At 34.3% G+C, this 144,179-nt stretch overlaps 3 protein-coding genes and 2 pseudogenes across 3 annotated transcripts in view; 4 read left to right on the plus strand and 1 right to left on the minus strand.

Annotated features, from left to right (window-relative positions):
* Positions 1 to 6,626: 6,626 nt before the first annotated feature.
* On the minus strand, positions 6,627 to 7,358 carry LOC149423477 (uncharacterized; annotated as a pseudogene).
* Positions 7,359 to 14,473: 7,115 nt separating this feature from the next.
* LOC149423478 (transient receptor potential cation channel protein painless-like) lies at positions 14,474 to 80,387 on the plus strand. The gene is made up of 2 exons (XM_089631978.1): positions 14,474 to 14,757; positions 76,871 to 80,387. Exon 2 carries the CDS (start codon positions 76,889 to 76,891, stop codon positions 79,778 to 79,780), a length of 2,892 nt encoding a protein of 963 aa, XP_089488104.1. The 5' UTR covers positions 14,474 to 14,757; positions 76,871 to 76,888; the 3' UTR covers positions 79,781 to 80,387.
* Positions 54,106 to 56,129, plus strand: LOC149423479 (transient receptor potential cation channel protein painless-like; annotated as a pseudogene).
* Positions 80,388 to 95,422: 15,035 nt separating the features above from the next.
* On the plus strand, positions 95,423 to 96,982 carry LOC149423480 (transient receptor potential cation channel protein painless-like). The gene is made up of 2 exons (XM_089632249.1): positions 95,423 to 95,462; positions 96,345 to 96,982. The coding sequence occupies exons 1-2, from the start codon at positions 95,423 to 95,425 to the stop codon at positions 96,980 to 96,982; spliced, it is 678 nt and encodes a 225-aa protein (XP_089488375.1).
* Positions 96,983 to 125,551: 28,569 nt separating this feature from the next.
* LOC149423481 (transient receptor potential cation channel protein painless-like) overlaps positions 125,552 to 144,179 on the plus strand; it is an 18,815-nt gene continuing 187 nt past the window's right edge. The window contains exons 1-2 of the mRNA XM_089631980.1: positions 125,552 to 125,644; positions 138,986 to 144,179. The exon at positions 138,986 to 144,179 is cut by the window's right edge and continues 187 nt beyond it. Coding sequence (XP_089488106.1) covers positions 139,012 to 141,747 — 2,736 coding nt within the window. The 5' untranslated portion in view covers positions 125,552 to 125,644; positions 138,986 to 139,011 and the 3' untranslated portion in view covers positions 141,748 to 144,179. The remainder of the gene's footprint in view (positions 125,645 to 138,985) is intronic.

The following is a 144,179-nucleotide window of genomic DNA, read 5'->3' on the forward strand; positions in this document are numbered from 1 at the left end:
CGCCTACCTTATGCAAAGTAACTTATCCCAGTTTTATCTCAATATAGCGCAATTATAGCGTGGTCTGTCACTGGCTTTAGATGATTTTGAAAGTGTGCATAATTACTGCACAGCAGTTCTGGTGAAAAATCAAAATTCATAATGGAAACATCGCGTTGCTTGAAATGGCTTTAGCTGTGTTTAGTTACAATATTTGTTTTTCCAGGCATTTCCAGCTCACTGCATCCGTTTCCCTTCCATTCGCTAATTTGCTAATGCATTGCCCTTGCCAAGCTTTCTACAAGATTCCTTGTTTGGGTGTGACATAATCCTACAGGCTCCGAAAAATGGGAATAATATTTAAAAAAAAGGTTAACACTATTATTAGGATGAGAAGTTTAAAAAAATAAAGAACAACCATGCCTCATTGAAATAATTGGAAAAAAAATCTATTCGAATTTAGTATTGTAATGATGCTAATGACAAAACCAGAAAATGTGTTGTCTTACAAATTTCAGACAGCAAAAGCTTTGAAAGTTTCATAATGCCAGAGAACACCGTTGCTAGGAGAAAATTTTTTTGTTTCATTCAGACAAAAATTTTATTGCATAAGTGGACACGATGATTATAAATCTTAGCTTTTTCTGGAGACCCACAAAATTTTCGAAATAGTATATATTTTAACATGATTGTCCTAAAGTGTACATATAATCATTACTTAATTATTTCCCTGAATTCGTAAACAAACATAGTGCGGAACTAATAAACATTTTACCAACGCCATCTACCGTCAAATTCAGAAAGCTTCACGATCGTCACTTACTTTATTAAGTATTTTGCTGTTATACAGTTTCCTACTGAAATAACTGGGCAGGTACCTATTCGCTTTTCAACAATTTTATTCATTACTCTTTTATCGAAATTGAATTAAAATCAAATTGCTGTTGAATTCAGGTAAACAATATTAATATTTCCAAATTAAAATGGTACATTCTTGCAATATTTATATTGAAGATTTTATATTAATCAAGGAATGTATTCCAGGTTCCAAGACACGCCGGAATGTAGACGTTATTTGATTGATATGTATTGTAGTTCTGGGAACCTGAAAATTTCCGAAGACAATTTTTTTTATTTAACTTTAAAATCGGAAATATCCAAAGTTTTATGCAGAAAGTAATTCTCGTTCTGGGCAACATATTTCATTATGCCTATTATTTATTTTTATTGATTTATAAGTACATGTTACATGATTAATACATTTATTTAGAGAAGATACATTAGAGCACCATACTAAGCAGTTGCCTGTTTCATGGTACCCAATGGAGGAATGGTTAGTTTGAATTTAAGTCTAGTCTAAAAATATTTTGGTAGAATTATAAAAAAAATTGAATATTGGTAAAAAAATGTTTTCAATAACTCACAAAAATTGCCAAAGTTTTCTATAAAATAAACTCAAATATATAAAGTAGTACACATATGTACATACATACATGAACATATGCATATACAAATACATACTTACATACAACACACATATACCTACTTACATACATGTATCTTCTTCCTCACACAATATATACACCTGTATCTGAGTACGAGAAGCAGGTTACCGACACTATCCCACTCACTCATCAAGAAATCCCCAAGCGCCTTTCTGAAACTGTCGTATTTGGCAATTGACTTTATTTCTATTGGTAAATTGTTGAAGATTTTAGCAGCAAGAAAATTAAATTGTGACTTAGCCTGACTGATTATAGTTTCTACCCGTACTTTTATTGAATGAAATCAATTATTAACGCATATCAAACCGTAATTATGACATTTGGAAACAAAGTGCTTGCTATTTTAAATCATAATAAGACCGCAGGGGTCTCGAGAATAATTCAAAGCTTACAAAAGAACAATAAAAGATTCCCCATCTTGATTTTGTAAAGTATTTATTTCCACCCATCAGAGGATTCTTATGACCTTAACTAGTTTTAATTAATGAAAGCAATTTTGTATTAATTAAGGCTGTCATTAATTAATTTAGGTATGTTGTTTTTAGTTACTTTGAAATGATTAATTAATTAAAAAGCCATATTAATTCATTGAGGCGAAATTGTTAACAAAAACTGATATCTACAATAACTAAACTTAACTGTTTGTTAACTGAACAAATTGTGTCAGGGAGGTTGAAAATACGCTACTGGTTTGTGTATACCTAGTCACTAATATAAATAAACTTATTTTACAGAGAATGGAAAAAGAAGACCGAGGAAGACATGGAACGATCAAGTGAAGTTTGTTTATAATTTTTTTTAATTGTATATGGACTGCGCCCATTTACTTTAAACATGAACAGTAAGTGAAATAATAAAATACAGTAATGTGTTATTTCACTATAAAACTTCACTAGAATAACATAAATTGAGATTAATTATTGGCATGTTTCTTGAAACCTGAAAAATCAAGAGGCATGTTATTTAGCAGCGTCATACCACGTGTCACGCTGTGATGAGCCAGCACGTATGTTCTGCCATGTGGTATGCATATCCGATCGTGGTGCCGCTCCTGGCAGTAGTTGTTTGGTAAAAAAAAAACATATATCTTTCCAGGAGGTATGGACTATCAACTTACGCGTTATTTATGCTCTGTTACTGCAGGGAGTCTTTGATAGCGCGTTTCAGAGAACAAATCTGTGCAGTCATTTCTGCCTACCCCTGGTGGAAAATAAAATTGTGGTTAGTTTGTCTATTTACGGTGTTATTAACACAATAAAAATAAGCATGGTTAATAATAAACATATTTTACAGAATTTAACAAAGTAGATATCAATGCAGATTTTTGTAGAACTAATTTGGTTGATTTAGTAGTTATGTACGAATTGATTTATTGCTGTACGACACATAACCCAAAGCTGAACAAATACAGCTTGCAAGGACTAACCTCAAAACAGAAGTGGCAAACAAATTTTTAGATATTATCAAAATGAAAATGAAAAAATTTCAGAATTATTTATCTTTTGGACAACTTCGTCTCAAATAATTATCTTCATTAAGCCATTCTCGGCCCTTCGGCGTTTGTTAAAATTTTGATGACCGTTATTCTTATCGTCTGTTTAGTAACAAATTTAAAAAAAAATAACAAACAATAAAAAATAGTTTATAGGATTAAATAAAATGAAAAACATAAAAACCGTTTATTTTATCGCATATAAAACAGAACGATTTTTGAATCAATGTTTATATGCGTTTGATGATTTTTATGAAGAGCCATAAAACAATGTTTACGTTATTTGGAAACAGTGTCTGGAAATAATATTTAATTACCCATAATCTCAGTCTACTAATATAATCATAATGCAACAAAATACCGAATTTACAGATTCTAAATTCGGTATTTTGTTGCTGCATTTTAGATCTATGCAGCCACTTAGTTTTATGTTTTCTACATACAATTTAATACCTAAATAGAATACAATCAGATTCCAAAGGGAATTGATTAAGAGAGAAGGCTTACAATAATAAATCATCAATAAGAATAATACACAAGTCAAAATGGGTATATTTTTATTGTGCCTTGTACCACGACAAATAATATTATAGGCGTAACGATCGCTTCTGGAAACGCTCGATTTTAGCGTAAAGGTGGTTTTTGTTTATTTTGTGAATAATTTTAATTTTAAAAGTATAGTATTGTTTTAGATGTTTCATTTATGCGTTCATACATTTCCAATGAATTTTCATGTAGCATTATATTTTTATTTAGAAGCATGACAAACGTATTTGTTTTATTATTTTTATCGATCGATTGTAAATCATGTATCATTAACCTGTATTATTATTTTTATCCCATCTACAATAGGAAAACTGCTATGAACTTTTTCATCGATTCTTATAGATTATATATACGTCCAACTCTAGTGAAATAGTGACAATTCCAACAACTCTAGCCGCTAGAGGGAGCATGGAGCTAGTATAGCATGTTGACTATGACATTTATTTAGTATTTGGTGGCGGTGTTTTACGCTTTCTATTTTGTATCAATTAGGATAAAAAACATAAATGTTAAAAAATGGGTTCCGTGGTTCAGTTTACGAACAAAAGCAAAAACACTTCCAAGTCGTTTGATTTTTAAATGTTTTTTAAAAACGTTGACAAGTTGGTGAAATGATTTGAAAAGTTTTTGACCACATAAAAAGGGGATTAAACCATGGCAATATTGTTATAAAATTTTTAAGGTTAATTCAGCAAAGCAGCATTAGTTCCATGAGGCATTTTGTGTTCAAGATGATGTTATAATCATCGTCAATGTTGATGTTCAAAACACATGTTTTTTTGTGACACCTCACATGAGCCCCCCAGTCTGTACAGTGTAAAAGCAGGGGTATATGTCACCTCCCGGTTGGGTAGCCTTGTGAAGCGGGTTAAGGTGGGGGCAGTAGGAAAGGATTTATTAATGCGGGCCTTGAAGCGGCCCGAATTATATCAAGGAGGAAAAACAGTTTTTCGTACATGTTTTGAATTATCGAGTATAATAAATATATTGAGATATAATATTCATTAATTATGTACTTTTTTTGTACATTCATATTATTAAATATATTTGTATTTTCATGTAAAATATATCACAAGTATTTTATTACCTTTCTAAACCATTAAATATAGAGTTAATAGCCGCTATAATATATTTTAATGTACGAGCAAAAAAGTAACGTCGTATGTTGCATATTTAATTGAAATATAAATCCACTTGGATACTTTATTAACGTAAAAAAGAATATAATTTCAAACAAAATCCATTAACCCTAGAAGCCTTATCTACGCCTGCGAGGCGTACACACAATCTTAAATTCTATTTCTCTTTCTAACGGTTGAAGTTAGCGCCTCGTGCTCTTTAACCAACCCAGTGGCCGACGGGAGCTCGCCGATGGTACCTGTATCACTAAGGTAATTCCAGCCATTTTTGAGTTTTTGAGGTATAGTACGCCTGCGAGACGTATGTTTAGGCTTTGTGTAACTTTTAACTAAGATTATGTGTTTTTACTTTCGTTAATTTTTCGTCAGTTTTATGTTTATTTTGGCATTGTTTCAGATACCAACATGTCATGGTCTAATATATTAAACAGAAACGATATTTTGAACATCTTAGACCAAGAAAATAGTCGTTTTCTGGGCGAATCAGTTTCTGAAGACGAGGACAGCCAGTTTGTGGACGACATTCAAAACGAAGATGAGAATAACTATGTAACTGAAGAGGCTTTCCCTTTACAAGAATCTGCTCCCACTGAAGAAGCCGACTCAAAATTGCAAAAGCTGACCTAGCATCTGATTCTGCTGATGCTTCGCAATCTGCCAACTCAGGGCGAATTTATCGTGTTCCTGGAAATACTCTTCGCGGTAAAAATGGACGCGGGATGTTTGGTCAACAAATAAGGGTCAATCATCTCACAGAACTTAGGCTATGCATAAAGTCCGCACCTCTCCAGGACCAGCTCAAATTACAAATTAAATCAAGTGGGCACTATTAGATTAAATAAGCGGGAAATGCACGAACAATTGAAGAACTCGAGATCTCAACCTGTTGGCAGTTCTACGTTTTGTTTTGAAGGCCCTCTGACACTTCTATCGTACAAGCCAAAACCTGCAAATATGGTTTACCCTTTATCTTCTTGTTAAAATGCAATAATTAATAATTCATGTGGTAAACCAGACATGATTCATTTCTAGAACCAAACAAAAGAGGAGTAGATTCATTTGATCAAATGTGCGCCTCAATGTCGCGCAGCCGCAAAACTAATAGATGGTCAATGACTGTTTTCTATGGCATCTTAAACATGGCTTTTGTCAATTCTGCTGTAATTTATGGCCACAACATGATCAAATAAACTTTCGAACAAAAAAGAATTCATTAATCAACTCAGCACAGATTCGGTCAAGCCTTGGATTCAGACTTGAAGCTCCGACTTAAAAATATAAGCTAAATTCTCGGAAAACCTACTGATTCAGGTAATAAACTTTAGGCAGGAGAACCAGAGCCCAAAAAACGTAAATACTGCGCTTTTTGAAAAAAAGAGAATGTCGTAATTAGTGTGCTGTAAGTGCAAAAAGTCAGTATTTTCTGAGCACAAAGATGATGTCTGTGTAGATTGCTCTAAAATTATAGCTAGTTATTAAAAGCATGATTACTTTTAATTTTTGCCCTAAGAATAAGAAATTAATCTTAAAAAAATATATGATTATTTAAAAAAAACATATGTTCTAGTTGATTTTTAAGAAGATGATTTTTTTGTTTGAATATAAGCACAATGTTTTGATTCGTTGTAATAAATACCTGTGATAGTAGTTTTCGTTGATAAAACTGTGTTTTATTATTAATAATGATTTAAGCAGAAATAAACTCTTATTTTGTAAGATTTGCTTTTATTAACTGATAAGAAGTACATTTGTTATACACTCGCTTTGCAATGTCACAGAAGAGAAAAGGAGTACATATATTCTACCTACAACAAGGTCAAGTTAGAGTTACTACAAAAGGGCGGGAAATTTAAATCCATCACTGCCTCTAAATTCGAGCCTTATAATATTAAAAAAAAAAAAACAAAAATAACTGCATATTAATTACCCTTTGAAACAAGATATTATACAACTTTCAAAATATTCTTACATAATATTATTTGTAGAGTTTTTAATTGTGCATTCCAAGTTTAGATCTTCTGCATATTGATTATCACTACTTACAAATTTTAGATCAATAATTTTTTGATAATATTTTTCTTTAACAAAGTGGTACTTGATGTCGATATGTTTACAGCGTTTATGGAAGTTTTCATTTTTGATAACACTGATCGCACTTTGATTGTCTAAATGTAAGCACATTGTATCTTGTTTATATTCCTCAATATCACATAACAACTGTTTTATCCACATAGCTTCTTTGGTTGCAGCACAGGCTGCCATAAATTCTGCTTCTGTTGTTGACAGGGCAACTGTTTGTTGTCTTTGGCTAGACCATGTTACAGCTGCTCCATTTTTGATGAAAACATAGCCCGTGATTGAACGTCTTGTATCAGGATCATTGGCATAGTCAGCATCACTATAACCAGTCACTACTGGTGGCTGTGATGTGGATGAGTAATACAGTCCGTACTCTTTTGTATCTTTCAGATATTTGAAGATTTTCATCACGGCATTCCAGTGTGTTTTATTGTAACAATTTAAAAATCTACTCACTAGGCTCACTGCATACATAATTTCAGGTCGACTCACTATAGCTAGGTGCATGAGGGAACCCACAGCTTCTCTGTAAGGAATGTTCTTTTCTGGCTCTCTATCTCCTTTTTGTAACTTTACATGAGGGTCCACAGGAACACTGTTGGGGTTGGCATCAGTCATGTTAAACTTGTGCAATATCTGTTCCACATATTTAGTTTGATGTATGAATATACCATTGCTGAGTATCTCAATTTGCATACCTACAAAGTTACTCACTGAATTCACTATTTTTACATCAAATACAGTTTTTAAGTCATTAGTTATTTCTTTTAGTACTGATTCATCTTTAGAAAATAACAAGCCGTCATCAACATACAGGCAAAGGTAGCATTTCTTATTGTTGACTTGACCAAAATAAACACATTGATCAGCTTTGATGTTGACGAAACCAAATTTCTTTAAAATCGAGTCAAACTTCTTATTCCAGCAACGGGGAGATTGCTTCAAGCCATACAGAGACTTGTTGAGCTTACATACCATATTGCCTTCACTAGGCAGACCTTCAGGTGGAGTCATTAATATAGTCTCTTCAAGCTCACCGTATAAGAATGCGGTTTTGATGTCAAGTTGGATGATTTTAAGGTTATACGGGACAGCCATGGATAATAATAAACGTATCGAATCATACCTTACAGTTGGTGCAAAGGTTTCGGTATAGTCGATACCTGCTGTTTGTGCAAATCCTTTTGCACAAAGTCGTGCCTTGAACCGTGCACCCGTTGACTCCTCCTTTATTCGGAACACCCATTTGCATCCTATCACTTTGGCATTTGGAGGTTTTTCTATCAATATCCAGGTTTCATTCTTCTTATGTGCATCTAGTTCTTCATCAATTGATTTTATCCATTTTTCTTTATTTTCTGAACTAATTGCTTCTTCATATGTTTCCGGAACATCAGAAATAAATGAACATAGGTAAGTACTTTCTTCAGGCAAGTTTTTGTTTTTGTTTCTAGGTCTCAACTTCACACTACTTACTTCAGGTGATTCAATACTGGTGTCTGGTATGTATTCACTGTCAGAAGTGGATTTGTTTTCTTTTACAGATTCATTTGAACTTTCTGAGGCAAAACTAAAGACAAAAATTTAAGAAAAACTACAGGCCGCCTCAGAACAGGAAACCCTAGTGAGGAGGACTGTGAAAAAAATACAAAAAATATACTTATATTATACTTTAAACCTACATAATGTACAAATTTTGCTATTGATATTAATAAAAAAAAAAAAAAAAATCTTCATCTTTTGAACTTTCCTCTTCTGTTTCAATTTTATTCATGGATAATTCTAAAGGAACAAAGTCTCTTTTCACAGAAGATTCAAGAAATGTAGCATCTCTACTTTTTATTACTTTTCTGGAATTCGGCAGTATGAATCTATAACCTTTTTTGTGGTCACAGTATCCGATGAAGATCATCTTTTGTGCTTTTGGATCCCATTTCTTGCGCTTTTCTTTAGGCAGGTGAACCATTGCCTCACATCCAAATATACGCATATGATTCACATTTGGTTTCAGGCCAAACCATTTTTCCATGGGAGTTTTGAACAACAAGGATCTCGTTGGAGAACGATTGATGATATAAGCGGCAGTGTGTATTGCATCAGCCCAATATAACTCTGGCAGTTCAGCATTGAGAAGCATACACTTTGCTCTTTCCACCAGTTTTCTATTCATGCGTTCCGCTGTACCATTCTGTTCAGGTGTGTACGGTGTGGTTGTCTGGTGTATGATTCCAGCACTTTTCAGGAAATCGGAAAAATTTTTGTTATCATATTCTAGGCCATTGTCTGTCCGAAGAATCTTTATATGAGTATCCAGTTGATTCTCAACTTCTTGTTTAAATTCTTTAAATTTTCCAAGAGCTTCAGATTTGTTGTGGAGAAAGTATACAAAAATTTTCTTTGAGTAGTCATCGAGAAAAGTTATAAAGTATCTTGCACTACCAAGAGATTGGGTTTCCATTGGCCCACATATGTCAGAGTGAATCAATTCTAGGGGTTTGCTAACCTTTGATCCTTCACTTTTAAAAGGTAATCGTGTCTGTTTACCTTCCTTGCAGGTTATACATGTCAGATTTTCTGTTTTGTTAAGAAAAGTTACATGTTTAGTATTTTCAGCCATTTTCATTAAACTGTGAAAATTCAGATGCCCCATTCTTTGGTGCCACAGGTAAGCATCTTGTTCTTCAACATTAGTCATGTGAGCATGCCCTCCAGGCATGTTCAGCCGGTACATGTTGTTAAAAATACTTGCAGTTGCTACTATTTGATGCTTGCTGTTCAAGACGACACAGCCGGAGTTATCAAATTTTACTTGGCCACCATTTCGAATAATTTTACTCACAGATCGCAGGTTAGTTGCTAGTCCATGGACATTTAGAACATTTGTAAACAGAATCTTATTTTCTTGGCCTTTGTCATTATAAACATCTAAACACACTTCTCCCGAGCTTTGCACAGATAACACTTTATTGTCTGCAACTCTAATGTTCTTTATTACAGGAGTTGATTCCTTTTGAAAGAGATTCTTGTTTTTCGTCATATGTGCTGAGGCGCCTGAGTCTATGTACCAGGCGTCATCATAATTAGACGATGCGATAAACACAGCAGCATAGGATGAGGTAGGTTTTTGTACCTTGTTTTTGGGTTTTGATTTACATTCAGGGCTCTTGTGGCCATATTTGTTACAGGAATAACATCTCGGACCCTTGGTTTGTTTCTTGTCATTGTTATGAAACCTTTTATTTACTGCGAAGGCTGTTGTGTTGTTTTCATAATTTCTCACATCTTGCAATAATTTAGCTTTAACAGAATCTGCAGTTATCTTCGTGCCAGAGCTTTCAATTGCTATAATCATTGGCTGATATGAGTCGGGCAGACCGGAGAGCAGCAAAGTCCCGAGCCACTCATCGTTCACTTTGAAGCCAATATTGCGGAGCTTGTGAGCTGTCGACTTTATTTTGCTCACATATTCTTCAATACTTTTACATGCACTGAGCGAGGTATTACACAAATCACGCAGAAGACCAACCCGGCGTGTCAACCCGGAATCATCAAATGCCGCTGCCAATTTATCCCATACTCCTTTTGCCGTACTTTCTTCTTCTATGTGTACATAATTAATAGGATCGACAAGAAGAATAATTTTTGTTTTTGCTTTTGTGTCTTTTTTCGTATCAATCACTGTAAATGTGTCAGCTGTTTTAATACAATCCCACAATTCCTCGTGTTTTAGGTAGGTTTTCACTGCGAATTGCCATGTCGCATAGTTTTCACGGCCGGTTAACTTTTCGATTAATGCCAATGAACTGTTTGTTGCCATTTTTATGTATGAAAACATAGAGTTCAAACACGAAAACACTTTGGAATATGATTCGAGAAAGTCAATATTTTGTTTTTGGAGTAGAGGTTATGTTTTCACTGCGGAGGTTATGTTTTACTAATAGTCCTTTTTTCACTGGTAGTTTATTAGAAAAAACTTTCACTGAATGCCTCTGGGTTATCTGGGCCCATAACCTAATGATTTAAACAGAAATAAACTCTTATTTTGTATGATTTTCTTTTATTAACTGATAAGAAGTACATTTTTTATACACTCGCTTTGCAATGTCACAGAAGAGAAAAGGAGTACACAAGGTCAAGTTAGAGTTACTACAAAAGGGCGGGAAATTTAAATTCATCAATTAATTTACATACCAACCTTAACTTTCCATCGAAAAATAGGGCAGAAGTAGGTATATTTTGGCCTACTGGCTGTCATTAACATGTGTATGCCTCTGAGACGTATGTTAAGGCTTTATGTACCTATAAAATAGATTAAGCTTCTAGTGTTAAAATGAATGAGAGAAAAAACAAGGCGGACAACCATTGACAGAGTTAATACATCAATGCGCACAACCATTGATGTATCTAAACTAGTCAATTCTCACAACTCATGTCGCTAGGAGGCGCTAGTATAGCATGTTGCCATCAGAATGTATGTGAAACGTCAGGAGTTGGAGGTATTATTATGCTATAGGGTATTTGCTTAAATGCACCTTTATATCTACCACGTTTTTTTTCCTTTTTTAAAAAGTATTTTTTTTTATCTTTACAAACATTTAAAACGCCTTTTGTCTCTGTATCACGCAGTAAATCTCATAAAATAGCCCATCGGGGCGTATATTATTTAAATAAGTTGTATTTTTTCGAATATAGATATATCAATTTTTTTTAATAAATTTTAAAAGCATTTTTTTAAATCTCGAAAACAAACAACAAAAGATTTAAAAAAAATTAGAAGCCCTAAAACATTAATTCATAATAAATAATAACAAAAACAAACATGCAAGAATCCTTATATCCACCAATTAGATTAACCGATAGAATTATGTTGTTGATGTGTCCTTGTGATTAATTTTCCTTACTTTTAGTGAAAGAAATAAAAAAATTTAAATACCGAATTTCTTTCTAGAAGAGTTTCATCAAATTCATCAGCCTGTCTGAGACCTTGGAATAAAAAGGACTTGGATTTGACACTTATGTAATTACATCATTTTGGTATCGTAGATTCATCGTTTACACAATTTCGACTTTATTTGGCCTCATCCCACGCGAATCCTTCAAACATGTTGCACATGCCATTGTGCAGTAAGGTTCGCAGCAAAACCAGGCATCAGGCCAAAATAATCGACGTGGGCAAATAATTACCTGTAAACCCGCCCGACCACGCATACCTTTCTCGCGAGACAAGGCTGTAGGAGGGCTGGCTTTAAAATGACAACCTAATATGTGATAAATAAATGCCGGTTTGGAGAAAAACCACCTCAAGGGCACCAGTTAGTCAAAAGACCTTTACTTACGTGAGGCTCGTGGTTTCACAGATCTGGGTCCAATGGACATTCTTTAGTGTCTGATAATATAGCTTTTACATTCATACACACATATTCTTTGAATGACTATACTTTCACAAACCTTACTACGCTTATAATGCGTTTTCTGACCTTATGTTCCCAGTGTGACAGACAGAATTGCCAGGATACTAAGGAAAGAAAGCATCAAGACTGTCTTCGGAACCACAACAAAAATACAAGACTTACTAATGCCTGCAAAAACTAAGTTTCCTCTGGAAACAGATGAAGTTTACAAACTCAGCTGTTCCGGATGTGACAAGGTTTATGTAGGTCAGTCAGAACGGAAAATCTCCAAAAGGATATCTGAACACTTCAAAGCATGTGAGCTCGGCCACCCTGACAAATCGGCAATTGCCGAGCATTTAATTGAAAACGGACATTACTTTGGATTTGTTCCTGAAGTCCTGGGGAGATCCAAAACATATAAAGCACGACTAATTACGGAGGCAATTGATATTCATAAGAATCCCGTCAATATTAACAGAGACGATGGAGCTAAGCTCAGTAGTTCTTGGTATTCTGTAATTGACGGCTACACCAAAACTAATCACAGAAAACCATTTTAAAATTATATGTTAATGTCTGCTCTTAGAGGGTTGGAGCTGGCAACAAGGTATCGCATCTTCATATACAATCACACACGAACCACAACCTTAGATTACACATCTGCCCTGATGATGGACACTGTAATGCTTTCTGAAACGTTGACTAAAGAAGGAGATAGCGCAACACGGCATAATACCCCAAAAACAAATCACTATAAATCTATTTCATTTATTATAATTATTTGTACATTAAGTTAACATATTACTAATCACAACTATTATACGTATTTTACATTATGTTACATACTATTATAATTTATCTTCCTTATTAATGTGGTACTTATAATCTATAAAATTAAATTTATAATTTTTTAGTGTATTGAGCAAGAAGGAGAAAAACATAAAGAAAAAAACAACGCCTTAATCAAATCCTTTCTTCTTACCCATCCTAAATTCTTTAGATTTGCAGTGTATACTGGTCGATTGAACTCCAACCACCTTCTAATCCTCAGAGCACATGTTCCAAGTCCGTGTCCCCTTGTGTATAGGTCGCACCGGGACAGGAATGCTCCTGGCTGGGGTGGGTCAGTCGTATCGTATCGTACCGGCGTATTTTTTATGGCTTCCGGCAGCGCATATATGATATGTCCTTCCTTCCCATAAACTGTTTTGCGTATGGGTTTTGTCCTTTTAAGGTAGTTTGATTTCGTTGCACGTCCTTGTGCTATGTCTGTGAATGTCCTTGCTGTATATAATTTTTGATTTTTTTACTATGGCAACCGGTTGTTTATTGTGTTATGTGTAAATTTCATTGGGTTAAAAAGTTAGCTCACTTATATTTTTGGTTCCTTTTGAAAATGTTTATCGCCCAAGAATTTCTCCAAGTGCACTCTCTTTTGGGGATTTTGCAACTTATTTTATTCTCTGTCGTTACACAAGAAAAGAATCGTTGAAGAGTTGTTAAGATGTTAAGCAATAATGGTGTTGTTTTGGTGATAATAGTTTCAGTGGAAATTTTTTGAACAATTTTTTCCAAAAAAGAGATCGTATTCTCATTTTTTTTGTGTACAATCAGCATGCTATTAAATTTAATATGACACCTAAGTATTTCAAATCATTGATATTAATTATAATTTCCTGCATACTTTAATGTATTCAATTTCAGCTAATGTATATTTTTAGCCATCTTGTTACCAAGATTAGGCAGTGAAGTACTTACGTTACTTATAACTAATACGTAATTATTCGCTCGTCTAGTAGATATGTAGGAATGACCCAAATGTTAATATAATAATAATTATAACTTTATTCGGTTATTTATTCAGGAAAGTAGATTTATAAATTTATTTATTTTCACTATATAATAGCTACGTATTTATTGTAAGCCTTTCATACGAACTCTGTTAACAGGACGCAACCGAAAGTTTTCGTGTGTTTTTCTTTTTTTTCAGATTTTCATCCCCTAAAGTGTCATGTATATACGAGGGTACACGGGGTATATTGCCGCTATAACTGCCAGCAAACTTAAGATATATTAGTGTTATCAATGGTGTCAATAATAATACATATTTTAATAATGATTATTATGCTCATTTTAATAATGATAAGTACGTTCATTCAATTTATGTAATAAATCAAAACAACTGGCGGAATCTGTTGGCGTAACTCGAAGCAAACACCAGTCCATTATTACGTATATCCATAGATCAGCGAAATCGCTCTTACCAACATAATATACCTACACCAACACAACACCAACACACTCAACTCCGTTGCTTAGTCCTCTTCACTCACACAAGTACGGGAGGAGTCGCTTGAGCACTTCGAAGTCCGCTTGCAATACGAATACCATTCCCACACAACCACCCGGAGTTACCAGAGTGCAGAGTCAAAGGCGTTTATCGCTAGTCGAGTGAGGACCCAAAAGCTGGCGCGAGTTCGAATCCTAAACGGGGAAAAAAACAATACCAGTGAAACAAAATAAATCACAAAGTACGTTTTTAATTTCCATGGTGTTTGAATCAGTGAATAGTTCTTGAACGTGGTGGCGTAAGGATTATATGCGCACAATTTCATTGTATTCAGGTAGGATTCACATTATTTTATAGTTAGTTAAATTTAGTGTTATACTTATGTGTAAAATGGGTAACTTTGTGATGGATAGTGTTATTTCTTGTCTTTTATAGCTATGTATTTTGTCTTTTATAGCTTTTATTGCTATGTCTTTTGTCTTTTATAGCTTTTATAGATATGCTATATCTGTGTAATGGTCGACCAAACCAAACAAACACAAAGTGAAATTTATTATTAAAACTTCAAAAATAATTTATTTATTGTTTTGGTGTTTAATTCGTAGAACTCCATTTAATTTTTTAAATAAATTTAAAATAAATCAAATTTAATAATGTTATGTTGTTGTTTAATGTAACATTAAAAACTGTAAAAATAACAGAAATACTTGCAGAACTTAATAATTATAATAACATTATTAAATTTGATTTATTTTAAATTTATTTAAAAAATTCAAAAATAATATTTACATATGTCATGTTTTTCAAATTTCAGACTTTGGCCTAAGTTTTTCGTTTACGTTCTGTCCTATTTATATAGAAATAACTATAATGTAATGGTCGACCAAACCATAGAAGTGAAGCAAGCACGCAAAAGTACAGAGTGAAACAAATTATTTTTCGATTTTCATGCAGACTTGAAATTTTCAAACACTGTCACGTTGGAGTTTTATACTTACAATCACAAAAAGGTATTATTTTATAAGTCTATTGGATTACGAACGTATTCAGGATATTATTTATTTTGTCAGTAATACTAATGTATACTAAGATACGTCATCGCTAAACAAGTGGTATGAATCCTTCGCTCCTTCAAAGGAATAAAGTAGACATCACACGTCCCACGGGAATGTTTAGATTAGTTGGGCACTTTGGGCAGTCCCGACTAGGATGAGTGTTGACAATAATTTTAATTGGAGTAATCAGTTGATCATATTTTTATGACAACACCCATTTTGCTAAAAACACTGTAGCTGCGGTTACAGTGGTACAGATAATGGCCGCAAGAATGACTGCTCCACACCGGAAAAGACAAGAGTTTTTACCTATTATTATTTTAGAAAATTTTCCGTTTTCGTAACAACAAATAATTTTAAATCGTCGTTTGTGCACGGAGAAAACTAACTGATATTGATAATTTATAAAGAATCTCAAATTATTCTTATTCCGATGAACGATTAAACGATGAATTGACAGGTTTCCTAATAAAATATCAGTAAAACGCGAGTGTGTTATGGCGATGTTGAAACACGTGTTCATAAATATTCTAATATTTTCGCATTTCGTCATTGTTTATTATCAGGACAAACGCAGGCGCATCAACACATGATCCGATATATTATGTACGTACTAAAATTTTATTTGGAAACGGCATAGTATCCCGTTTGTAACAGGATTTTAATAAATCAGCAATACTCATTTTTCTCCATGTGTGATTTGTGTTGAATCTTGAATTTGTAAAGATAAATTATTTTTAATATTGACTTTAGAGGTTTTTATTAAATCAACTGAAGCCATGGATTAAGTTAAGATTTTGATCGATGGCTGTTTTTTATTAAATCAACAGAAGCCATGGATTAAGTTAAGATTTTGATCGATGGCTTTTATCGATAGTAAAATTTGGAGTTGATAAATCTTATCGTACGATGCACAGTAAAAATAATATATTGATAAACTTTTCTCTTATTGAAATATAATAAATGGATGCAGGAAAAATTAATCATCGTTAACCGCTGTAGATACCTATATATTTTTTTACATTTCAGATACAAAATATTTTTATCTTTGTGAAAAGTGAGTATGCCTTTAAATATTGCAGTAAGCTTTTTTTAACATTTGATAAATAAACCAAGCGCGGATAATTCAACGGTTAAAGAATTCTATATTCGACATATTATTCTGGAGCACCGAATAAAATTGGTGAATGGTAAGCATGATTGCGAAGTGGTCCTGCTTGATTACAACCTCTCTTTCTGTCAGATTTGTCTTTACGAAAAAAAGGGAGAAGAAACGACGAATTACGACAGCCTCCGTGGTAAGACTCTCGACCAGCAAGCCGAAGGTCGCGGGATCAATCCTGGCGTGCGCAAGTAAATTTTACTGGAGGAATTTGTGATATTTCAAAATGTATTACATAATTTGAAATAATTATAGTATACTTGCGGCACGTTCCAGAGTGAAATATACGCTCAGCATCGGCCTGGTGTAAGACCACCATTCATAATTGAAACGTTGCTTGAAATGGCTTTAGCCGTGTTTGATGATCAGATCTGAATATATATATAGCCTCACCCATCTTCTTCTTCCCCATCTCTGTCCCCTCCCTACTACCTTCAGCCTCACAATATATCACAATTGGGGATGCTATACCATCAGCGGTACACCTATAAATGTTGTACATAGGTACTCATGCACTGTGTAGTTATGTACCCTATATAGTCTGGGTACCACTGAAAACATAATCCCTAGAAGTATGATCTTCAGCGATTTTAAGTTTGACCTTTCGACTCTGGGCCCCAGAAAGGCTAATCTGCTCAAGAAATAATTTTAATATGTGAAAATATTTCATAAATTTCAGCGGATTTCGTGCAAAATTCATTTACCTTCAGGCACACGGACACGCCAACAGCACAAGTCTATCTAGGTTTATCTTTTCTGTGTTGGGTACATAACTGCATAGTACTGTTTTTGTTCAATAACACCGTGTTGCCAGGTTTTTATGGAAGCCACAAGTGCTAGAGTAAAGTTTCCAATGGCCCGCGGCCGGGAAGTGACGTCACAGTCGCTGGGCGCTGGACCACTTGTGCCACTGTCTGCTTGCTGCTGTAACTGGGTACTTAATCTCCACAACTCCACAAAGCCATAAGCTAGCAGGGCACATTGTGGAAATGGCTTAATTATTGTCATTTGTTGGCCAACTGAAAATAAACGACACACAAAAGATATATTTTTTACTCGTTTGTCCGCTTTGCAGCGGCACTCTTCTGCCGCTTCCAGTGTGACTTAATTTAACAGCCCACACTTTTTAAAATTACAATAATGTTTCCCAAATATGTTGATTATATTTTATTGCATAATAATTGCAGTTAATCCACAGTGATAATTCGGTCCACGGCATTATGAATGACCTTCAATTTATAAAAAAAAGATGTCAACTATAGTAAAAGTCACCCGTAGATCGTAGGTACAATACTATAATATTTATGACTGTACAATAGGGTGTATCGATTTTTAACTTTTTTTTGTTTTCAAATTCCAAGTTAAGAAAAAGTTGCTACTAGGTACCACAACTTACCACAAAGAGTTTTGGATTTTTAAAAAAATGTTTAGGTCTCCCGCACAAGGCTTAAAGTTTTAATTTTTTTCAAAAAATATTAAAAAAAATAAAAAAAAATCGTAACTTTTGTGTTCTGAACATTTTATGCCTTCTGTAAGAAAATTAAAATTAATTCCGGTGGTTTAAACTTAAAAAAAACATGGTTCATATATTTACACAAAATTACAAAATTTCATCAAAATTAACAAACTTTAGGGCTTGTGCGGGAGACTTAAAATCCATTTTTTATAAAAAAATCGTTTCTTACTTATTTTTATGCCCTAATATTACTGTTTTTTAACTTGGAATAAACACAAAAGTTACAATTTTATTTTTTTAAATTAAAAAAAAATTGGATATTTTTTGAAAAAAATTAAAACTTAAGGCCTTGTGCGGGAGACCTAAACATTTTTTTAAAAATCCAAAACTTTTTGTGGTAAGTTGTGGTACCTAGTAGCAACTTTTTCTCAACTTGGAATTTGAAAACAAAAAAAAAGTTAAAAATCGATAGACCCTACTGTACAATAGTCGAGAAATAGAATAGGTCGAGAAAGTCCAGCTGTAGAGTTCAAAGGGTCACTCTCAACCAGTCTCTCCCGATACGGACCTACCACGCAGTAGGAAGGCAAACGCATCCCCCGCCAAGATCTATCTTGGCACCCCTGCTAAGTCACCAAACGTAGCAAACCATTTAAGGTGACCTATGGCAAAGGTGTTGGCTATCCAAGAAATGATTCCCGGGCGGCGGTACCGATACCCGCTTGCCAATTTTACTACCTTTTCGCCGATTCAATACCCTTCATATGTAGGTACATACTTTCAAAAAGCAAAAATGGTGACGTAAAACTGTTCAAATTCAGCTTTTCTACAAAAACACAACTGTTTAATTCGCATAATAGATAATGCTATCTTCGTGCAGACATGATCCACATTCGGATGAAACTGATACAAATTGTACAATTGCCGCAGGTACATACATACCTTTAGTGTTCGTGTTCAATCAGCGAGATACGAGTATGCACTTAACTACCCAATGTACCATCACTATTACGTATACTCGTAGGCAGCGGGCCTAGAATTACACCTGAGTTGTGCTGGCTCCCAAGTCCTTCGACACACCTTGCTCGTGATTGAGACAGACAATTCCTACCTTTAAATAATTACATTGTAATACGAGGTCCAGATCTACAATATTTTGCGGCCATTTCAGAAATAAATGCAATATATTGAGTGTACGGGACGTGTTTGCCTGCACAACAAAAGACTGTAAATAATAAGCACCGTCACACCTCAACCTGGGAATGATTTAAATAAAACACCGTGAGGTGTTCTATCCAAACCATCATAAAAGAAAGACGATTCAAATCAAAATTCACATTTTAATTACAAGTATTGTACTGGTATACAGAACGTACAAAGGGGTGTAGCTTATAGGTACTTCCTATTTTTCACAGCCAACCCAATTCACAAGAAATAGTTATATGTATTTCAATACAACTGGGTTTTAAAACACAGATAGAAAACTGAGACAATCGGAATTCTTTCAGCGATAATTTCAGATTGGAGCACATTGTGCATCATCGCGCCATACGATACAGCAAATGGCATAGGCGACTGCTGGAGCAGTGGCCAGTTCAATTGGTAGCCAGCAGGAATCGGCCAGCCTCTAGGCTTCAGCATCAATGGCTAATTCAGTCGGTAGCCAGGAAGAATTGGCCGGCCTCTAGGTTGTCAGCATCAATGGCTAATTCAGTCGGTAGCCAGGGGGAAAAAGCGGGTCATCAAACTTCCAGGTGTTTACTTCAACTTATTGATACAGTGGTCGGCAACAACTTAATCTAGTTGTATGATATGATGTACGATATATTGAGGGTCTAAAGTCAAACAAATTTTTCCACAAAAACAGACATAGGCCTTACCTTAAAATTAATCTTATTAAGTCAAAAAACGTTATCTACAAAATACACACTAAGTCTTAAGGCGAAGCTTAGTGCCAAATCACTATTTTTATTAATATTTTTAACGAATTGGTGCACATTATGAATACCAAAAAATATGCTTAAGATAAATTGAAGGTTTTCTTATCGCTTCGCTTGAGTTGAATACAAATAAAAAAATAAATTACTCAATAAAGAATAAAAAATGTTAACGACTAAAAAAATTAACGCATAAAGGAAACAACTTTTAATAAATACAGTATTATAGCTAAGATTATCTGTGACTTGATTAACTTTTTTATTAACTTGATTATGTTTCACTTGATTAACTTTTTTACTTTCTTAAATTATTCACAAAATAAATAAAAACCAGTTTTGTGCTTGAAACGTTTCTAGACTCCATTTTTCAAGCGATTTTAATGTCTATTACCTAGAATATAGGGTATACCAAGAATATACACATTTTTGGCTTGTACTACAAAAAACAAGCCAATTTTAATTAATGTATGTCTTTTTGCAATTAACGTTGTTTGGCATGTTTTTTTATTTAGATACGTTATCGTACATTATTTGAATATTTTTTGTTGATAACGTTGTTAGACATTAAGTCCTCAATATACATATAAAAGGCGCCTGGACAAAAATGAAAGCTAATTTGTAGGCGCTAAATACTTTTTTCTCAATTAAAAAAACCACATTTTAGTCCTATGCACGCGGTCACCATTGAAACGTGTATTTTAAATTTTCATTCCGATAAGATGTAATTAATATATCTAATTGAGTTGACATCGTTAAAATGCCAATTTAAAATTTTTTACACACTTTTGATTCATCATTATATAAAATAACAATTATCTACATTTTTTAGCTAGCTTGGTCAGGCCATAGATTTATTTGAATAATAAAAATGGTCGATCTGTAATATGATTACAAATTGTGATTTACAATAATGACTTTACAAACATATGTATTACATAATTTGATATGTTTGTGTTTCAATGGCGTCTCGACTATCATTCGTGTTGATAGAAGATACAGACGGCAATATCAACCATGGGATGTCAACCATAAAATTATTTTCGCTGTGGTTAAACGTTTCATCTGATACTGTTATATATCTGGCGCTGGTGTAATAATACTACATACAATTTCAATATAAATTTGATTTAGGTTAGCTATTTACTATTCTGAATTTGGCAGATTTATTATTCAGCTTTGAAAGCTTAGAACGTCAGGCACATTTGATTAATATTAATATTATTATGTTTTGAATCCACGGAATTACAACACCAACATCAATAATAAAACAATGGATTGTGATAGTTTAAGGTAGACCTTAATGCATTACAAATGTTGGCCTTCCAGGAGAGATCACTAGATCAAAAGATCATAACAACAAATTTAAAGAAATCGTGCGTAGCTATTTGGACCAATTAAAAATAATAGTTTTTTTTCAATCGAGATATAAGTTGGAAATATGAAACCAAGGCACCGCTCTAAATTGTAATCATATCTGCGTGATTTTAGAAAGGTGTACCAGTACTGTAGAATACAACGTGAAAAAACATATTAAGCCAAAACTTACGATGCCTTACACGATATTTTATTTTATGTGCCCAATTATTATCATTTTTCTAAAAAATATTTACAACTGTATTTATATGTATTACAATAATACACATATACACCTAAAATACAGTATTTAGTGTTTAAGATCCTTTTAATGCTTTCACGAGATCTTATCATTCCCATCCACAAGCTAAGGCTTTTAATGGAAGACCAGTAAAATTATAATAATAATCTGTTTACTCCCATTAAAAAAAAAAAAAAAATATTTAAAATTATAACAGTACATTACAAACTCTGATACAATATTTAAAATGATAACAGTATTCAAAATAAATATTTTTCTAATTATTCTATTACTCCATAAGGTGAGCTACAGGAGCTCGTGTTTATGGGAGGAGTAAGTATATACAAAATGAAAATAATGTTTAAAAGGTGTGTGAACAGTATTCAAAGTTTTATTAAAAAACTACAAATGTAATTCAACATACAGATCAATACAATTCAATCTTTAAATAAGCTATAAACATAATTCAATCTTCAAATTAACTATGAACATAATTAAATATACACAATTTTGGAGAATTAATATTATAAAAATTTATTTAAGTTATTAGTTGGCGTATGATTTGTATATACATTTTACAATAGATAGGTAATAGGTAGGCTTAAAATTACATAATTTACTATACTTATATAACTTAAACTTATAACTTGAAACCATATTAAATTTTTTGTAACTTTTACTACGAAAAATAATTTTATTTTATTTGCAGTAGGTACCTACCTACTTATGTCTATTCAAACTACAATAAAAAAAATTGTATTTAAATAATACGAATAATAAGAATAATATTGATTATATTGAACAATTATTGAAACTTTATACATATCGGTCCTGTGCGGGTGAAATTGGAGCAGTCCGTTCGGGCGCCTAGGAGCCAAGGAACCAAAGCGCTGATAATAACTAATGTAATAACTAAACCTAATGCTACGTATTAATACGCGAACCCAACTGCCGAACTGAACCTCAATTTATAGGAAAGGAACGAAGCAACCGCAAGTGGCGTTGCACGCAATTGTTTCTTTCCTTTCGCGTAATTCGTGGCTCGGTTCGCGTTTCGGCTCACGGATGTATACGTAGCATAACACGGCGCCATTGACCTTTTTACTAACGCCAGGCGCCGTTTGGCTGAGGGCCGGCCAGGTGATGGGGTAATCCTTTAGAGAAAAAATGTTGTCGTAGATACCAACGTATCGACGTAAACCTACGACTGTAGAGTCACGTGGGGTAACCGTGCGCAATTTTTACATTGGGATTTTTGTATTAAAAAGCTTTAGGTATTTTACTCAATTTTTTTGTTTATTAATATGATCGATTATTAAGGCATCTCCAACAACCATAAAAACCTCATATGGTTCATAAATCAAACAGTTATATAAAAAAGTTTACATGCATGTCGATTGCGTACACTTACCCCGTGTGCGGGGTAAGTATACGCATACCGTAGGGTAAGTGTTCGCACCGCGAAGAGTTACCCCCCATTGCAATTATCACACTTAAATTGCCCCTTATCGTAGTCTGTGCAGTTCTCATGCCACCATGCTTTACACACAATACATTCTATCCAATCTTCTGTTGGTGGATCTCGATATTTCTCCTTGCATTGTGGGCCTAAATAGTCCTTAGAAGCCTGTTTTTGTGCTCTCTTTAAACAGTTATGCACGCTGGAATCTCCCGCCTTACGCTTTGTGGTGATTCTTTGTGGTGTGACTTTCTCGAAAAGAGGTGGTCGTCCGATTTCCATGGTTTTAAATATTGGTTTTCGGACAATTTTTGCATCTGCATCTCTTTGCTTCTGCTGAAGTTTCTTTTTATAAGGACTTGAGGTAATTATTTCAGACTTGCAAGAATTTTTCAGTTTGCGTAAAACCGCCGAACATGAACAACGTTAAACCCAATAGCTCTCGCAATACTTGTGGGAGTAGTCTGTCTTAAAGCTAAAACAGGGTTACGTTTTAGAAATCCATACACCCAATCCTTGCCAGCCGTTTTTGTAATGTTGTCAAATCTGTTCTCGATCTTGTTGATTTCAGCATACTCGTAAACAAATTTTCTCATTTATGTAAGTTTTTAGATTCTCACGGCCAAAAGCATTTTTGTTGTTTGTTTTTTGGGGTGTTATGCCGTGTTGCGCTAACTCCTTCTTTAGCCGACGTTTCGGACAGCGTTGCAGTGTCCATCATCAGGGCAGATCCGGTAGATCCTTTACACATCTTCGGATCTACCGGATCTGCCCTGATGATGGACACTGCAACGCTGTCCGAAACGTCGGCTAAAGAAGGAGTTAGCGCAACACGGCATAACACCCCAAAAACAAACAAAAAAAAAAAAAATTCTCATTGTCTGCATATTCAGGCCGTAGAACATTTCGTCAGTTTTTTTACAATGATCAACGATTTCGGCCTGAAAATAAATGAATAATTTTCAGGTTAATAGTTTCAGAAAAAAATGACATCTGCACGATAATTGAGTACCTATTTATCTAAAAATCTACCTCTTTAAGTGGTGTAAATGTCGGACGATATCTCCCCATTGAAGTTGCTATTAATTTTAGTTTTAGGCGTTTACGCAGAGTGGCTTCACTGATCCCAACAATATCTGCAGCAGCCCGCTGACTCTTCCCCTCTTTCACAAGCCTTTTTGCAGTTTCAATCTGCTCTTGAGTGCAAACTGACCTCTCTGGATGCTTTCTCACGTACACACGCGGCATATTTCACTGTAAAAATATAACGAGAGTTGAAATATTATGCTAAAAAATCAATTGTATCTATCGGGGTAAGTGTTCGCACTCATCCAACTGCGAACGCTTACCCCAGCACACTTACCCCATCACACCAAAATTCAATTAACTTTAAAAATCAGATTAGTGGTTATCTTTATTAGAATTATCACTTTGCACCCGTCTAACTAACAATATTTTACTAAAAATTATCATAGACCACGTCGCTCTGACACAGCTGGTTACACAATAGTACACATCGGTAACGGAGATGAAAAATTTAAGAAAAGCACGAAAAAAAGTAATTTGCCTACCAGTTTTTATTGACAAATCAGCATCCACTGTACACATGTCCCGCTTCGGCGCGATCCAGAACCCTAATGAATTAAGGAACGCGCGAGCGCTTAACAGGCACAATCTTGTCGGAAACATCACTGCGAACACTTACACTCCGCGTACGGTTACCCCACGTGACTCTACGAGTATTTATTTTACAGAAAATAATGTAACTGTAATCGTAACTCTTTTCATTCCATTCTGTACAGATCCATGGTGTAAACAGAAACAGAGCAATTTCGACCGAAAATAAAAATTAGGTAAGTACTGTCTTTTACATGTTTTAAAATCCTAATAGTAAAGATTCCTCAAGTTTCGAAGAATATGGCCTTGTATTTAAATGGTAACTTTTTGGTCAACTCCTGTGAATTTTAATTCGAAAATCATAAATTTAAACAAATACTTGGCATTCCCGCCATGTTCGCATTTTATTGGTTCAACCAACACACAGACGTAAAATTTACGTAGGTATATGTAAAAAATACAGAATTGATGCCAAACATGTGAAACGTGTGGTAATTATAAATCACCATCTTACATTCAAATTATCCGTCGAGAAATTAATCTTTCATTAACTAATTTGTTTTTAGTATAGCCTTCTATTTCGAAATTTTGGTAGTTACGTATGTTATTAATCTCCGATGTATGAGATTTAAGACTATCAACAAGTATAGTACATATTTTTACCAAATACTGCTTAAATTTGTGTGCATTAGTTAACAATGTATTTAACTTTATTAAATATATATTTGAATTTCTATTTTGTTTTCTTGAATGAATGAAGTGGAAATTAACACACTTCCCGATATCCGTTCAAACTGAATCTTTGCAGATAAACTCGTTGTTGATGGTAATGCATTTTGTCAACTCTTGTTGGCACGCATTAACACACACACGCACGAACGCTTGCATTTTTCTGGATGACATTACATTTAAAAATTCACATCAGTTAATGTTCGAAATAACTGTCGGTACTATCCAATTATGATTTAGGTTAGGTGTTAGCGGTGTTTTCCCCAATCCCTGGGGAGGAAGGTTCAATCCTCAGTAAAAAACACTTAAAAATTAGGTACTAGTCGGCCCAAGATGGCGCAACTAGGTAAAATAATTGAAAAAGGGTTTATTTAAGTTAAAAAAAAATATATGTATTTTTAATAATTAATTTTTTTATTAATTCACTTACCTAAAGATATTATTTACGTAATTTTTAGTTCGTAATGTTTTATATAACATATTATACATATATTATGGTGAACGCAAGAAGAACCGACGCGACGTGACGTTAAAGTGAATGGTAGAAGTGTCGAAGGCTCCTGAGGAAGAAATGGCACGACCATGACAATCAAGTGCTTAATCTCTCCAGTGTTTTAGGGTCATAATATGACCGGGCATTCTTATTTTATAAAAGTATTTCCTTTTTGCCACCGTAACAATCAGTTTATCATTAAAAATTATATATTTTTTTGAACGAGATTAGATTTTAAACATCATTTTTTTCTCCAATTATTTCATGTTTTTTTTTTTTTTAAGGAAAGTCAAACATTCCCAGGTTACGAATAACCCGACAATATTTGAAAATCTCCTACTACCACCACAGTAAGCTGAAAATTTTGCTTGTGTTGTGATGGAGGACTTAGCCAGCCGAGGAATTGAATTAACTACGCCTGGGTGGGACCCAAACGCGATGTCAACTCGGCCACCGACCATAATTCTTCAACAACGATAAATATTTTGGTATTGTGGTATTTTTTTCCTTATTTCTAAAAATAAGCCGACAAAAAATATAACAACCTTAACGTAATATTATGTGGTTATCGCGTTCATTTGGTGGTTTGCTTAAGTTCACACTGCTTTGGAAGATTAAAATAAAATATTATATGTAAACTAACTAATCAAAAGTATAAACAATAAAAATATAAAATCTAGTTCACTTTTGTAATGTTAGTCATTCGTTGTTAGTCAGTCCGGTTGTGCTCTCCCTTATTGAAATTATTTTTAATAGACTGTGGAATTCTCAATTATTGGGGTAAGTTGTGACGTTCAATTGAGTTAAACGGGTAAAGTTATTTCTAACACAGTTTCAATTAATAATTTAATAGGATGGAGGGCGCCTATAAAACTCACACACAACCTCTTTACATTGCGCAAAAACTAATAATTAAAATAATATTAAAGAAATCATTTTTATATTCATCTGAACTCATTTTCAAAGAATTTAAAGTCAGAAAATTAAATACTCTTTTCCTGTATCACCCAACCTTACAAGTTTACAAAGATGATATCCTAAACAAAACCGTACCATTCAAAAACACAGCAAATCTCAGGCAAACATACATGTTACAAATTCCTATTTGTAAAAAAACTTTGGGTCAAAAATTACAAATACTTAGGAACAAATTTCTTCAATAAATTGCCAGAAAATATAAGATCACTAAATGATATTTTCAAAGAATTCAAAACACAATTAAAAAAATATACTGAAAACCTAAACTAAAAAAAAACGTAAATAAAAAAAAATAAAAAAAATATCAAAAACAAAAATTTAAAATAAAATAAAAATCTAAGAAACTAAACAAATAATACCTCATCCCATACACACAAGCAATTGCTTATTAAGGGAGAACATTGAAAAATAATAAATATTAATCATATCATAATATCTTTTATCTTATTACTAGTGAAATATATATTTGTATATCACACATTGTAAATTTTTTTATTGAATAAATTGAATAAAAAAAAATTAAAAAAATTTAAAAAAAAATTGTGTAAGGTTGTCTTTTACCTTTGCGCTACAGATCCACACCAACCATTCTGTCAAGTCTAAAATATTCAAGACGGATTCTATAAAACTGTACTACGGTACTTTCAAGCCGTAAATTGATTATCTTAAAATAATTCAATTTGATCAAAGCTACATTTAAAAACAACACGCAGGCATATTTATCCCACATACATTTACAGCTATTTTTCAAGATTCATAACAGTTCTATCAATGATAATATTATGAGATACGTGGACATTTATTTCGATAGAACAATCATTAAATTAGCCTGGGGCTTGAATCAAAGAAATGTGCCGATAATCATAATAAAATTATGTTGTTAAAAAAATAGTACTTACATTTAACCTTTAGCCCTTTACGAGTAAATTTCCACTAATAGTAGGTAGTGCTTGAACAAAATAACTTTTAAATTGACCACTTGAGAGTATTTTTGGTATCACGTAGCTGTTGAGCTATCCAAAGAAAAAATGTCTGATTAGAAGCATTTCAAGAGTGCGCAGTCAGTCAGGAATTTCAAGAGTGCGCAGCAAGTCAGGAATTTATGATACTAATTTCTTTTACACCGTTAAGGTAAGATTGAAGTATGCTTGTATTATATTTTATTTTATTAATTTGTATTACTTCACAATTTATGTGTTAAAAACAATGTATAGTATATTTGCGGCAAGTTCGAAAGTGGTAGATACTTTCAGTATCGCCTTGGTGTATGGCCATCACACATAAAACTTACTGATATGAAATATTGTTAATTTATTAAAAAATTGGACCCATTTTTCGTTTTTCTGTTAAAAATGGGAGTGCGGTGAATTGAAAGAGTTCCTGACATAGTATCAGTCAGAAGCAAATGTTTTATGATTACGGCGGTCGGCGGAACACGTGTTCTTACAAATACTGATGTTGATACTTATATTGTAACATTCCGTCTTGATATCTATTGACTATTAGGAAAAGAAGATGTGTTCTAAATACATTCTGAATGACTAATATTTTATCAGGCTCCTTTTCAACCAAAAGTCACGAGCTGCCACTGAGTTAATGGTAATTATTTAAAAAAATATTTTGGTCTGAATATAAAAAATATTAATTATAAAGGAGTGTTTTAATGGGCGTAAATTCAAATTTAAAACGACCGGTTTACGTTGAAATAAAACATTAGTCGTAAATTAACAAAAATTTCTACCCGAAAAAACTATTTTTTAAGATGTTTAATTTTTAATTTTATTTTTCATTATATTGGAACGGTAGGTAGGGTAAGGTTATTTTTTTTATCTATTACAGTAAACTCACAAAAATGCTAATATTGTCACTATTAATATCAGCCTCTATAAGTCATTCAAAATTTAATTATTTAATATAATCCTATACTTTATAATTAAAAACAGGAAATCCTTCAAATTGTTCTCAAATTCAAATTTAATGTATGAAAATTGGTGTGCAGTCGTCCCCCTCAATAATGACCCATCACTAGTGTGTAAGTTTTGGTAGAAAACTAGATTTATTATGACACCGCTTCGTTGACTTGCTTCGTTGATATAATAAAGTAGGTACCTACCAATTAAAAGGTCATTTTACTCACATGTGGTTGTATGTACGTTGTTATTTTATATTTGAATTAAACATTTACTTTAGTACGTTGTTGGTATTTTGATTGCGGTAGAAATGTTTGTAATTAATTTAAATGCCATCATGTACTATTCATTTAGCATACATAAATGTTTAGGGAATTCAGCAGAAGTGTTAGCAGCAAACCGCCGTATTGTCAAGCCCCGCATATCCACTTTCTACCGATTTATAACAAGTTTTTAAGTTCCTAAAATATGTTATTTTTATCATATGAAATTCCTTCCATAGAAAAAATTGTTTTATTGAATATTTTCACCATTTTCGCTTAATTATTAATATTGGCGCACTCCCTCTAACATTCGTATTTACATATATCCTTTTCAAACCATCTTTGAACGCTTATTACTGGGCCTTACCTCTGCGCTAAACGCCTCACAGAGAAAATCTGTCGGCACAAACTTTGGTGTAGCATAATGAACAGGGGCGCCGCATTCCTATGGCATATGCACGTCGCACACGGGCGCAAGAACTAAGAGGCGGACAGAATTTATTTGAAGATATTTTTGACAATCTTGATGTTCAAAAGTGATTGGGAAATGATCTTATAATGCACCGTTGCGTTGTAATCTGTTGCATTTTTCTGAGGTTGTATTGTTATCTCGACTTGCTGTTGTAAAACGATATTAATTTAGTGTTAAAAATATATCATCCATTTTTCTTAATCTATCATTATATAATCCATTGATGGATCGATTGAGAATTTCAGTTTCTTGAAAAACCCATACTACTTGAGATCTACTTCTGCACTTCGGACAGTGTAGCATGTCAAAGATTAGCAATCTTATGAAAATGGAAAACCCTGCGTAAAAAGAGATTATTACTAGCCTGAATCTTAATTAATGTAGACTGCACTGCAAGATCTGCCCAATCATCTGCTCCTGGGAACATTGCTTTGAAAGAAATGAGTTCATTTTTCACATTCACTTACGAGTACTTTCAAGTTTCAATAAGCTTTAAATTATATTTTTAGTATTTATTATCGCATTTAAAATATATTGTTTAACTATTTGCCGAGTTGTAAAATATATAACAATATTCAATGTTCATAATTGTATCCCATAAACCAAGAAGAGTAGTTAACATATTTTAACACAGCACGAAAACTTTTGATTTATTTAATCTGGCGTCAGTGTTGTGTTCAGTATTTTTAAAGAGATATTTGAATATTATGGTGATAAATTATTGAATATTATGCCTACAAGTATTTTTTAAATAATAAAAAATAAAGTTGTTTTTCTAACAAAGGCGGGCTTATTTAATTCTATACTTCGCAGCGGTCCTGTTCGTAAAAAAATGATGACATAGGAATCATAGTGATACCTACATTTGTTTCTGGAAAATTAGCCAAAAGTCATTGTAATAGGAATTTCACTTACTAAAATAGTCATGTGTAACTTGTATCTAGACATCATACACTCGAGACAAACAATAGTACAAGACAGCCATTGTCAGAAATTTACATCACAAAATGCTTTCAGCTTGAACTTTATTTTAAAAGAACATAAGTATCCAATGTGAAGAAGTACTGGTATTGTTGAGAGTTTGACAGCGTTAACCACAAAGGACAAAGGAAAAATAAATTCTTGGCTTAACAAAACATAGGCCATACCAACATGACATTCTGCATGCTGGTACAGTCAAGCTCGTAGCTAATGTTTCAATTCTCTTCAAACAGTGCAAACATTGTTTAGCATGGAATATTCCATTGGATTCTCACTTTAAATTACTTAACTTTGGTAATTTGGTTTTCTATAAAGCATAAAATCGGCTGTGGGACAGATAATAATATATCAAGCAACAAGTCCAACAATTCACCTTAAAATTTGCATTGATTTACCGGTAAGGCGAATGCAGCTATTTTTACTTGGTACTCTGTTCCGCACTATGAGCTATTTTTTTTAAATTTTATTTATCACAAAAAAACTTATTTGACAAAAAAAATGCTTCTACTGTCCCTACTAGAAAGAATTTCCCGTTTTAGGACAGTCAACTTTGAAACGTCCATCCAAAAATTGTAAAACACCCCATATTTTCAGTTCCATGATTTTAATTTCTTCCGAACGTTTTTGAAAAAATTGTGTTCAAACCTGTGTGAAGACGGGTAAAAAAATGTTTAAAAATTACAGAAAAAACATTTCCACGATCAAATTTAAAAAAGGCCATTCAATCGTTGTTTTAATTTTGCAAGGGTTTTTTGTTCCAAAATATGTTCAGCGAAGACGTTAGAATCATACTATTTACCTATTATCTACCAATAATTTGCGAGTAAAAATGTAACATTTTATATCCCATTTACATTTTGTCGATTTTCAGTAATTTAAAATCCATCTGCAATTACTTCACAGGGATTGCAAGTAAAAAATGCAGAGTATGAAAATAATCTCTACTCCTGCTACAAGTATATATTTAATGTCTTGTTCGCAAAATATCACCCGAGACAATGGCTGAAATGCGATATTTACGTTTCGTATTACCAGTCTCAAGAAACGCATTCCACGAGATAAAAAAATCATATTGCGATAAGCGAGCCAGATCATCGCAACCAGAAATTCGATGCGCTGCAAGACGATAACTTTGGCAAGGCTAATTTTATGATTGCTATTTCTGCTTATCTCTGTAAGTAAATATCTTATGCCACCGTAAGCTTCTACAAATTCAACACGTAAGGAAAGTTCTAAAAACATGCTAAATATTATACGTTGACGTCAATGAACATCAATTAATATGTTGTAACTAAAAGTACCTATTTGATTCAATTAAACTCTGCCTCTCCCGAACCACATAATTTTTTTTTGTATAAAAATGAGATATTTTGTTTCATGATTTTTTTTTGTTTTAAGTTGTAAGCATGAAAGAAAGATTCTTTGCAACGGCCATTACTTTGTTCAGTGCTATGGTAAGCAGTCAAATTTGGATTATAGTTATGTCTTAGATGGGTGAGATCGAAATAAATATTTTTTAAAAAACCTTTAAAGAAAAAGATAATACTAATAAACAAAATATGAAACAGAAGAGAACACGGAAAAATAAAAAGGTAATGGTCTTAACTGGGAATCGAACCCAGGATCTTAGTCTAACCGGGACAACGCATCTAAACACTCGGTCATTGCTACCTAATTATTTTTAAATCATTTTATCGTTCTCATATTACAAATTAACAATATTATCATCAACTATTCTAAACTATCTTTTTTAAAGGTTCCAAAGTTCTGAAGAATATATTTGTAATCTAGATAGTGATTCGGATAAACATATCTGATTTTTATTTATAGCGGACGCCTCCAAAAGTCCAAATGATAATATTCAATTTAGAAAATTGCCTTTTTATTTTTATATTATAAACTTATACACCGAATTGATAAATCGTAATTTAAAAACAATTAAAACCGTAAGAGACACAAACGCCCTTTGATTGGCTAATCTTACAACGCTACCTCACGGGTCAGTCGGCTGCGTGCATTAGAATGCGGACAGTTTTGTGTAGTGGTACACAAATTAATTAAAAGAATTCATGTTTTTTGGAAAACTTGTTAAATATTTAAATTGGGATTTATTAATTTAATACCGACTCGAGCGGGATTCGATTATTGTTAACCGACAAAACCGAGGTACGTATGACATCACGCGTACCCCGTCGGATTTCGATTTGAAATCAACATTAAATTTGTGAATAAAAATTGGTATTTAAGTTAGAAGATGAAAAATTCTATATTAAATTTAATTTAGGTAATTAAATATGTTTTTAGCTATCTATATTAATATTTATTATTTTGAAGTCTTATTTGTAGAACTCCATTTAAATTCTAAGATATCTTTGAAATATTCAATAATATTATTATAAAATTTCCATGTCCGATTTCTGATGTCCGGTCAGATGCTCTGTACCACTGAGCCTCGTCAGCTTATTTCCAACCCGCCAAATAATTCAATATGTACTATAGTACTTCAACCAACAATTTGCTATGCATAAAGCCTTGTCTTATAAACATTAGTTTGTCATTAAAAAAAAATAATAATATCAAACAGTTTAATAATGCCGGGGAGTAAATATGAAGTACCTACTCCGTATTAATGAGGTTTATAATTATTGTTGTTTGTTTTTGGGGTGTTATGCCGTGTTGCGCTAACTCCTTCTTTAGCCGACGTTTCGGACAGCGTTGCTCCGTAGATCCGAAGATGTCACATCTTCGGATCTACCGGATCTGCCCTGATGATGGACACTGCAACGCTGTCCGAAACGTCGGCTAAAGAAGGAGTTAGCGCAACACGGCATAACACCCCAAAAACAAACAACAAAAATGCTTTTGGCCGTGAGAATCTAAAAACTTACCAGGTTTATAATTAGATTCCTTAGCATAAATAAATCAGTTAACTATTATGAATCTAAAACCGATGACTAATAAATCTGAAACTAATAGTCATTGCTAGTACTTATAGTTAGAGATGGCAAAATTTAGCATTAATTTTCAGATTTTTTAGCATTAACAATTGGAAATTTAGCGTTTTATAGCATTTTGAGGCATAATTTAGCGTTTTGTAGCAAAATAGAAAAAATGTATTTCCCGAATGTTTTTAGCGCATATATTAAGTATTTTTGGTAAAATATATGTTTAACCTTCATTTGCAAGTATTTCCATGTGAAAGATTATAAATAATTAATTTTAATATTAAATTAATAAGGAAGGAAACTCTAAGTACGGGTCGAACACAAACACAACAAATGCAGATTGCGATTAACATCAATAGGCGTAATTTATTTCGCACAATTTGTGTAATGTCAACAAGCAATTTTAGCCTACAGTATAAAAATATTAAATATTTACACATAAAATAGTAACAAAATTATAAAAAATCGTAATGTAAATATCGATTTTTTGAAATTCTCACATATTATTTTAATACCCGGTATTTTCGGGAAATTCGCGCCTATTTCGCTAAATAGAATAATTTAGCTGAAATACGGCCAAAATCACGTTTTTCGCGTTTTTCACGTTTTTCACGTTTTTCTTAAGGGCCTTCCTTACTAGCGATCTCAATCGTTGTATGGAGAATCATGAATTGTCAGATTCAAACGACAATCTATGTTATTAATCGTCAAAATATCGATAATGTAGCCACGTTAGGCTATCATAAATACATTTTTCTATCGAGATATATGTTTTTACTAACAATTTATTTTAGTTAAATACTATATAATGAACCTCAAAGAATTCTCTTACTCATTCGGCTCTATGAGGTGGCCGTGAATGGACGCTTCCTACGGTCCGTCGTTTCAATCTTTTTTCAAAGATCGAAATTCCGCGTAATTATTACACTTCCATGTGACGTTTCAACAATATTCCACTCTATGCGTAGCGCGTAGGGACTATAATAGTGTGTCGCCTTTTTTATGTTTCATCTGTGAGTTTCCGTCGAAGCTGTGTAGTGTCAAATAGTATTATTAAGAATCAATTTATTGTTAACATTTTTTCTGATTTCTAGGTAATAAACAGTTTGATATTTTTAAAATATAAAAGTGTGGAAATGACAAATAAAAAAAAAAGTAAATATCCGTGCTCTAGAAAAGGAAAGTTCAACGCTTCAACCGCAGTAAAGAAAGTTGTGAAGAGTAATATTATAAGGTACCTATGTTATATTATAAAATGTTATGTTATATTATACTATGTTATATTATAAGGTACCTATGTGTGTGTTTTCATTTAAATAACATTAATTATAATTATTTAACAAATCTAGGAAAGTTTCTATGCCAGATAATAATCTGCGTTTAACTTTTCCCTATATAAAATTATTTAATAAGTAATAAATTGTATTTTTTTAAGGATATCCAAGGAAAGTACTTCAAATGCGATGTCTATAGCAGCGGTGAATAATCCATCGGTTAGTATTTGAAATTTGTCATTCACGTTTTAAAATTATTTTCTATATGGGTAATTAGCAGTGGCGTGCAGTCCATAGTATCGAATTCCTAGTTGCATGACTACGACGAGTAAAGCCTACATAACATCCATCAAATTTTATAGTACTTTACAGTGGCGCCAGGGGAGATCTTTTGAATCGCATGACTAAGAATGGATGTAAGGGAGTTCAAATGGCTATGATTTTAAGATATACTATATAAATATAAATATATACATTATGTATACAGTATTGGATTTTATTATATATATATTTTTTTTATTATATTTTATATACATATATTTTTATTATTTTTATTAAATATATATCTGGCTTTAAAATCAATTTTTTCTAACACCGATATGTCAGACACTATAGGGTCTACTGTGACTATTTATATATCAAATTGTAGGAAATTTAGTCTACTATTAAAAAATATAGAATGGTATTTGGAGAAAATTTTGTAGTTCGGGGTCAAAGTGACAAAAACGATTTTCGGCAAGATCCGGAGGTCTGACAAGATTGAAAATTTTAGACCTTCATCATATACAATATGTAAAAAAAATCAGAATTACCCCATTTGATGCAAGTGAAAATGTTTAATTTTACTGGACTATAAAGTATACTTACGACTTATGTTTTGCAGGTAGAAACAATTCTTGAAGACGGAAGAGCTAATGTGGAACAAAACGTTCAACACGTCCATAATTTATATATTGAAGAAGAATTAGCTAAAGACACTCCTTTTAAAGTTGTTGGTCGGCGGATTGTGGATTTTCAACATATATTTGAAGAACTTCAGAGATTTTCTAGCCATAGCTCAATATTTGGATGCAATTTGAGTAATGTTCAGATTATATCTGAAAAGAAAATGGGCCTAAATTCAATAATGTCTTTACAGTGCAACATGTGTAATGCAAATTTTAATTTGAAGACTAATAATGAGTCTTCTGGCTCGATGGACATCAACTATAGTGCAGTGGCTGGTGTAGTTGCTATTGGAAGTGGATTTTCTAATTTGGAAGAGTTGACTGCGACACTCGAAATTCCGTGCATGACTTCAAAAACTTATTCAGCGAAGCATGATCAAGTTTGTGAATGGTGGGAAAAAACGGCTCACCTGAAAATGGAAGAAGCAGCACGCAAAGAAGCAAATCACGCCAGGCTCATTGGGAATGTTGACGAAAACAATATACCCATGATAACTGTAATAGCAGACGGCTGTTGGTCTAAAAGATCATATGGGCATAACTATACTGCTCTCTCTGGTGTAGCCGCTATTGTGGGTCATACTTTTGGAGACGTGTTATTCTATAGTGTAAAGAATAAGTATTGCGTTACCTGTGCTCGAGCAATGGCTAAAACTGTAGCCCCAGTGGAGCATATTTGCTATTTAAATCACCATGGAAGCTCTAGTAGTATGGAAGCCAATATTATTGTTGAGGGCTTTAAAAGTTCACTTGACATGTATGGGATAATATACAGCAAAATGATAGCAGATGGTGATTCCAGCACTTATAATAAAATAAAAGAAGCACATCCTTATAAAAATGTTTCAGTCGAAAAGATCGAATGCCGAAATCACTTACTTCGAAATTATTGCAAAAAACTTAGATCACTGTCAGAAGATACAAAGTATCCCTTAGCATTGAGGAAGATTGTGTCAAGCCGTATTTTACGCCTGAGAACGGCTGTACGTTGTGCAATAACGTACCGGAAGGCTATGAATTGTAGTCTAGAGGAAAAAATAAAGCAGCTATATTTGGATATATTGAATGGTCCAAAACATGTATTTGGAGACCACTCACTATGCAAGGAACGGGCATACTTTTGCAAACGCGATACTGGCGACACTAATTACGTACCCAATATGACTTCGAGCTTGATAATGTCCAGAATCATGCAGCACGTTCGACTTTTGGCATCTAATGCTCGAAGTTTAATACATGATGTAGATAGCAATATTGTGGAGTGCTATAATAATGTTGTGGCTAAATTTGTTGGTGGAAAGCGTATTAACTATTCTTTAAAACGGTCCTACAATGGAAGGTGCGCTGCAGCAGTAGTGGCGTTCAACACCAATCGTCCACACTATTCTTTGCATAAATTTGCAACCGGTAATAGTCCCGGAAAACTCATAAAGCAATTAGAAATAAAAAGATTGCAGAAAAATAATCAACAAGCACTAAGTAAAAAAAAGAAAAGAAAAACCCTGCAGCTCGCTCCAGCAAAAGATCAGCATTATGGTCCCAATGCAGAAAAACCTGATATGGACCAAGCATCGTATGAGGCAGCTAAAGATGATTTTTTGGAAAGGCTTTTTACCATAGCCAAAGATAGGCAAGCAATTGAAAGGGCGACAGTACTTCAAGCATCTAGTGGAAAGTGGATCGAGATGCGCCGCAATATGATTACGGCATCGTGGTTTGGAAAAGTGTGCAAACGGTGGCAAAATATCAGTTGCGCTCCATTAGTCAAAAATATACTGTACCAGCAATCCTTATCAAATATTCCTTCAATTCAACACGGACGAAAACATGAATACAATGTCCTGAAGGAGCTTGCAGAACTAGAAAGCATTACCATAGAAAAGTGTGGTCTTTTCATAGATGAAGAGTATACTTATATGGGTGCGACCCCAGATGGAATTTCTTCTGAAGACACTGTGATTGAAATTAAATGTCCTTTCGCAGCACGCAGCATGCTCATATATGAAGCAGTAAAATCCAAAAAAATTACCTTTTGGAAACTTAACAAAAATGGAGAAATGCTGGTAAATACATCCCACGATTGGTTTTACCAGGTTCAGGGCCAATTACATGTAACAAAAAAAGATATTTGTATGTTTGTTGTATGGACTGAACTCGGAATAAAAATCGAAAAAATTTAAAGGGATGACGAATTTTGGCAAACTAATATGGTCGAACAGCTGAAACGCTTTTACAATTTGTGCATGCTACCCGAATTAATTGATCCTCGACATAATCGCTGCATGCCTATTAGAAATCCTGAGTATTTAGAAAAGTGCATAATAGCGAAAAGAAATAAAGTAAAATTGGTTTCAGCTAAAACCAAAACATGTAAAAAGGAATTGTTTCGAAGAAATCAATAACATTTTATTTCATTGAAGTGTCTTCAGAAGAAATTTCATTTATATTCCTAATGTATGTTGTCCACATTTTTAGAAATAGGGAAAAGGAGGGTTGGAAAGTTCCTGGCTATTCAGATCTAGTCACTAAACAACTAAATAAACAAACTACCATAAAAAATTGAAAATTAATAGTATTATTACTTCAATAGAAGAGAGTCCAAATATAATTACTAATCATATAAATTACTTCTTCAGTGACATTGGTCCAAGCTTCGCTAATAATTTGTGCAGTGCTAATAGAACTATTGAGATGTATCTTGTGAATGATTTTAAATCTGAACTTCACGTTACAGGGGACAATTTTTATTTTAAACCAACTAGCATTTCTGAAGTCACAAATGTGATAAATGATTTAAAAATGTCTTTCTCGTGCGGTATTGATTCTTTAAGTGTTATGGTGTATAAAATGCATGTATCCGAATTAGCTGGTCTCATATCTCACCTTGTAAATACAGGGTTTTCCAATAAGAGGTATAATTTTGATATTTAATCGTAAAATATCAATGGTTTCGTTGCTTGTGTGGCCCGTCGCGCCGTTTTGTTGAAAGTAAACGTTGTCCAGATCAATACCATCCAATTCCGGGCATAAAACATCATTCATGTTTTTTCGATAGCGCAATCCATTCACAGTAACTGTCGCTCCAGCCTCATTTTCAAAAAAGTAAGGTCCAATGACTCCGCCGGACCATAAACCGCACCAAACAGTCACACGTTGAGGATAAAGAGGCTTTTCAACAATAACTCTTGGGTTTTCCGAGCCCCAGATGCGACAATTTTGCTTTTTGAAGAAACCACCGAGGTGGAAATGGGCCTCATCACTCAAAATGATTTGCATTTGATTCGCTCAAGTGAATTTTAATGATTTCAATGCGTTGTTGAAGCGTGTATCGTTCCATTTTTATTAATGGCGTAGTTTCTATTTGTCAAATGTCAAAAATGACAGCTTCAAAAGTAACATCTACCGAAATAGCGGGCTATTCAAAATAACACCTCTTATTGGAAAACACTGTATTAGCCTGGAGAGTGGGATGTTCCCTTCTCATTGTAAAAAAGCTAAAGTAATTCCCCTTTTTAAAGGTGGAGATTGTCTAGATGTTAATAATTACAGACCTATATCCTTACAAGTGATGCAGTGTTGGGGTTATTGTCCAAAGTCAAAGTCAAACATGAATACAATGTCCTGAAGGAGCTTGCAGAACTATAAAGCATTACCATAGAAAAGTGTGGTTTTTTCATACATGAAGAGTATCCGTATATGGGTGCGACACCAGATGGAATTTTTTCTGAATACACCGTGATTGAAATTAAATGTCCTTTTGCAGCACGCAGCATGCTCATATATAAAGCAGTAAAATCCAAAAAAATTACGTTAGCAAAAATGGAGAAATTCTGGTAAATACAAATTATAATTATTCCCCCAGGGGTACCGCAAGGCTCCTATCTAGGGCCTCTCTTGTTTATTTTATACATAAACGACATGAACCGTGTTATTAGTAATTGTTGTTTCCTATTTTACGCTGATGACATGAAATTATATAAATCTATTAGCTCCATAGATGATTGCGACCAATTACAAGAAGACCTTGGTAAAATTGAGGAATATTGCAAAAACAACCAACTATATCTAAACATAGATAAATGTAATGTTATTACTTACCATGTACCCCTACAACGAGTAGAAACAATAAAAGATCTTGGAGTAATACTAGATTCTAAAATGTTATTTAGGGATCATATTGAAAATATTCTAAAAAAGCCTATAATCAATTGGGTTTCATTATTCGCATTACAAAGCCTTTTACGGTAGCACATACCCTAATTCTGTTGTATATGTCATATGTACGGTCACAACTAGAATTCGCCTCAGTAATTTGGAATCCTCAATATCAAACATATATTGATCGCATTGAAAATATTCAGAACAAATTTATGAAACACCTATCGTATCGTTTTAGTGACCATCGATTTGTCCCTGTCACTTTATATAAACGCAGAAAAATCTCTGATGCATTATTCTTACACAAAATCGTGAACTGTCTTGTTGATTCATCATATCTGTTAGAAAGGATTGCATTTCGTTGCCCCAAACAAAACACCAGATCGAACGATTTATTTAGAATACCACATTGTAAATCCAAATACGCGCAAAACTCTGTAATAGTACGTATCTGTGAAATTCACAATGCCTTACGAGATGTAGACATTTTCAACCATAACTCGATATCATATAAAATTCAGCTTAATAAATTAATGAATTAAAATACTTTTATTTTATTCGATTTTTTTGTTGTGAAAATTACATTATTATCACCTGTAATGAATAGTATAGCTATGCGAAAAGTTGTATTTTTTCTATTTGTTTTTAATTTTATGTAGGTAAGAAATACTAAATCAACATTTAACTCAATGGAACTTAATTGGTCTAGAATATATGAATGTTTATTGTTATATTTTTTTACTGTACGACTGTTTGCTTCCTAAATAAAAAAAAATTAAAAAAATACATCTCACGATTGGTTTTACCAGGTTCAGGGCCAATTATGTAACAAAAAAAGCTATTTGTATGTTTGTTGTATGGACTAAACTCGGAATAAAAAGCTATTTGTATGTTTGTTGTATGGACTGAACTCGGAATAAAAAGCTATTTGTATGTTTGTTGTATGGACTGAACTCGGAATAAAATACGAAAAAATTTTACGGGATGACGAATTTCGGCAGACTAATATGGTTGAACAGCTGAATCGCTTTTACAATTTTTGCATGCTACCCGAATTAATTGATCCTGGACATAATCGCTGCATGCCTATTAGAAATCCTGAGTAATTCAAAGTGCATAATACCGAAAAGAAGTAAAGTAAAATTGGTTTCAGCTAAAACCAAAACATGTGAGAAGGAATTGTTAGGAAGAGATCAATAACATTTTCATTGAAGTGTCTTCAAAAGAAATTTCATTTATATTCCTTATGTATGTGGTCTACATTTTTAGAGATAGGGAAAAGGGGGGTTGGAAAGTTCCTGGCTATTCAGATCTAGTCACTAAACATATCTACGCCGTTCTCAAGCAACTTTCAATCCTGAATTATGGTCTCTCACCAGGGTGATACTGAACCTTCCACTTTTGAACGAGGTACAGATTCATTATATGTAACTATATAAAATTTATTTTAATTCTATAATATGACATACTTATATAAATTAAATTAAATTTGTTTTGTCCTCGCCGGCTTTTGAACCCGTGACCTCAAATTAAACTATGAAATTTAGTATTAACAGTGCCCCGCCGCACTGCGAAACCAGGCTGGAACAAAGGGAAGCCTTTTGTAACTCTTTATAATTGTATTTATCAAAAAAATAAATCCAAATAAAACGTTATATTAAATGTTGTTACTGAGAACCTCCTCCACGAATCAAGCTATTGTAATATTGCATTACATTCTAAAATATATTTTAACATAATTTTCATAATCACAATATCTTTAATTAATAATAATTTGTTTTGCTCTGTGCGTGTCTTGTATTGAATGGAACGCACCGGCCAGCTGCAGGTGCAGCGAGTTGGATATTCGAATTCGCGCTGGAAACATTTAATAGCGAGGGCCGTTAATTCGCGAAATAGAAATCACTGGAAACACTTTCAAATGCCTTGAAACGCAAAGAAAACTTATAAATGCTTTATTTTCGAACCATAATTTTTTTTCGCGTTTTTAGTTAAAACGAATTTTTGCCATCTCTACTTATAGTTATTATTGCCCGTATATCAGGTTTTCCTCCGTATAAAAACTCAACTTGCCAACCGTGTTTTATTTAATTTTAATTTGTTGGCCACTCTATGTGATCCATTCGTTTGAATAGTTGGAACTACTCTTCCAAAATGTATAAGGTTAACTTCGTGCATTGATCAATTAGTTTTCACTCAGCCTGACTAAGTATGGGCAAGAAATGTCATTGTTTGCCGATCACCAATCACAAACATGTGACGTAATTAGGTGTAGATAACTAGGCAGGCACTTGTATTGCAAAGTGCTTTATGAGGAACCATTCGCTAAGTGGTCGTAATAATATAATGTCATCTGCAAATTCCACGATGTATGATTTTTCTGATTCTGATAGATGAACGAAGAAAGAAAATGGTGAAATAATGTCATGAAAAGTGATCAATACGTTTAATGAATGTTTAACACCCAAAATTACTATCCTTCTTATTATTTATTAGCTTAAATACTTGACATATCATTTTGGTATTTTACGTATTTCTGCGCAAATACATAAGTTAAAGCTGATATGACAGAAAAATGCATGGAGTCGTCGGAAGACCCATTTGGGTTACAGACGTTTTGTTTGGCATCTTGGCCTTTCAAGAGTTGAAGGTGTGTTGAATTGTCATTATGTTGAGACTTCACGGAACCATTATAATAATTACGAAAATAAACATCAATTAATCTAACCAACCGTGGGCGAATAACTAATGTAATAAATGTCAATATATAGGATGAAAATGACGTCACAACAACATAAAAAGACATTATCATCTATAATTATACTAATTATTATTCGTTGAATTTAACAAAAAGGGTATGAATTTGGTATAAAGTACTAACGCGTATTGTTACAATACTAACAAGTACAGAATTTAAATACCTACCCTCTTACTAATAAATGTATTTCAAATTTTACACAACTGATAAAATATCATATACCATACATTAATGGTTGTAAAACTTAATACGCGTTTATTATTAAGGCCCCTATTGTTTTAATTTTTTCACGGTCTTGCATAAACATCGTCCATTTGTATGTAATCGTCCTACAGCTGAATGTTCCATTTGTAATTTTCTTTTTACATGCCTCGTTTATGAGAAACGCGGAGAGCTTACATAAAACGTATGTAGAGGTATAGAAAGTCAGAAATGTAGGTACCTAGTACCTACCTACCTACTAATATATATTTATATATAATTTTTTTTATGTTACTTACTCTTGTGACTCTACAAGAGTACCAACTGCTCCCATCCGTCTAAAGCCAGTGAGACTATGGCATCCACAATTGGGGTATGTTCTACGTTGTGAGGCTCGTGGTTGTGGGGAGGGGAAGGAGACGGGGAGGAGGAAGGTGGAGGACTATTCAGATCTAATTACCAAACACGGCTAAAGCCATTTCTAGCAAACGTTTCAATTCTGAATGGTGGTCTTACGCGAGGGCGATACTGAGAGTATTGTAGGTTGTTTTATTTGTAAATTTAATTAGTTACCTTTTAGCTTGACAAAGATGTGCTTGTTCAACCGAAAGTTGAAGGACATTATTAATTTTTTTTACATGCGGGTGTCATGCTTTTTCGCACATGTATATATTTTACGTGTCAAATCGAGTGTATGAATAAATTAAGTGTGTTACCAATATTATAGCTATGGTTTAAACCAGTGGTCGGCAAAGTGCGGCTCCGGAGCCGCATGCGGCTCTTTGGCTCCTTGAATGAGGCTCTGGCACAAATATCCACGGGCAGCAGGTATCAGCAGGTTTCAGGAGTTTAGGAGTTTAACAGCAGAGCGACCTTAGTTAGCATTCGTCAAAAATCCTCTTAGTGCTACGATAACTGAGTTGAAATTTTCTCCTTTTGGCATTGACATTAGTAACTTTTAAATACAATTGCAGGATTTAAAAAAAAGGACATATGGAGCTCTAAATATCACGTTTTTGCATTGATTTGGAAATATTGGAGAAGAACAAATGTGATCTTAGTTTACAACACAAGTGGTCTGTTTGAAAGACCTAGAGAAGGAAAAATTTGATCATTTTCAACGCCAAGAATAGTATTCCTGACTCTTACGATCAGCTGAAAAAACTCGCGTTTGCTGTTCTTTCCCTTTTTGGTTCTACATATTCATGCAAACAATCTTATTCAAGCATGAACTTTATTAAGAGTAAACTGAGAGGTCGTCTTATTGATGAGAATCTGGAATCATGCCTAAAATTAAAAACAACTACATACAAACCTGACTTGCTGAATCTTTCCAAGGAGATGCAATGACATTGTTCGCATTAAGTGTTTGTTAGTCATTGTCATGATTTAAATTTATGCATACCTTAGTTTCATCAACGAATGTTTATCAACGAATAAATCTGTATTAAGTGTGATTTGTGAAATCAAGTTTTATTCAGTGTACCCGTAATTTAATGAAGGTCTAAAATTATAATATAGGTTTACTAAAATTAAAACGGATTTGGCTCTGAGAATTTTTGTTTAATCGTTGTAATGTACATATTTGGCTCTTTGGCCAATAAGTTTGCCGACCACTGGTTTAAACCAGAGGTTCCCAAAATTTTTTGCCCCGTAGACCACTTGCCAAATTTATTTTTTTCCGTAGACCCCCTGCCTGTCGAACATTGAATTTTCCTAAAACTATTAACGTCCCATGTGATAATCATTTAAATTTTTTTCGTAAAAAGAATCCCTTGCCTTGCCTGCCCTACAACCGGGTAGCGATATAGTTCCTCTGTTTTTGCATTGTGCAGACAGGGGAGCCCTTGTGAGGTATTACACCAAATGAAAATGGAGCAGGATAAGCAACGGGAATTTCTTTCTGTAGCTGTCTCTACAGAACTGCCCCTTAAGTTCTTTGTTATCATTTATTCCGATCAGTTCTTCTTGTCATATGATATCCGATTCTTCAACATTCCATTTCCACAGTCAAAATGTCCTCAAACTTAGTTTTGAAGTCTGTGTGAAGTACTTCTAAATGTTGAACGTCATTATTACTTATTACCCTGGACGTTTTTCAAAAACAAGTTGGGAAACTAGAAAAATTTGCGGTTTCCAATGTGCAATGTTTCGGTTCAATATATTAATTCTGACGAGAAAAGGAACGTAGACTCTATTTATATACCTCAATAAACAACTTAACGATTTACAAACATACAAATATCAAATAAGTAATTTCTCAGTCTAATATTAGTATTACGTAAACTGTGTTATTTGTGTTAGGTGTATTGTGTCATTTACGGAACTCCTAAATATTGAGTTGAGGTAAATGGGGGTCCGCTCGTATGTACCCCATTTGAATCTCGTGGACCCCCAAATTTTTTTCTCGCTGACATAGACCCCCAGCAAGCCAATATCGACCCCTGGGGGTCCATACAGACCCCTTTTTTGAACCTCTGGTTTAAATCTTCTTAAAGTTTTGTTGGTCGATATTATCTACAGCTTGGCACGGTTAGCTCCGCATTCGGCCAAATAGGAACAAAGACGCTTTTTTTCTGTTTGGCTGTTAAAGTGTTTTTTATTAATAATTTATAAATAAACAAATGGGAAAACATACGAAAAGTGATGCACAAAGCAATATTATCAAAAAATTGTCAATTATTATAAAACATAACCAAATTTTTTTAATTCGTAATTGAATATTATCTACTTTTAGCTTGGAGGTAGATCATCAAGTGGAAGAAACGAATGGGAAGAATTTTGATTAATTCATGAATGGTTGCGATGTTAATTTTTTATGTAAATACCGCTCAAGAGTCCGGACTGCCCTCAACCGTCTGAAGCCTGTAAGATTATTGAATTCTTAATTCTTAATTTGGGCATGTTGAGAGGCTGAAGGTAGTGGTGAGGGGAAGGAGACGGGGAAAAGTCAGGTGAGGAAGTACCTGGATATTCAGACTTGGTCACCAAACACGGCTAAAACTATTTCAAGCAACGTTTCAAATCTAAATGGTGGTCTTACACCAGGGCGATACTGAGAGTATCATTCAATCTGGAACGTACCGCAAGTATACTTTATATTATTTTAAATTAATGAATTGTGAAATAACACAAATTCATCAAATAAAATTTACTTGCGCACGCCGGTTTACCTAGGTTTTCTAACATTTATGATGGCGACCGATGCTACTGGCTGCAAATTTAAGTGTGTCGATCTGTAAGTACGTTACACAGTACGTACGGTAGGTAGGCACACAAAATGTGGAATCACTTTATGCTTCATGGTTCCGAGGCCACGAAATAAATTTAAACAAGAGAAATTTTCACTTATTTTTTATTAAAGAAAAAATTATGTTTTTACAAGACAAGGTTTTTATGAAAAGCAAAGAACAACAAGTTATTATAAGCAATAATTATTAGCCTGAAACAAATTTAAAAAAAATTCCGAAAAAAACATGAATTATATGGCGGCTAAAAATATGCCGACGTAGCACAGTGGTTCCGTGCACCTGACCGGCAATCAGAAGGTGTAGGTTAAATTCCCGTCGCCGGCATTTATTTTTTCTCGGAAGTTTTTTAAAATTTATATTTTTGTTTCAGGCTAATAATTATTGCTTCCAATTAAAATTTTCACTTTTAGCTTTTGAACTTCGTTAACACATTTGGTCAAATGTAATTTAGAATCTTATACTTGACTGTTACAGGCGTCAAATGCGTGACTGTACCGACATGCTCTCGATCGCATACCCCTCTTGAACTGACCAACAACCTTCCTTTTCTTTTTGTATTATCCCAATTGGGCAATCTCTAAATGTTGGCGTCGTCGTGAGCACGTCCAAACAGTCGAGAAAAAACTTTTTTCAGATGGAATTTCGAACATACTTTTTAATTGAATGTTGCATCCTTATTCCTTATAATAGTCAATTAAAAAGAATCTTCTTTAAAAAAATGAAAGTAAAACAAAAATTTAAAGTTAAAATAAGTAGTGTTGACGCAACTATATGCATCTAACTCTCACATATGTTTCTGCATTCCCCACCCAACTTGTTACCTGTCCTTGTCTGACAGTATGGAATACCTACATCAGTGACATTTGCAAGAAAATTTGTTAAGAAAACCGGAACAGTGAACGTGTTCTCTCAGTGCGTTTAATTCGAATCCATTATGGAAGCTAGTGCAGCGATTTCCACACAGTATCCCTCAAATCCGTAATATCGATCAAAAAGACCAGGGTAAGTCAAAATCCTTTCCATTCTAACAGCACCCCAATAGTTGTGTGAAATATTAATTAGTCTACAAAACTGATTCGCATACAATTTTGCGACCACGTGTAGCATGATATTTATAATTAATGATAGTATAAAGTACCTACATACTTTAAAAATTGTAGTTCTGTCATGGAATAGTAATAATTCAGGTAATGTGCCGACTTATTAGAAATCAATGAGTAATCATAAAGGCGAAACAATATTAATCACTCAATAGAATTCGCATTTTGCTGACAAAAGGAAAACTGATAATTCAGTCGATGCAGTATACTAGCAAGAGTGCCATTGATATACCTAGAAATATATTATTTGCAATGAGGGAACAATGCTATATAAACAATTGTTTAATAAAAAAGTTTTATTATTTTTTAATGTTAAAATTTTTTTATGAATGGACGTGAATGAACGTTAAATTCGAATTAAGGTCAATCGATTTCGATAATTTATAATATCAATAGTAATTAACCATGTTAGAAACTTTTTCATTATTTTGCAATTGCCACAATTATAAAAAATTGCAATTGAATGATGTGGTAATATAACGGGTCTCTCGGTTCATCGCTTTGCGCCGCATCGGGAGGGATATATTCATACGTCCGACACTCCTGGAAACATTGATCCCTAGATTCCTACCCACCCCTCATACATTTTTCCTTCCCAGAACTACTTCCTTTTCTTAAAAAAGACCTCCACACAGCATCACATAGGCCCCGAGGTAAATTATTTTCCTGAGGTCCTCCTGTGTGGAGTTAATGTAAAAAAGTCTAACATTCATAGCTCACAAGGGTTCTCTGTTTGAAAGCTTGCAGATATCTTACGACAGTTGGAAATATCATTCTCACAAGCCAAATTTCATATGTTTGTGTTCGCAACATAAGGATCCTTTCCAGTTACAATTATTTTTCAAACGGCAGACATGGTTTATCCATCAGATTTGCGTATCCGTTGTATATTTACGTTTTAATGTTATATAAACGTGCATTACATATTCGTAGTATATCGGAAGACACGAAACACCCGATATTTTTTGCTGCATATATATGGTGATTGGAACTCGATGTGAAATATTGCAGAACGTAATATGGAGATTGGTTAGAGTTCTTATAAATATCGCCTTAATTATTACGATATACTCGTAATTACCTGGTAAAATGAAGACTCTGGACGTAATTGTTGATTCAATGTTAGTTGTTGGTGAAATCATCCCACCTGAAAATGCCCGCCAATTTGCTTGATCACGCGCAGTGACCAGTGACCTAAATTGGGTATGTAAAAATTACTTAATTATGGAAAATAACAAAAAAACTTATGCATGTAACAATAAATGGAGTTGGATAATTTAACAATAATTAACATGCATGATTAGTATTATTAATTTTATTTATTACACTAGGTATGTAAAAAAAATAAATTATAATATTGTAAAAAATACATACACTAAACAAAAAATATTTTGAAAAATGTTTTCTTTTTTGTTACAAAATTTTGGAGATAATGATATACTCGCAGGGATTTCCCATGCTGAGGAAATAAACGTAATTAGATTAACTACTAGGTACCTCCATGAGTTAAAAAATAATATAAACCTAATTAATAATCTTCCCTTTTGTAATAAATTTTAGTTTTGTTTTATAATTTTGCCATAACTGTTACCTAATAATCTGTTTTAAATTTCCTAAATCATCCCGAAAACGCTTCTTCCATTGCGATAAAGGTTGGTTTTTCTACAATTTAGCAAACAATTTCCCCTTTCGTAATTATAGATTTATAATTTTGCAATCTTTTTAACCTACTCCTTTTTTTTTCAATTTTTTTTACTTTTTAGACCCCGCCCCTCAAAACTCAACATCCGCAGCCATACGAATGGACTTTTCGGCCATTTAGCTTGTATCGGACAACAATTACTGGTCACTCTGTATTGTTCGAACATTTCCGATATAAAGTTAGCACGCTCAGTGGCGTATCCGCCTTTATCTTTGAGAAAGAGTTGGACACTCACGCCTGCCGCTAAGAGCTCCGTTGCAACCTCTCTTTCTGTTACAAGAGCCGTTCGTTTGAAAGAGTGAGATGTTACAACTAAGTTATCAGCGGCTTTTTATGAGTCCCCCGTGCGGTACTTGCATGAATAAATTTTAGTACGTGCCGGTCATCGTATCATTGTATCTTAAATGCAAATTTGTTACTTCCTCTGCGGCTCGGTTCTGCTTCGTTTAAATTTATATGGTAATGAAGATAAAGGCAATTCAAAGCAAGGTTATCTTTTTACTATCTCTTAGCAATCTTCGAAATATCAATTTGAGAGAAAGTACGAAAGCTGTACATACTGACATAATTGTGAGTCTGAAAAATAAATGTAGAAGAAAGGGCGCAGCAATTGTCTTACCAAAACAATTTAAAGATAAAAAAAACTGTCATCTGGATGTATCTTTAGAAAAACACTATTGTTATTTTGTATTTTTAAAATTTACTCGGTACCTACTCTAATGCAATGACTCTGCATCAAATGGGGTTATGTTGTACGTGACGGATGGCTAAAGAAAAGCAAAAAATTTCCATCTCGACAGATCCGAAAATTAAAATTTTTTAACTTGTTTTTTGAAATTGATGATGCCGTCGAACCTAAGCTACCTAATTTTAAAAATGATTTCCTCATCAGAAAAAAAAATCATTTTACTGCCATACTGTACCCATGAAACATGATAATTACTTTACTTACATTAAAATTTATTATTTATTAAAATTATGATCTAGTCGAATGAATTCTCTGAACGAATTATGACATTTTTTTAAATAGCAATAACGAACAAACGAACTCTGTTACATTTTTTCTCTTCTATTTAATTTATTATTTTAACAACTAAAGCAAGTAGCAAAAACACTTTAAATATATATAATATTATTATAAACGATGAGCTAGCTCTATTGTGGTTATTGTGCTTGTATTTTGTGTCTCGTTTTTGTTGGTTGACGTTGCTCTGCTTTAGAAAATATTTGAAAATGAGATATTATAATTTAAAAATATATTATTTAGACGCGCTGTAGAAATCTCAATGTCGTAAGCAAAAAGTACGTCAATTGTAGTGCTTTCGATTACGTATTTGTAATATTAAACAGTCACGCGTCGCGTAAGGTCGTGTGCTACATATTATTTTATTTATTTATTTATTTATCGTTTCTTTACATTGTATCTTTTTTTTAAAGTTATAATTTTTAACCTCACTAGGACAAGCCTGTGTTGAGTATATTTTCCCTAAAAAGGTGCCGAAATGCACTCGTGTGTTCTGAGAAATTGTTTTAATTACTCGGAAAACAATAACAAAAGCCAACGAATAACATTTAATTAGTTTGCAAATTACTAATTATTACCGATTATTTAATAAAGCTTGGGTGCCCACGGCTAGGCCTATAGTCTAGTCGGCCTCGTGGAAGTATTCGTTGCAACTTTTGAATACAAAAACGCCGCCCGGTCATATCGTTTATTTCTTTCAAACACATACATTTTTGAAAGTCTATATTAGTCATACATGATCAACGATTGAATTAGAATTTACTGAAAACATTACGTGTTTCTTACTTGAAGATTTTATTCAAATTTTGTGCATAAAATGAGTACGGCGGTATAAGCTTCTTGTTTTATAAAATGTTAATCCATTTATATTGTTATTTTTTTACGCTTTTCTGGTGGAGTATGTTTATAGTAAGTGTGTAATTACGAATGGACAAGCGGTGTGATCGAAAGCATGGCGCATACGACGCTGAACTAGCAGCGGGACGGCTCAGTTCGATTTTGAAGAAAGTAAGTATAAAAATACATTATTGTCGGTTCATTGTTGATTCGTTCTTAATATCTTGTTCGTTTATTCTTTTTTTTTTCTTGTGAATATTTAAAGTTCATTCTTGTGAGTCAATATGACAGATAAATATTAAGTTATATTTATGAAACCGGACGATTTCAGGTCAAAGACCTGTTGATGTTTTTATTTATTTTATGTTTATTCCTCTCACTCCCTTAAGCTGGACACACACGGCAGAGCCATATGGCCCCGAATCATTTGGTTGAATCCATTTGGACACGGTGCAAATTAGGGGGCCACACACGACCGAGTCGAGCCGAGCCAGTTCCAGTGATGCCATGCTGCAAAAATTGAAATCGGTAGGTTGACAAATATTTATAGGGGCTAGTTGTTATTTCTTGCCGGTAAACTTCAGAGAGAAAATTTTCCCGCAATATTTTAGCAATGGCATCACTATCTACGTCACCATCGAGTGAAAAACTCGAACTTGTGAACTAAAATCGTTTATAAATACGTAACAAAAAAAATTATTTAAAATTGAGAGTTAAAAATAACATAGTTTTTTTTTGCAAATGTATGATAAAGGTTTATTTAAATTAAGTAGTAAGAAATAATATCGTGTGGTGGTCTCAACTTATACTTTCTTCTTCTTTGTTATACTTAGTGTTTTCTTCTGGTAGATATTAGTGGATATCTTTGAGTAATTCAGGATAGATAGACTTAATATAATATGATTACGATTTACACGTAGTTATGATTTACTGTCGCACTACTGGTACAAGTTAACTGAAGGAAGCCTACTGGTAAAAAGACCAATGAGAAAGCAGTCATACTCTTTTATAAGTCGCGCATCGGCATAATCGTACTATTAGACGAATGTCTCTTTCATACATTTCGACATACGTACATTATCCCCCCATCCTTCCACTCTTAAATGACAAGACATCAACACAAACATGACTACATATAAAACATTATATTTAATTTTTCTTTTTGTTTGTAGTCATTTAGCCGTCGAAAGATGAGCCTTGCTTCTTGCTAGTTCATCTGTGTGAAGTCCGTTGTCTCAGCCGTTCCTTCCAGGAAGTTGTGGTAGATGGCTTGGACCTGGAATGATACACATCCAATACAAAATATGAGACGTTCAATTCATCCGCTGACAACTTTAATGTCTCAGACATGGGAATATGAACATCTCTAGTTATTTTCCATGAAACACGTAGTTTGGATAATAGATCAACACGCCTTTTCCATAACAACATTTTGCCATTTAAATTTACTTCAATTAAATAATGTTTCTTTCCTAAAAGCTTACCAATTTTCCTATTTTTCATTATTTTATTATTATTTATTTATTGATTTCTTGTTACTTATTCTCTAATAAAACTTATGATTTTTCTGGCTTTTAGATATTTTCATTTTTGTTTCCTTTTTAATCTTCTTTCCCTTCTCGCTCTCCTCATTTGGAATAAAACTATACAAATTTTATCTTAACCTTCTACCTAACATAATAACTGATATTTGTAAACCCGTTGTATAGTGTGGTGCATTTCTATAATAAACGAAAACATTCTAATCTTTCAATATACCTAATAAGATTGAAATTATTTTCCTATCATTATCTTTTTTCAAAAAACTTTGGCTGCGTTCTCTACTAATCTATTAGATTGAGGATGATTAACATGTGAAGTTAAATGTTTAATATTTTTCTTCTTGCAATCTGACATAAATGTAAAATATGCATTGTCCAATGTTTTTACAGTTCGGAAATGACAATTTTTTAAAAATTTTATTTTATTGTTTATTTTACGTTTGGTGAATTGGCTTCAACATAATTTACATTTACATTTTGACGTTGATTCTATGATGACTAAACTTATTTATTGCCGAAGAAGTATATGTGAATTTCCCTCCAAATTTCCTCACTTATAGGCTATGGCGTTAAATTGGTTTTGGCATTGCGCGGGGCTAGTTGGCTTGTTGGCTCTGCCATCTGTGTCCAGCTTTATTATGATTATCAAGGTTGTCATTGGGAATCTCGCTTTATTCTTACTCGCTTTATTATTGGTTCCACCACTTGACTTTCCAGGTGTTCTTCAGAACTTTTTACCCGCCAAGACTTGGCATTTGCACCATTTTCGGTTGGTCATCCTATTAACTCCCTCACTGATTTTGGGGTGGCGGTGGTGGTGTTAGTGGTGGTGGTGGTAATTCAATTTATTACGTTATATTAATTTATCAGACTGGACCATCTGCAAACTTACGACAAGCAATCAGGTCACAGACCAACTAATGTGCTTTAATTCAAGTTTATTAATATTCCTTTCAGTAGCTCTGTCCCTTAAGCTAGACTCACACGGCAGAGCCATTTGGCCGCGAATAATTTGGACAAGGTACAAATTAGGGAGCCACTCACCACCGAGACGTCGTGGTGAAAGGTCTTCCAAAACACTAAATTCATAATTTGTAAAATATGAAAAAATACACTAAAAATACACATTTAATACATTAATAAAACATTGCCAAGTCGACATCTCCTACAACAGCAGTAAAGTTTAAATAAGTTTACAGAAAGTATGTTATCGTTTTTAGGACTTATGGTCCCAAACTCTTAAACGATCCTGACAACAGTAAAATTGTACAAATTACACATCTGTCACTAAGACACCAAAACACACCCTGGTTGATCGATGTTAAGGTTAATCTACTATATCATAAACACGATTAACACTAAGATTAACATAAAGATATATTTTTTTTTACAATAAAAACACATAAATTTGTTTTTATTGTAAATTATGATGAGCCACAAAGTGAATGCTTTTTACAATTACGTAATTTTTTATTTTTTTTATTCCTGCAACACGGGCGTTTATTGTAATAACATAATCAATATTACAAACATGAAAGTAACCCGCCTCACTAGAAGATTTCTCTTCTGAGGCTGGTACATATATTTGCTATGAAGTAATAGTAAGAAAAATTAATGTAACAGTTCGTTCTACTAAGCCAACATTTTTTTCTAACAACTCAACAACCCGCCTCAAAACAGAAATCTTCTAGTGAGGCGGGTTACTTTCATGTTTGTAATATTGATTATATTATTGCAATAAACGCCCGGGTTGCCGGTAATTAAATCAAAATCATGAATTTATTTTAAGTAATACATTCAATTTACTTTCAGATGAGTTCTTGGATAACTGAGTCAACATGAGTAAAGGCAATTATGAGATGAAAAACCGAGGTGTCAGCCGTTCCCTCCTCTCTCGTGATGCTCAAACATCAATGGCTCAAACACAGCTTCTCAAAGCCCTACTAAACAAGAAAATCGAAGCCTTCGAGAGTCTCCTCGAGTCCAAAACAGTCGACCCGAATTATTGTTACGGAGATCAGGATAACAAAACCTGCCTGGATATCGCCTGTTCGACCTATGGTTACAGCGGCTTTGTGAAACTCCTACTGAAACAAAATGTCGACGTAAACAAAGTTAACGATAAAAAGGGAAAAGCGCCCATCCACTTAGCCATCAAAACTGGAGACATTGCTACCATAATAACTCTTCTGGATGTTCCCGAAATTGAAGTAAATGCCATGGATGAGGGAGATACTTCGATACACCTAGCCATCAAAAGTGATTGTAATAACAGTGATAAAACCACCGAAATTGTTGAGGCCCTTCTCAAAAAAAAATCAGACGCGAACATACCGGATTCAAAAAACATAACTCCCATATACTCCGCAGCTGAAAAACGTTTGCGAAATATTGTTGAACTGATCATCAAATATAACCAACTGGATTTGGATTCATACAAAGACTGTAATGAAAAGTCAGCCAGAATGATCATCGAAGAGATTTACCCGGATCTAAAACTACCGGATTTAAAAGTTTTTAATGATTCTCGGTCAGTCATCGTTAAATTATACTCTCATCTCAATGGCCACAAAGAAGACAGCTTTATTGCAGATTTCAATCAAAATAAGGGTAACAAAGCCTTTCTAAGCGCTTTCTTTAAATTTGCTGGTTACCGTAAGACATTTCTTCAAAAAATTTGCGACATCGGATTTCACGAAGCAGCGAAAGTTTTATTGGAGTGTACAGAAGATCCAAATGAGACACCTCGTATATGTAAGGATAGTCCGATTCAAATAGCTTGTTCCAATGGTTATCCTGAAGTACTCAAAATTTTATTCAACCACCCAAAAATCTCATATGAACCAAAAAATTCAAAATCTCTCTTACAGATTGTTTTAAATGAAACAAAACACCAGGATGAAGAAAATAAAAGAGATTACAAAGAGTGCTTAAAAATTTTACTTGAAAAATCATCAATAAAAAAAGATATCAACTACCTAGACGACAAAGGCAATACAGCTCTCCATTATGCGGCTAGGGGCGGTGACCAAGAAGCTGTATTGACAGTACTGAAGAACGGTGCTTGCATTGGAATCAGCAATCAGTATGAAGTACTCCCACTCGCTGACATATCGGCTAAAACATTGGAGGTTTATTTAGACGGTTGTGTAACTACCAAAAATGCGCCACCGAATGAAGAGAATTACGAATTGAATTTTGACTACAGTTTCCTTGCACCTATTGGTAGCATTCTTGACGCTGAAACAACAGAAGGTCGCCTTTTTTCTCTCCTTGCTACTGACACAAACGCACTTTTATATATGTCACATTGTTCCGAATTGAAACCACTCTTGAAGCACCCGGTTATTGCAAGTTTTATTGACTTAAAATGGCAACGGCTTGGTTGCTTTTTTAAGGCCAACGTAACGTTTTATACGGTGTTCTGTCTATCGCTATGTATGTACATCTATTTCGGATACGGAGGATCAGAAGAAAAAAGTTTCCTCATAATGATTGTCACTTGCGTAACAGGATTCCTGTCTTGCATTGGTTTAATCTTGTTAATTATAAGGGAAGTTTGTCAAATAGTTTTATCCCCAGAAGTATATGTTAAAAGCACAGAAAACTGGTTGGAAATATTTTTGATTATCAGTACATGTGCAATTTGGTTGAGTGAAGATTTCAAGCAAATATTCTCAGCCATTGCTATACTCCTTTCGTGTGCCGAATTAGTCTTATTGATTGGCAAATTACCCTGTCTATCCACAAATATAGTTATGCTTAAAACAGTTTCCTGGAATTTCTTCAAATTTCTTCTTTGGTATTGTATTTTGATTATTGCATTTTCATTGAGCTTTTACACACTATTCAGAACAGTTAAAACAGACGACTCAAATGCTGAAGATCCCAACAAACCGACAGGAGCTGATGACAAAAAACCAAACTTCTTTGTGAATCCTGGAATTTCACTTTTCAAAACAATTGTCATGTTGTCAGGAGAATTAGACTCCGGATCAATTAATTTTGAAGCTTTTCCATTTATCAGTCGTATTATATTTGTGATTTTTGTATTCATGATTCCAATTGTATTGTTTAATTTACTGAATGGGCTAGCAATAAGCGATACTCAAATAATACAAGCAAATGCGGAGCTTTTTGGACTTATCGAAACGGTTGAGCTAATTTATAATTTAGAGAGTTTATTTGAAAAGTATTGGTGTAGGTTTAAAAACGCTCGTTGTCGGAATTCAGGAAGCAACTGCATGCGATCAAGTGTGATTTTAAATGTTTCTGTATATGTGAGAAATAAAGCAAACCATGTTATAGTAGACCGTAAAAATAAGCCCGATGCTGAAAACCCTCAAAAGACCCACCAGGAGAAAAAACCTATGGATTGGAAAATAGTCAAGGCAGCTAAGAAACTGGTAACAGAGATAAAAGAAGGTGGCAGTGAAATGAATCAGCTGCAGAATAAATTAAAAAGTTGTGAAGAAAAATTAAAGATTTTTGAAGAGTATCTCAAAAGCATTGAATCATTAGTCAAGCGCAATAACGATTTATTAACCATTCGTTAAGTAAATATTCATGCTTATCACAAACAATGTAACATATTTACAAGGTAATTGCGTACAGCTTTACTGTATCAGATGGCATGATCTTTTTATGTGAATATTGGCTTTATCAACCATAAAACAAATATCAGAAAAGCATTTATTTCCAAACACATCAGTAAGAAATATCTAATACCTACCCTGAAAACCATACATTAAAGTTAATAATTATTACGATAGGAATAAAAAAATGGTTTATGTAGTTTCATTGTCATTGATACATGTAAGAAATAGTTCAATAAGTTTTGTGTTTAGTAACAAGAGTACGTTATCCATTGTATCGCCGCAGAAACGCTGAGAATGGCGGCCACTAATCAAACACTAGAAATCAAATTGAAAAAACGAATTAATTTGGTACTATGACAGTAGATACAGTGAAGTAAGTTTGTTTTTTTTTTATTTTTTTTATAGTGAATACCTCACAAGAGTCCCAACTGCTCCCGTCTGGAGCCAGTGAGACTATGGCATCCCCAATTGGGGGATGTTGTGAGGCTGAAGGTAAGTGATGAAGGGAAAGAGGAAGGTGGGGAAGTACCCGGCTATTCAGATCTAGTCACTAAACACGGCTAAAGCCATTTGGAGCAACGTTTCAATTCTGAATGGTGGTCTTACACCAGGGCGATACTGGTAGTATCTTCCACTCTGGAACGTGCCGCAAATATACTATATATTATTTTAATTAATTAATTGTGAAATAACACAAATTAATCAAATAAAATTTATTTGCGCACGCCGGGTTCGAACCCGCGACCTTCGGAATGGCAGTCCAATGCGTTACCACTGGACTATGCCGGCCGGCAAATAATAAAAAAATTGTTGTTTTTATAATCAAAAATTGTAAAGCATGTTTGTAATTAGCAAACCTTTATTGAGTGTTTTACAGAACAAAGCTAAATGAATACAGCGATAAAAGAAATTTGTCTTAGTTTTGTTTCTATTTTATTTTATGTTACGTTACTAGTTTACTTATATTGTTTCATACTTAGTATATCACTTTTACATTTATTTATTTATTTTATTTTATTTTATTTATTTATTTATTTATTTATCAAAAGAAAGTACATATTACATATTGGATGCTTTGCCTGTCCAACTAGGAAAGTTTCCCGTTCTAGGACAGACAAATTGACATGTTTAGTTCATATTATTACTGAAATGTACATAATTACATAACAAAAACCAAAAAAAAAAAGTTTCATTTTTCTCTGAAACTAAGTTGTGTAATAAAGAAAATGTATATAATAAATATAAGTACACATACATTGTTTTGTGAGAAGTAGATAAAATTAATCTGGTAGCATATATTATAATCGGATTTACCGAATTAACCTGGTAACATAAAATATTAAAATTTACAGAGTATGAGGTAAGCGTTGTAACTAGAATGTGTAATAAATTATGTGCATGATTGTTTTTACTGAATTAAAACATGAATTCAGAACAAATTATATTATACGGCAATACGAATATATACCGCGCTCATTTCTTGAACTACTGCTAAAATGTAAAAACAATAACTATATATATAGATAGAAATATAAACTATGAAACATAAACTATGAATATAAATACATAGTACCTGATTTAGTGCTACTTTGGTGAAATTGGTGCATTACTTCGTACGCCATATTGTGTTATGTATTTATTATAAATCATTACCGTAGTAGGTACCAAGTTTCACACAGAGTTAGTGTGCGACGTACAAATGTGATACGCTTTACAGTAGTGATGTACCTAATGAGCAGACAGGCTTCAGGGGCGCATAACCATAAATCTTAGGTTGAAAAACATCAGAAGTTTGGTGATTTTGTTTAACAGTTGATTTGGTGATTTTGTTTAACAGTTATACAACATACGTTCACTTTCGACTCTCCCTAAGTTTAGAATCCAATCATTGACTAATTTACGCAGGACGCTTCCACTTTTCAATTTCCAAGAACCGGGTATAAGGTTGAACATTTTTGGACCTAGGTAAGAATATTGTCTTTGAGCAAGGGATGTCATAGTAGCAAGTGGAACTATTGGATTCCTCCCTGCATGTCGGGTGTTGTGATAATGTTCTACGGAGGGGAAGAGGTGACGATATTTTTGTGTGTATAATATAACTTTTCTTATAAATAGTTGCCTCACATCCAGAACTCCTATCTCTTTGAATAAATCATTACTGGGGTATCTAAATGGTTTTTTAAGTATGACCCTTAGTAGTGATTTCTGTGCTTTGGCTAAGGGGTCCAGAATTGATTTGGTACATCCTCCCCATCCTAAAGATGCATATTCAAGTAAAGAGTTGCACATGGCATAGTACATTAGTTTTAGATCTTTTGCGGATAGAATATTTCTAATCGCCATGAAAAGATGCGTGAGTTTTCTGACCTTTGTGGAGATTGAATAGATATGTTCATTCCATCTCAGATTCTTGTCTACAATAATTCCTAGATATTTTATGCTATCCACATACTCTAAGGTATTGCAATTGCAAGTGTTTGGGTCATTGCAATGGTGTATAATAATTCTTTGAGTTTCTCTTGGTTGTCCCGCTTGAGTTGCACTGAAGCAAATGAATTTAGTTTTGTCAGTATTGAGAGTGAGAAGATTATTATCTAGCCATTGTTTTACCTTGTTAATACCAATTTCTGCATTACTATGAACTTCATTCCAATTTTTGCCTTCAAATAATAATACTGTGTCATCGGCAAAGGTGATAATATGATCGGCAAATGAACTGTTACATAATTCATTTATATAGATATTGAATAAAAGTGGTCCTAGAGTGCTTCCTTGAGGTACACCAAAGTTTATATCAGCCGGATCGCTTAGAGTATCGTTAATATTCACTCTTTGGCTCCTATTTTCTATATAACTACCTAACCACTTAAGTAGCTGACCCTGAATGCCGATGCGCTGTAGTTTTTTCAAGAGAATTTTGTGTGAGATAGTATCGAACGCTTTGGCTAGATCCAAGAAGAGCGCAATGCATTTTCTTCCTCTATCTATATTGTTGGAGATGATTTTCGTCAGGTTTGTAATGGCATTTTCAGTGCTCAATCCTGGTCTGAAACCATACTGTCTATTGGAAAGGATATTGTTTTTTTCAAGGTAATGACTTAGACGATTCTTTATTTCATGCTTATGTATATCACAAAATATTCACACTGTTCAGAAATTAACTCAACTAAGATTGGATTAACTCGTTACTAAACTTTAATTACTGAATCTTTAACTTGAATCATGCGATTGAATCTTTTCCAAATTTTCGTTTGAGAGTCGCTTATATTGTCTTCAATAATTAATTTAGTTTCAGCAAGTGTACCGCCAAACAATATAACAAATACATCGGAGTGAAATGGTTAATATAAATATAATAAAAGATAATCATAAATATCCCAAATATAGTTTTAAGAATGTAAATTTAAATCTCGCGATACATGGTTACTCCACGAGAAACTGTGGAGATTTTAGACTTCCAAAAACAAATTTGTCGGGAACCCAAAATATTCTCTATTTTAAAGGATTTAGATTTTTAGTGAGCTACCGACAGATTTTATTTTATTTAGGAAACAAACAGTCATTTATATATTTAACATAAACAGCAATTGTTTACAATATTAGACCAATAATGTTCCATTAATTCTAGTCGTTGATTCAATATTTGCACCTGTACAATATATTTATAAATGACAAAGAAATATAAAGAATAAATACTATTAAGGAATTACAAAATGTTATGAAAACAATTAAAGATAGTTAGAAGGAATAAAGTTTTCACATGATTTTAATAAATACAATAAAATGAAAAAAAGATGATAGGATTATTTCGCAAATAAAAAATTAAGTTATCAGTTTAGTAAGTTGCATTTTATATGTTTTCAAGTTACACTTGAAAATGTCTACATCTCTAGAGGCATTGTGAGTTTTACGCATATTTGGCTTTACAGTGTGGTGTTCTAAATGAGTCGTTCGATCTGGCGTTATGTTCAGGGCAACGAAATGCAATCTTTGCTAGCAGATATGATGAATCAACAAGACTGTTTACGATTTTGTACAAGAATAGGGCATCAGAAATTTTTCTACGTTTACATAAAGCGGTAGGGTCAAACCAATAAATCCAAACCAAACGATAGGTGTTTAATAAATTTGGATTGGATATTTCCAATTCGATCAATGTATGTTTGATATTGAGGATTCCATAAAATACTAAAATGATTTGTCAAGTATTTAAGTTAATATAAGGAGGATAGTAATGTTAAGTACTACCCACTTGGCTGCGGGATAGTTAAGGAAGCTAAAAGCATTGATGCTTTTAGTGGGTTATGCTTAAATACTATAACAAATATTTTAGATGTATTGTAAAGTGTTCTTAATGTCATACATATAAGTTGTTAAAAGGTTTATACTAGATATAAAAATGTAATTTTTTATTACTAAATAAAAACGTACAAAAAAAAAACATAAGATTGGAAACGAATTATAAAAAAAACCGAGAGCTCTTTCTGAAAATTTACTTTAAAAATTTATGTAAAAACATTTTTTGTAATCATTGATGGATCATCACGTTCATCATTAAATGATAAAAACTTTAATATATATGCTCATTTTTAATTTTAACATTGACAAAGAAATTGAAAAAATAATAAAAACCATAATCAGGTGCTTGAATCATCAAGGGATGGCGCTCTCTAAACATGAGACTGACCGTTGAATATTCTCCACAAATGATTTAAAAAAATTAAATAATAACTTTTTTTAAACCCCTGTTTTATATTTACGCGGGCCAACCGGTTTCGGAATAACATTTCCTTCCTCAGGTCAAAATATATACTAACTTAACTTGAATAATATTACAAAATTATGGTTAAACACATACTACGTGTTGAAGTGGGGGTGGAGGCGTGATTAGTGAAGCTCTTTTATTTATGTAGCATTCTTTTTTTTTCTAAGTGGTTTCTTTTAAATTTAGTTTTGATGTTTTCTGTTTATTCAATGTCAAATATTATGGCCTGCAAATTTTCTACCTTCAATTAATCTTCAAACTTCAATCCTTCAAACATACTTAAGTTTGACTGTATTGTTCTAGGTAGAGTCATCGCAGAATGTAATCTTAATTTGAAAAATATTTAAAACATCGAGTCAGTAATCACCGCATACTATGGGTACGTATACTCAATGATAAAATACGGAATAGTTTAATATTTGAAACTGTTATTTCGTGGTGGAATTCCATTATAAATATATATAAAGAACACAATTTTAAACTTTTTTCCACTTGTTTTTTATTTGACCGTGACCGGTTTCAGCCTGTTAGGGCCATCTTCAGACTGGTCTGAAGATGGCCTACCAGTCTGAAGATGGCCCTAACAGGCTGAAACCGGTCACGGTCAAATAAAAAACAAGTGGAAAAAAGTTTAAAATTGTGTTCTTTATATATATTTTTACGGAATAGTTTTTTGGGGAACTCAGTAAACGCCAAATATGTTTTTATCATCCAAAAGAGGTGCCTACGAAAAATTACAAACTCTGATCACCGAGATTCATGTAGACCAATTTTTAAAAATCTCAAACTTCTGACAGTGACGGACATATATATAATTGAGTTATGTCTGTTAGTTCGATCATCTCCAGAAAAGTTCCCACAAAAAAACTCAACACATAAACACGCTACAAGGTTCACAGAAAAATTATTAATCCCAAAAGCAAACAAAACTATATTTCAAAAAGGACCACACTACATGGCCATTCAAGTACATAACAACCTTCCACGTAGCATCAAACAAATAACCGACATACTTAAATTTAAATCATCACTAAAAACATTTCTTTTAAACAAATGTCACTACACCTTAAATGAATACCTTACATAAATTAAATACCTCTGTTTTTGTTATTTGTTTTTGGGGTGTTATGCCGTGTTGCGCTAACTCCTTCTTTAGCCATCTGCCCTGATGATGGACACTGCAATGCTGTCCGAAACGTTGGCTAAAGAAGGAGTTAGCGCAACACGGCATAACACCCCAAAAACAAATAACAAAAATACTTTTGGCCGTGAAAATCTTAAATCATATTTAAATACCTTTGTTTTTTTAAATTTTTTATTTACATACATTTGTTAACATGTAATTGTTGGGTTATATAATATAATGTATATTTGTTGGATTAGCTGGAAGAAATAGGATGTAACCTATAAGCTCCTTTGTACTCTGTATTTTCGTGCAATAAATATATTTTTGAATTTGAATTTGGGAGGTGGGTATGGCTACCGCCGCCCGATTTATTTGATAACCAACACCCCTGCCATAGGTGATTACAAGTGGTTCTCTAAGTTTGGTGACTTAGCAGCGGAGCCCGGGTTCATGGGACGAGATTTGTCCAGGTCTTGACGGCGGATGCGTTTGTCCACCTACCGAATCGGGAGACTAGTTGAGGAAACCTTTTGACTTCTCCATCAGGACTCTCTCGACCCTGGCCCTGCAGTGGGAGGGATTGATTCATACGTCCGTCACTCCCCAGAGACATTGACCCCCAGATTCCTATCTACCCCTCATATTTTAGATCATACGACGTAAGTCTCGAATACTTAAAATTGTAAAGATGGATACACTTAAAATATATAATATATTTTCACTAAATAATTCATACAAAGCAATATTGAAATATATTTTCCGATTCCCATTGTTTAAGACGCCATAGCATGTATCAATGTAAAATAATACCGCCTATTTTAGCCCTCTGACCTAAATGTGTCGACTACATAAACTGGATAAAAAATCAAGATATTCACTTTATTCAAAAGATTATAATTCCAAACCAAACATAACCAAAATATAATAAGTAAAATTAAATATTATAAAATTCTTGAAGAATTATCCAAAAATACATACACTCACATATAAATGTGTAGTTTCATGTTTCAATATATGTCTGTGAAAAAATAAAATAATAATAATAACTTTCTACCACAACACATAAATACCTGTCACCCTTAATCACAAACACGTTAACACCTCAGCACAGGTTCTCCTAGTGAAGTGTTCACGTAACATACAATATCACCTACACACAGTTTTACCTATATCAACCTATTTTCTTTATTTCTTATACCTTTGTTCTCTGTACTACAATATAAACCACTGCAATAATTTGTAAAACGTGTATTCAAGAATAGACATAAATAAATAAATAAAATAAACGTAATGAAATAGAGTGTGCTGAAGTAGATATTTTGATCGATAATTTTATGGATTCAGAAAAAATGGTCTGCTATTGCTAAAAATTATGTTGCCCTGATTATATGATTACGTGTATTACTTTTGTATCTTACTTTTTTATCATTTGTTTTCATAGAATTTAAAATTTTTAGATTTTTTTGTTTTATATTTTAATCTTTAATTAGATGTATGAATAGTAATGTAATCCATGTCTAAGTAGATTTTTGTTATTGTTGTACCTATTTGGGTATTAACTGGGTTTTTACATTTGGATTGTTCTTACGTAAAAATGAAATAAATAAATAATAAAAAAATACTTTTCCAAGAACTTCATCTCGTTACTTTCCATAAAAAGATCCTCCACACAGCATCCCCGAAGATAACACATGCCCCTGGGCTTCTGCGTGGAGCTAAAAACATGTAGCTAGTAGGTTTTTGCGAGGTAAGTCATACGTCATAATGATTACGGCGCTACATCCCAGGGTGGGATTTGACCTGCTTCACAAATAATGATCTCCATTGGCTGCGGTCCCTCTCCATTTCTCCTAGCGTTTATCCACCTCTTCCTTGATCTGCTTTTGGGCATAAAGTTAAACAATTAGAGACGCTATTGCAAACTAATATCTCGTCGAAATGTGTTCCACAATTAGAACGCGATAAGCGGTGCGCGTAGACCGTATTCTGTAGTTTTAATTATTTAATTCTACATTTCCAGCCCGTAGCTATCTCTGGGACCAACAAAATCTTACAATGGTCGCAGGCTCTGTACAATTTCAAAGTTCATGATACATCTTTATACCTTAAAGGTCCGTCTACACGCAGCGACTTGCATGCGCAAACAGTTTGTGCAAAATCGAATTTTTTTTTTGTGCATTACAGATTATTTATTTATTAACGCCGATTATAGCGGCTTTTACAAAAGAATAACAATTTTTTTTACTTATTATAAATACAGAATATACATAGATAAAAAAAATATAAATACAAAATACATAAAAGAGAACAATAGAAACGGTTATTATAAATACAATGCAACAATGTGTATATATAAATATATAAACAACTAATTTACAATAAATCCCGGATAAACTAATACTTTAAAACTGTATTTGGTTATATTCAATCAGAGAAGCGCTGACATACAGTTTTAATTAAGTGGTGTTTGTATGAGGATAAACTAGCAATGTTTATAGATTCATCCAAAACATATTTATTACCAAGTACATGTAGGCGATTCATTATGGAATTGAGTTCAGCGTTAGATCCTGTATTGTTGCAGTGATAGGGTAATTTGAAACGAACTGATCGACTAGGTACACGGAAAAATATTAGCGAAAGAAGTTCAGGGGAGTTCAACAGGTTGGTAACGATTTTAAATAAATAAAATAGGTCAAAACAAATTCTTCTTTCTTTTAATGTATCGAGTCCCAATAAATGTAACAGAGAGGGGTAATTAATGTTTTCGATGAGTATTCCCAATTTAAAATTAATATAACGTAAAAATTTATGTTGGACGCGCTCAAGGGAATTCTCATGTACACTGTAGTAAGGACTCCAAATGGTGGTGTTAAATTCTAGTTGGCTTCTAACAAGTGAAGTGTAAAGTAATTTGACAGTTTTTAAATTTTTAAAATCCTTTGAAATCCGTAAGACAAATCCTAACATTTGCATTGCTTTACTGGTTATATTATCTATATGTTTAATGAATGTTAATTTAGTGTCAAAGGTTATACCAAGGTCTCTTATTTCATCAACAGATAATAAGGTGTGATTATTGAGATAGTAGGTGAACAACAATGGGTTTTTTTTTTCTGTGGAATCTCATAAGTTGACATTTTTTTACATTAAGTGTTAATTTGTTTTTAAGACACCAATCGTTAAAGCTATTAATATTAGATTGAAGTGTTAGACAGTCATCTATATTGTCAATAATTCTATATATCTTCATGTCATCAGCGAACATTAGAATGAGAACACGGGTGAATATGTTTGTTACGTCGTTAATGAATAAATTAAAAAGTATAGGACCAAGATGCGAACCCTGGGGTACGCCACTGGTAGCTTCGAACATGTAGGATAAGTGATCATTAATACAGACAGTTAACTGACGCCTAAGTAAGTAACTCTTAAACCAAGATAAAAGGTTTCCATTAATTCCGAGTTTCAAAAGTTTATTAATGAGGATTTTATGACAGACCTTATCAAACGCCTTACTGAAGTCGGTATATATAGAATCAACTTGTTGTTTGTTGGCAAGTGCATTGGAAATAAAATTTTCATATAATGTTAGGTTAGTCAAAGTTGATCTGCCGGAGATAAAGCCGTGTTGACAAGTTGCGATACAAGAGTTTACAAAGAAGCTGATTTTCTTAAGAATCAATTTTAAAAAAAAGTTTAGGTATAGACGATTGAATACAGATAGGCCGATAATTTTCAACAAAGGATTTATCACCACTTTTAAATACAGGAGTTAAGTAGCTAAGTTTCCATATTTTTGGAAAGTGTCCTGTGGAGAGTGACTTATTAAACAGTATATTAAGCGGAACAGATAAACTTTGGACACAATTCTTAAGTAAGATGGAAGGAATCTTATCAGGTCCCGAGCTTGTTTTAGGTTCAAGTGATTTAATACAGACTATAATGTCTTCAATATCAATGTGTATTTGCGATAAGTGTAAATATAAATCCGTATTGAAGTAAGGAATTAAGTCATCTGGAATATCAGGTTCATACACGTCCTTAAAGTAATCAGCAAACATGTTAACAATTTCATAAATTTTACTGGAGCTATTTTGTCTGTAACGTATATTACCAGAAATACCAGCATCATTGTTTTTCATTGATTTTGTGTATTTCCAAAAGTATTTTACATCATGAAGTATCGTGTTCTCAACAGAATTAATGTAATTTTTATAACATCTTTTTGTCATTTTTTTGCAATCTCTTCTAATATTGTTGAATGCCATATAGTTGGGAATTGTTCTGTGTTCTTTATATTTTTTATGTGTTTCTTTTTTAATAACAATTAATTGAATTAATTCTTTGCTGAACCATATCGGATACTTTCGTACTTTATGATGAATTAGAGGAATTGTGTCGGAAATGATACTATTCAGTTGAGAGTAAAATAGTTCTACGCTATAGTTGAGATCACCTTCCTTGAGAATAGACCAATTTACTTTGTTAAGTGCATGATTAATATTCTGGTAATTAGCATTAATGAAATTGCGACTACAATTTTTAATTAGGGGGTCACACTCTATTGTAATAGGTAATAGTATTGTAAGTGGAGGGTGGTGATTATCAATTGGGTCAAAGGATTCGGCTGACTCATAGACTTTTATATCCTCATCAGTAGAGAAAATTAAATCAAGTGTTCGATTACTACAATTCGGCACATTGTTACATTGAAATAGACCTAAATAGTTCGACATGTCTAAGATTTCTCTCTCGCACGCCGTTAATGGTAAGTAATCCAAATCATTAAATTTACAATTAGGTAGGTTATAATCACCGCAAATAATAATATTGTGATTAGGGTGGTTAGATTTGAGTAGCTCGACATCTTCACAATGATTTTTATACATTATTATATTAGAATTTGGTGGAATATATACACATCCGATGATAGTTTTATTGGATTTATCGTTTAACATTACAAAAATTTGCTCAACATCATTGTTTTTGTTTTTTAATAATTTCGATGAAATTTTTTTATTTACTTATCAGGACGCCTCCTCCTCTTGATTTGGAGCTGGTGTTCCGATTTCGGTCAACTCGGTAGATACTGTGGTTAGGTAGACCGAGCTCCGCTGAGTATATCGATGGTTCCAGCCAGGTCTCAGAGAGTATGATGATGTCCTGTGTGATGGTGGGTGCATTAGTTCTAAAGTCACTGAGTTTAGTCCGAAGTCCCCTGACGTTCTGGTAGAAGATGTAACGTGGCGCGGTTATAAGTTTTTTGGTATATTTGTTATAATTTTGGGTCTATTGTTGATATATTTGATAGTTAAATTATTTTCTCCCTTGCTTTTTCGATCCTCCAGCTCCTTCCACAAGTTTTGTACTTCTTGCCGTTGAAGCATTGTTAAGTCGTTCTTGGTCTTGATAATTACATTTCCATACGGTATTCCTTTTTTCTGTAGAACAGTTCTGGCTTGATATTTATCGGACAGTTCGACCTTGATGGGGCGTGTTTTATTAGTGTCCTTCTTACCCAATCGATACACTTTAATTAGCGAGGTATCTACATTCAACATTGTTAAGAATATTCTTGACATTATTCAGATCTTCGCTCATTGTCGCAGTTTGAGAATTGCCCGAGCTTTCAGGAACATTGAACATTATTACATTTTTAGATCGCGATTTTCTCTCGTCCATTTCGTTCAAAGTTTCGCAAATTCCTGTTAGTTGTTCCGTTTCGATGTTGGTAGTTGACAAATTTTTGGAATTATTAGGTGAAATGTTCCTGTAGGCATTCAATTCACCTTCAAGAAAATCAACTTTTGTGGAAACCAAAACTAATATTGCCTAATAGCACTGAGAGTTGAGGCGTTAATTTACCCATTTGTTCTTTAGTAAATTTATTAGTGGGATCCATGATGGTCGTATTTAAATCACGTATAATATTGTTTGCTAATGTGATGAATGCATATGTATCGCAGGAGTTCATGATAAAGTAGCTGGCGAGATAGGTTTAGCTGCCCTGACTTGTGTCGGCGGGAAGGAGTGAGTACTTGCGCTGACGGCTAGTACGGACACACACACAGTCACACTAGAGTAGTAAGTCGCGCTCGGTGGAATTAGGTACCAAATAGCGGTAATGGCGGATTATTTTTAATAAACTTAGGTTTTGAGTTAACACAACACGTATGTGGAGTAATGCACTACTTTCACTGCACTGTTACTAAATTAGCACTAGAGTAACGTATTACTTATGATCAGGATCTATTTAAATTAGTTGTTTTTTTAATATTTTAGCAGTAGCTGATTCAAACACGTTAGTAATGTGTATATTTGTATTGTTGTGTAGATTATTAGGTATGGGGCCCAGACAGCAGAAGCGTATTCTAATTTAGATCGTATAAGGCAGTTGAGCATCGATGTGTATTTGAAGTGTATGCTAGCTTTTGCGAATTACACAGTTTTGCCGTCATATATTTGCTTAATTGTGTAAATTAGAGCAAAATTAATTTACACAAATTAACGTTCATGCTAGCCATTTTGGGGTATACCGTTTTTCCGTCTTAATGTACATGCTTAGTTGTGAAAATTAGAGCGTGTGCAACTAAAATTATGTTTCCAGTGTAGGTCTAAAGATTTTTCTTAGAAATTTACTCTAATGGGCTGCTAACGTGGTTTCATCCATTTTAAATGGGCGCCATGCCTCATTATCGTTGTAAACAACTTGTCTTTTTTCGTTTCATAAATGAGCAGTTTGTTACGAGATAAGTAGTGACATAATTATTGTTTCCGAAATAACAATGCGAGGGCGTATGGTTTCGTTGTAGGCGATGGAGCGACCAAGGTGATTCGGCCAATTCACAATTCCTTGTACGGTAGTACAATATTGGTTGTAGAATAATAAATTTAATGTTTTTATTACTTGATTGCTAAATAATTCTGGCAAGGAGCAAACTCATCACCGTGAAATAATCAATTTGGCGCAGACATTTTCAAATTCGTGCGTGGCGTTGATCGGAATTATCATTATCATGGGCATAGAATAAATAATAACACAAGAATTGCCTTGTAGGCGTATTTCGTGATCTAATTTCAATTCGGGCCTACATTTCCATATAAAACTGTGTTTCACTAGGATTAAGAAATTTAAATGGGATGGCGATATATGATTTCAGGCAAGTGTGAGAGAGACAGACCGCGTGCTAAATGTTCTAGAACCAAAAGGTAGTAAGTCAATCCATTCAACTTTACATGGAAGGCATTTCTAGTTATCTTCTTTATTCTATGTTATCATGGTTTCCGGGTACAAAACCGCGATGCAAACAAACAAAAAACAATGAAAAAACATTAAGGTTTTTAAATTCAAACCAATCTACGCTCCTGACACAAATAGGAACAAACTTTGAAATTTTAAGTGATATTGGAACAGACATTTTTTAATCTTGTTTTGGGGACAAACAAAGAAACATTAATTTATATAAATATACTCGTACACTAGTGGATCCTTCGCAATGCTTCGCTATTGCTAATGTCTTTCTGGGACACCTCCGACTTCTTGCACCACCATGTTACTGTAAAAAACAACATTACATCGACTTTAATCAAACCTTCTAGATCACATCTGGGAGGTTTTGCTTCAAGGCGAAGCTTAATGCCAAATCACTATTTTGATTAATCTTTATAACGTGTACATTGAGAATACCAAAAAATATGCTTTAGATAAATTGAAGGTTTTCCTATCGTTTCGCTTAAGTAGAATACAAATAAAAAATTAAATTACTAACTAAAAAAATTAAATGTAAGCTAATAACATTAAATATTTTTTAACTAGAAATGTATGAAAGCGTAAAGAAAACAACTTAAAAAAAATATAGTATTATAGCTAAGATTATATAAGACAGTTTCACTTGATTACGATTTTCGTTTTCTTATAAAACTATTTACAAAATAAATAAAAACCAGTTTTGTGCTTGAATTCGAACGTTTCTAGACTCCGTTTGTCAAGCGATTTTAATGCCTATAACCTACGATACCAAGAATATACACATTTTTGGCTTGTAGCTTCCTCTTAATTCGACTCCTTAGTGCAGAGATATTGCGTTAAGTATTCCTCGGGCGTCCCCGACTTCGGTCTACTACTTAGTTTTGCGAGCACAAACATACGTAGGCTGATTATTTTATATATTGAGATTATAAACCAGTTAGAATTTAACTCAACGATTTGGATTGCATTTTATAATATAAGAAGTTGTCTTGCCACAGACCGCCTTCTACGTAGTGAAGTTAAAATTTGTGGTTGAATGTATTTTTGGATGAGAAATCTAAAAAAAAATCAATTGAAATACTTATCGGGTCTAAAACTATCCTGCATGTACGAACACAGTGACACGTGATTTTTATATGTTAATATTATTCAAAGATTATGAGAATAGGAAAAAACACAGAAAATTTTAATAATATAAAAATAGGTTGCGACCGAAACTTGATCTCGGGATCTCTACATAATAATTCATATTAAAATGCAGCGTAAATCTTTTATAAATTAATTATTGTTTAACATTTTCTACGTTTTTGGGAACAATTCATATGGACTCGTAGACATGTAATGATTCTGAGCGTATCCGAAAACTAAAAGGTTATGAAATACGCAGAATCATTCAATTTAATTGGATTTTATTGCAAAGCGGATATACTCCCGACCAGAGGCGGATTTGCCCTTAGGCCTATGTAGGCCCGGACCTAGGGCGGCCAGATATTAGGGGCGGCCAATCGTGACAAAAAAGACACAGATGATAACAAGAAATTTCTTCCTAAGTACCTAAATATTCTACGTACGACATAGCGATATGCAAGAGCGTGTTCACGCACAGCACACAGCGCGCCCCCATGCCCCGCAGCCGCCCTCGCCACACCTATGATGGGTACTGAGAAAGGGGCGGCTACATGGTCTGGGGCCTAGGGCGGCCAAGACTGTAAATCCGCCTCTGCTCCCGACCTTCTGATAGAATACGCCAGAGGCCTGAGGGGTTTAAAGAAATGTTCAGACTTTTGAACAGAATACAAACAATACTTCCAATAACCTGTCAACATTGGTTAACGGGGTTTAAGGCTTCTGGCATTTTTTTGTCAATAATAATGGCGATCATTGACACTTTTATAAGCGATTTAGAAAAGCCATTTTTTTGTTTTCTTGTAATCTTGTAATCTTTTCTGTGGCGTCTATTTTTTCCGCTCTGTTGAAATCCTTATTCCCGCCACAACAACGATAATTATGTTGACATCTGCTAATTGTGAGTTTCATCGAATTTCTGACGTCATTGATTACTTAATTTAAGGAGAGATATCAATATTTTCTACTCGAATTACAAATACTTTAACGCATTGATGTGTTCAATAATAATAACATCAGTTCAATTCACTGTTCACAGTCATTTGCCAGAATATTGTAAATGAATTTCAATGTTCATTCAAATTAACACTGGTAGTGACGGGGATGTTTTCGACTAGTATGCAAAATTTTAAAGATTTATTATCATAGATTATTTATTTATTTCTGAATGAATTTTAGTTAAAATGTTATTCGTTTGTACCTTAGAGATTATCACTACATTGTATATGTGTATTTTTGACATGAAACAGTTATTTGTATTACTTTTGTGTTATGTTTATTTTACATTACTATTTAAAAAATACCCTCTGACGTCCAATTTTAATCCAAATTAACATCGAATAATTTCTAAAAAAAAAATGAATAATTTTTTGAAGTATTATCAGCATTACATATTTTATATATGTGTAAACAATAATGTGGGTGTGAAAGGGTTAAGTAAGTATTTTAAACGATAAATGCGTCAAAATGTCCATATAATAATAAACTGACCATATTCTCACAGACACCGGGCAAGATATTCTCAATAACAACAATTCTCAATTCAATAACAATTATTTATTTTTATTTGTTACTATAAAAGTGAAAGCACGAACTGAGAATGAGAATGTTGTTTGTTTTTTGTATTATTATTATCTTTACTTTCAGAGAGTCGAGTAAAGGGTAAACAGCAATCGTACTTTTATAGTTTTGACCCTATTTTGTGAAACCACTATACACGCAAAAAATCTGCTATATATGTTTATATCTTAAAGCAAATAATATTTCGATTTCAAAATAGAAGTTACGCTGACGCATAAATCAACTGTCCTGTTTTCATTAAAACCAGAGCTGTACCAAACAAGTAATACGCGTAAACGCAGATTTATTATTTTGTAAATATTTATCTTACGAGCACGAACAGGTTAGCTATCGTGTTCGTAAAATATCAATAAAAACCGTAAATTTTGAAATGTCCTGTCGTAAACTTTCCTCGATTGGATCTGGCGTGAAATGTTTAAATGGTAGGGCAGTTAAATTACATTTTAAACAATTAAGAATGGTCAATAATTAAGTACGTGTAACGGTTAATTTAATTTATAAGCTAACCGTTGATTAATTGAATAATTGGAAGCGGACAATTTTTCGTGGGAAATTACGGGAACCGCTGTGCCGTTATTAGGTTTCAAAAAATCGTATTATAGCTAGTAAGTTCAGATGGAAACGTTTAGTTCTGGATTGGCTTACATAGTGAAAGCATCATTGGGTTACTGATACTGATAACATGTTTTAATTAATTGTTGTGGTTGTTTTCGTGTTCAAATAAGTTTAAAATTGTTTTATTAGTAAGTTTTTTAAAACCATTATCATCAGACCGGTTTTAAATGTTTTTAAAATGATGGATCTGGTAGCATAAAAATGAAAGGTCCAGGAGAGCTTTTACGCCAGGGCCAGAGTGACCAGGAAATATCTCGTTTCCTTCCTTCCTCGAGGCTTTAGAGTCGACAAGGTTTCGCTTACACCCAAACTTTATCAGCGATTTATTATACATACACTATATTCACTAGCTGACGTTAATCCGGCATTGCTCGAGGTTATGAATGGTTTGGAGTAAAGTTAAGTTTTGAGGTTGTGAATATTGTAAAGAAGTGAAAAAGTTAACTTTTAAAGTATTGTTTCCCTTGATCGTGTTATGTTTCCCTAGGGCGTCCTCGACTTATTCTACCACTCACTTCCACGTCATACATTCTCCTTACACCCCTTTCTTTGTTCATATCGTACCCCGCATTTTACCATACTTCATTATTTGGTTCTTTTGACTTTTAATATTTATTACTACTGTATACCATATTGTTACTGTTAGAAAAATACATTTTTTCAATTTTCAATTCGACTACGTATCTCATTCCAATGCAGAGATAATGCGTTAAAAACGGCATCCCAAATTTCTACCGATTAATAACATATTTCTAACTTCCTAAAAAAAGATATGTTATTTTTTAAGATAACATATGAAATTCTCTCAACAGAAAAAAATCGCGAAGTAAGGTCCGAAAATTATTAAAAACATGTTTTTTCTGTTGTTTAATATGTTATAGGTATGAAAAATTAACAATGTATCTATGCAACTAAAGTATTTGTCGAGACATTTTTGCTCTATTTCAAACGATTCATGTTTAGATATTCTCACACATTTTCACTTAATTATTATCGTTTTTTCTATATTAAAGCGTTCATTCTAACATTCTTATTTACATATCTCATTTTCAAATCATCTTTGAACGAGTAGTTTTCGAGCCTTAAACCAGTACTGAAATTCAATTGACTATATAAATTTAGTTTAGTAGTTCTATAAAGGTCACACTATCTCCATAAATATATTCCTAAGTAAGTTATTTTGCAGGTGTCGATTTTAAATTAATTTTGAAAAACGTGTAGATTCAACAATTTCGTGGTATAGGTACAAATATGGCATATATAATACTAATTCAATTATAAAACAACACAGAATCTGTGGGCTTCTTTACAAATAATTCATGCAATATTTTAAAAGCAAATAGTTGAATGTTGATTAAATACAGAGAATAATCACCCGTTAAATAGCATGGACAGGTGCCTAGGAATCCAACATGTTTTAATTATGGTTCTTGATTTATCTCCATCAATAGGTCACAGGTCATGTTTTGTCGCAAGCTTTGTTTATAATCCTTCGGCAATCAATTTCCAAGCGTTTTAATAGGTACCTACTATTTTACAATGAACTTTGTCAAATTTTGTTGCGGTTAAAATTTTGTTTGACAAACAATCATAATTAATTATGATTCGGGGAAAAGGAATAAGAACGTAAATAAAACACTCTGGCTTCACGAAATTTGCACAGCTCTTCCAATCTAAAATTTCAAAGTCATTGCAAGAATTTCAGCTACCTGAAAAATGTCCATTTAATAAAAATTTTAAGAAATTTAAAAAAAGTTTTTTTTTTCTGACAGAAAAAATATTCCGAAAGAGAGTGTACATTGTACATATAATAATGCTTATTTTAAAACGATTTTTTTCTACTTAGAAAGTGAAAGCAATAATGTTATGTTTGTAGTCATAAATACCCAGGTACCTTCCGTTATATTGGGCATTTCCGTTGTTGGCCAAGAGGCTCTCATTTCTCAAGCACCCAAGTCATTGCCTAAAGCCTAAATCAAGTATTCTTATATCTCAACGACAGAAATCCAATTAAGAACTTCCGGTGTCGAGAGTTACTCGTGGAAGATGACCACAGAAAGTGTGTTTTTATATGGTTAGTCGTAAAACGCAGCACCTTAAAAATATACTTATTGTTCAAATAGGCAAACAAATATTAATATTATTTGTATGGATGTACGAGAATGTACGGCACAACAAGTAGGAACGCCATTTACAATAATACAACTTAGAAATCTTTCAACCAACTGGTATCTCTACTTTTCCATATATACATCATTTTGATTTGAAGTACCCACTGTAAAAAAACATGAAATTAGCCGCCGAATAGGTGTGAAGTATTTCAGGTTAAATTTAAAATTACATTGTTAGCTAACATATTTTTTACTTGGTACACAGGCCCCCTATTGCCGCGTTGTGAATAGGGTTGCCACCTTTCAAAAACAGTAGACCCGGAGATTTTAGAAATATAGTTTTTTTATTAAAATAAAACTTTTTTAGTATGAATTATTTAATTAAGGCAAAATGTCATGGTAAATTACCATTGGTAATGTTTTTTTTAAAATTATAAATGAGCTAGCTAGTGCTAAGACTTGGACTAGCTTGACACTTTAAACTACATTTTTCATTTTGAAGGGATTGTTTAATAATCTTTTCTTGCTCAGGTTTCTTCAAAAACCTCAAAAATTCTTGGCAATTTAGGTATATTGTAATTAATCTTCAGAATTAACTCTGCCTTCACCATGTCCACTGACAAGCTGTTTCGGCTGGTCTGTCCACAAATTTCTCATTACAGAAAAGACACGTTCAACAAAAGCATTGCTTATAGGGATTGATTTTTTTTTCAATTATTTTTGGCAGTTCGGTGAAGGTTGAGGTGACTTTGAATAACTGAACCCATTGTATATCAACAGGCAATGTCGAATCATTAGATTGTAAGAACTGAGGAAAAACTTGAATTAATTTTCGGGTCTCGTCATAAAGTTTATCTTTGTCGACATTTTTCAAACCAAGTGATTCGACAGCTTCCACAGTATCTTCGTAACTTACTGGACTTGTTAGATCGAATTTGGAAAAGATTTTGAATACAGAAACCTCAAAATCATAATATTTCTATATGTATTCGAGAGTTCTCCTGTAAACCTCACTGGCTTCTTTTTTTAATTGATCTTGATCAGAAGGACTTTATGTTTCTCATTATTTTGGCACCGTAAAATTCATCATGCATTCACTCAGTCAGACAGTCACGCGCTCTGCGCCGTGATGGTCGTCTGTCGCTTCGCTGCCACCGCCCGGTCTGACCCGGAGATATCGATATTAAACCCGTAGCCCGGACATTCACCATACAAACCCGTAGACTCCGGGTCAAACCCGGAGAGGTGGCAGCCCTAGTTGTGAACAATATGATGTTATACAGCAAATTACCTACACACGCTCTGTTGGTTGCCAAGTGTTTCAAATGATTAACATATATTATTATTTAATATTCTTGAAAATATTACAGGTTTCCCTAGACTGGTGGACGGATTTGGCATACTAATAATCTATTTTATTTTTGTTTCAGATGGAATCCTGAGTCAACATGAATAAAGGCGATTATGAGATGAAGGGCCGCGGCATCAGCCGTGGAAGTTCCCTCTTCGCTCCCGATCCTCAAACACAGCTTCTCAACGCCATACGACAGAAGGACATCAGAGCCTTCAAGAGGCTCCTCCAGTCCGAAACAGTCGACCCAGATCATTGTTACGACTATCCGGATTACAAAACCTGCCTGGACATCGCCTGTTCGGACCCTGGTTACAGCGGCTTTGTGAAACTCCTACTGGAGCGAAATGTCGACGTAAACAAAGTTAACGATACTCACCGTAAAGCACCCATCCACTTTGCCGTCGAAACTGGAGACTTGGATACCATTAGAACACTTCTGGATGATCCCAGCATTGAAGTAAATGCCATGACTAAGGGAAATACTGCGATTCACCTGGCTATTAAACATATCGAAGATATCGATGAAGACAGAGAGCAAATCATCAGTCAATATGAAGAAATCGTTGAGGCCCTCCTAAAATCAAATTCAGATGTTAACATACCGGACTTGAAAAGAATAACGCCCATATACTCAGCAGCTAAACAAGGTTTGGAAAGGATTGTTGAGTTGATCATCGAATATTCCAAGAAACCAGTGGATCTGGATTCGTACAAAGATAGAAAAAAAAATTCTGCGAGAATGATCATCGAGGAGACTTTCCCGCATCTACTGTTAAAGCTGCCTTCTCCAGAAGAATATAATGAAATCATTGACGTACACAAACTGTTCTCTCATCTCAGTGGCCACGATGAAGATAGCTTTATAGCAGATTTTAATAAGATTAAGAAGAGTAAAGACTTACCAAAGATTCTTTCTGAAAATAATGGCAACAAGACTTTGCTTCAAACAATTTGCGCGATCGGATTGGACAAAGCAGCGGAAATTTTATTGGAAAATAAAGCAGATCCAAATTTGACGGCTCCTGGGAGTAATGTGAGACCTATTGAATTAGCTTGTTCTAATGGGTACTCAGGTGTGCTCAAAATTCTCCTAAACCATGAAAAAACCTCATATGAACCCGTAAATGGTGAATCACTCATACAGATTGTCATTAAGGAAGCTAAACACCTGAATGGAGAATCGAAAAGTGATTACAAAGAATGCTTGAAGATTTTGCTCGAACATCAGAAAATAAAAAGAGATATAAACTATCTAGACTACAAGGAAAACACAGCTCTTCATTATGCGGCTAGGAGCGGAGATCAAGATACAGTTTTGACACTACTTAAGAACGGTGCTTGCATCGGAATCAGAAATAAGTTTAATGAGCCCCCACTCGCTGACATGTCGGCTAAAACATTGGAAACTTATTTGGACGATTGTTTAACAACTAACAACGAACGACCGAATGATGAGAATTACGAATTGCAATTTGATTACAGTTTCCTTGCACCTCCCAGTAACATCCACAACCATGAAACAAAAGTACCTCTGATGGATGATTCAGACGTGACAATCAGTTCCAATGACCGCTTCCTTGCTCCCGAAACTGACGCTCTGTTATATATGACACAATGTTCCGAACTGAAACCACTTCTAAAGCACCCGGTTATCACAAGTTTTCTTTACTTAAAATGGCAACGGATTAGTTGTTTATTTTATGCCAACATAACTTTTTACGCGGTGTTCTGTCTGTCACTAATTCTGTACATCCTTTTGGGATACGGAGGACCAGCAGAAAAGAGTGATTTCATTCTAACTATCGCTTACTTAACAAGAATTCTGTCTATCATTGGTTTAATCTTGTTAATTATAAGGGAAGTTTTGCAAATAGTTGTATCCCCAAAAGTATATTTTAAAAGCATAGAAAACTGGTTGGAAATAATGTTGATTGTCATTACAGCTGCAATAGTTTTCAATGACTCCACAAGTGAACATTCCAAGCAACAACTCTCAGCAATCGCTATACTCCTTTCGTCTGCTGAATTTGTCTTATTGATTGGCCAATTTCCCTATCTATCCACAAATATAGTTATGCTTAAAACAGTTTCCTGGAATTTCTTCAAATTTCTTCTTTGGTATTGTATTTTAATTATTGCATTTTCATTGAGCTTTTACACACTATTCAGAACAGTTGAAACAGACGACCCAAATGGTGAAAAAGTTGCATTTGATCCCAACAAACCGGCAGGAGCTGATGACGATGAGCCAAACTTCTTCCTGGATCCTGGCATTTCACTTTTCAAAACAATTGTCATGTTGACAGGAGAATTTGACGCCGGATCAATTAATTTTGAAGCCTTTCCAATTACCAGTCATATTATATTTGTGATTTTCGTATTTATGATTCCAATCGTATTGTTTAATTTACTCAATGGCTTAGCAGTTAGTGATACTCAAACTATCAAAGCGAACGCGGAGCTTGTTGGACATATTTCAAGGATTAAGTTGGTTTCTTATTTTGAAAGTGTCATTTTAGGGGATTTGAGTCCGTATAAAAACGCCGTATCGAATGCACAAAACGCTTGTTGTTGGCTTCCAGGGAGCAACTGCATTCGATCAAGAATGATTTGCATTAAACCCTTGGCTCGACGGGTCTGTTTGTTCCCTAATTTCTTGCCCATGGCACAGATTGGTGTTAAAATTAATCAAGCTTGTCGTGTTGAAGTGTGCACTACCGAACGTCAAAAGAAAAAGAATGAGCAGAACGCTGATAATCCTCAAATAGCCCTTTGCTGCCTGCCGCAATGCAACCAAACCCAAATGGACTGGAAAATAGTCAAGGCTGCTAAGAAACTGATCGCGGAGAGAGAAGAGGGCGGAAGTGAAATGAAGCAACTCCAAGATAAATTATTGACTTGTGAAAGAAAACTACTGAGCTTCGAAAAGTCGCACGAAAACATTGAACGGTTACTCGAGCACATTTGCCACTCATTAAATAAGTAAACGAAAAATTGTAATATCAAAATAACACTTAATTTATTGTGTTACCTAGTTCATGGCTTTTGGGTATAATATAAGGCAATGGTGTCACATTTCATGGGAGCAGCGGGCGATCGCAGAAATTTTTCCACCTTGAGTGGAGAATTGGAAGTTTCACACTCGAGTTAGCCAACTTTTGAAAAATGTAGTTCATAAGTTTTCGCGAAATCTTCCAAATTGTCCCAAGTTTAAGCCTTGGTGCTTACTAGGCTAAAAGCAGGTACCAATTTAATGAATCTGAACAATAAAACAAGGTTGTAATCATAGACATATGAATATTAGGTAGACCTGCCCTAAGTGATTAAAAGCGTATTATCCCCACTCCCCATACCGGTTCCATTGAGCCGGCTGGGCTCGCGTACGGCCTCAAGTGATATTTGAAAACGTGACGTCATCATTCTTGTGCGAACTATGGTGGAGGCATCATCGGTTCATTTTACGAAATAACACGGCAAAATGTTTACTTGTACTATGAAAACTGGTAAAAATAGATGCGAAAAAAGAGAATAAACCCAATTGTCGTATTACATTCCATATATAAGCATTATTTTATTTTATTTTAAGCATATTCACATCGTATAATATGAATCAGTTGTTACTATCACATCGAGAAACGTCTGGACGCGAAACACAAAGCTGGTTGGTTGCTGGGAAGTAAATTATGAACATTTATAAAAGTGTCTTAACTAAATACTCTGAAACTAACTACGACTCTGAATATAGAAGCTGCCTTACTTTGCCGAATTTGGACTTCGCAAATTTGTTCATAACGTGGCGAGTAATTTGCGCTCCCATGTAAAAATGTCTATTCATTCAAAGCAGATTTTACTTTTAAGAAGTAAATGGTGATATTATAATGCGAGATGCCTATTTACTGTCAGATTGATTTATTGACGAATCACAGTCATCTTCACTCCCTTCGTTCTTCAACAGTTGATTTTACCCCTCGCCTTTATCTTCTCGTCTATTAATTCCTATGTCTGTGGTTGTAATCTAAATAGTAATACGCAGTTTTTGAGACCCCCAGGGAAATAATCATACATTATCTTTACAACTAAAGATCTGAATTTACTTTAGACTTCTAAATTAATTTATTTCATGGACTTATTTTACTTGGTAATTATACGTTAACATATCAAATATGAATCTCTTCTGAACTCTATAAATTCGCTGGAATTGTCAAATGGAAAATCATATCCAGAGGTCGAAGAGAAGGAAAAACGAATTTTTATGTTCAATCCATCCTATGCACCTATGAATCTCTAGGATCTTGGGAAATCGTTTTTCCAAATAAATATCATTAACCTTTGACAGAAATTATTTTATACCTTTTAATTTTAAGGATTATATGCTTTTCCTAAAAAATAAATACTATACATTTTTAGATACTTGCGTTTTTAAATACCTTCCCTAATATGTCAACTTGAGAAAACGTATTATGTATTACCCCTACATACACACTGTACAGAACTTAACCGCAGTACCTACATTTTTTACAACACATAAAATAATTTTGTTCCTTAATTTTATTATAGCCATTTGTACATTCAAGTTTACGAATGTCTAATTTATTATAACTTACGTACATATATTATTATTTTTATATTATTATTTACTAGCTGTACCCCGCCACCGTTGCTGTGGCTCAGTCTGTCTGTGCGGTTAGAGAAACAATAGCGCGTGTTGCTTTTACGTCCAACAGATGACGCTGCTTTTTTCTTCAAAAGTATCTTTGTCCAACAGATGGCGCTTTTCCTGTAACAGGTGACATCTATAATATATAGGTAAGTATATAAAAACAAAAGCGTATTCGAATGAAATTTTGGGTTAAAATTTCAAAGCAATGATTAACTTTTGGAGATTTATGATTTTATTTATATAAATAGATTACATTTTCTTTTGATTAATATGGCTCCAACAATCCAGCTGAATCTATAAATCGGTGCATTGAATTTATAGTTATCGGAAGCGCATTATAATATTGCATTCATTTGTATAGTAAACTGTTTTGTGTATTGTCTTTGTCTAATTTCTAACTAAAATCGTATTTAAAATAGGTTATTTTTTCACAAAGGTACATTTAAAATTAAGTATACATATATTGAAAAATGATATACTTACTTAGTTATGGAACTGAAACAGTTTTTAAACGAAGATTTATTTTAAAACTTAAGTATTAAAAAATAAAGATAAACAAAATATTTTACTGAGGAAGAAAATACTAATAAATTATTTTATTCATATAGTAGGTACCTACATACAAGTGCATGCATAATCCATCTGCCTTACATGTAATAATTATATTTCCTTGGATAGAGGTGTCAATGGATATATGTAAGGTTTTTGTACCCATCACCCTCGCTACAACTTTTTGCACCTTAGCTAACGATTCTAGACTTGGTTTTGGCTGCACCGCCCCAGCTTCGTATGCCATACCTAATAATTGAATGGCACAATACGTAGTACACAATTTCAATAGTTTTCTTTTCAAGAATATTGCGTATATCTTTCAAGACGAATATTCCTTTGATGTGCTCTCTCCAGGTTAAAGACATCTATTAAAATTCCCAGATATTTGACTAATTCCACCTTTTCAAGGTCTTGGTATGCGCATAGGTGTGGTATTTGTGTTCCTGGGGTACACATGTCATTTTATTTTCGTATTACTGTTAGGTTTAGCTGCTCTGTTCGTAGAAAAAAAAACAATGATTTTTTTTGCCCTGTCAAGAGGTCTAATTCCAGTCACTCTTACTAGAGCTGTTTCAGATTTTGATTTTAATCTCATCCTATGTCTCTGTTTTGGCAAGTTTATTGTATGATCGAGACATTCTTGACATAGGATTAAAAAATCCAGTGTTATTGGCAAAAATTTCGGTCCAAAATATGTTCATATTTCTAGTATATTTGGGCCTGGCGTAAAAATTGATTTGATTGACTAAGTTACTATTTACACGATATTTGTGCTTCCGATATCAGTTCATTTATTAGCTAGTGTGAACAGGCTTGTATGTTTGTTCTGTAAGAATAATAAATGGTGAATAAAGTATTAATACATAAAAAATGTTTAAGAAATCCGCTTTTCTTTGATTTTGTTCTTGAACATGACCACCTAGTATGAAAGCTCTGGTGTTTTATTAAAATAATTCAGGTAAGAACTAATATTTTTCTTTGATATAAAGCAATGAGTATTATTATAAACTAAATCTAAATATTTTACAATACCTGTTCACAGTTATTGATGTCAGCAGTATGAAAACAATCCCTGTTCACAGTTATTGATATCAGCAGCATAAAAACAAATAAATTCTCCAAGTCATTCCTTTGTAGAACAGCACACATTATGCTGCCAGTATTCGTCTGCATAAACTATCTTGCAGTGTCGTCAAATTGTGTGCTTATACTATAGATCCTTGCTTTTACACAATACAGTAGGGAGAGCTCTCGTATGTCATTCAAAAACAATTAAGGGGAAACCGGGTGGAGTTTTTTCCATACAAACGTATTCCTCATTTCCCTCTCTGGATTTTGACACTAGAGAAAATATTTTTTTTACATAATATGAATATTGACCGCAAGCGTGTCGGTACGTTTTGATTTTTTTGATAAGTTACTTTTTATAGGAGTTATAACCCTTCAAAAATTGTTAAAATTGCCTTTTTTTAACGCCATCAACAAACGTTCAGTATACAAATAAGACGATGTATTTTTAAAAAAAACAAAAGGTACAGACATAGAATGTTTTCTTCCAATACATTTGGTAAAAAAAATCTTGGAAATCGGTTCAGTTTTGGAGTAGAAAAATGAGGACTACAAAACCTCGATTTTGACAATTTTATTTAGGTATTATCAGGCTGAGGTGCATGTGTCCCTTTCTCTCAGTATTCGGGGATGAGGGGGGGCGGAGAGGGTTTTGTTGAATACGTATACAGTCAACGAAGTGATGTGACATTCTCAATAATTATATCGATACACTAGTCCACTAGTGTTGTCATGTCCCGAGTTATCGATGTTTTTTTTAAATTATTTTTCTGTTTGGTGACTTATCTTGAGTGTGCCAATACTTACCGAGCTTATTTACTAAAGTTATTGTGACAAATTTAATTTGTTTACGTCAAATAAATTAATGGAAAAAAATTGAAAAAAAAAACACCTGTTACAGACAGACCCCGAGATGATTCCGTTCCGTATTGCCGAGTTGGATATGGAACACAAAAATTAATTAAAATATTTTTTGATAACTTTTGAAGGTTGTACTCAACATAATATTATCCCTTTATAGGACACTTTTTTTAAGATACAACTACCGAACCAAAAAAAAACTTTTATATTTGACCAAATATATTGTTCTAGATTTATTTTTTTTTAAAATTATATTTTACAAGAAAATGTGTGATGGTAAGTACATACACCACTGATCGTTTGATGGAATGCTGGTACAGCGTATGTTCAGTGGTACATGCATCTACCACATGTTGTTGAATCGATTATGTTATTATAATATCATATTATACAAATGAATATTGAAATCTATGTATAAGAGGCACCATATTGTTTATTGCGCTACATATTAGGTACATACACATAACTAGTTTAGTTTTTATTTAACTTTTTTAATACGTTATATTATTACAGAAAAATGCACTTTTGGGAATACCTCCTACATCACTTGACATTTTCAATCTTCTTCAATGATCTAATATTTTTTTGTTTTTAAACGCTTTATTGTAAAAAAAATTACTGTTTAACATCTACACAATGAAATTAAAACAATTTATGGTCCAGACCTTTCCCTCGCCGGTAAATTTCTTGGTATGCGACCGTCAATTATTTCTGGTAAAAGGCATTGGTGGTAGAAATTTTCTAACAGTGGAACGATTTTTTGCCAGATTTCATCGTCCCTGTCAATTTTTTCATACAGCAAACCTTTTGGACTCCACACAACAAAATAACAATAATTACGACGAGTAATATGTAACTGGCCTTGTACTTGGTAGAAGTAATTATGATTCCGTTTTAATGTTAAAGAATGGTCTTCCAATTTACAGTAATCAATTATCTTTTGTGCAATTCCCTCTTCTGGTGACATATTTGCTATACTATGAGGGCATTTAATTTCAATTATAGAATCCTCACCGATAAGGCCATCCGGACTTGCCGCTAAAAAGTTTTTGGTTTTATCGATAAATAGCCCACAAGCGGATACCTGCAAACTTGTTTTTTTTGAAAATTGCTCTATTGCTAGGCTTTCATTTTCTTTTCCATAATTTGTGGCCATAGTTCCTTTGAATTGTGAGTACAGTAAAGAGTTTAATACTCCCGTAACTGAAGTTTTTTGCCGAAGCTTATATATTTTTCCAAAGTTAGACGCCGTTATCCGCTTACGTCTTTCAATTGCCCACAGATTGTTATTGCTTTGGCCTACCGTATTCCGTTCGAGCTCTTCCTTATTCGTTGAAGATAATTCTTTGAGAAATTCCTCTTTTTTCGTTTCAAATATTTCAGGTGGCATATCTGGTTCTAATTCCAATTGACCATAATTTTCATCGGGCCCTGTAACTTTTTTTCTTTTTTCTGTCGTATTTTCATTATACTTTAGTTTTTTTTTTCGACACATTTGTGTATTCTCCTTCGAACGTCGTTTTCTCTCTATAAAGTGCTTCGTGTATTTGCCGGGACTGTGGCCTTGGATTTTCTTTTGTATTCTTGAATGGGTTGCCAATTCACTATTCCACGAAGCTACTGCTCCAAAACATCTTGCTTGGTAAGATCCTCTTGTAGTAAAATTTACCCTTTTTCCACCTATAAATTTGGCGATAACGTTGTTGAATTGCTCCACAGTGTTATTTGTCACGTCAATAATAAGACTTTCTGCATTTGCTATTAGAGACAATAAGAATTGTTGGATATCAGTCCATATTCCACAATCTCGAAGATCGCTTACTAAATTTGGATCATCAGTATACTTCTCCGGCTTGCAATAGTACGATGCACAATTTTTATGATCACCAAACACATGATTTGCGGTATTTTTTATGTCCATTTTCAAATTTTTTATTTTATCACTTTGTACTGTGTTTTCTTGCTCTTTCCTGTAATTTACTGCTCCAACTACAGCTCTTCTCATGCGTAAAACGTTTGCTTCAACCTTTTTCCTTATATGAACTGGTACAAAGCCTTTAGCGTTGTTGGTTTTTTTTCCAAGTGCTTTCATTTTGTTGCAAAAATTGCGGAGTAAGTGATTTTTGCACTATAAGGTTAGGACCATATGGCATTTGTTGCATTATTTTTTTCATGATGCTGGAGTCGCCATCACCAACTAGTTTGTTAAATTTCAATCCATGCATTTCCATGCTTCTCGAGAACCCTTCTGCTATAATGTGGGCTTCCATGGCATTAGCACTGTCACGCCAGTTTATGAAGCACCTGTGCTCAGAAGCAACTATGTGTAGTTTAGTAGCTCTAGCACATATGCAGCAGTATGAGTTTCGCACTCCCAGAAATAAAACTTTTTTAGTTCGTAGTCCAACTATGCACCCTGCGCCAGATGAGGAGCTAAATCCACTTTTGTACGACCTCTTTGCCCAGGAGCCATCGTGACTGAGGTGATGAGCGAACAGCAGGCGCTCTAGTTGCGAGTTGCGACGTGACTTTTTTATGTGAATACCGCACAAGAGTCCGAACTGCTCCCGTCTGGAGCCAGTGAGACTGTGGATTCCCCAATTGGCGACTTAATTGGACTAGTATTACAAAACCCTGTAAGCTGATAGCTGATTTGGCCGTAACTAAGTCGCCGCGTGTATCATTATTTCTCCAGATAATTATTTTATTTTATATTTAATTAATATTCTTTTTAATGAATATTATTTTTAATATTGTGAAACAACATAAATTAATTAAAATCAATTTACTTGCGCACGCCGTGATTTGAATCCGAGACCTCCGGACTCGAAGTCGAGAGCCTTACCCCTCAACCACGAAGGCAAAATAAATGTATCTACGTACATATTTCTAGTAAGTAATAATAATAATAAAGTTAAGTACAATACAATATTAAATAATGTAGACCTCGCTATTTTATTACGAATATGTACCTAGGCACCTACTTAATTTTTGGAATAAATAAATAACAGTAAATGAAATAATAAGAACTGATCGCGAAAATATGACGCAAAGTCGCTATCGGGCGCGGCGCGACGATTCGTGCTTCCAACACCTGCAGCCACGCACACACACGCATTGGGGTTCACCAATACACCGATAGCGCTTTTGCTGTCCCCGCTGAGATGAACGAAATAGAAATAATTTTTACAAATACCTATCGTTATAATTTCTCGGCGCTCCTGCGCGCCCTTAAATTGATTAGAAAAATTATTCATCCTTGAGGTTTTTCAGAGCGTTCAAAGATTTTTTTACTTCTTTATTTTTTTAATTGTTTTCACAGTGCGTATTTTATAAAACAAAACATAATACAAAAATAACCCAATTAAATCAGAATTTTAATAAAACAAAATCACGACTAGGCTGACGACGGGTTAAATCTTCCCCACGGGAAAAACTAAACCCTTCCACACACTTTTCCACAAATTATCATCTAGTCAATCCACATTATGCAAGTGCATTATATATGCATAATAAATACAAATCAATACAAGAACAACACGTCAAATCACCAGAGATCAAATGGGAAAATAATTCACCGACTCCAGATATTTTCATATCAGAGGGTTCGTTTCGGTAGAACTTCTAATTGGACCTATAAATCCTACTGATCCCTCAATACATGTCCCATGTATTAAAAGATGAATGATTTTTACAGTTAAAGAAAACGTGGTCGAGGGTTTCCTCTTCCACACCGCACTGGCAGACCGGATCATCCAAAACTCTAATTCTAGCCAAGTGGGATGCAATTGAACAGTGACCGATTCTCATTCTCGAAATACATGAAATGAATCGTTTTGACAGTTTTTTACCGTGAAACCATGGCTTAGCAGGGATATGGTTTTGAATTCCAGCATAGAAAGATCCAGTTCTTATTTTGGAGACTGTCCAATTTTCTTCCCAGGCACGAGTCATGTTGGATTTAAGAATCGGGAAGACATCGGAGATAGGGATTCTAAAATTTAGTGGGATAGTTCCGGAATCTGAACCAGATTTGGCGAGAGAATCGGCCATCTCATTACCCTCTATACCCAAATGGGCAGGGACCCAGGCCAATATCGTCTCAAACCCTGATTCACTTAGAGAATTGAGAAGATTTTTTATTTTACATATAAAGTCTTCCGGATAACATAGAATATTTGACATAATTTTAGTTAGAGCACTTAGCGAATCAGTACATAGTAAGGCTCGATGAATGTTGAGAACCTGGATTTGATTTAGCGCTTGTTCAATTGCAAAGCATTCAGCTGTAAATATGGAAACTTCTTTCGGTAATTTATAAGTGAGATTGATGTTGAATTCTGGACTATATATCGATGCTCAACATCTTTTATTTTCAAATTTGGAACCATCAGTGTAAAGGATGGAAAATCCAGGGAATTTTGAAGCCACAATGCTTTTAAAACAGTCATCCACATTATGAAATTTATTTGGGGAAGTTAAAATATTCTTCCGAAAATCTGATGTTATTGTGTTCGGCATAAAAGTGATTGCCTTAAATGGAATATTGTATATAGGGAGATTGGGAACTTCTTGAAGATATTGGAGGGAAGATGACAGAGAATTATAGAGTTGAAAACTTTTAATTAGGAGAGGAAAACATTTTTTTTCACTCAATCTTTTGTTAGAATTCAAATTAACACTTAGCCGACTAAGACTTTGTTTAATAGGATGATGTGATAACGATAAAGCCTTGAAAATATATTTATTGGCAAGGAATTGCCTTCTGAAATATAATGGAGGCTCCCCACATTCCACCTGAAGCGCATTAATTGGAGAAGACTTCATAGCTCCAATAATCATTCTGAGGGCTTTTGATTGAATTCTTTCCATTTTCTTATCTAAATATTTAGGGAGGGGGTCAAAAAGGAATGTGCCGTAATCCAAGTGGCTCCGAACTAGGGAATTATACATTAATTTAAGAGTGGTAGGATGAGATCCCCACCATACTCTGGAAACTGCTCGCATCATATTAACCTGTCCGGTGGTGAGTTTCTGGAAAGAAAACGGTCCCGCTGGAGGGAGTTTTTTCAACAATCAAAATATAGAAAAAAATAAATGCCACCTCGTAGAGTATAAAAAAATAAAAATAAAATCCTTAGAAACTAGCACGAAAAAACAAATACTAAGCTATTTAGAAGGAAAAAATAAAAACAATTTTGCAGAAATCGCCAACCATCGAAATCGGAGCAGATTTTTGTTTTTACTTAATAAAAATCAGATTCACTTACCACAATTTTAATGAAGCCAAGGGGGGAAGAACGACTTTTTATACACACTAACATATACGTATTATTATTTACACTTATACTATTGTATTTTCATTATAAAAATTAAACATAGGTATACAATGTATATGCAGTCAATAATTACGATAAAAATAACACTATTCTAATTATTATGTACACTATCTTAGGAATAAAATTGTCTTCACTAACTAATACCGCTTTTTCGTATGGTAGTCTTCGAAACATGGATATACGCAAAATGCAAGATTGCAGTCGGTGCACATATATTTCGTGTCACTTCTTTTTTGAGCTCGAACTGCTGTATGTCTACACACATGGCATTGTCGTTGAGTTCGCTTTCCTTGGGCTGCAGTTTCTGGTACAGGACGGAGAAAATGTTTTCCTAAAAGGCGAGTTGGTTGATCCACTACTCTCCTTCCTCCAGATGATGCCGGCCTTGGCGTGTGATATTTTTCGATCATTTGAGACACTAAGTTTTCCCGGAATTCGCTAAATGATAAAACCTTTTGCGTTTTCAAACGATGCAAAAAGAAAGCATTTAGTGTTCCAATGTCTATCAATCTGAAGAAAATTTTCTTATACCATTTTAGAGACTTCCTGGAACTGCTTGCGAAGCCCAATATGCGGTCCACTTTGTCAACAGCTCCCATATTCTTGGTATAATCTAAAACTACCTCTGGTTTTATTTTATTTTCTCCCGTGGAGAAGTCAATTTTATCAGTAACAATCATTGCATCTGTATGTATGTTACTAAGCATAAGGACATCCCTTTTATCGTGCCATTTCAGCGCCATGAGATTGTTCGAATTCAAAGACTTCATTTCCCCTTTTTTCATTTTCTCCTTACCAAATTTGGGCATATCTTTTCGGTTTGCTCTAGCAGTTCCACATGCATTAGTTTTATGTTTATGCAAGAAATCGAACAGGGCTGGACTTGTATACCAATTATCTACAAACATTCTGTGACCTTTTTCCAAATAATCTGCAAGCATAGTGGTAACGACTGATCCTGATATACCAATGTCGGGATTCATTTGTATGTCTGATTCAGAGCCAGTGTACACAATTACATCCAAAACATATCCGGTGAGTGTATCACAGTGTACAAACAATTTAATCCCAAATCTATGTCGTTTTGAGGGAATATAAATTTTGAATGAAAGTCTTCCCTTCCACAACAAGAGACTCTCATCTATGCACAGATTTTGATATGGGTAAAAAGTTGATTTGAAAATGGTCTTCAATGGTTCCAGAAGATTTCTTATTTTATATAATTTATCGGTTGTCGGAGTATCGTTATCAGAAAAATGAAGAGCTCGGAGCAAAAGAAAAAATCTATCTTGCGGAAATAATACTTTGAAAAAAGGTGTTTCAATTATTGGATTATTTGTCCAGTATTTCTTCAGCGAGTTTTTTCCCACAAGTCCCATAAGCATAATCGTGACTAAAAATGTATATATTTCAGCCTCCGTGGTGTCTTTCCACTTCATCATTTTAGACTTCAGAGAAATGTCTAAAGAAATTTTTGCAGCGTATTTATTTGTTTCGCTGACAATTATTTTTACTATATCAAGTGTGAAGAATAACTCAAAAAAGTCTATTTCCAATGAATTTTCACTAACGGGAATATTTGCTCTTATACCTGAGTTAGTTGAATCGAATTCATGAATAATGGGCGTAAACTTACCCTGATCCCATTTACGATGATCAACTTTTCTCTTTTTGGATGTTGAACAACTAGGGAAAGTTTCATCCCCATCAGATTCGTCGGATGAGCTATCTGAATGTATTGGCAAATCATAAAGATCCTCGTAAACATCTTCATCTTCACTTTCGATTAAAATGTCAGCAATGTCTTGTTCATTCAAAGGGTTAACCATTTTTTTATAAAAGTAAAATATATAAATTGAACTAGTTATCAATACGAATCACAAAGTCAAATCACAGTAAAACACTGTCCAAATTATGAATAACCTAAAATAATAAAATGTCAATGATAATAACACTTTGTAGTCGGGCGTTTCAAACAATAGACTCTAGCCTATAGCGGATGTTTTTCGCGATTAGCACAAAAATATATCCTCATCCCTTTCGTTAGTATCTGAAGAAATTTTTGAAGGGTAAAAGATAATATCAATTAAATAAATTCCACTAAAAACACGTCTGTTTTGTAACTCTGTATATCATAACTAAAGCACGTGTATATTAGCGCCACTCTATCTTCACAAGTAACGAGTACCGGGAATACATCCAATTGCTAAACAATTTTTGTGTTATCTCTCATTCAGGAAATGATTATTGTCATAACATCCTCGGGATTATCTCATAAAAGTAAAGGTCCAATGAATTTATAAGACGCCATAAAAATATAATAGGTACTCATATTCCCAGTTCAACTAACAAACAATCTTTGAAATTTAACACGATAAAATTGCCTAATTATTACGCGCAATCTCTCATTGAGCTGCGCAAAAGTATGTGTGTACATAAAAGAAACAACGGCTTATCTTTTTTTTGTTACATGTGTGTGTAGAAACTCAGTGTCAAAAACTGTATTCAAACTGAAAACAAACACTGTCGGTACAATATATGTAATAAATATTCACATCCAAACACGTGAGGTAATTTTTAATGCAAGATGATTAGGTTATTCAGTGTAAAAACAAACAAAAACCACAAATTTCACTTCACAAAAGACGTCGCTCGCAATAAAAATGTTGTTTACCACCAACTGCCAGACGGTGACGTCACGGAATATTTTAATTGTGAATAACTCCGTTGGTAATGTACCTAAATCGATAAAAACTTTTGCAAGTTATGACAAATTGTCCCTAGATAGCAGTAACTATCGGTTTTCCGGAAGAAATTCAATAGTTAATTAATTTTAGGCGCAACCGTACGGGTACGGTCATACTCCTTACGAGGATTTTTTTTCTCACCGTACCTGTACGGTCATACCACCGGACAGGTTAAGTCCCTTTTCACACTTTGTAGAAATTATCTGAATGTGTGGAAGCCAGGTAAGTTTATGGTTCAAAAGAAGACCAAGGAATTTGATTTGAGTAGCGATTTTCACAGGAGGCCCTGAAGAAAATAATTTCCCTGAGGGCCTATGTCATCTTTGGGGATGCTGTGTGGAGGGTCTTTTTGTGGAGAGGAAGGAGTGAACATGGGTCTTGAAGAGTCCCATGTTGTAGGAGGGAGGAAACACAGAGGCCGGCAGTTCGTTCCACAGCCGAGCTGTTGAACTTAAGAACGAATCGTAGAAGCGACCCGTTCTCATGTGACAAATGTCAACCGTGTAAAAATGTTGGGCGCGCGTTTGGCGTGTATCCCGACTACGCACCGGTGCCGAAGGGATCAATGACGCTAGTTCTTCAGAGCATCTTCCATTGTAATACCGATAGAACAAGGACAGCATACCTACCTGACGCCTGTGCTCTAAAGATTGCAGTCCGTTTGTTAAGATTGGGGAATCTATCAAACGGACCGCCCGATTGAGAAGTGGGGAATTTTTCTTTTGCGCGTGAAAGCTACGATCCTTGTTTTAGATGCCGCCAGATTCATCCCATTTATTGACAACCAGCTTTTAATATATTTTAAAGCCAAATTCATTTCCTTAGCTGCAAGAATAATATTTTTATGTAACAAATATATAAGGATATCATCCGCAAAGTAAAGTCGCTTGATAGAAAAAGGAATTACTGAGTCTAGGTCGCTTATATAAATATTAAACAACAGAGGACCGATAACAGAACCCTGGGGTAAACCTCTCCATAGTTTGCGCCTTAAGCATTTAGAGGAAGACTCAATAATAATGGACCTATCTGTGAGCAAATTAATAATAAAATGGACTAGTTTCGGGGGGATTTGTTTTTTAATTAGCTTTTCTTTCAAAAAATTCAGTAAAACATCATCGTAAGCTGATGAAAGGTCGAGAAATGTGGCCAATGTATAAGAATTTAGGGATTGAGATACTCGGATATCAGTTGTGAACAAACTTAAATTATCCATTGTAGATTTCTTTTTCCGAAAACCATACTGATTTGGTGAGATAATATCTTGACTTTCAACAAACCACTCTAGTCTGTTTTTTATCAAACGCTCCGCTACTTTCAGCAAACATGATGAAAGTGCAATAGGCCGATAAGACGAAATTTCAGATGGATTTTTTCCAGGTTTTAAAATGGGAATGATTTTTTGAGTTTTCCAAACATCCGGAATTAGTCCTGTTTCAAACATATTATTAATAAGAGATAAGAAATATTCAACCGCCATATTAGAAAATGATTTAATGAAACTATAAAATATTCCATCGGGACCCGGAGCAGAGTCAGAAAGGGCTCTTATCACTCGTTTCATCTCATCAATGGAGAAAGGAGCATCTAGCCAGTTAGAGTGAGATGGATACGGCTTAATAGAAGGCATTTCTTCACATCCGGCAACTGATGGGGGGGCTATTTTATCCGCAAATCCTCACTAGAATGAATTAAAATGATCACTAGAGAGGGGATCGTTTAGGATGTCCCAAGAGCATTTAGATGCTAACGAATACGAACAAAGAGATATATCAACAGCACTTTTCCGTTGATGAGGGGGGTGAATCTGGTTGGAGATCCGTCATTTAAAAAACATAGGTTATGGGTATCAATAAAATCTAAAAGATTGCGGCCAGAACGATTTGTTATTTCGCTTCCCCAAGAAGGGGAATGTGCATTAAAATCTCCAAGGATCATATAAGGGGAACAAATCTGGGTTAAGATTAGTGCCCATTCATTTTCAATAAAAGTCGTAGAGGGAGGAATATATATTGACAATATTGTGATATCAGATAAGACAGCTGCTATTATCTGGATATCGTCGGAGGGAGTATGAATATTAATTTCTTTAAACGGTATAGAATTATGGATTATCAGAGCCGAGCCGCCTTTACCATCCGGTCTGTCGTGTCTGAGACAATAATACCCTGGAATTCTTGACAGTGAAAGGAGGGTTTTAACCACGTTTCAGAAATGGCGGCTACTGAAACGTCGTGTTCGTCGAGTAATTGAATTAGGTCAGATTTGTTAGCGAAGAGGCTTCTACTGTTCCACTGAAGGATTTTGTTCAGTTTTGAATCCATTGGGGAGGCAAGATAATAAAGATTTAATGTAATCGGCAGCGTTGGACGGTACAGTATTGTTGTTTGTAAGGATAGAAATTAAAAGGGTAATTAAAGTGTGTATAAAAGAATTATTATTCATTATTTCGGGGAGAGCAGGAGGGGAAGAATTACCATTAATGGCACACCCATTGGGCGTCTGGGATTTGGCATTCCCATTCGGGCTGGCCAAAATATTATTCAATTGTTTTTTATCAAGGTAAGGTGTATATTTTGGGTTGGGTTTGACTGGCTTGAGAATTGTTTCTCTGTGAGAAGATGACGTTGAATTAAAAAAGGTGGTTGTTTGGAAAGGAGCTGAGGACGATGTCATCTCTGCGAATGATTTTTTCGCAGGAGAGATTAACTTTGAGGCCTGGAAGTACGAAATGTTGTCGGTAGCCATTTTATGTTTTATGTTCTTCTGTCTTGTTAATTCCGGACAGGCTAGATTGACCGCGGTATGTGCACCCGAACAGTTAATGCAAATGGGATCATTGGAAGATTTCGGACATTGATCAAATGGGTGACTTTCTCCGCAATAGTAACAACGTGGGGGGAGCGGCATACGGATTTCAAATGTCCGAACAGGCAGCAGTTGAAACATTGAATTGTTAGAAATTTATAAACTTTGATGGGAAGCGAGGTATAATAAATTAACACACGAGACGGTAGGGATTGTCCCTCAAATGTAACAACAACAGACTGGGAAGGTTTCCAGATCGTGTTTCCGTCAGTAGAATCCTTGTAGTTCAGTCGACGTACTTTTAATACTTTCGGTGTTCCGTGAGAATTATTCAAAGCATCAACAATTTCAGCCTCTGGGATCTCCGCGGGAATTCCTCGCACAAGACCCATTCTCGAAAGGTTAAATGTAGGGATGAACGATTTATATTTATGATTTGAGAGCGAGTCAATTTTTTTTACAAATCCATTTGCGGAAGCGGCAGTGTTAAACTCGATAGATAATTTATATCGCCCTTCCGGTTTAATTGAACCGTTAACAATACCAAGGTTATTATTTTTTGAGTCAAATACGAATTTTCCAAAATCTAAAGGATGAATAAGTTTTCCCTGTTCAGTTCTCTGAACATTAACGGTAAATGGACCGGAAGCTGAAGCAGGATAAAGTAATTCAGTACTTTTTGCATTATCACTAGTTAAAGTACTTGGCTGGATGTTACTATTGGTGTTAAGGTCGTTAGGGGTCGAGGTTTGTTGAATCGGCGGTATAGATTTAACTTTCGATGGAATGTGAAGGCTATGCGATGGTCGTCGTTTACGAGATGGGAGCGTAATAGAAACCTGGCTCGTATTAGATTCCGAATCAGAAAAATCCAATATCGACCCTGGGTCGGGAGGCCTATCTTCATCTTCCTCCATTATATAAAAAAAACTTAACTTTTAAAAATTAAACTGAAAAAATAATACGCAGTCTATTTCATTGACTGTACAAACAAAAACGGATTAGCCGTAAGCAGGAATGCAAACGAATAGGTAAACGATAAACAATATTAAATAAAATGTAACAATAATCTCTTATCTGTACGCAGCGCAGGAACGGGCGAACGGCACTAGGCAATAGTAAGGTACACACAACCACTGTTGACCGCGGCTCGAATCGGACTCCAATAAGATGTTAGTACCGTGTCCGGGGGAGCAAATACAGCACTACACTTAGCCATCAAACAAATAACCAAACATCAAAGTCCTGACGACAACACAAAATATAAAGAAATCATTAAATTACTCCTCCATTCTAATTCAGATGTTAATCAGCCTGACTCAAATGGAAACACTCCCGTCATGTCAGCGGCTAAAGGAGGCCTAGAAAATATAGTTAAACTCATCAGGAAATTTTCTAAGAAACCCGTGGATCTGGATTCATACAAAGATGAAAATCAAAGGTCAGCAAGAATGATCATTGAAGAAACCTTCCCATTCTTGAAGGACAAACTCCCACCACAGGATAAACTTTAAGAAATCATTGAACTGGACTTGTTGTTTTCCCATCTGAATTGTAACAATGAACAAAGATTTATGGCAGATTTCTATAAAATTGCAAAGAGTGAACCACCTGAATTTCTTGAAAAGCATACTGGAAGCATGACCTTACTTCAGACATCTTGTAACAATGGACTGGAAAAAGTGACCAAAATATTACTTGAAAATGGGGCAAAACCAAATCTGATAACCTCAGGTTGTGATAAGAGACCAATCGAAATAGCTTGCTGGAATGGATATCATGAAATACTGAAATTACTTTTAGATCATGAAAACACATCATTAAAGCCAGGTAAATGTGGATCTCTAATTCAAATTACTATTAAAGAAGTGAAATTGGATTCCAAAGCAGGGTCAAAAAGAGATTACAAGAATTGCTTTAACATTTTGCTAACAAATCCCAAATTAAACATGGATATTAACTACATAGACTCTGAAAGAAACAGCGCTCTTCATTATGCGGCGAGAAACAGAGATCGAGAAATGGTTTTAACCTTATTGAAGAATGGCGCATGCATAGGAATGAGGAATGTCTTCCATAGACCCGCACTGGCTGACATTTCAGCAAAAAGATTAGCGTCTTATCTAGACAATTGCTTGACAAGTGACAACTAATAACGAAAGACCAGATAATCGTAATTATGAAATAAGATTTAATTACAGTTTTCTTGCACCCCCTAGGAATATTCCTTATCTTGAACATGATACAGTATCACCTCTTATGAATGAAGCAGAAAACAGAATCACCTCCTTTGATCGCTTCTTGGTACCTGAAACAGATGCTCTATTATACATGACACAACATTCTGAGTTAATTAGAACCGGCAATATTGATGTTTGGTAGGAGACTGAAATCAACTAAAACCATTCAGGAAGATTTATCAGAACAGAAAAAAATAGATAGCAATAATATCAAAACGAGTCAAGATAGTCAAATCAAGAATTATGGGGGAGTTAAAATTAGAAATTTACATATTGGACAAAAATGTCTAGTCAAAGATTTTTGACGATTTCGGTGAATAAATTTTACTGGGTCAGAGGTATTGTAGAGAAGAAAGTGGGAAAAAAAGTTTATATTGTTAGGATCTGTGGTACTCCTTTGACTTGGAAGAGGCATATTGATCAGTTAAGGGATTTTATCTGTCAGTTGGGAAGAGGAGAGTGGAGAAAAAGGCCTACCGAAACGTGCTTCAGACGAGTTGAGGACCTCAGATTTGTTGAAGGGGCTAACGTGTAGTTCTCCTGATTTCAGAATACCGATGGAAGATCGAGAGCAGCCTAGTACTCAACCAAGACCATGGGACGGAAGACTTCGCTCAAGGCGTCCTGAAGGTCCCTCCCAGAGAAACAGAAATACTTAGGATAAAATATTTAAAATCATGTCTTTTATTGTGGAATTTAGAATGTAAAATCGTGTTAAAGTGAAATATTTAAAATCTTATTTATTTGTTTGTATAGCATCACTTGTGATAATGATGTATTGTAATTTTTGTAGCCTAGGGTTTTAGATTAGGGCGGGGAGGGTGTGATGTGTGGTAATAAGTTGGGTATTCAAGCGATAGATGACACTAGTCAGAAAGCTTACTCCAGAGTCCGACAGATGTCGCTAGAGTGTAGCAATTGCCTGTGGGGTATCCTTGTCAGACTTCAGGCTACTAGAAACAGAGAATTACCAACCCTCGGGTAATGAACAGTATAGCTAAATCCAGACTTATATTTATTGTAACGTAAATACACGAAATTATTGTAAAGAACCTTTTACTTTATCAAGAGTTCAAAACACACTAAATCTCCAAGTAAAGGCAGAGATATAACAGTTTATACTTTACCAAGTCCGAATAATAGGTTTTATTTTATTGAAGTCCATGATACAAGTTTTATTCTAGATATGGTTTGTATGGTAACCGGATAAATCATCACAATGATAATTCATAACACCTTTCAAATGTTATATAAAGTCATGGAAAGTAATGAAACAAAAACTTTATTAACCGGGTTATGTAGGTTAGGTTAAAAAAAATATTTTTCATCATTTTTAATGAATTTATATCACTTTTTAAAAGTGTGTTGAATTGTCACTGTGTTGAGTTATCATGGAACCGGTTTGTATAAACGCTAGTTAATTAACGGCTTCATCAGACTAAATAATCTATCTAAATAGGAACATTTAAAAACAGTTGTAATTGCACATTCTGCTATTACATTTGGAGTTGCAGTAGGTCCCTACCATCGATGAATGGAAAACAAGTTAAATCAATATTCTTGCACAAGTTGCATTAAAGTATTGCATTTGCATTTAATTGAACACTTTATCAACACTTTTGTGACCAGTCAAGTTGTGTGAAAACTGAAAATTATGAAAACTGAATATCTTTGACATGTGTATCTCATGGCAGATTATATATATTACGTACGGCTCTATTTTGAATTACTTGTATTTCGGAACTTTTTTTTTTGGTAATGGTTCCCCAGATACTAACTAGATAACTCAGGTGGGAGTGGATCATAGCATAATATGTTGCACGCAGTAAAGATGTGGGGAGCACACCTTGGAGTCGATAAAGTACACCGGTTATCGGGGAAATTTTGGAATTTACATTCTCAACATGGGAGTTCCACGAGAGGTTAGAGTCTATGAGTAAGTCCAAATATTTCGTTACTTGAACATGTTGTAGCTTTTCATTTCCAAGAATGATATTCATACCCATGTTATCTTTTTTTCCGAAAGTAAGGTAATGGGTTTTTTTAACATTGAGGCTTAATTTGTTTAATCGAAGCCATTTAGCCAGCTTTGCGAGATCTTTATTCATTAGAGCTTCAAGTTCCTTCAGAGTTTTACAATGGTAGTAAATCACAGTATCATCAGCATAAAGTTTAAGTTTTCCCGAGATGCCACATTTAGTTATATCATTGATGTATAGTAAGAAAAGTAGAGGTCCAAGAATCGAGCCCTGTGGCACTCCACATGTGATTTTTCCAACGCCGCTTAGGTTCCCTCCGTTATCGACAAGGCAAAATCTATCAGCTAGGTAACTTCGGAGAAAATTTAAGGATTTCCCGACTATTCCTAAATGTTCCATTTTTTGTAGAAGTATTTCATGATCTACCGTATCAAAGGCTTTTTTCAGATCTATAAATATAGCTGTCACATATTCGCCCTGGTCTATGTACTGCTGAATGTCAGAAATGAAATCGAAGGTGGCAAATTGGGTATTGGAGTTTTTCCTAAAGCCATATTGCTGTGTTGTTAGGATATCGTTGCTAGAGATGTATTTTATCAGTCTATCTTTGATAATTGACTCGAACACCTTTGAAAATACCGATAAAATCGATATTGGACGATAGTTAGAAATACACTTCTTGCAGTCTTCATTAAAAATTGGTATAATTTTTGCTAGCTTTAACTGGTTTGGAAATATTCCCGAGCCTATGGAGAAGTTGATAAGTTGGGTTAGGTGCCCCGCTAGTTCTTCTTTACAGGTTTTAAGAATGCACGGTGTTACTCCATCGATTCCTGCCGCTGCATTCGACCTAAGTTTCGAGATGACCTTTATTACCTCATCCTTATTCGTCATATATAAGGATTGTCGTGCCTTTGGTTCTACATATATTGTATTACAGCCATCCGGGAACGATGGAATGGCAGCTGCCAATTTTACTCCAACTGACAGGAAAAACTCATTAATTGCCAACGCTATTTCACGGGGTTCCCTAATTGCACAATTATTTACGATGAGAGATTCAATTTTGTTGGTGGGTTTATGTACACGGTTAGACAGAATTGAGTTAATGGTTTTCCAAGTTTTTCATGGGTTAGTTAGGCTTTGTTGAAAGCTATTGATGTAATATTTGTTTTTCAGACTTCTCCTATAATTAGTTATTATGTTTCTTAGTTTATTTTTACGTATTGCAAGAGTAATATTACCTGGGTCTTGTTTCCACTGCTTGTGAAGCTGGTTTCTGTGGGATATGATTTATTTTGATCAGAAAATTCAGTTTAGAATCAAACCAAGGTGTATTTAGATGTTGCCGCTTTCCTGTTTTTACGTTTGGTGTAGTTTTACCTGCTTCTAATGCATTTTTGACATAATCATTAAAATCTTTGTAACCGTCTTCGGGTTTGGTTGAGTAGCAAATTTGTTAGTCGCAATATAAGATTTTACCGCCATACTGTTGATGATAGGTGTAGTAAAGCGTGGTTTAGTTCTATTATTAAACCATTTTTTTTTAATTATTCAACTTAAAGTCAACAATTAGTACATTATGGTCACTAAGCGGGTCATCTATATTCGATATGGTTGTTAAAATGTTTTGTCTGTTTGATATAACGTGATCTCTAATAGTGCTGCTTGTATCAGTGACTCTCGTGGGATATGATTTATTTTGTATTGAGAGATTGTATGTTAATAAGGTGCCGATAAAATTTAAAGAAGAAGGTGTGTTTATGGAAGTGTCAATGTTGAAGTCTCCGAGTATTAATGTATCTTGTCTGTTTTTGTTCAGTATTTTTTCAAAATGTGTTAGGAAACCGTGCATGTTGTTTGGGTTAGGTTTTCGATAAATGGCATAAATGTTGACTGGTTTCCTATTACTGCTGCAAACACTAATACCTAAAAATGAATTTTCGTTGGAAAAATTTTCAATGATAGAGCACTTCATAGAATCCAGAACATATATGGCCACACCTCCTCCTCCTTCATTTGGGCGAGAAGAAAAAGCGCTGTAAAAACCATTTAAGCAAAAGAACCTTTCTTCTCCGACACCAAGCCACGTTTCAGTGATGACAAGAACATGAACAATATCGCATAAACTTCTGACCTTTTCCTCAATTTCGTCAAACTTGTTTCGTATACTTCTGGCGTTCATATACATTATTCGCAGACAGTTCTTCATGGGAGTATAGTCATCGATAGTTAGGCACTTGTGTTCTTGTATATTACACTCCATAGTCAATTGTAGCTAGGTCCTTCTTGAGGGCAGCTATGTAAGCTGGGCAGTTGTCCCTATCTCCGGTTGAATGGTCAGCAGGCTTACCAAATCTGGTGCATGTCGCGCAAACTGGTTTGATGGCTGCATTTGGGCACGACTCACGGGTGTGTTTTTCTTGTGCACAGTGTCCACATGTAGGTTTAGTATCTCTGCAATATTTGTATGAGTGTCCAATCATCTGACATTTAGTGCAGACAGTAAGGCCAATAAAATTTCTGACGCGGCAAACAGTCCAGTTCACAAATACTTTCTCCTGTTCGATAAGTAATTTACGCACGATAGCTGGCTTTTCATAAATACGATGACAAGTGTTTCCTGTGCGAGCACCAGCTAAGTGACTTAATTTACAGCACGCAATAGTTCCCTCAATGTCTTGAATGTTGGGAACCCCAGTTAAGGCGATCCTTAAAAATTCTTCGTCAGTCAGGTCCCGCGGTACCCCAAAAAATATTAGTCTCGGAGATCGCTTGTTCGGCAGTCGGGCTTTAATTGTGCTTGTTTTGTCGAAACAGGGTGCATTTAATAGTTTTTGTTGCTCGCCTGCGGTTGCCGTGTTTATCAAGATGCCTTTATTTCTTATCTTTTTTATTCCCGTGACCCGAACGCCTAGATCAGATAGCCGAATCATGTCCTGAATAATTTTTTTGGTACCATCACTATCCTTGGTGGCGTCTGCATCTGTTGGAAATACGCATACGCCTGTTCTTAGTGCTCCGACACGATGTCCACATTGGGTAAGTGGAGGGGGTTGGTGAGCATCATTAGGCTGTTTGCGGGCGATGTCAGCAAATGAGAGGCTAGCCTCCGTTGCCTCCGCTACTCTCCGCATTACAGGTCCAAGATCAGACTCTAGTTGAATAATTTTTTGTTCAATTTGTTTTTTCTCGCTCTTCACGTGTCGTACTTTGATTTCTGTCATTCTCAGTTGGGCAGTCACTGTAGCCAGATCAGCACGCATGGTCTCGCGCCCCAACAACAGCTGAGATACGGATCTAAAAACTTCCGACACGTTTCTGGCAATTCTCAGCTGCTGGTCTTTTGAGACCTTCGACTGCTTCTCTGCCAAGACATCTTGTAGAGCTGTCAGATGTGTTTGAGCTTCATTAAGCACATCTACCCCTGAGGTGCAAGAATATTCTACTTCGGTATCATCCGAGCCTTTGGATGACGCAATCGATGAGGTTTCGTTTGCATCCTCAATTGAGACGCTATTTTCTCCAATAATCCGAGGCATCATTGTGTTCAGATGTCTTTTTTTCGGACGGTTCATTTTTTGAACACTGGATTTTTTTTTATATAATTGGTTTTGTACAATTTGTATTTTTTTGTGTTTATTTTTTATTCGCTTTACCAATTTAGTTGATAAGTCGATGATTTGCGCCTGTCAGCTGTCATGTAGGCAATATTGCTAACTTGCCACAGTAAGTAGTTGTGGGTACTTGATGTTAATTCGTACTTTGAATCAGCGCCTTGATTTGGATGATCTGCTAAACTCGTATATCTTGTTTCACAATGATTTAAATATTGTTGCAGGAAAAAAAAATTAAGAAAGAAAACTTAGTATTATTAGGAATCGAACTGGGGTCCTTCGGATCTATGTGCGGATTCGCTCACCATGGGCTATCGGACGCTTTTGGTTGATTGGAAATTAAGAGCAATATAAAATAGTCTTCACACAGGTATGTTTACGGTGATTAGAATAAAAGGAAATTATTTCGGCAATAACACTATGATACTTCACAGTTGAATTAAACACTTGTAAACCTGGTTAATTAAAGCGTTAAGATTTCACAAACTTCGATTATTCGTATTATTTGTTTTTATTTTCGCACAGGTATGTTTACAGTGATTAGAATGACAGGTTATTATTTCGGCAACAACACTCTGACACTTCACAGTTGAATTAAACACTTGTAAATTCTGTAAAATTAGAGAGTTAAGATTTCACAAACTTCGATTATTCTCTACACTGATCTTCGGGGACATGTTTATAAATAAATTTTATGGGTATTAGGTTTTGTAGGCTTTAGATTTTGTATTATTATTTTTTTTTATTATACATCAGTTTGAATTTTGAAAATGACAATTAAAATTATTTTCTTTTGAAACATTATATTATCCATTTGCAACCGGTGGGAAAAAAATCGGAATAACAATGCACCATACCAATAAAGCTTTTAGTTATGAACCCTTAGGTCAGGGAAAAATAATATTAAAAATCTCCAGAAACCAGATACTTAGAAAAAGTACACGCACTATCGTGCGGTTCAGGAGTAATTTGACATGCGCACGATCGTGCGCATACCATTATTTCGGTATAATTTCTCTAAAATAAACACACTTCAAATTTAAAAAACAATATTTATTTATATTTTTTCATACATTTACACATTTTAGAATATTATATTTTCTGGTGGTAAGTAAAAAAACAATTCTTCCCTCGAGATAAACACAGATACACGTTGCATTTTTCGCAGCGTATTTAGGAACGGCTTCTGCAATTTTCATGGCGGCAGACTCTGGGAGCATTTATCTCGTCAAAAACTGGTGAGATGATTATATCCATCATATCTCTTAGCTACAGATGGTGGATTTGATGGCCTGTATTTACAATTACTTGGCAATTCGTCTTCTTCCTCATCTGTTTCGAGACTTCTTCTCCTTTTTTTTCAGTTTTATTTACCAATCCGTCGGCAACATCCAGGCGAAATTCTAATAATGTCAACGTCTTATTCCTGGAAACTCCATTTGTAAATCAATCATTTTTATAGAGTCTCCAAGCATTTACCAGAGCCAAGTCCACGAAATGGATTAGAACTTTCAGTGTCATTTTTTCGTTTTAATGAAGGTACGATAGTATTCCACTAGCTGGTCCAGAACGTCCACTCCTCCCATGTGCATATTGTAATTCTGCACTATTTTTGGAGCTGAAATGTCAGTGTAAGACTTCGAACTTTTGTCCCATCTTTTGACTGATTATTTTCAGTACCAGTGCAATTTGATACCATCAGAACTGATTTATTATCTTTCCATTTAACAAGTACAGTTTCTCCACTGACAAACTGCTGGCTTTCTTCTCGAAGCATGACTCTGTCATTTTTAAATTTAATGTTGACTCTTTCAGCTAATCTATTTAGCATAATAGTCCCAGTGCTGTGTAGTTTCTGTGCGTGTAATTGTGTGATCAATGGAACTGTCGTAAAATAGCGATCAAAGTAAAGATAGCTGCCGGAGGGTACACTTTTAGCCAAGTGTAGAATTACCAATGGACCAAGGCCAAGTGGTGTGTCTCCGAAAATACTCTTGGCTCCCTGATATATGGCAAAATCAAGCATGAGGCCACCACTTGTCGTGAGAACAAAATTCTTTAATCCTGCAGGGCGAGGCTTGTTCTTCACCACCTGGCGAAGTTTACATCGTCCAGTAAACGGAATCATTTGATCGTCAATATAATAATAACCTGGAACTTTTTCAAGCTTGGCACATGCGTTTTGATCCCTTGTTATTACCAGTTGAACTTTCCATAGCGAGTTTTGGGCTTCAGCCAGTGGAGCGGCATTAGTCTCAATCACATGAAAAGCGTTGCGTTAAGTCAGGAAACGATTGCGTCGCATCACTTCAGAGATCATCAGGAGTTTCAAGGTATACAACCCATAATGATATGTATGCCAATCATTTTTGACATCTCCGGTGGGGTTGTGTTTAGTTCTCTGCCAGTTTTTCTTAGGTGGTACAAGTTAGAACATGTACTAGCCTTTTCAAACAAATTGTCGTCGAAATAGTCCATAAAATATTCCATGGAATTGCGCACAGTGTTCTTCGGTAGCTCAGGGAAGTCATGGGATTTGTCTATGAATGGTGTTTGCTTCCAAGTACGCTTTCGTCTCGACTTCTTCCTCGAATCTCTTTTCTGCCTTGGCTTCTTTGATCTTGATATAGTGGGAGGAGGAGGGGGATTATCGTCATATTCACTGGGTTTCTGTAGATCCGTAAACAGGTCAACACACTCTGCCTCAAACCCTTCATCATCTTTGCCCAGATGTTCAATTTCCGCCTCGTCTCCATCACCCAGAATCAAAACATTAAACTCATTTATGGCGATTCCTTAAAATAAACAAAAATACAGATTAGGTGGTTGATAAATGAGCATCTTAAAATAACATATTTGTAGATAAATCACAAATGTGACCATAACCCTGAATGTTACGATCGTGCTGTTAGAGATTAAAAGTATATTAACTATTAGTTAACGAAACACAACTACACAAAAGTGCATTTAAACTGTTACTTAACATCTTAGGCTCTAAAATAATACACAATATTACAAATTTATCAACAAATAAATACCAAAATATCTACATATCTTTGGCAAGTGCTGGGTCAAAAAACACGGCCATCTTCGTGCGTATTTCTCGAGCTACTGCATAAATAAACCACTCTCAGCTACTGACTAGTTCAAACACGTTCATCTAACTTTACACGGCTAGAGCAGTTCCCGCAAGATCGATCGACACCGGGTCCGCTCCCAAAAACAGATTCAATTCTCATTAAAAAAATTTTAACGACTAACTCACGCTCGGATTCAAACGAGCTTGTAAAGAGTTATTGACAGGTACTTTATAGCTTGTTTGAATTCTTTACACAATAGGTTAATTTTTTTTAAATTAACCTTACATTCTAAACAAATCCGAGTCATTGAACCAGCGTTACAATCACAGACACATAACCAAAATTAGTATTTTTTTGATGAAGTTAAGTCGGATCAGGTCAAGAGTCGAGAGAGAGAGAGAGAATAATACGATTCGTATAAGTATTGTGTGGCGGCCTGTCCTCTCTGCTTACTCTTAAGTGTGCCCGGAATTGCTCGGAGTTTTGAATGTTTTGAGTTTTGGGGTTGTGAATTCTTATGTACCTACATGAAAACTAGGTATATTTTTTAAGGTGGAGATAAAGTTATTCTAATTTTTTTCATATTATAAGTTATTGTTTCACTTTATTGTGCCACGTCTTCCTCGAGCGTGCCTGACTTCCACCATTCACTAGTACCACATTGGTACTAGTAAAAAAACTACAAATTATCGACTTTCATTCAACTCTGTATCTCACCCAGTGCGTAGATAATGAGAAGTCTTCCCCGTGCGTTCCCGACTTCTTCTATTATTCAAACCACTCCTGGGAATAATAAAAAAGTGGGTGTGTCAAGCCTACGCAAGACAGAAGTGAAACTTCTAGTTTCAGCTGATGCTTGGCGTGGCGCAGTTCGCTGGTGTCTGAGAGAGAGGAAAGAAGAGAAGAGAGAGAACGTTCGTGAGCGGCTCCCCCACCTCAACAAGGTTTCACTTCAAAAATGCCACAGCCGAGAATCGAACCTCGCTTAACTGATTGAAAGCCAACCACGCTGAGCACCAACTGTAAGCAAAGCCGCATAAATTGATTATATTATGTAGGTTCTGAAAATATGAGAGCTTGTTATGTTTTATAATGTTACCTACATCACACCCAAAATATAATATATTTTTAAAAATAATGTACAATGTACAGAAATAGAATCCCACACAAGATCGCGTAGTGCGCTCTAGCGAACGGATATTTTATCAGAGGGAGATAGTTTTAATTTTTTTTTCTGTAAATTATTACATATTATCAAAATAAATAAATTAATTAAATAAATGTAATACAATTATCATAATATACGGATTAGATAATAATTTTAATCCAACACAATAACGCAAAGCGCGCTCTAGCGGAGTAATATTTTATCACAGTGAGATAAGTGTTTTTATTATTTTGCAATATTATTTTCTTTTAAAAAATGTTCTGACCTACTAAAAAATAAGATATTGAATGAAAAAGGCGTTAAAAACAAAAAAATAATGTGCGATGGCCGAGAATCGAACTCGGATCAACTGCTTGGAAGTCAACTATGCTGACCATTACACCACCAACGCCAGTTGTCGAGATGAGCTAAGAAGCATTTATATGTTACTTCAAAACTTTGACTAGATCAAATGAACTTTAATCGGTGGTGGGGGTACCCGCATTTTCGTTTCGGTCATGAGTCGGTTTTACTCCGGTCCTAGAAATTGCATGACGCGCGTAAAGAAGTTTCACTTCAAAAACAAACTTTAAAATTTCAGCAAAATCGGTACGGTAGTTTGTCAGTGTATAGGGAACAAACAAACAAACTACATTTTTATATGTATAGATTTGAATTGGTCTTACGAAACTTATTTCCTAACCTTTCAATATCTTCTTATCTCGTCTCATTATTCAACGTCCAACCACAAGTAAAATGATACAAATATTATTCATCATCACTTGAGTTCACTGTTCACACCTCCGTTTTAAAATCGGATCATACTCTACGAAAACAAATAATTGTCAATTCAACCAAAACATGTTATTTGCTCATTCTTCAGTAGACGATCGTGCGCAATGGACGATGATGAAGCTCATGTTGTCATGTGGTACTTATTAAAAAGAAGGAAAAAAATTTATAGAAAATTTTGGGTGAAAGATTTTCTGTAGGAACTTTCCAAGTGTTAATTAGTGAGTTGAGAAGTGATTAACTAAAGTTCTTTAATTATTTTTGAATGTCTATCACTTCCTTTAACCATCTATTGGAACGAGTTTCAGAGAGCTTAACGCATCAAAATACAAAATTGGGAGAGTGCCTTTGTCCTGAAGAAAGGCTATCGATATTTTTAAGGTAAGAAAACAATTACAACTCAAATATTTTTTTATTATGTGTTTATTAAACTAATGCGCTCTTCCGTGCATCGTGCAGCTCATTTAAGTTTTAAAATAAAGAAAAATATGTAAAGTTTACAAAATAAAAAAATAATTTTGTAACATGTTGATAAATTTGATATAAAAAGTTGTGCACACCAAGCGTTTTGTTTTTATTTAATTAAAAATAAAATATTGTAGTTCGTTGGCTACTGGGTCTTCCAGTGGCGGTCCGTGAGTTTTTAGCGAGCTAGATTGCTAGGATAAAAAATACGTTTTAATTTATTTACTTAACAAAATAACCAAATACAAGCACGCAGCGTGCCTGCTTCCTTGCGACTGGGAGCGGACGGGGAGGGGTCGGGGTGTGGCGGGGACTCTGCCGGACTAGGCGACAAGTGTGAACAGCTCCATACAAAACTATGAGCGAGCGAGTTCCGACACGATTTTAAAACGGACGCGCTGGGCTGGCGATCCATCCGACAAAAAATGCCGGATCAGTTTTAAAATCGTGTCGGACAAGTGTGAACAGCTCCATACATCCACTACAGCCGCTAGGGCATCCGTTTTTGAAACGGGACCCGCCTCCGTTTTTAAAACGGAAGTGGGAACGGGCCCTAAAACTTACTATGGCGACACCACCGACTGTAAAGTTAAGTTACAGTTACCGTTTTAGCAAAACGATTAATTTGATTCAAAAATCAAAAATTGTGTAGATATACATAAAGCTTACGTTCAGTGACCTACAAAATGAATGAATAATTGAAGATGCAATCAAGTAAAACGATACAACGATAACTTCAACCATTTTTAGGGGCTTTGACATATGAAAAGAAAAAAAATATATCCTTCTTCAATAATAAAAGTATTGTATATTGAAAATATTGTAACTAAATAAAAAAACATCCCTTATATTATTTGACTTGACGCAAAACTTACTGATATAAAATATTGCTAATTTATTAAAATTCTGGTCAAATTATTCGTTTTCCTGTTAAATACGAGACTGCAGGCCTTTAACGAATTTTGAATTGACAGATTTCCTAACAAACTATCAGTAAAACATGAATGTGAATAAAAAAATTGAATACTGTCGCATTTCGTCATTATATTTATCAGGAAAAGCGCAGCTGCATGAACACGTGTTCCGATATATTGTGAATGGACTAATATTTTTATTTATTTATTTTTTATTTATTTAATACATGTTACATTATTATGAAATTTACATAAAGTAGATATAATGAATCACCATACTAGGCGGCTGCCTGTTTCATGGTGACCAATTGAGTGTAATTAATTTGTATGAAATATGAAATCTAGTGTAAACATATGAAATTAGTAACTATAGATGAAGCTAAAATTTTTGAAAAATTGTAATAAAAAGTAGAAGATAGAAATTAGAAAGGAGAAAGAAGTAAATTAGCATTAGATTGTAAAAATGTACATAAATATATACATAATTTTTAATATGTGTGCATGCAAGCACACATGTGTATATAGCAGCAGACATACCTATATACATATAACAGCACATGTATACATACACCCATATGACGCATCCTCACGCATATAAACAATATATACACCTCTATCTGAGTACTTGGAATAGGCTACTAACACTATAATAATCACACATCAAAAAATCCCCGAGCGCTTTCCTGAAACTGTCGTATTTGGCTATTGATTTTATTTCTAACGTTAAATTATTGAATATTTTTGGAGCAAGAAAGTTAAATTGTCTTTGTGCCATTGAGGTTTTTATTGGGGGAATAGTATAATTCGATTTGTTGGAATATCTTGTATTATGGGTCGATTCAAAAATATTTTTTTTCGTATGTTTGAATTTATAGTAGGAGGATATGTTTTTGACGTATAAGGATTTTATGTTGAGTACTTTGAAGTCGTTAAATAAGTCCTTCGTGGGGTGAATATAGTGTACTTTGTAAATAGTCCGCATTATCAATTTTTGAGCTTTAATTAATGGATCTAATATCGTGTTAGAGCATCCTCCCCAGACTATTATACCGTAAGATATAATTGATTGGCATAAAGAAAAGTATACCGTTTTTAGTGTATTTTTATTAAGAATATTTCGTAATGACCTGAAGATATATGCCAGTTTCCGTATACGGTTTGTAACATTTATTACGTGATCTTCCCATCGTAGTTTATTGTCAATTATTACACCCAAATATTTAATGGAATCTACTCGTTCTAGTGGATTGCACAGACAACTAGAGTTATCTCTACAAGAATGTATTTTTAGTGTATGATTGATTGAAGGCTGACTCGGAATATTAAGACTAAACGTTATATATTTCGTTTTAGTTATGTTTAAGGTGAGTAGATTATCATCCAACCACTGTTTAATAATTTGCAATGTTAGATCCGCTCTGTGAAATGTTTCTTCCCATGTCTTACTTTTTAGTACTAGGGCAGTGTCATCGGCAAAAGTGATTATATTGCCATCAATAATAGATAGTTTACATAAGTCATTGATATAAATGAGAAAAAGTGTGGGACCGAGTACACTGCCCTGTGGCACACCAAAGTTAATGCTAGTTGAATGGGATGGTTTATGCGATGGTAGCTTAACACATTGCTTTCTGTCTGTGAGGTACGATTTGAACCAATCAAATGCCTTATTCTTTATTCCGATTTTTTTGAGCTTGGCTAGAAGGATTGGATGAGATACTGTATCAAATGCCTTAGCTAAATCCAGAAATATTGCCAGACATTTATCACCTTTGTCTAAGGCTTGTGTTATATGTGATGTTAGTTCTAAAATAGCTGAATCTGTATTGAGTCCTTCTCTAAAGCCATACTGGTTTGACGAGAGTATGTTATATTTTGTAAGATGGTCGATAAGTCTTTTTTTTACTATTTTTTCAATAATTTTTGATAGTGATGATAATATAGAAATTGGTCTGTAGTTTGTTATGTCAGTAGGATTTCCGGACTTAAAAATTGGTTGAACTAGGGCAAGTTTGAGTTTGTTTGGGAATTCACCTTTAGTGAGACTGAGGTTGATGATATGTACTAATGGATGGATTATAAAGGGTTCAACTGTTTTTAGTATAGTTGAGGAAATTTTGTCATGATTGCACGAATGAGAGGGCTTTAATTGTCTAATGGTTTGAGAAATTTCATCGTAGTTGGTCGGGTTTAAGGTGAGTATATTATCTGTTTCACTGGCACATTGATTGATAATGTCGGCAAGGGCATTTTCATCGGTTGATGTCTTATTTAAAATCTTTGATGCTAGATTTTTACCGATATTGCAAAAGTATTCATTTATGTGATTGGTCACAGTGTCTGGATGGTCATTTAGGGAGGTGTCTTGGCCGTTGATGTTTAATTTATTGATTGGTTGTACTAGGTGATCAGTGTTAGATATTTCTTTGACGATATTCCAAATTTGTTTATTATTATTACCGACTCTGGACAGTTTTTCTTTGTAGTAGTTTTCTTTTGTGGTTTTAATGATATTATTACATATATTTCTGTACTTTTTATAAAAAATTTGGGCTTGAATGTCTGGATTATTGAGTAAGTTTTTGTGAAGCTTGTCCCGTTTTTTAATACAAAAAATTAGGCCATCTGTTATCCATGGTTTCAGTTTTTTATTTTTTGAATTATTCACATGGGATTCTTCAGTGACATCCTCAATATGTTGCAAGAGAGTTTCAGAGAAGGTATTACTAGGAAATGGCTTGCCATCACGTTTAATGAAACTTAATGCCAAATCACTATTTTGATTAATCTTTATAACGAATTGTTGTACATTATGAATACCAAAAAATATGCTTAAGATAAATTGAAGGTTTTCTTATCGTTTCGCTTGTGTTGAATACAAATAAAAAAATAAATTACTCAATAAAAAATAAAAAATGTAAACGACTAAAAAAAATATTTTTTTAATAGAAATGTATGAACGCGTAAAGGAAATAACTTTTAAATAATAAAGTATTATTGCTAAGATTATCTGCGACAGTTTCACTCGATTAACTTTTTTGATTTCTTATAACCAGTTTTGTGCTTGAAATCGAACGTTTCTAGACTCCATTTTTCAAGCGATTTTAATGGTTATTATCTAGAATATAGGGTATACCAAGAATATTTACATTTTTGGCTCGTAGCTTCCTCTTAAAGGCATATAACGTTATCTACAAAAAACAAGCCAATACTAATTAATGGTATGTCTTTTTCCAATTAACGTTGTTTGGCATGTTTTTTTTTTATTTAGATACGTTGTCGTACATTATTTGTATGTTTTTTGTTGATAACTGTAGTCTTGATAAATAATAGATGGTGATCTTTTAACCAAAATAACGTTTATTGTAGCAGAGCACACACATTACAGCCATTACAGAGACTTATACTTTTGACACCTACTTCCTGTACATGTAGTGTTACCAACTGAATGTTATTTCATTGCCATATTACAACATCCTCCCTCAATGTAATAACAATCCAATAAATCGTACAAATAACTTTTTACTCAATGATTCAGTGAGAATATCCGCTGGTTGTTCGCCAGTTTTTATGTATTTTATATTTATTTTATTATTCTTCACTAGATCTTTGACAAAGTGAAAACGAATATCTACGTGCTTCAAACGTTTAATAGATTCTGTAGCTGCAGTCAAGATTGCTGACTGATTATCACAAAAAATGTTTACTGGACAAACATTTTGAAAACCAAAATCATTCAATAAGTTTATCAACCAGCAAGCCTCACCAGCAGCCATACTCATAGCCACATACTCAGACTCAGTTGACAACAGGCTCACAGATGCTTGTTTCTTAGAACTCCATAATATTAAACAGAATTTGAGAAAAAGAACATATAACCAGAAGTGGACTTTCTATCATTTATATTACCACCCCAATCTGCATCCCAAAAACCCTCTAAACCTACATCTGTGCATCTGTAAATCAACTTATAATGTAATGTATACTTAACATAGCGCAATACCCTTTTTAGAGCAGTTAACAATATATTATTTGCACAATATTGATACCTACTTAGCATTGAAACAGCAAAACATAAGTCTGGTCTTGTACCTTGTACAGCATACATTAAACTTCTTATTATCTGCCTCCATAATTTTTCAATATTTTTATCTACCTTTTGATTTTGAAAGATTTTAAAATTAAAAATTTTATCCATCGGTGTAGCCACCGGTTTACAATTTTCCATTTGAAATTTTACAAGCATATTTTCTAAGTAACTTTTCTGACTTAGTTCAGTTATACCAGATTTTAAGTTCTGACTCACATTAATTCCTAGAAAATCAGATATACATCCCAAATCCTTCATTTTAAATTCACTATTCAAAGCCTTTTTAAGCTGTTTAACTTCACAGTTATTTGTTCCAAAAATTAATAGGTCATCAACATATAACAATACAAAAATTTTATCATTTCCATTATACCTTTTGTATAAACACGAATCACAGCTTGATCTTAGAAAACCTTCTCTAGTCATGACATCTTTGAACTTATTATTCCAACACTTAGGAGACATTTTTAAACCATACAGTGATTTGTTTAATTTTACAATATTTTCATTATTAGAATAAGCTCCTTCAGGTAACTGAATATATACCTCATCTTGGATTTCTCCATACAAAAATGCACCGGTAACATCCATTCGATAGATTTGCAAGTTCAATTTACTAGCAATAGCAACAAAAAGTCTAAAAGTGGATAATTTTTCTACTGGAGCATAAATGTCTTGATAACTAAACAAATTATCTTGTTCAAACCCCCTAGCAACCAACCGGGCTTTATATTGATTTGGAACTTTAATTTTTAACATCCATTTGCTACTAACAACCTTACTTGGATCTACTGGCTCATTGTACACTTCCCACGTATTGTTTTCTCTCAGTGTTTGCAGCTCTCTCTCAATGGCCTCCTGCCACTTGGAAGCATCAACCCTACTCACAGCGTCTTTGTATGTCATCGGATCAGGATCAACATTAATTTGTACATTGTTGCATTTATAGAAAGAAGTTTGTTTCCTTGTTCTTTTTGATCTCTCACAGTAGGGTGCTAGTGGATTATCTTCACTCACTGACTCATTTGAACTCAACTCATCAACACATGGTTCATTATCAGTTTTCCGATTTGGTTTCATATAGCATATCTTCTTCAGTAGAGATTTTCATACCACCTTCATCTTCCAATGTTCCAATTTCTTCATTTACCATTGTTTTAGTCATCTGTGATGGTTTGTCTTCTAAAGATATTATCTCAATTGATTCCTGGAGTTTATTTTCATTTTCTAAGAAAATTACATCCCTCTTTGTTTCTATGGTATTCTTATGTGAAAAATATATCCTGTACCCTTTCACATCTTCGCTGTAACCAACCATTAGTCCTTTCTCACCCTTTTTGTCCCATTTTCTTCTTCTTTCTTTAGGAATGTGCGCATATACAGGTGCACCAAACACTTTCAATTGATGGATGTCAAAGTTTCTGCTTGTCCATACTTCAAAGGGAGATTTTCCGTTTACTTTACTTTTTCCAGTCCTATTAAGTACAAAAACTGCAGTATTTACAGCTTCTGCCCATAGTTTTTTTGGTAAACTTTTTGCATGTAGCATTGTCCTTGCAGCCTCCACTAGAGTCTTATTTTCTCTTTCAGCCTTTCCATTTTGCTCTGGAGTATATGGAACAGTCGTTTGATGGGTTATACCACGCTTTGAGAACATTTCTTTCACTTCTTTGTTTATAAATTCCAGTCCATTGTCACTTCGAAAGATTTTAACCTTATTTCCAGTTATATTTTCAGTTTTATTTAGAAATTCTTCAATACAGTTCTTGATGTCGTATTTATTTTTAACAAAATAAACATATCTAAAATTTGAGTAGTCATCTTTAAACAGAACAAAGTACTTCGACCCTCCTAATGACATTTCTTCCATTGGGCCACACGTATCCGCGTGAATTACTTCACATGTCTTCTTGCTGGTGTAATTGCTTTTTGGAAACGGCAATCGGTGAATTTTTCCTTGCAAACAACTTTCACATTTCGGAACTAATGTTTATTGTGAATCGATGTTGTTTTTCTGTAAAACTTCCTTGACATACTGAAAGTTTTGATGAGCTAATTTTTCGTGCCACAAACTAAAATCATTTATTTCTGATTTTGCCACAATTGCAGTATTGCATTTAAAACGTAAATCCATATAATAACCGCTTCCGTCTCGTTTTGCTACGGCACAAATATCTCCATCCTTGTAAAATTTGCAAGATTTTTCATCTGTCATCATAACATAACCTTTTTTAATAGCGCGATTGACAGAGAACAGATTAACTTTCAAATCTGGTACGAATAACACATTGTCTATGGTAGTGTCAACCCATTCCGTATTGTTTTCCACCTTTACCGCCATCTGGCCGCAGCCCAACACACTAATTGACTGGCCATTACCGACTATCACTGATTTGTTCAAAATGTCTGTTAAATTTGTAAATAAGGCTTTATCACTACACATATGTTCATCCGCACCGGTGTCTACGAGCCACTTAGAATCTTGATAATTGTCGTAAATTTTATTTAATACGACAAACGCATTACTTTTCTTTGTGTTGTATTTACTTGAGTCTTTATTTTTATCAAACCAGCACTGCGATTTATAATGTCCAAATTTGCCACAATAATAACACTTGTCATTTTTGTTTTCTTCATTATTATTTTTATTTTTCCTACATTCGCTCTGGAAATGTCCGATTTTTCCACACTTAAAACACTTTCCATTTTTTTTTTTTTTTCATTACAAAAGCTGACGATGATGGGGTTTGTTGAAGTTCATCATTATTTTCAATAAATCTTTCTTCCTCCATCAACAACCTGGCCACTAAGTTTTCCAAGGTTTGTTTGTCATCAGGGGCAGATTCCCAAGCCGAAACAAAGTGTTTATATTCTTCTGGCAGCGACATGAGTATTTTAGTTATAACAAATTTCTCAGAAATTTCTTCTCCCAATTGTTTTAACAGGTTCTATAATTCTTGTATTTTTGATAAAAATGCAGACATTTCTGTTCCTTTTTCATATTTGTACTGAAAAAATCGGTGTTGTACAATATGAATGCTGGTCTCCGTTTTTTGTTCATACACACTCTACAACTTCTTCCACATTTCCGCTGAAGTAGAGCATGATATAATGTGTAACATAACATTTTCTGACATCCTTGTGACTATTAAGGACTGAGCCTTTGCATCCTTGTTTTCCCAAATAATTTTCTGTGCACTTTCTTCAGGTTTTGTACTCCGACCTTCCACTATATCCAGCCATCCTTGTCCACGTAACAATACTGCAGTCTGGAACTTCCACACATTCCAGTTTCTTGACCCCTCCAATTTTAACATGTTCTGATTGCCTTCCATCATTACAAGATGTTTTTCCTCTTTTCACATGTGCCTGGGCCCATAATGTTTTATGATTACAAATTGTGATTTTCAATAATGTCTCTACAAACATACTCGTATGTATTACATAATTTGATATGTTTGTGTTTCAAAGGCGTCTCGACTATTATTCGTGTTGATAGAAGATGCAGACGGCAATATCAACCATGGGATGTAAACCATAAAATGATTTTCGCTGTGGTTAAACGTTTCATCTGATACTGTTATAGATCTGGCACTGGTTTAATAATACTACAGACAATTTCAATATAAATTTGATTTAGGTTTACTATTCTGAATTTGGCAGATTTATGATTTAGCTTTGAAAGCTTAAAACGTCGGGCATATTTGATAAATATTAATGTTATTATGTTTTGAATCCACGACCAACATCAATAATATTACAATGGATTGTGATAGTTTAAGGTAGACCTTAATGCATTACAAATGTTGGCTTCCAGGAGAGATCACTAGATCAAAAGATCAGAACAACAAATTTAAAGAAATCGTGCGTAGCTATTTGGACCAATTAAAAATAATAGTTTTTTTTCAATTGAGATATAAGTTGGAAATATGAAACCAAGGCACCGCTCTAAATTGTAATCATATCTGCGTGATTTTAGAAAGGTGGGTAGGTGTACCAGTACTGTAGAATAAAACGTGAAAAAACACATTAAGCCAAAACTTACGATGCCTTACACGATATTTTATTTTATGTGCCCAATATATTATTATCATTTTTCTAAAAAAATATTTACAACTGTATTTGTATGTAATACAATAATACACATATACACGTAAAATACAATATTGAGTGTTTAAGATCCCTTTCAAGCTTTCACGAGATCTTATCATTCCATTAGTTGCATATGATTTGTATATAAGTTTTATAATAGATAGGTAATAGGTAGGCTTAAAATTATATAATTTACTATACTTTTAATAACTTGAAACCATATTAAATATTTTGTGACTTTTAAACTTTTAAAAATATTTTTATTTTATTTTCAGTACTTACCTACCTATTTATATCTATTCGAACTACAATAAAAAACTTGTATTAATATAATACGTAAGAATAATATTGATTTTATTGAACCATTATTTAAACCAAAGCGCTGTTAATAACTAACACCTAATGCTCCGTATTGATACGCGAGCCGAACTGCCGAACTGAACCTCAAGTTATAGGAAAGTGGCGTTGCGCGCAGTTGCTTCTTTCCTTTCCAGTAATTCGTGGCTCGGTTCGCGTTTCGGCTCACAGATGTATACGTAGCATAACACGGCGCCCTTGACCTTTTTACTAACGCCAGGCGCCGTTTGGCTGAGGACCGGCCCTGTAATTATACGAAGCACGTTGATGGGGTAATCCTTTAGAAAAAAATGTTGTCCTAGATACCAACGTATCGACGTAAACCTACGACTGTACGAGTATTTATTTTACGGAAAATAACGTAACTGTAATCGTAACTCTTTTCATTCCATTCTGTACAGATCCATGGTGTAAACAGAAACAGAGCAATTTCAACCGAAAATAAAAATTAGGTAGGTACTGTCTTTTACATCTTTTAAAATCCTAATAGTAAAGATTCCTCAAGTTTCGAAGAATATGGCCTTCAATGGCCTTCTTGGTCAACTCCGGTGAATTTTAATTCGAAAATCATTAAATTTAAACAAATACTTGGCATTCTCGCCATGTTCGCATTTTATTGGTTCAACCAACACACAGACGTAAAATTTACGTAGGTATATTTAAAAAATACAGAATTGATGCCAAACATGTGAAACGTGTGGTAATTATAAATCACCATCTTATATTCAAATTATCCGTCGAGAAATTAATCTTTCATTAAACTAATTTGTTTTTAGTAAAGCCTTCTAAAGGTAGACCTTAATGCATTAATGGCCTTCTAGCAGAGATAATAAGATCATAACAACAAATTTGAAGAAATATTGCGTAGCTATTTGGACCAATTAAAAACAATAGTTTTTTTTCAATTGAGATATAAGTTGGAAATATGAAACCAAGGCACCGCTCTAAATTGTAATCATATCTGCGTGATTTTAGAAAGGTGGGTAGGTGTACCAGTACTGTAGAATAAAACGTGAAAAAAACATATTAAGGTGACACAATACCCCGATAACGGGGATTTGCGCCGACGCTCACATTTTAATTATTTCTGATGAGCTTATTACTAAAATCTTAAATGTTTTTGAGGGATTCCCAGGGATGCAAGTTATTTATATTTGAGATTAATAAAAACAGGATCTTATCATTAAATTTATTATGAAAAAGGTATGTACATTTTGTTAAATGTAAAATGTTGTAAGATAAGCGGCAAGCACAAGATTTTATTTTTCTAGACGATGAATTAGTAACTTCCCGACGAATCCCTCTAGAAACATTAGAGATTTTATTAATGTATTCATAAGAATTAATTAAAATATAACACTTGGAAATTTCAAATTTTTTTTATTTTTTTTTATGTGACACCTCACAAGAGCGTCCCTGCCTGTGCAGTGTACAGACAGGGGAACTATGTCACCACCCGGTTGGGCGGCGTTGTGAGGCGGAATAAGGTAGGGGCTGTAGGAAGGGATTTGTTAATGCGGGCCTTGAAGAGGCTCGGATTATAAGAGGGAGGAAAAACAGATGCCGGTAGCTCGTTCCACATACGAGCCGACTTACACAATAACGAGTCGTAAAAACGGCCCGTTCTCATGAAGCCAACGTCAACCGTGAACGGGTGTTCAGCTCGTGTCCGTCGAGTTTCGCGCACGTGCACCGGTGCATCAGGAATCAATGCTGCTAGCTCCTTGGAGCAGGCTTCATTGAAATACCTGTAGAACAGACACAGCATGCCTACATTGCGTCTATGCATTAGAGAAGGCAATCGGTCTGTTAGCAACGGATTGTCAATCAGACGGATCGCTCTCCTTTGCACAGATTCTATACCGCTAAAGGAAACACCGCCGTGAGTACTTTGATATTGTAACGCACGTAACTGTATTCGTGTGCAGGTGCTGAAGTACTTCCACCGTTCCAGTTCAGTGTCGGTATAACTCGTTCCAGTTCAGGGGGGTATAACTCGGAGAAAAAAGTGGGTCAGAAAAAAAGACACGGAAATCTCTACGGCTGTGTGACGTATATTTTGCACAAACCAGTACGCAGTTCATGCATGTTTATACGCCGATGTCAAAACATGAAAATGTCAAAAACTGTCAAAAACGAAGTGCGATGTGAAAGGATGTACGGACACTACATCAATTCGACATAGGTTTCCGAGTTTTAAGGAGTGCCAGATTCTGTTTCGCGAATGGTCAATAATGATTAATAGATTAGAATTTATTCAGAACCCGATATTGACGACGTACGCAAGAGTGTGTGCATCGCATTTTGCAATTGATTGCAAAAGATCGAATGGTGCGTTAAGAAAGCGCGCATTGCCAACACTTAATCTTCCAGGTACGAATCTCTCTTTGTTTGTTCCTAATGTATTGTATAACTTATCTTAATTAAACCTCAGAATTGAATCTATTTTTTTTTTAGACCGTACCTGTGACGAGAGTATTGTGCCAGAATTCTACAGTGCGGATAGTGATGCACTCCAAGATCATGATTACATTTTACAAGGTACAAATGTCTTCTATATTACATCGACTTACCTTATTAATCTTATTCATATTATTATTCAACCAACGTTTTTATTTCAGAGCGTAATTTCTTCCCCAAACCGAGCGGTGTGCCCGTTGCTGCCAAAAAGGTGTCAGAAGATTGTGAAGGTACATATCTGTTTCATATTAAGTGGAAGGAAATAGTGTTCTATGTTTTGTTTTGCTAATTTGATAAATATTTTTATTTCAGGGCGTAATTTCTTCCTTCTTCCTCTTCGAGGAATACATGACCTTACATATAATATCTTGTAAAATATATACGTATAAATGTAACTCGTATTAAAACGAAATACAAAAATCTTCTGTGTTTTTCATTTTTCTGTTAAAATCAGAGAAATATCAAAATTCGATACTGTCGTAAAAATTTCATATTTGATAATCTTATAAATGTTCTTCCTTTATTTAAAGGATTTTAGTTTATTTTTACGACAGGTTGATTGTTCATCTCAGAACAAGATTTTAGGCTAGTGAATGGGGTAGGCTCCGAATGAGAATTATATTATCTATGGTTACGCCTTTTTTATAGTTTCCTCTATCCTAGTCGATGGTGAGTATGACGTATGGTGACGTATATTTTGCAGGAGCAGTCTTTTATCTATGGTAAAATTTAGGACCCATGGGCTCAGTACAAAAAACCCGAAGATATTGATCTAGTGAGTGGTTCATTTATGAGTGTCGGCCAGAGCTATAGTTGATTTATGCCAGAGCTCAAGCCGGAAAGGTCGCGTCTGTTCAGGCCCGACTGAATGGTGATTTCTTTTACGTATTTATTTATTTAATCAACCGATTACTTTTAAATCTATTAGTGAAATTTTCTGCTTTTTATAATTTGACTTCTTCCACAATTAATTTTTTAAAAGGTTTTTTGTATATTTCACCAATACAAAAGAATACATTATTTTTAAGAAATGATTTCTACCTTAAATGTGCACAGTGGTCAAGTTCCAGAGAAAATTGGACATTGATAAAAAAATATAAAAACAGTTTATTTGGTAGAAATTTTTAAATCCTTAAGTTTATTTATTTCAATAGTTAAATATTACCTTAAATATTATTTTCAATAAAAAGTTTCGCTGTTATGTGTGATTGTTATTTGTAATTTTCACGCCTAAAAATTATTTTAAATTAGAACTTTTTTTTAATAGAAAGAGTATTTCAAATATAGTACATATTTTCTTTTTACAAATTATATCATTTGGCTTTCAGTCATGACAATTTTTGGGCACTGAAAAATTGTAAGTGATTGTGAAGAATTCACAGATGCCATAAATACCTATCAATAGCTGATATAATATTTTTAAAAAAAATTCCTTACTTTAAATTGCAAGCTGATTTTTCAAGAATTCACAGGTTCTGCCCTAGTATAAGATATTACACAAAGTGATAGGTATAAAATTTTAGATATTCGAAAGTTTTTTAAGTAAATATGGGAAAGCAGAACACAAAAGGAGTTTTATCCCGAACAAAATTACGGCACCAAGGAAAATGCTTAACGGATTGGAGAAAGTACTACTGAAATACACACATAAAATTAGATTTTTGAGATAAGTTTCCTACAGAACATAATTGTACAGTGTCAGTTTAAATAATTTTATATGTCTACTTATATATGTAGGTATATACATATATGCGCAGTCGAAAAACTTGAATTGAGCAAATTGAATTTGGAGTATAAGAAGTAGATTAATTTTGGTTTCCGGTGACATGTTTTTATTTTTACCGAAATGCATTTTTTACACCAAATAGGTAAGCTAAGGAATTGCTGATGAAAGTAAAGTAAGCATTTCATTTGAAAAAAAAAAAATGTTGTTCTATTTTTATACTGTTCCGTATGTGGAACTTATAATTTTGATATCAAAATAACAATCTAAATTTTTACCTATTAACTCCCACCTATGTATTGTAAGTTCCTCCCGTCCTACAGTGAGTATTGTAACTCATCGGGATTGCTTTAGCAAGAAATAATAAAAAAAATCATTAATAATTATAAACATGCGAATTTTTTTTTGCTTTCATTGGCTCCTATCAAAAGTGTCTAACAAATAAATATACATTTATTAACCAAAAAAGTGATTTATAATTTTTTGGCATCCCTTACAAATTTTTTCACGGTACGTAGATGCCATGAATTTCCAAACACCATGCAAATTATGCAATTCATCAACTAATGCTAACAATAATAATTATTATTATTATCGTACAGAAATTTACATTTTTAAAACTTGTCCGTGTGAAATCAAACCATGTCACACTGTGCAATATTTGGACCGGCGCGGCGAGCAAATGAAACATAATACGGAATGGTTAGATATATTATGGCTACGCCCACTTAAAGCGCGTTCACGCCCATAACTGATATTTTTTTGGCATCTTATTTCGCCTTAAGCCAAACTTGCGATGCCTTACACGATATTTTACTTTATGTGCCTAATATATTATTATCATTTTTCTTAAAAAATATTTACTGTATTGTATGTAATACAATAATACACGTAAAATACAATATCGAGTGTTTAAGATCCTTTTCATGCTTTCACGAGATCTTATCATTTTATTAGTTTGCATTTTATTTTATTTTTTTTATATTAATAAAACACGAATTACGTTACACAATATAATAAGTTATGAATTACATAATACAATATAAGTATTTGATGTACCCCCATAAATAAACAGGGCTTGTGTGTATGGGGGGTGTTGATATGATTTGTATATACATTTTACAATAGATAGATAATAGGTAGGCTTAAAATTATATAATTTACTATACTTTTAATAACTTGAAACCATATTAAATTTTTTGTAACTTTTAAACTACGAAAAATGTTTTTATTTTATTTTCAGTAGGTACCTACCTGCCTATTTATGTCTATTCGAACTACAATACTTTTTTTGTCTTGCCTTTAATATTGTATATTTATATAATACGTAAGAATAATATTGATTATGTTGAACCATTATTTAAACTTTATACGTAGGGTCGGTCTTGTGCGGGTGAAATTGGAGCAGTCCGTCCGGGCGCCTAGGAGCCAAGGAACCAAAGCGCTGTTAATAACTAACACCTAATGCTACGTATTCATATGCGAGCCGAACTGCCAAACTGAACCTCAACTTTGGAAAGGAACGAAGCAACCGCAAGTGGCGTTGCGCGCAGTTGCTTCTTTCCTTTCCAGTAATTCGTGGCTCGGTTCGCGTTTCGGCTCACAGATGTATACGTAGCATAACACGGCGCCCTTGACCTTTTTACTAACGCCAGGCCTCCGTTTGGCTGAAGACCGGCCCTGTAATTATACGAAGCACGTTGATGGGGTAATCCTTTAGAAAAAAAAAATGTCCTAGATACCAACGTGTCGACGTAAACCTAATTTTAGGTTTACATCAACTAGAAAACATTCTAAATACCTAACTACGTACGTCAGATATGAATAATTTACTCATAGGCCTATTTCAAATCTTCATGAGGGTAGCGACCTCAATAAAACATTTGCTAAAACAATCTTCCCTAACCATTTATACTTACCTGAGGGGTTAGGTATCAAAACCTCCCTACTTACTACACGAGGAGCTAGTGACCTCATTAAAAAAACTAGAAACCAAATGAATTTACACACAGTCCTATGCCTACCTTTGGTCATGAACGCCTAGAATTCGGAGTCGTAGTATGTGAAGATGTCACGGGCCATAAGCACACAACTGAACGTCCTGGGAACAGTGTCATCGCATATCGTGATAGCGTCTACCTAGAGGAAAATGCAAATTTGCGAGTGTCGAAGTTGCAATATTCTCTAGAGGTGATATGTGTATGGGAAAAGCGGCTTATACAAAGACATATCATACTTCGCGAGTAGAGCCATGACAAGAGATGAAATGGATATTCCTCTTCTAGATTCAGTCGAGTAGCTTGTAATCCTGGAGGTGAAGGAAGTTGGGGTTATTTTGGAATTAGTATGAAACCTAGTTTGTCTTTCCTTCGGCGTGAGAAGGGATGTCATCGGAGCACGGTCATCCGTCGAAGTGGATGTAAACCGGCCTTTGAACTATCCAGGACACGTGGAGATTGATGGCTTTGTTCGTATTACTTTCCACCAGAATTAACTTGGTGAAGGAGGAGCCAACTCAGTTTGAAAAAATTTTCCTTCCATTTTCCTTTACATTTCCCGTTTACCGATGAATACAATTTAGTGTTTACTAACAACTATATAAATCTTTATGTTAGATGGAGGTTGCAGACAGAGAGGATTTCGATTGAAAATTGTTACCATTACTAATAATTGAATGTATGTCAAATTTAATATAGCTTTATTTTGTGTTTATATTAGGTTATGTACACACCGTTCATTACTACGGCAGAGGAAATAGTTAGAATTAATGTCTAGGATCGGAATTAAGACAGAATAGAAATATTAGTTAAATTTAGATTTGGTTTAAATGTTTTTGATTCTTTCAATAGCCGAGTTCTTATTCACTCTACTTTCTAAAAGAACATAGGTTACCACACCAACGAATTACATTAACCTTTCCATATCTTAAAGCAAAAAATCACACAACGTGAGATGAAAGATTATTATACGATAAAGCCATGAAGATCTTGTTTACTATGTGAAAAAAATCATAGGGACTCGTGGAAGTTTAGGCAATAGGAGTTAGAACTTCCTTACGTTTCAAAAAAGTTAGGAGCTTTAAACCCAAAGGGTTTAAAGCTCCTAACTTTTTCCTTCCTAACTTAAACACGAAGGGTTATTTCCCATTAGCAGCCATGGGTAGGCTAGTAGATGAGTCGAGAGGCTCAGATAGGCAGCTCCGAAGGTCAATAACATTACATTTGATTTACCGTGACCAGGAGAAATATAAATAACAAAAAAACCAATCCATCACAATGGAAGAAGAAGTCTCGAAGGCGCCTGAGGAAGAAATGGTACGACCATGAGAATCAAGTGCTTAATCTCTCCAGCGTTTTAGGATCATAATATGACCGGGCGTCCATATTTAACAAAAATATTTCTTCTTTTTTTCCATCGCATCGTAACAATCAGTTGAACTTTAAACTTTACATTTTTTTTTAAACGAGATTAGATACAAAGGTCATTAAGTTGAATATTTTAAACATCATTTTTTCCTTAAATTATTTATTGTTATCTTTCATAATTGTTCAAGAACGATAAATGTGTTGGAATTGTGTTATTTTTTTCCTTATTTCTAAAAATAAGCCGACAAAAAATATAATAACCGTAACGTAATATTATGTGATTATCGCGTTTATTTGGTAGTTCGCATAAGTTCACACTGCTTTGGAAGATTAAAATTAAATATTATATGTAAACCAACTAATCAAAAATATAAAATCTAGTTCACTTTGGTAATGTTAGTTAGTCCGGTTGTGTTCTCCGTTATTGAAATTATTTGAATACCGCACGCAATTCAATAGAGATCGGCGAGACTGTGGAATTCTCAATAACTGGGGTAAGTTGTGACGTTCAATTGAGTTAAACGGGCTAAAGCTATTTCAAACAGAGTTTCAATTTTGTCAGGTTGTCTTTTACCATTGCGCTACAGATCCACACCAACCATTCTGTCAAGTCGAAAATATTCAATACGGATTCTATAAAACTGTACTACAGTATAAAAACTACAAAACTGAAGACGCCATATTCCAGAAATATTTGTTTTTCCAGTATTTTCAAGCCGTAATGCTGGCGTCCCACAGGGATCGGTTCTGTCTCCGACTTTGTTTTTGTTGCACATCAATGACCATTTGACATGTACACCGATTCATTGTTACGCGGATGACAGTACAGTTCATGATAGCTTTTTGTTTGACAAGCCCCCAAAGGGCACACAAACTCCAACGGCTCGGAAGGCTTTGAAGCAGAGAATGGACGGTTATCTCGAGTGTATTTCCTCCTGGGGTAAAAATAATCTCGTCGAATTTAATGTTTCAAAGACCCAATCCTGTCTGATTACGTCTAAAAGGGATCTAAATGATAATCTAGTCTCCTTCAACGGAAGCAATCTTCCGAACAGGCCTTCCATTGATATGCTTGGTGTAACTATAAGTGACCAACTCAGGTATGGGGGCTCCATCGAAGCCAGAGTAAAGCTGGCCTCTCAGAAGCTGGGCGTATTGTACAGGGCCCGCAGATACTTTAATAGTACACAACTGCTGACACTGTACAAATCGCAAGTGCGCCCTACTCTCGGATTTGGCAGCCATATCTGGTCCGGAGCCCCTAAATACCTGAAAAAAACCCTTGACTCTGTGCAAAAACGGGCGGTCCGTTTGATAGATTCCCCAATCTTAACAAACGGACTGCAATCTTTAGAGCACAGGCGTCAGGTAGGTATGCTGTCCTTGTTCTATCGGTATTACAATGGAAGATGCGCTGAGGAACTAGCGTCATTGATCCCTTCGGCACCGGTGCGTAGTCGGGATACACGCCAAACGCGCGCCCAACATTTGTACACGGTTGACATTTGTCACATGAGAACGGGTCGCTTCTACGATTCGTTCTGAAGTTCAACAGCTCGGCTATGGAACGAACTGCCGGCCTCTGTGTTTCCTCCCTCCTACAACATGGGACTCTTCAAGACCCATGTTCACTCCTTCCTCTCCACAAAAAGACCCTCCACACAGCATCCCCAAAGATGACATAGGCCCTGAAGGAAATTATTTTCTTCAGGGCCTCCTGTGTGGAGTTAATATAAAAATAAATATAAAAAAAAAGCCGTAAATTGATAATCTTGAAATAATTCATTTTGTTCAAAGCTATATTTAAGAAGAACAGGCAGACATATTTATCCCACATATATAGCTATTTTTACAGATTTATAACAGTTCTATTAACAATGATAATATTATGAGATACGGGGACATTTATTTCGATAGAACAATCATTAAATTAGCCTGGAGCTTGAATCAAAGAATTGTGCCGATAATCATAATAAAATTATGTTGTTAAAAAAAATAGTTTTTACATTTAACCTTTTGCCCTTTACGAGTAAATTTCCACTAATAGTAGGTAGTGCTTGAGCAAAATAACTTTTAAATTGACCACTTGTGAGTATTTTTGGTATCACGTAGCTGTTGAGCTATCCAAAGAAAGAATGTCTGATTAGAAGCATTTCAAGAGTGTTCAGTCAGTCAGGAATTTCAAGAGTGCGCAGCAAGTCAGGAATTTATGATACTAATTTCTTTTACACCGTTAAGGTAAGATTGACGTATGCTTGTATTATATTTTATTTTATTAATTTGTATTACTTCACAATTTATGTGTTAAAAACAATGAAAAGTAAATTTGCGGCAAGTTCGAAAGTGGTAGATACTTTCAGTATCGCCTTGGTGAATGGCCATCACACAGAAAACTTACTGATATGAAATATTGTAAATTTATTAAAAATTTGGTCCCATTTTTCGTTTTTCTGTTAAAAATGGGAGTGCGGTGAATTGAAAAAGTTCCTGACATAGTATCAGTCGGAAGCAAATGTTTTATGATTATGGCGGAACACGTGTTAATACCAATACTGATGTTGATACTTATATTGTAACATTCCGTCTTGATATCTATAAGGAAAAGAAGATGTGTTCTCGATGCATTCTGAATGACTAATATTTTATCAGGCTCCTTTTTCTCCCTGCACCATTACGAATAGAAACTTTGCTTGAAATGGTTTTAGTCGTGCTTGGTGACCAGATCTGAATAGCCAGGAACTTCTCCCCCTTCCTCTGCTCCATCTCCTTCCCCACCCTAGGACCTTTAGCTACAAAACATACGAACATTCCTCAATTGTGGATGCTGTATTCTCACTGACTCCAGACGATTAGAGAGCTGCTGGGAGATACATTAAAAAAATTAGTATGATGGGATTTTTAAACATTCTATATTACCTACTTAAGTAGTAACTCAAGTCTCGCTCAACCTCGCGCATCAGGCCTTACTTTTTCTTTTGTAAAAAGAAAAAAAAAATAGAATGTTAGAAAAATGAAGAGATTAATTAATCACCCGTGATTTTTCCAAAATTAAGTTCTACTATTTTTTACAATGAATAAATACAATACATGATTGGTAATTTGATGACATGTAATAATGACGCAAAAGAATAATGCTGAGTTTTACAAAAACCACATCGACGAGTTTGTGATGAATATCATAATTGATTTTGCAACATAGATAAAAGAAATACGAGTGTTACATAGAATCTTAAAGCGTGTAACTTTAAACTTTTTGGTCAAAATTATACTTAGTGGTTTATAGTGTGTGTAGTAGAGAGATGGAGAGAGAAGCTGTTTACTCTCGACAAAAAATTCTAATCTGTTTTTAATTAATTTTTCATAAAGTTTACTGAGGGTGGATGAAAGAGCGATTGGCCTGTAGTTGGATCCAGAATTTGGTGATTTGTTTGTTTTTAAAATAGGGATGATCATTTGAGAACTCCAGTCATCAGGCATTATACCAGTCTGGAAGATTTTGTTTAAGATGCTTAAGAAGTGGTTTAGAACATTATCATTACTATTTTTGATTATGCTGTAGGGTATACCATCTCTGCCTGGAGATGAGTCCTTGACTATTGATAAACAATTATTTAGCTCAATTAAGGTGAATGGAGAGTCTAGCCAATGATTAGACATAGGAGTATTATAGATTGGCGTTATTTCATCTAAGTTAGGTACAGAAGCCGGCCGGCGTGGTCTAGTGGTATACGCTTTTGACTACAGATCCGAAGGTCGCGGGTTCGAACCCGGCGTGCGCAAATAAATTTTATTTGATTAATTTGTGTTATTTCACAATTAATTAATTAAAAATAATATATAGTATATTTGCGGCACGTTCCAGAGTGGAAGATACTCTCAGTATCGCCCTGGTGTAAGACCACCATTCAGAATTGAAACGTTGCTTGAAATGGCTTTAGCCGTGTTTGGTGACCAGATCTGAATAGCCAGGTACTTCCCCACCTTCCTCTTCCCCATCTCCCTCCCCTCCCCAATACCCTCAGCCTCACATCATACCCCAATTGGGGATGCCATAGTCTCACTGGCTCCAGACGGGAGCAGTTGGGACTCTTGTGCGGTAATACTGTAAAAAAAAAAAAAAAAAAAAAAAAAGAAGGGGGGGCAATTTTGTCCAAGAATTCATCTATCCATTTAGAATGAGACGCTCGAGGAGATGGTGAACTGAAGGAGGATCAAAATCTTCGGATCATAGACCAAACTTCCGAAATTGGAGTGTTCGGAGATACTGAACTGCAGAAGTTGTACCACCCAGATCTTTTTTTTGACCTCAATACCCTTTTGGCATTGGATTCAGCGTTTTTGTATATAAGATAGTTCTCCATAGTCATATTGTGACGATAGGAAAGAGATTTAGCTTTCCGAATTCTTACTACTTTGGAACATACCTCATCCCACCAGGGAGTTGGAGGGAGTTTTTTTAAAAGATATTTAGTTTTAGGGGGAGGATTTGATTTCTTTATTGCAGTTATGAGCATTGATTTGAAGTTATTATAATCATCTTTGACGGAAAATATATCGGTGGCGGGTAAATTTAGTAGGAACTTCTCCATATGAGAGTTAAATTCATCTCATTTGGTGTGTTTCGTTTTAATCTTTGTCGAAATATGAGACTTGTCCGATTGGAAAGAAGTTTGATAAGTAAACCTTCAAATTGTTCTCAAATCCAAATTTAATGTATGAAAATTGGTGTGCAGTCGTCCCCCTCAATAATGACCCATCACTAGTGTGTAGGTTTTGGTAGAAAACTAGATTTATTATGACACCGCTTCGTTGACTTGCTTCGTTGATATAGTAAAGTAGGTACCTACCTATTAATAGGTCATTTTACTTATATGTAGTTGTATGTACGTTGGTATTTTATATTTGAATTAAACATTTACTTAACCCTTTCGCACCCGCATTATTGTTTCCACATATATAAAATATGTAATGCTTGATAATACCTCAGACAATTATTTGAAATTTTTTTTTTTAGAAATTATTCTATGTAAATTTGGATTAACATTGGACGTCAGAGGGTATTTTTTAAATAGAAAGATAAAATAAACATAACACAAAAGTAATACAAATAACTGTTTCATGTCTAAAATGCACATTTTGGATGTGGCGATAATCTCTAAGATACAAACAAATAAAATTTTAACTGAAATTCATACAGAAATAAAGATATAATCTAGGATTATAAATCTTTAAAAATTCGCCATTCTAGTCGAAAACATGTCCGTCACTATAACTACCAGTGTTAATTTAAATGAACGTTGAAATTGATTTACAATATTCTGGCAAATGACTGTGAACAGTGAATTGAACTGATATTATTATTATAGAACACATCCTAATGCGTAAAAATATTTGTAATTCGAGTAGAAAATATTTATATCTCACCTTAAATTAAGTAATCAATGACGGCAGAAATTAAAACTCACAATCAGCAGATGTCAAAATATTTATCGTTGTTGTGGCGGGAATAAGAATTTCAACCGAGTGGAAAAAATAGACGCCACAGAAAAGATTACAATAATAATAATAATAATAATTGGATAATTTGTATAGCGCCGTTTTCGTGAAAAATCACCTCAAGGGCGCTGTACAATTTATTTCCTAGGATCTACATTTGTTATTTAGACCAACTGTGCCAGCACGAGGTTCGTCATCCATTCAGGCATGTGTCTGCCGCCAATATAGCGCTGACATGTGTCTGCTGCCAATAAAGAGCGCTGACACAACATCCTCACATAGACAACAAACCTTGGCAGCACCGCTGTGACGCTCAACGAAGACAGAAGATGGAGACTCTGCTGCAAGAGTCCTAGGTAGCGAAGGAACTGTACCAGCTGCTGCAGGGAGAGAGACTACTTCGTCCACCAACTGTGCCAGCACGAGGCTCGTCATCCGTTCAGGCATGTGTCCGCCGCTAATATAGCGCTGACATGTGTCTGCTGCCAATAAAGAGCGCCGACACAACATCCTCACATAGATAACAGACCTTGGCAGCACCGCTGTGCAAAATCACCTCATCCTAGTTTACCTTAGTCTCTCCAGTCACCTCCCAGACTTTCATGCCACCTAGTGCATCCTCTCGACCCTTTCAGACTCCTTCCTGGCTCCAATACATTCTTTCTATTGTCGTGATCCGACGATTTCACACCTCTGTCTCAGACCCTTAGGGCTCGCTTATCGCAGGCTATCATAAGCAGAATCTTGAACCAAAGTCAAAGTGAAGTTTATGTGTGTCATCTGTAACAAAATACATAAACAAAAACAGAAAATAAAAACAAAAACTTTAAACAAAATATGGCTTATCTGTCCTCCAGTCAGACGTCCTCGGTTGAAAAGGTCCCGTAAATCCCGACACTGCTTGACACTTGAGTCAGGTATAAAATCTTCGACTGCATTGAGAAATCTTTGTTCTAGCTTCACTTTCAAAATTTAATCGGTTTAAAATGCTATAATAATTGCAAATTCCGGCTAAACGGTAGAAGTTACGCGCATTTCGTGAAATAAGAAGGTAAGCACTACATAAAACACGGATGCTGAACAATTTTCAGCGATCTCTTAACAAGGGAAACCTTCTGAAAGGATTAAACAAACCGGAGCGGTTAAAACACGTCCGCAACTAAGCGAGGAGGTCAAAGGTATAAGAAAACAAAAACATGGCTTTTCTAAATCGCTACCGTTACATCAAAAAATTCACAAATTTCTTGTTAATTTGAATTACCACTGGGGCTGAAAGGGTAACGTATGTTGATGGTATTCTGATTGCGGTAGAAATGTGTGTAATTAATTTAAATGCCATCATGTACTATTCATTTAGCATACATAATAGACACGAATTATGACATTTTTTTAAATAGCAATATCGAACAAACGAACTCTGTTACATTTTTCTCTTCCATTTCATTTATTATTTTAACAACTAAAGCAAGTAGCAAAAACACTTTAAATATACATTATATTACTATAAACGATGAGCTAGCTCTATCGTGGTTATTTTGCTTTTATTTTGTTTCTCGTTGTTGTTGGTTGACGTTTCTCTGCTTTGGAACATATTTACAAAACATTATTTATGGAAAAAATATATTATTTAGACGCGCTATAGAAATCTCAAAATCGTAAGCAAAAAGTACGTCAATTGCAGTGCTTTCGATTTCGCATTTGTAATATTAAACAGTCACGCGTCGCGTAAGGTCGTGTGCTACATATTACACAAGTAACTTTCGCCAAAATGCCATCGTGTGTTCTGAAAAATTGTTTTAATTACTCGGAAAACAATAACAAAAGCCAACGAATAACATTTCATTAGTTTGCAAATTACTAATTATTATCAATTATTAATACAACCTGGGTACCCAGGGCTAGGCCTATAGTCTAGTCGGTCTCGTGGAAGTATTCGTTGCAAATTTATGAATACAAAAAAACCGGTTCTATCGTTTATTTCGTTCAAACACATATATTTTTGAAAGTCTATCTTTGTCATAAATGATCAACGTTTGAATAAGAATTTACTGAAAACATAAGAGTGTTTCGTACTTGCAGATTTTATTCTAATTTTGTGAGACAATATCAAGTCTCGATGTACTGTAACGCGCCAGTGAGGTAATTTTTTCCAAAAGGAAAATTTCAAAAACAGTGGTAGCTATATAAATTATCCAATTATAATTATTGGCATAGACATATGAATATTAGTAGACCTGCCCTAAGCGATAAAAGGGTATTATTCTCTACTCCCCATAACGGTTCCATTGGAGCCGGCTGGGCTCGCGTATGGCCTCCCGTGAATCTAGAAAATCTGACGTCATCATTCTTGTGCGAACTAGCCTCGAGCTATGATCGAGCTTCATCGGTTCATTTTACGAAATAACACTGCAAAATGGTGGCTTGTGCTATGAAAACTTCTAAAAATAGATGTGAAAAAGAGAATAAACCCAATTGTCGTATTACATTCCATATGTAAGGATTATTTTAATTTATTTTAAGCTTATTCACATCGTATAATATGGATCAGTTGTAGAAACATATACTATCACATCGAGATACGTCTGGACGCGAAACACAAAGCCGTTTGCATAAGAATCAGGGATGTGCCTTCGCCTTTTCGCTTTGATAAAATACATAATCGTATCATTTGGAACGTCTATTTTTTCATCTGTTATATCTTGCCGGAACTCCGTCGTATTAATAAAGGATAATAAACCAATCATTTTTAAATTTATTCCACTTTAATGGCGTTATTACTAAACGAGTTTTGAATTTTACACAGCTCATAAACAACACTTATTATAGGGTAAATAGTTGGTTATCAATTGTGAAAAATTGGTATGTTTGGAAGTAAAATGTAGATACAGTGAGCATGTTTAGAATGAAAAATGTATGTGTCATTTTGCTGTCCGATGATACTTTTTATCTATTAAAATTAAAAATATTACATTTTTCTATCGTACGTCGCCACCGGTCATATATTATCTTTGGATCATTCTACCACACGTCGCAACGGACCACGTGTTAGGTACGCGCGTTATTTCGCATCTACGGTACTGCTGGAACGAGAAGGAGTGCATATCACGTAATGCGCTAGGTTATACCGAGTGGCGATGTGTGATAGAAAAACATGTTATTGTTTTTAATTGAAAAAGTGTCATCGGACGGCAAAATGATGTCCAAATTTTTACTCCAAATACTCTTAGGAATCGCTGGTAAAAGCTGTGTGTAAATAATTTCATTTGTTTTTTTAGTTGTTTTACATTTCTATTATCTTCTTAAAAGTGAAATGTTATACATTTTCTTAAAGATTTCATTATTTTATTATTAATAGGAACAGAGCGGTTGTGACAACCCTCCAACAATGCTCGAATGTAGCGATTCTCAAGTGTGCTCATCGTTGTTTACTGGGAAGTAAATTCTGAAACATTTATAAAAGTGTCTTAACTAAATACGGAAACCAAATATTCCTTTTTTGGAATGAATTTGGACTTCGCAAATTTGTTCATAACGTTGCGAGTAATTTGCGCTCCCATGTAAAAATGTCTATTCATTCAAAAGCAGATTTTACTTTTAAGAACTAAATGGTGATATTATAATGCGAGATGCCTATATACTGTCAGATTGATTTATTGACGAATCACAGTTAGCTTTCCCCTCTGCTTCCCGCAACTATTGGTTTGACCCCTCGCCTTTAAGTTCTCGTCTATTAATATTCATATGTCTATGATTATTGGAGTATGTTTATAGTAAGTGTGTAATTACGAATGGACAAGCGGTGTGATCGAAAGCATGGCGCATACGTAGGGTTGCCACATGGCGCGGAGCGCGTGACTGTCTGACTGAGTGCATCGCGCCTTGGTCGGCAGGGCGCGGGTGCCGAGCGATAGGGAGCGGGGGCGGGGCAGGACAAAGACTTGCGGGACAAACATTAAAGCCCAGCTACACTACTCGCGAAGTTGATCGAAGTTGACCGAATACGATAGTGTGGGCACGAACTTCACTTCGCTTCGGGTAACTTCGCTTCGCTTCGCCCGACTTCCGATTGTTGTCGGTAAATGCGCCCGAGTCAAAGGACTCGAGGCGTTACTCGTGAAGTTGCACGAGTGTGTGGGCACGCACTTCGAACTTCGGCTAACTTCGTCGAGGACTTCGTCGAAGCGTCGAAGCGAGTAGTGTAGCTGACACTCTAGAATGGAAACAATAGCTCAGCTCAGTCAGCACCAAAGATATTAGAAGAACGAGATATGCTATGTTGGCCGCCGGACCGTAGCCGGAGTACTACCTAATTAGGGTACTTTGAACGGTATCGGGACGTGTACGCACAGAAATTTGTTCTATGTATTAGTGCGGATACCTTAGCGCAAGCGAAGGTGTGCAGTAGTATTGGTGAACAAAACCGGCGACACTCGGCAAAACAATTCCACTCAGTACAAACTGCTCATAGCACATCTCGTTCTTCTAATATCTTTGGTCAGCACAAACAGCAGTGTTTTGTGTTTTTTTTTTTTTAATTTGAAATCATAGATTTTTTTCGAACGTTTTTCCTATTAAAAATACTAGTGTTGTAGTGTGTTGATGTATAATTAGCATAATTAAAAAAGAAGCCAATGAGGTTTACAGGATAACTCTTGAATACATACAGAAATATTATGATTTTGAAGATTCTCTATTCAAAATCTTTTCCAAATTCGATCGAACAAGTGCAGTAAGTTACGAAGATACTGTAAAAGCTGTCGAATCACTTGGTTTGAAAAATGTCGACGAAGATAAACTTTATGACGAGACCCGAAAATTAAACCAAGTATTTTCTCAGTTTGTACAATCTAGTGATTCAACATTGCCTCTTGATATACAATGGGTTCAGTTATTCAAAGTCACCTCAACCTTCACCGAACTGCCAAAAATAATTGGATTTTTTTTCAATCCCTATAAGCAATGCTTTTGTTGAACGCGTCTTTTATTTAATAGGAAATCTGTGGACAGACGAGCAAAACTGCTTGTCGGTGGACATGGTGAAGGCAGAGTTAATTGTGAAGATTAATTACAATATGAATTGCCAAGAATTTTTTAAGTTTTTGAAGATACCTGAGCAGGAAAAGATGCTTAAACAATCCCTTCAGAATGAAAAATATAGTTTTAAGTGTTAAAGTGCAGCTTAGCACTAGCTAGGTCATTTATATATTTTTTAAACATTACCAATGGTAATTTACCATGAAATTTTGCCTCAATCAAATAATTCTTAAAAAAAGGTTTATTTCAATAAAAAAAACTATATTTCTAAAATCTCCGGGTCTGATGTTTTTGAAAGGTGGCAGCCCTACGCATACGACGCTGAACTAGCAGCGGGACGGCTCAGTTCGATTTTGAAGAAAGTAAGTACAAAAATACATTATTGTCCGTTTATTGTTGATTCGTTCTTAATATCTTTTTCGTTTATTATTTTTATTTTCTTGTGAATATTTAAAGTTAATTCTTGTGAGTCAATATGACTGTGAATATTGAAGATAAATATTAAGTTATATTTATCGAACCGGATGATTTCAGGTCACAGACCTATTGATGTTTTTATTTATTTTATGTTTATCCATATTCTTTTCACTCCCTTAAGCTGGACACACGCGGCAGAGCCATATGGTCCCGAATCATTTGGTTGAATCCATTTGGACACGGTGCAAAATAGGGGGCCACACATGACCGAGTCGAGCCGAGCCAGTTCCAGTGATGCCATGCTGCAAAAATTAAAATCGGTATGTTGACAAATATTTATAGGGGCTAGTTTTTATTTCTTGCCGGTAAACTTCAGAAAGAAAACTTTCCCGCAATATTTTAGCAATGGCATTACTATCTACGTCGCCATCGAGTGAAAAACTCGAACTTATCAACTAAAATTGTTTATAAAAACGTAAATAAGACAAATTATTTAAAAATGAGAATTAAAAATAACATAATTTTTTTTTGCAAATGTATGATAAAGGTTTATTTAAATTAAGTAGTAAGAAATAATATCGTACGGTAGTCTCAACTTATACTTTCTTCTTCTTTGTTATGCTTAGTGTTTTCTTCTGATAGATATTAGTGGATATCTTTGAGTTATTCAGGATAGAAACTTAATATAATATAATTACGATTTACACGTAGTTATGATTTACTGTCGCACTACTGGTACAAGTTAACTGAAGGAAGCCTACTGGTAAAAAGACCAATGAGAAAGAAGTCATACTCTTTTTTAAGTCGCGCATCGGTATAATCATACTATTAGACGAATGTCTCTTTCATACATTTCGACATACGTACATTATCCTCCCATCCTTCCACTCAAATGACAAGACATCAACACAAACATGACTACATATATAACATTTTATTTAATTTTTCTTTTTGTTTATAGTCATGTAGCCGTTGAAAGATGAGCCTTGCTTCTTGCTGGTTCATCTGTGTGAAGTCCGTTGTCTCAGCCGTTCCTCCCAGGAAGTTGTGGTGGATGGCTCGGACCTGGAATGATACAGATCCAATACAAAATATGAGACGTTCAATTCTTCCGCTGACAACTTTAATGTCTCGGACATGGGAATATTAACATCTCTTTTTATTTTTCATGGAACACGTAGTTTGGATAATAGATCAACACGCCTTTTCCATAACAACATTTTGCCATTTAAATTTACCTCAATTAAATAATGTTTCTTTCCTAAAATTTTACTAATTTTCCTATTTTTCATTATTTTATTATTATTTATTTATAGATTTCTTGTTACTTCTTCTCTAATAAAACTTATGATTTTCCTGGCTTTTAGATATTTTCATTTTTGTTTCCTTTTAAATCTTCTTTCCCTTCTCTCTCTCCTCATTTGGAATAAAACTATTTAAATTTTATCTTAACCTTCTTCCTAACATAATAACTGATATTTGTACACCCGTTGTCTAGTGTGGTGCATTTCTATAATAAACGAAAACATTCTAATCTTTCAATATACCTCATAAGATCGGAATTATTTTCCTATCATTATCTTTTACAAAAAACTTTGGCTGCGTTCTTTACTAAACCATTAGATTGAGGATGATTAACAGGTGAAGTTAATTGATTAATATTTTTCTTCTTATATCTGACATAAATGCGAATGCATTGTCCAATATTTTAACAGTTCGGAATTGACAATTTTTTAATTTTTATTTTATTGTATATTTTACGTTTGGTCAATTGGCTTCAACACAATTTACATTTACAATTTGACGTTAATTCTATGATGACTAAACCTATTTATTGCCGAAAAAGTATATGTGAATTTTTCTCCAAATTTCCTCACTTTTAGGCTATGGCGTTAATTCGGTTTTCGGTTTCTCTGCACAAACTGCATTCTCCAACCATAACCATGAATTTTGTTATACGCGATAAGTTTTGGCATGGCGCGGGGCTAGTTGAATCGTTGGCTCTGCCATGTGTGTCCAGCTTTATTATGTTTACCAAGGTTGTCATTGGGAATCTCGCTTTATTCGATGGTTCCACGACTTGGCTTTCCAAGTGTTCTTCGGAAATTTTTACCCACCGAGACGTGGCATTTGTACCATTTTCAGTTAGTCATCCTATTTACTTCCTCACTGATTTTGTTGTGGCGGTGGTAGTGGTAGTGGTAGTGTTGGTGGGGGTAATTTCATATATTACGTTGTATTCATTTATCAGACTAGACCATCTGCAAACCTACCATAAGCACTCAGGTCACAGACCAATTAATGTTATTTATTTCATGTTTATTAAAATTCCTTTCAGTAGTTCTGTCCCTTAAGCTAGACTCACACGGCAGAGACATTTGGCCGCGAATCATTTGGACACGGTCCAAATTAGGGGGCCACTCTCCACGTCATGGTGAAAAGTCTTCCGCTTACACTAAATTCATAATTTGTAAAATATAAAAAAAATTAGGAATATTAACAACTAATAAACGAAAAAAAAATGCCAAGTCTACATCCCCCACAACAGCAGTAAAATTGAAATAAGCTAGACAGAAAGTCTGTTATTAGATGTCTGTTTTTAGGACTTATGGTCCCAAACTCTTACACGATCCTGACTACCGTAAAATTGTACAAATTACACATGTGTCACTAAGGCACCAAAACACACCCTGGTTGATTGATCATAAGGTTAATCTACTGTATAATAAATACGGTTAATACCAAGCTTAACATATAAATAAAATAAAACAATAGAAAGAAAATTTAATGAAACAATTCGTTCTACTAAGCCAATATTTTTTCTAACAACTGAGAAGTTAATCAAAATCATGAATTTATTTTAAGTAATCCATTTAATTTACTTTCAGATGAGTTCTTGGATAATTGTTTCAACATGAGTAAAGGCAATTATGAGATGAAGGACCGAGGTATCAGCCTTCCCCTGTTCTCTCCTGATCCTCAAACACAGCTTCTCAAAGCCCTACTAGACAAGAAAACTGAAGCCTTCGAGAGGCTCCTCGGGTCCAAAACAGTCGACCCAAATCATTGTTACGGAGATCGGGATAACAAAACATGCCTGGATATCGCCTGTTCGAACCTTGGTTACAGCGACTTTGTGAAACTCTTACTGAAAAAAAATGTCAACGTAAACAAAGTTAACGATAAAAAGGGAAAAGCGCCCATCCACTTAGCCATCGAAACTGGAGACATTGCTACCATAAGAACTCTTCTGGATATTCCCGAAATTGAAGTTAATGCCATGTATCAAGGAAATACTTCGATACACCTAGCCATCAAACGCCCTGATAGAAACAATGAGGAAACCACCAAAATTGTTACGGCCCTTCTCGAAAAATCAGACGTGAACATACCGGATTCAAAAAACATAACTCCCATATACTCCGCAGCTAAAAAACGTTTGCGAAATATTGTTGAACTGATCATCAAATATAAACAGGTGGATTTGGATTCATACGAAGACTGGAATGGAAAGTCAGCCAGAATGATCATCGAAGAGATTTACCCGGATCTACAACTACCGGCTTTTAAAGTTTTTAATGATTCTCGGTCAGCCATCGTTAAATTATACTCTCATCTCAATGGCCACAAAGAAGACAGCTTTATTGCAGATTTCAATCAAAATAAGGGTAACAAAGCCTTTCTAAGCGCTTTCTTTAAATTTGCTGGTTACCATCAGACTTTTCTTCAAAAAATTTGCGACATCGGATTTCACGAAGCAGCGAAAGTTTTATTGGAGTGTACAGAAGATCCAAATGAGACACCTCTTACATGTAAGGATAGTCCGATTGAAATAGCTTGTTCCAATGGTTATCCTGAAGTACTCAAAATTTTATTCAACCAGCCAAAAATCTCATATGAACCAAAAAATTCAAAATCTCTCTTAAATATTGTTTTAAACAAAACTAAACACCAGGATGAAGAAAAAAAAAAAGATTACAAAGAGTGCTTAAAAATTTTACTTCAAAAACCATTAATAAAAAAATATATCAACTATCTAGACGACAAAGGCAATACAGCTCTCCATTATGCGGCTAGGGGCGGCGACCAAGAAACTGTATTTACACTACTGAAGAACGGTGCTTGCATTGGAATCAGCAATGTGTTTAAAGTACTCCCACTCGCTGACATGTCGGCTAAAACATTGGAGGTTTATTTAGATGGTTGTGTAACTACCAACAATGCGCCACCGAATGACGAGAATTACGAATTGCATTTTGATTACCGTTTCCTTGCACCTATTGGTAGCATTCTTGACGATGAAACAACAGAAGGTCGCTTTTTTTCTCCCCTTGCTACTGACACAAACGCACTTTTATATATGTCAAATTGTTCCGAATTGAAACCACTCTTGAAGCACCCGGTTATTACAAGTTTTATTGACTTAAAATGGCAACGGCTTGGTTGCTTTTTTAAGGCCAACGTAATGTTTTATTCGGTGTTCTGTTTATCGCTATGTATGTATATCTATTCCGGATCAGACGAAAATAGTTTTCTCTCTCACGTTTCTCCCTTACCAATAATTCTGTCTATCATTGGTTTAATCTTGTTAATTATAAGGGAAGTTTTACAAATAGTTTTATATCCAAAAGTATATGTTAAAAGCATAGAAAACTGGTTGGAAATAAGTTTGGTTATCAGTACATGTGCAATTTGGTGGAGAGAAGATTTCAAGCAAATATTCTCAGCCATTGCCATACTCCTTTCGTGTGCCGAATTAGTCTTATTGGTTGGCAAATTACCCTGTCTATCCACAAATATAGTTATGCTTAAAACAGTTTCCTGGAATTTCTTCAAATTTCTTCTTTGGTATTGTATTTTGATTATAGCATTTTCATTGAGCTTTTACACACTATTCAGAACAGATAAAACAGACGACTCAAATGCTGAAGATCCCAAAACACCGGTAAGAGCTGATGACAACAAACCAAACTTCTTCGTGAATCCTGGAATTTCACTTTTCAAAACAATTGTAATGTTGTCAGGAGAATTCGACTCCGGATCAATAGATTTTGAAGCTTTTCCATTTATCAGTCGTATTATATTTGTGATTTTTGTATTCATGATTCCAATCGTGTTGTTAAACTTACTGAATGGGCTAGCAATAAGCGATACTCAAACAATACAAGCAGACGCGGAGCTCTTTGGACTTATCGAAACGATTGAGCTAATTTCTAATTTAGAGAGTTTATTTGAAAAGTATTGGTATTGGTTTAAAAACGCTATTTGTCGGAATTCAGGAAGCAACTGCATGCGAACATGTGTGATTTTCAACAATCCTTTACACTATACTTTGCCGGTTACAAAAGTTTGTGTAACTGTGATTAATAAAGCCAACCATGTTAAAGTATTACATAAAAATAAAGAAGATCCTGAAAACTCTGAAATGGTGGTCTGCCTCCTGGAGCAATGCAAGAAAAAACCTATGGATTTGAAAATAGTCAAGGCTGCTAAGAAACTGGTAACAGAGATAAAAGAAGGTGGCAGTGAAATGAATCAGCTGCAGAATAAATTAAAAAGTTGTGAAGAAAAATTAAAGATTTTTGAAGAGTATCTCAAAAGCATTGAATCATTAGTCAAGCGCAATAACGATTTATTAACCATTCGTTAAGTAAATATATTATTCATGCTTATCACAAACAATGTAACATATTTACAAGGTAATTGCGTACAGCTTTACTGTATCAGATGGCATGATCTTTTTATGTGAATATTGGCTTTATCAACCATAAAACAAATATCAGAAAAGCATTTATTTCCAAACACATCAGTAAGAAATATCTGATACCTACCCTGAAAACCACACATTAAAGTTAATAATTATTACGATAGGAATAAAAAAATGGTTTATGTAGTTTCATTGTCATTGATAGATGTAAGAAATAGTTCAATAAGTTTTGTGTTTAGTAACAAGAGTACGTTATCCATTGTATCGCCGCAGAAACGCTGAGAATGGCGGCCACTAATCAAACACTAGAAATCAAATTGAAATAACGAATTAATTTGGTACTATGACAGTAGATACAGTGAAGTAAGTTTGTTGTTTTTATAATAAAAAATTGTAAAGCATGTTTGTAATTAGCAAACCTTTATTGGGTGTTTTACAGAACATAGCTAAAATGAATACAGCGATAAAAGAAATTTGTCTTAGTTTTGTTTCTATTTTATTTTATGTTACGTTACTAGTTTACTTATATTGTTTCATACTTAGTATATCACTTTTACATTATTTCATGCTTATGTATATCACAAAATATTCACACTGTTCAGAAATTAACTCAACTAAGATTGGATTAACTCGTTACTAAACTTTAATTACTGAATCTTTAAATTGAATCATGCGATTGAATCTTTTCCAAATTTTTCTGTTTCAAATTTTCGTTTGAGAGTCGCTTATATTGTCTTCAATAATTAATTTAGTTTCAGCAAGTGTACCGCCAAACAATATAACAAAGACATCGGAGTGAAATGGTTAATATGAATATAATAAATGATAATCATAAATATCCCAAATATAGTTTTAAGAATGTTAATTTTAATTTCGCGATACATGGTTACCCCACGAGAAACTGTGGAGATTTTAGACTTCCAAAAACAAATTTTGTCGGGAACCCAAAATTCTATATTTTAAAGGATTTAGATTTTTAATGAGCTACTGACAGATTTTATTTTTATTTATTTTATTTTATTTAGGAAACTAACAGTCATTTATATATTTAGCATAAACAGCAATTATTTACAATATTAGACCAATAAAGTTCCATTAATTCTAGTCGTTGATTCAATATTTGCACCTATACAATATATTTATAAATGACAAAGAAATATAAAGAATAAATACCATATATAATTACAAAATGTTATAAAGACAATTAAAGATAGTTAGTAGGAATATAGTTTTCGCATGATTATAATAAAAACAATAAAATAAACAAAGATGATGGGATTATTTCACAAATAAAAAAATAAGTTATTAGTTTAGTAAGTTGCATTTTATATGTTTTCAAGTTACACTTGAAAATGTCTACATCTCTAGAGGCATTGTGAGTTTTACGCATATTTGGCTTTACAGTGTGGTGTTCTAAATGAGTCGTTCGATCTGGCGTTATGTTCAGGACAGTTTATCTAAAAAGACGCTGTCTGGATTGCATTTAGTTCGGGTTGAATCTTGCGATCATACATAAAGATAGTTGCCAATAAAAATGTGCGGTGAAAAAATGAAGACAATGTTAGTAGTTCTTATTCGAAGTGTGATACAGTTAAAAGTGACCGTGGGGAATAGGGTCCCATTAGCTCAGTTGGTAGAGCACTGTCCCGGAAAGACAAGGGTCCTGGGTTCGAGTCTCAGATGTGACCGTTTCCTTTTATGATTTTTCTGTTTCAGATTTTCGTTTAGAAATCACTAATTTTTTTCTTCAATATTTAAATATTACAATTTGAGGTTTTACTCAATAAAGTTATTCCGAAAAATAAATATTCATTCTAGACTTGCAGAAAAGTCAACAGATGTCGCACATTAAAAATAAAAAATAAGACAGGTTTATCAAAAAAGACGCTGTCTGGATTGCATTTAGTTCGGGTTGAATCTTGCGATCATACATAAAGATAGTTGCCAATAAAAATGTGCGGTGAAAAAATGAAGACAATGTTAGTAGTTCTTATTCGAAGTATGATACAGTTAAAAGTGACCGAGGGGAATAGGGTCCCATTAGCCCAGTTGGTAGAGCACTGTCCCGGAAAGACAAGGGTCCTGGGTTCGAGTCCCAGATGTGACCGTTTCCTTTTCTGATTTTTCTGTTTCAGATTTTCGTTTGGAAATCACTAATATTGTTTTCAATATTTTTTCAAGATATTCGCTTTATTCAAAAGATTATAATTCCAAACCAAAAATAACCAAAATATAATAAGTAAAATTAAAATATTCAAGAATTATCCAAAAATACATACACTCACATATAAATGTGTGTTTTCATGTTTCAATATATGTCTGTGAAATAATAAAATAATAATAATAACTTTCTACCACAACACATAAATACCTAT

This window comes from Hesperophylax consimilis, chromosome 5 (assembly GCF_061612785.1).
Source record: "Hesperophylax consimilis isolate HC1 chromosome 5, BYU_Hcon_1.0, whole genome shotgun sequence".
NCBI lineage: Eukaryota > Metazoa > Arthropoda > Insecta > Trichoptera > Limnephilidae > Hesperophylax > Hesperophylax consimilis.

What these genes read in the sequence shown, in the direction of transcription:
- LOC149423480 (XM_089632249.1), top strand. Translation starts at nt 95,423, where the DNA reads ATGAATAAGTTTTCCCTGTTCAGTTCTCTGAACATTAACG. An exon ending in CAGTTCTCTGAACATTAACG is followed by an intron (nt 95,463 to 96,344) that starts GTAAATGGACCG and finishes ATAAACTTTAAG; the next exon opens with AAATCATTGAACTGGACTTG.
- LOC149423478 (XM_089631978.1), top strand. Translation starts at nt 76,889, where the DNA reads ATGAATAAAGGCGATTATGAGATGAAGGGCCGCGGCATCAGCCGTGGA.